Source organism: Brassica napus, chromosome C8, assembly GCF_020379485.1.
Source record: "Brassica napus cultivar Da-Ae chromosome C8, Da-Ae, whole genome shotgun sequence".
Taxonomy (NCBI): domain Eukaryota; kingdom Viridiplantae; phylum Streptophyta; class Magnoliopsida; order Brassicales; family Brassicaceae; genus Brassica; species Brassica napus.
In genome coordinates, this window is record NC_063451.1 from 44,984,804 (window position 1) to 45,086,956 (window position 102,153).

General features: G+C 35.5%; 12 protein-coding genes, 1 long non-coding RNA gene, 1 other non-coding gene and 1 pseudogene across 19 annotated transcripts in view; 4 read left to right on the forward strand and 11 right to left on the reverse strand.

Moving 5' to 3' along the window:
• LOC106436835 (phosphoinositide phosphatase SAC5-like) overlaps positions 1 to 702 on the reverse strand; it is a 7,218-nt gene extending 6,516 nt beyond the window's left edge. Inside the window, exon 1 of the mRNA XM_048765187.1 lies at positions 305 to 702. Within this exon, the coding sequence (XP_048621144.1) occupies positions 305 to 364 (60 nt within the window). The 5' untranslated portion in view covers positions 365 to 702. The remainder of the gene's footprint in view (positions 1 to 304) is intronic.
• A 20,019-nt stretch (positions 703 to 20,721) lies between these two features.
• LOC125592141 lies at positions 20,722 to 20,828 on the forward strand. The gene has a single exon (XR_007327990.1). It is a non-coding gene; the product is annotated as a small nucleolar RNA R71 (small nucleolar RNA).
• Positions 20,829 to 26,127: 5,299 nt separating this feature from the next.
• LOC106413561 lies at positions 26,128 to 31,147 on the reverse strand (annotated as a pseudogene).
• Positions 31,148 to 32,617: 1,470 nt separating this feature from the next.
• On the forward strand, positions 32,618 to 34,693 carry LOC106434918 (agamous-like MADS-box protein AGL61). The gene has a single exon (XM_013875772.2). It carries the CDS (start codon positions 33,403 to 33,405, stop codon positions 34,021 to 34,023), a length of 621 nt encoding a protein of 206 aa, XP_013731226.2. The 5' UTR covers positions 32,618 to 33,402; the 3' UTR covers positions 34,024 to 34,693.
• A 1,062-nt stretch (positions 34,694 to 35,755) lies between these two features.
• LOC106415926 (alanine aminotransferase 1, mitochondrial-like) lies at positions 35,756 to 38,966 on the reverse strand. Its single transcript, XM_013856737.3, has 14 exons — positions 38,592 to 38,966; positions 38,336 to 38,386; positions 38,188 to 38,238; positions 38,054 to 38,119; positions 37,908 to 37,969; positions 37,712 to 37,790; positions 37,531 to 37,635; positions 37,342 to 37,452; positions 37,105 to 37,242; positions 36,825 to 37,020; positions 36,595 to 36,749; positions 36,443 to 36,517; positions 36,154 to 36,357; positions 35,756 to 36,053 (listed from the first exon to the last, which is right to left on the reverse strand). Exons 1-14 carry the CDS (start codon positions 38,826 to 38,828, stop codon positions 35,937 to 35,939), a joined length of 1,647 nt encoding a protein of 548 aa, XP_013712191.2. The 5' UTR covers positions 38,829 to 38,966; the 3' UTR covers positions 35,756 to 35,936.
• A 789-nt stretch (positions 38,967 to 39,755) lies between these two features.
• LOC106415927 lies at positions 39,756 to 40,815 on the reverse strand. Its single transcript, XM_013856738.3, has 2 exons — positions 40,291 to 40,815; positions 39,756 to 40,185 (listed from the first exon to the last, which is right to left on the reverse strand). The coding sequence occupies exons 1-2, from the start codon at positions 40,512 to 40,514 to the stop codon at positions 40,119 to 40,121; spliced, it is 291 nt and encodes a 96-aa protein (XP_013712192.2). The 5' UTR covers positions 40,515 to 40,815; the 3' UTR covers positions 39,756 to 40,118.
• A 1,269-nt stretch (positions 40,816 to 42,084) lies between these two features.
• Positions 42,085 to 44,690, forward strand: LOC106411715 (ubiquitin-conjugating enzyme E2 34). Of its 5 annotated transcripts, none has more exons than XM_013852523.3 (10): positions 42,088 to 42,225; positions 42,454 to 42,566; positions 42,766 to 42,820; positions 43,193 to 43,231; positions 43,314 to 43,377; positions 43,475 to 43,536; positions 43,624 to 43,663; positions 43,790 to 43,817; positions 44,011 to 44,102; positions 44,205 to 44,690. In XM_013852523.3, the coding sequence occupies exons 2-10, from the start codon at positions 42,510 to 42,512 to the stop codon at positions 44,482 to 44,484; spliced, it is 717 nt and encodes a 238-aa protein (XP_013707977.2). In that variant the 5' UTR covers positions 42,088 to 42,225; positions 42,454 to 42,509; the 3' UTR covers positions 44,485 to 44,690. The 5 variants fall into 5 exon arrangements, with proteins under 5 accessions (XP_048621145.1, XP_048621147.1, XP_013707977.2 ...); XM_013852524.3 differs by having other exon boundaries at positions 42,128 to 42,225; positions 42,480 to 42,566; XM_048765188.1 differs by having other exon boundaries at positions 42,085 to 42,225; positions 43,624 to 43,817.
• Positions 44,691 to 45,443: 753 nt separating this feature from the next.
• On the forward strand, positions 45,444 to 47,963 carry LOC106414203 (receptor-like protein 2). Its single transcript, XM_048765191.1, has one exon. It carries the CDS (start codon positions 45,501 to 45,503, stop codon positions 47,832 to 47,834), a length of 2,334 nt encoding a protein of 777 aa, XP_048621148.1. The 5' UTR covers positions 45,444 to 45,500; the 3' UTR covers positions 47,835 to 47,963.
• Positions 47,964 to 48,270: 307 nt separating this feature from the next.
• LOC106413952 (CASP-like protein 2A1) lies at positions 48,271 to 49,941 on the reverse strand. Its single transcript, XM_013854674.3, has 3 exons — positions 49,575 to 49,941; positions 48,749 to 48,869; positions 48,271 to 48,655 (listed from the first exon to the last, which is right to left on the reverse strand). The coding sequence occupies exons 1-3, from the start codon at positions 49,790 to 49,792 to the stop codon at positions 48,380 to 48,382; spliced, it is 615 nt and encodes a 204-aa protein (XP_013710128.2). The 5' UTR covers positions 49,793 to 49,941; the 3' UTR covers positions 48,271 to 48,379.
• Positions 49,942 to 66,319: 16,378 nt separating this feature from the next.
• Positions 66,320 to 67,108, reverse strand: LOC125592033. The gene is made up of 2 exons (XM_048767024.1): positions 66,716 to 67,108; positions 66,320 to 66,604 (listed from the first exon to the last, which is right to left on the reverse strand). The coding sequence occupies exons 1-2, from the start codon at positions 67,106 to 67,108 to the stop codon at positions 66,320 to 66,322; spliced, it is 678 nt and encodes a 225-aa protein (XP_048622981.1).
• Positions 67,109 to 77,196: 10,088 nt separating this feature from the next.
• On the reverse strand, positions 77,197 to 78,149 carry LOC106412325 (glutathione S-transferase U25-like). The gene is made up of 2 exons (XM_022707967.2): positions 77,731 to 78,149; positions 77,197 to 77,648 (listed from the first exon to the last, which is right to left on the reverse strand). The coding sequence occupies exons 1-2, from the start codon at positions 78,043 to 78,045 to the stop codon at positions 77,304 to 77,306; spliced, it is 660 nt and encodes a 219-aa protein (XP_022563688.2). The 5' UTR covers positions 78,046 to 78,149; the 3' UTR covers positions 77,197 to 77,303.
• A 4,665-nt stretch (positions 78,150 to 82,814) lies between these two features.
• Positions 82,815 to 83,850, reverse strand: LOC106411628 (glutathione S-transferase U25-like). The gene is made up of 2 exons (XM_013852421.3): positions 83,391 to 83,850; positions 82,815 to 83,277 (listed from the first exon to the last, which is right to left on the reverse strand). The coding sequence occupies exons 1-2, from the start codon at positions 83,703 to 83,705 to the stop codon at positions 82,933 to 82,935; spliced, it is 660 nt and encodes a 219-aa protein (XP_013707875.2). The 5' UTR covers positions 83,706 to 83,850; the 3' UTR covers positions 82,815 to 82,932.
• A 2,913-nt stretch (positions 83,851 to 86,763) lies between these two features.
• On the reverse strand, positions 86,764 to 87,687 carry LOC106411627 (glutathione S-transferase U25). The gene is made up of 2 exons (XM_013852420.3): positions 87,305 to 87,687; positions 86,764 to 87,228 (listed from the first exon to the last, which is right to left on the reverse strand). The coding sequence occupies exons 1-2, from the start codon at positions 87,617 to 87,619 to the stop codon at positions 86,884 to 86,886; spliced, it is 660 nt and encodes a 219-aa protein (XP_013707874.2). The 5' UTR covers positions 87,620 to 87,687; the 3' UTR covers positions 86,764 to 86,883.
• A 1,029-nt stretch (positions 87,688 to 88,716) lies between these two features.
• On the reverse strand, positions 88,717 to 90,642 carry LOC106413859. 2 transcript variants are annotated; one of them, XR_001282689.3, is made up of 4 exons: positions 90,316 to 90,642; positions 89,447 to 89,540; positions 89,175 to 89,299; positions 88,717 to 89,071 (listed from the first exon to the last, which is right to left on the reverse strand). It is a non-coding gene; the product is annotated as an uncharacterized LOC106413859 (long non-coding RNA). The 2 variants fall into 2 exon arrangements; XR_001282688.3 differs by having other exon boundaries at positions 89,175 to 89,540.
• A 6,396-nt stretch (positions 90,643 to 97,038) lies between these two features.
• Positions 97,039 to 98,028, reverse strand: LOC106411980 (glutathione S-transferase U24). Its single transcript, XM_013852852.3, has 2 exons — positions 97,632 to 98,028; positions 97,039 to 97,516 (listed from the first exon to the last, which is right to left on the reverse strand). Exons 1-2 carry the CDS (start codon positions 97,944 to 97,946, stop codon positions 97,175 to 97,177), a joined length of 657 nt encoding a protein of 218 aa, XP_013708306.1. The 5' UTR covers positions 97,947 to 98,028; the 3' UTR covers positions 97,039 to 97,174.
• Positions 98,029 to 102,153: the final 4,125 nt, after the last annotated feature.

Here is a 102,153-nt window from a genome sequence, read left to right on the forward strand (position 1 = left end):
TTCTATTGTAAATATATTATATTCTATAATTATCAATTTTAATAAAATTAAGTTAGTAGTAATTCAAATAAATTCAATTATTTTTAAAAGTTTATAATTTACTATCAAATAATATATAATTATAAAAACACAAAAAGTATGTTTGTGAAACAATTTAAACATTGTATCTTTATGAAACGTAGGCAAGTATTGCATTAATCGCAGTTATCGGTAAATCAGTTGAGGGTAAAATGATCACAGCAATTTCGAACAAGAAGAGTAACATTCACGTAACTAAGATTAGAAAGTAGAAGAGATTTTGTACCGTGCGAGTGCGGTAGAGCGTGAATTTGTGAAGAACGGGCAAGTCAACCAATTTGAGCATCGGCTCCGATCCCGTCAGACCAAAAGAAAAACCCGACCAGACCAGACGAGAGATAACAAGAAGTCAAGAACGAGAAGTCAAATAGATTTTCTCACAAGAATCTATAGAATTTGCGAAGCAAATAACAAGAAGAAGACTATAGGATGAAGAAGATAGAAGAGTCGAGCCGTCGAGGATGTGACCAGGTCGGAGCCTCGGAGGAAGATTTTTAAAAGGTCAAAAACAAATTTAGTGTTTGCTTTTTTTTCTTTGTAAATCTTTTCCGCGCTAAATCGACTATATTTATTGAGTACAATACGCGGCCATTTCCGAAGTACCTTCTTATAAAAGGTTACTACCTTTTTGCCTATTCAGTTATTATATGTAATACTCCATCCAATTATTATATGTAATACTCCGTCTGTGATTGTCCAAAAAAAAAAAAACCGTCTCTTTCATTTTAAGTGTCGTCTTAGATTTGTACATACAGATAAAGAAAATAATTAATTTTTTATATTTTCTACATAAAAACACAATTACCTATACACTTAACCATATTTCAACTAATAGAAAAATAAATTGTTGAATAAAATTAATAATTTTGTATTGAAAGTCGAAAGCGACACTTATTTTGAAACAAAAAAATTTCTTTACAATGACACTTAATATGAAACGGACGGAGTATACATTAGATCAAAACTTTTACTTTTCATATTTTTTTTTCATCAAATACAGACTCATACCGACTCTGTGAAAATATAAAAACTAACCTACTTTATCCGAGAACGTTCAATAGACCTTTAATTAATTTTATCAACATAAAATTATATTAATATTTAATTATTAAATATAAATATAACGTATATTAACATTTTGTCGGCGATTATTTTAAAAATTGATTCACACTAAAATTCTAAAACCACATGCATTGAGGATTTCAACAATTTTTCGAGAATTTAAAAATACAAAATGATAGAAATAAAATGAGAAAGTATATCATATGAGAGACTTGAAATATTGTTAAAATTTTATTTTACATATGTCATTCATAAAAAAACACTGATACCAATTTCATTAAAAGTTAAGTCATTTATAATTTGAGATAGAATAACAATTTAAATTTAAAATATTTTATAAACTTAATGTGTTTATATAAAATAGTGAGTCTATAAAGTTTATTATTTCAAATTTTGGTTTATTATTAATTTCTAAAAAATACATTAATAAAATATTAACATATTTTTGTTATGTTAAAATAAACATAATCTAATTTTGTTTTTATAAATTTTTAAAAATATTATCCGTAATGATGATGTAACATCCTTCAAAAGAGTTAGAGCATCAACGTTGGAAGAAACTCTACAAATCTCAAAATAATGAAAATGATAATATTTAGTAATGTAGTTATTTTCTATTTTTATTTTAAATAATTAATGAAGCGTCGATTTCTCAAACATGTATTAGAGTCTCTCATATAATAAGATTTTTGTATATGATAAGATTTTTGTCTTCTCTTTCATATCCTTAAATTATTTTTCTTTATTCTAAATACGAAAGACCATAAGAAATACTCCCACTAATGATATTGTAAATAATAACTTACAATCATCGATCTAAAATTCGGTTTAGGCAGATGGCAAATTGGTTATGGTATAATCAAAACAAAATTTTTAAAATACGACTTAAGTTATTTAAATAGGTTTAAACTGGTAGTTTTAAATCGGTGTAAATCGCTATAAATCGGTTTAAATCGAATAAATCAAGTAACATCTAAGTAAATTTCAAATTACAAATAATTCAATTATATAATCTTTACCATTACTTTTTTTATAAATAAGTGATGATATTTTTCTCTAATTTTTTTATAGTAAATCCAATTTTAAATATTTCATCAAAGTAATTTTATAATTAAGCCCAAAATTTTCAAAAAATATAAATATAAGATATATAATAAATAAACAAATAATTCATTTATGCTTAGATCTCGTTTGTGTCCAAAATAATCCGCATAGATGCTAGACTTCTTTTGAGCATCTAACACTCATGTAATGACTTGTTAAGCACACTTTGATCCTAAGTTTTTACAGTTTTACCTTTCTTTTATTATTAGTTATATTTTCATATGATATATATTCTAAAATAAATCTTTCATTATTAATTACTCTGATAAAAATTCATTCTTTTTATCATTTTTCGTTGTCTCTTTCCATGTTTTTTTTTTGGTTTATTCTAATCAACCAATGTTCATGTGCTGAGATAATGCGACTAATATAATTATTGTATAATTGTGAGATGTTTAAAACTTGACAGTTCAAATGAAAATATGAATAGTATTTTTACTGGTGACTTTTTAAAGTTTGCAAGAGTTTGAATATTTCTAATAAATTTTAAAGGTCAATGAATAACAAAATTGTTTAAGTGGGTTTATTACTTTCATTTAAGTTTTAAATTTCTTTAGTTTAAATAAATGTTATTCTTTATACTATTCAATTTGAATTTTTTTTTTGTATTTTCTGTTTCTCATATGTTTTTTTTGTATAATATTAAAATTTTCCAGTTTAGAGTTTGAAACTATGATTTAAAATTAGATTTTACGGTTTAGAATTTAGATTTATGAATCATTGATTAGAGTTAATTACATTATTATGTATAATTTGGTAAATTTATGTTAGTCTTTTACAAACATGCTAATACTATTCTCTAAAAAGATTTAGTTATTTATAAGAACTCAAATATTTTTTTTATTATGTGTAATTACTGTATATGTTTATTGTTTGGATGATAGCATTTTATCATATCTATATTTAAAAAGTGAAGTTAAGCAAAATTCCAACATATTTGATTTTTAAACTAAATTTTATGCATTAAAATTAAAAGTAACAGTAACAAGAGTTTACAATTGTTAGATAGAAACTTTACAATTGAGAAAACATATATGTATTTTGAGAGAACATATGAGAAAAAGATAGGGAAAAGTTTCACTTATGAAACTTGAGAGTTGAAGCCGATGATTATATTGCAACCACACAACCACTATCATGAGACAGGACTCAGGAGACGGTGAGAAGAATGATGACCTCCTAAAGGAGGTGATCAGCCTCTACGACCCTTAGAATTCCGTCCTCTTACCATAGTCCACTGCCTCTCTTGAATTTTCGGAGTTGGTTTGATTGGTCTACCTTCTCTGGTTCAGAGGGATCACCCATCTCAAACCTTGTACACTCATGATGTCAACAAATTAACTCTCTAATCTATGTCAGAAAATTAACTCTCTGATCGTCGTCATCCACCGTAGAGGTATTTATAAGATCATATATTTGAACAAAATATTTATATCCATTTTGAATAGTATCGATTTTCTTAGTCACATGGATTGTAAATGTATCTGCTATCCTTTGATAAATTAAATTACTGCATATACAAAACAATGTTTTGTATGCAGTCACGTAAAAACAGTAGAGTTGCCACTAAACGAATAATCTTCTGATTTATAAGAGTAAACCATCTTAAAACTTTAGTTTCCTAACACTTTTTACATAACGTTCGATATGCATATTATTTCGGTCAACTATATATGTTACATAACTAAAAATATCCAAAACAAATATCCCTATTTTAAAATCTAGAAAGGCTGTCTCTATCTAAATTCCCAAGTTATTCAGTTTGTTTGTTTTTAACAAATTGCAAGACCATAAGCCTATATCTTAACAGATAAAAAGGTTGTAAACTATAATTGAGATCTCAATTATTGTATCCACGCCTTGTTCGATGGAAGTCGTAGAGGTGCATGCTAAACACATGGAGGAGGATTGGGTCCACTTACATCCATCAAAATATGATTCACCATGACGAAGTTTTCTTACGAGCCACTTATATAAAAGGAGTATTATTTGCCTGTAAATTTTAATTTATCTGGTCCAGCCTGCGATAAAGTTCGACTAGTTCTAATTAAAATGTTTATAGTATACGAGTTTATAAATGATAGATTGGTGTTGCTTACTCAATCCGTCTATTAGCTCTTTTGTCTCAAATGTAAATGTGCGGAAGTCGTTTGTCGAAAAAATAATAATTTGAGAGAGTTTTAAAGTCGAAAACAATGAGAAAGAATCGTTCTTTAAAAAAAACCACAGACAATGCTACAATTTTCAACCGAGAAAACTATAAATCCAAGGTTTTTAACGTGTTTCATCATCGAGCCGAAAAACTTAAACAAAAAACTCGTAACTGTGGATGATTAGTTGGAGTGATATAAAAATTTGCTGTAAAATTTAGTTTTTTTTAATTAGCAACTAAATTTTGTTGTTGGATGTATTTGAAATGATTGTAAGAACTAAATGTAAAATGAGAAATGTAAAAATATTTCTACAGTTATATATTTTCTATAGCATATAAAATAATTTTTTTAGTAATAGTTTTTTACAATCATTTTTAGCTATATACCTTTAAAAATTAACATTAAGTATAATTGTAATTTTGAAGAAATTGGATAAAAATTAATCTAAAAAGAACTTTTTACAATCCAACCAATCATCCTACATGTACTAAGGGCATCTTTATTGGTGGGATGAAGAGAGAGGGAGAAAGAGTCCCTTGTCTTGTTTTTTTTTTTTTGGTCATTGAAGAGTAAAGGACAGCCTTTAATTAAAGATTTTTCCCTTTTCTTTCTTTCTCGGTTCCCACCTTTTTTCTCCTAAAGAATGCCTTAAGGGACTGTCAATACAGATGCCCTAAATATAAAATTTGTTAATTCTACGTCAATGGCGAAACAAACAAAATCTTACAAGAATAGTTTACAAGAAACATTATTTTGAGAAGAGTAGTTTAGCTATCCGTGGTGAAAAGGATTTTTTGGGAAAAATACTTTTTACTTTTTTTTTGTTGAAAGCGCAACTTTTTTGAGAAAATAGATTTTAATTTTTATCTTGATGAAAAGAAATCATTTTATTATTAATTTTTAAATTGAATAAATAAATAAATAAATGAAAATTATATATTTTTGACAAGATGTAGAATTAAACCATAGACGATCGGATCCTTAGATTGTGTAAAGCATCCTTAGACTGTGAAACACCAACATAACTTCAGTTTAGTTAACTTTTTGGTTACATAAAGAATTAAAATACATATTACAAACGGTATCATGTAGGAAATTACCTTTAAATAGAACTAAATCAATTTTATTCAAAAATAGCTCACAGAAAAATACTATATTCAATCTTTAAATGTCAATTTTTTTTATATAAACTATAAAAACTATATAAGAGATTTGCCACATTGTGATTTGGTTAACTACAATTCTTTTTACTAATCTTTTTCTTTAACTTAATAACTTCTTTATTTATTTATACACTAATTGAACACGCAATGCCCGATCTTGTTTGTTGGTTAATAACCAAGTCCTTCTTAGCGATGGACATATGTTATGTATAGCGATAGATAAAATACGATTCTATACGCCGCTAGTCTTTCTTTCTTTAATATTTCAAATCAGACGACTTGAATAAATGTAAGCAATTCATTCATTCTATGCTTTATAATTTAATTCTACATAATTAAGAGTATTTATCAACTTACTTGTGTGAGAAGTTAATATAATTTGTTAATAAGACAAAACCTTTGTTTTCAATTTCATCACCGAATTTAAGTGATTGATATATATGCATCTTTTTATCCCAGATTAATTATATACTCCCCTCTATTTCTTAAATAATGTTATTTTGACATTTTCACACATATTAAAAAATCATTATGTTTTTATTATTTATGCATGTTTGACCAATAGTATTTGAGATAAATAAAATTATTTTTATAGAAAATTAATGCATTTTACAATTAGTATTAAACTGATAATAATTATAACTTTCATTAGAATTCTATAATGACATTTTTTTGTAACAAAAAATGTTAAAATGACACTTTTCAAAAAACAGAGGAAATATTAATCATTTAGTATTTTCTAGTATGTAATTGTTTCAAACTTTATAAATATAAGCGCTAGTTCTGTTTCTTAATGATTGATTTTATAAGTAAAATATATAAAAACAAATCTATAAGGGGTAAATGTAGGTAGAAGAAGCCAATTCAAGTGGTATTAAAAATTAGCATCCTGGTTTAATAGTTGAAGGATTCTTTTCCGACATGATCTAAAAGACCTACATTTTTTTAACAGTTTTCTGTAGCGCTTTCTACTGTGTCGAACTTATATCCACTACTTTAGATTAAAAAAAAAAAAACTTACTTGAAACGATAGAAAAAGGGAGTTACATATGATAATTATTTTAACAAATTTTAATGATTTATTAATCAAAGTTAACGATATGTTAATCAAGTTTTAACGTGCATTGTATGAATTTAAACCCATATGGTGATGGATACAAGACATTATCACAAATTACACAAAATACTAAATACATGTATTGTTAAATAATTATGTTATTTTGAAATTACACTCACTGATACTTATAGTAAATAATGCATATATGCAAATAAACTTTGACTAGTATATGACATATATTTTGCTCATGCAGATTACAACTACAATGATTTTTTGAAATTATTACTATTTGTAAACCAATAACAATTGAACATAAGAATTCTAACAATCTATAAATGCCACTGACTCATTTTACTTACTAGAGTTGCAGGATGATATCGATATAAAATTCCGTTCAATTAAAAAAAAAATTACGTCATGTTTTATGATCTCGAACTGATGATGATAGCTTCCCAATACTAAACAACCAGAAACGTTTACTCACGTATTCTCAAACAATGTCAGATGGTAGTATCGTAAGACTAAAATTAAAGACTTCAAAATGAAACAAGTGTCAATATTTAAACAACTTACTTAATATTTTTTTGTTTAAAAAAGACTTTGGCGTCAGAAAAATAAGAAACAAAGAAACAAAGTCTAGCATCAAATTAATCATGTAAACCTTGATTCCTTCCACAATCATTAGCATTGGGTCATTGACAAAACTGAAAACTTCAATTATTAGGAAATTTATAATCAAAGAAACAATTTTTAACTTCTATTTAAACCAAAAAAAAATTAACTTCTATAGTTTCATCACGAGGTAGGTAATGTATATAGAGTTTACACTGTTTTAAAACCGAACCACATATTGGTCGGTTTGGTCTTGTACAGCTTACTCATTTAACTATTTAAGTCCGTTAAGTACTAACCGTCTGAAATAGTGAAGACATCGTCTGCTTTACTTCCCCATGCATCATCATCCATTAACCGATTAATCGTATGGCGCCATTGCATTAATGCGATCAGCATATTGACCGCAGAGTGTTCATTATATCCCTATACAAATTGTATATAATGGTAGCTTTATATTAAAAATATCTTAAGCAATTTAAAATTTTATTTACCTGACTAGGTACACTAAATTCTGTATCTACTAAACCCATGGCCATATATTTCGCCAGAATTCATTATTAGAACTAAGACCAATTGATCATTAAAAGCAGTCAATTCATTGGAGCATCCGCGACATCAATCCTTAATGGGGAGTCCTTAGGAAAATAATAATTAAATAATCAGTACACTACAAGAAAACACGCCGAATTCCAACGGAGGTTCCGACGGACTTCAATGTCGTCGGACGTTTGTGACGGATTTCCGACCAATTTTCGACGAAAACAAAAAATTTGAAGTCGTCGGAATTCCGTCGGTCATTTCCGACGAATATCCGAGGAAACATGGCTCGTCGGAATTTTCAGACGATTTTTCGACGACATTCCGATAAAACATATAACCGTTGTAGTCGTCGGTATTCCGTCGGAATTTTCCGACGAATTTCCGACGAACCATGTGACTGTTGCCGACAAATATATATGACCGTTTTATTAATTAATTTTTAATATAAAAAAATATATAAAAATACAAAATTAATTCGTATTTAAAATTGATATATTCCGACGAATTGAGGGAGTCAGACTATACCGACGGACTATGGTTCGTTGGAAAATACCGACAGAGAAGGTTCCTCATTGTTCGTCGGTATTTTCCGAGGACTACGTTCGTCGGTATAGTCCGAGGAACGTTCTCCGTCGGTATATAGTTTTTCCGATGAATTCTGGTCTCGTGTGTCCGCATCGGAATATCGTCGGAAGTTCGTCAGAATGACGTTTCTCGGTATTCGTCAGAAAGTCGTCGGAAGGTCTGACGAAATTCCGACGAATACTTTTTTTCCGACAAAATGATACCGACGAATTGGTTCGTCAGAAATTCGTCGGAATCGGTCTATTCCGACGAATGTTTGACGATTTCGGCCATCAGAATCCCCATGTTTTCTTGTAGTGATAGGCCCCACTAAAAGCTAAGGATTCAATCTTTAAAATCCTTAAATAATGATTCTTTCTTAGTGAATCATTGCACTATTTGTGGGCTCCCACGACATGTGGCAGCCCGCGATTGGTTGATATTTCTTTTTTTTAATCTGAGAAAAATAATAATAATAATTAAAAAATCAAAAAACACTTTTTCTAAGGACTCCAATGGGGTATCACCATTGGAGATGCTCTTAGAGCATGTTTATCTGGGGTCCTTAGTGAGGTTCTTAGTGCGTGGGCCCCCACAAAACTCTTAAGGATCGGTTACAAAAACTACTAATTAAGAACCGATTTTAGTGAATTTCTTACATTGTTCGCAGGCCTCACTACTGACTCGTGGCGGCCCGCGATTGATTTGATTTTTAATTTTTTTTTTCTGTTAAAAAACCTAAGAAACCCATAAAGATGCTCTTAGAAGGTTATCATCAATCATTCCGTAAAAAAATGAAATTATTTGATCATGTCATTCACCATGATATTTTTTTTTTTGGTGTAATTCACCATGATATTTGGGATAATTAAATTTTGCAACTGTATATAAGGTGTGTCATATGTTTCTTTTTTTGTTATGACGGAATGGTATCATGTTCCTAGTTAATACAACACTATTATTATAGGTGTTATGTGATCGTAAAACGCGATTCGCTTATATTTTGCTAGGCCACATATCTTATCTTATCATATAAATATTAATTCTCTGCATCACAATTAATTATGTGGTTCAAAGACGAGTAAAATGGAAACAGTATTTTAAATAGTACATATATTTCTATAAATTTGCAATACGTGTTCACTTAGAGTAGTTAAAGGCTACGTTTGATATGGAAACATTCCAAAAAATGTGAAAATTTGAAAAGCCCATTTGATATCAAAATTAATTACCATAAATGGATAAAACTCTCTTTATTATTAACACATGAACAACTATAAATCCCACTTCAAGAAAAAACCCTAACTATATTTTTTACCCCCTCCCTCGTGTATGGTCATGCATGGAAGAGATTTTGTACCGTGCGAGTGCTGTAGAGCTTGAATTTGTGAAGAACGGGAAAGTCAACCGGTTGGTACAGAGAAGTAGAGCGTCAAGACGAGAGATCAAAACGAATTTCTCAGAAGAATCTCAAATTTGATAACGACGAAAAACCAAGAATCTCAAATTTGATAACGCGATTGTCAATGGCATTTGGAGTCGACAGAAACGTGACATATCTGTATCTAAAATGGATGGCAATGCTTTTCTTTTCAGAGTTCCATGTCCTCTCGCTAGACGTCGCATCCTAAGCCAGAGTCTTTGGCAAATTGATGGGCAAACCATGTTTGTTGCCAAATGGTCTCCGGGTTTTCAGCAGGAGAAACCAGCGCTGACCATGGTCCCGGTCTGGCTTGAATTTACGGGAGTCCCGTTGCAGTTCTTTAACCGTGACGCCCTCAAAGAAACTGCAGGACTTGTTGGTCACCCTATTTGTTTGCATCCGACTACGGAAAATCTCACCAATATCGAAGTCGCAAAGGTCTATACGGTTATCGACCCTACCAAGCATTTGCCAAACTATGTTAATGCTAGTTTTGAAAGCGGTGATATCCGTAGGATCTCTGTCTCTTGTCCCTGGCTTCCCTCCATTTGTTCTCATTGCAAGAAAGTGGGACACACTATCTCCCACTGCAAATCGGCTCCTCCAACTTGCTCTGTCTGTAACTCAGTTAAGCATTCAGAGTCTCACTGTCCTAGATCAATGAATGCTAACGGTAACCTCGGTAAAGGCATCAATAACAAAGGAAAAGGCAAAAGTTTTACCAGCAAAGGCAAAGCTCCAATCAAAAGCTTGCTTCCCATTGTGTCAAAGCCATCGCAGGTCTATAGAGTGGTTCGAGTTAACAATGAGAACTCAAGAGACAGGTCTCCTAGTTCTAAAGATGTTGTTAATTCCCCTGCAGCTGGTCCAGCTGCGACTGCTCCTGCTCCTGCTCAAGCTCCGCCTCTTTTAAAGGGGGCTCCCTCTTATGCTAACTCTGTCACAGCTCCCTCATTTGGCTCTGTGCAGGATCGGACACTGGTCTCAGCTTCTTCATCCCATGCTCTCGCTCTGCTTCCCATATTGGGTACTTCCTCTCCATCTAAACATGTCTCAGATTCTCCAGTCGTAACTGATCATGATCTTGAGGAAGGAGAAATTTGTGTTGACCTCACGGGATTTGGTGAGTCTTCCTGCTCACCTCTCTCTTCTGATGCGGGGTCTTCTGAATCTGAGTCATTATCCGGAGATGAAGACAACCCGGCTGATGATTCAGATAAGTTCATTGAAGTTTTTTCAAGACGGTTCTACAAGAAATCGAAAGCTAAGGCTAATGCCAGGGTTAGAGGCCCTTTAATCCTCTAAATTTTGCCTTCTTATATGGATCTTTTTTGTTGGAATATAAGAGGTTTTAATGATTCTGTAAAGCGGTGTGGTTTTAGGAAATGGATTCGGAAAAATAATCCCATTTTTGGTGGTCTCGTTGAGACGCATGTACAGCCGGATAACGCTTCGTCTATAATAAATCGTACCCTTCCGGGTTGGTCTTCGGATTTCAATTATGAATTCTCAGAGCTTGGAAAGATTTGGCTCTTATGGCACCCTTCGGTGCAGGTCACTATTCTTTTCAGATCGCTTCAAATGGTCTGTTGTCGGGTCAAGCTGCCTCGAGTCAGTTCAGAGATGATTATCTCCATTGTGTATGGCTCAAACTGTAGAATTGAGCGTCGGGAGCTGTGGTCGGATTTGGAATTGTTTTCATCTTCCCCATTGGTCTCTACCTTGCCTTGGATCATTATGGGTGATTTCAACGAAATACTTACTCCTACAGAGCACTCTAGTATGAATGTCCACTCTTCTCACCGAGGAATGCGAGATTTTTCAGAATGTTTGAAGCGGTCTGATATTTTTGATCTCCCTTGGTCTGGGAATGCTTTCACTTGGTCTAACAGACACATTCTAAAGAAACTGGACAGAATCTTGTCTAACGATATATGGCCTCAGGTTTTCCCTAACTCCATTGGGGTCTTTGGTGATTTAGGTATCTCGGATCACAGTCCGTGCTGTGTGTTTCTTGATCAACAAAGGCCTAAGCAGAAAAGACCTTTCAAGTTTTTCTCTCATTTAAATCTCAATCCAGAATTTTTGGAGATTATCAAAGATTGCTGGAACAACCTTTCTTTTGAAGGCTCTCGCCAACTCTGTATCTCCAAGAAGCTGAAGGAATTAAAGAGTATAATCAGGTCTTTCAGTAAGACCAACTATTCAAACTTGGAAAAAAGAGTGCAAGAAGCTTTTGATTCGCTGATTCTTTGCCAGCAAGCTACTCTATTGGCTCCCTCTCCATCTACAGCTGAGTTGGAACGTGCAGCTCACAGGTAATGGTCGCTACTAGCAAAGGCGGATGACTCATTTCTAAAACAAAGATCTCGTGTCCAGTGGTCATCAGATGGTGACGCTAACACATGTTTCTATCACCGTTCTATAAAGACTAGGAGGGATCAAAATCAGATCGATTTCTTCATGGATAATGACGACAACGTCATCGACTCTTTACCGGATATCAAAAACCATGCTGTTGAGTTCTACACCGATCTCCTTGGCGGAATGATTGCGCCCTCAACTTCTTCTGCTTCTGAGCTCTCGGACTTGTTCCCAATGAGATGTTCTTCAGAGTCCAAACAGCTTCTCGCAGCTCCGTTCAGTAGGCTTGATATTCAAAAGGCATTCTTCTCTCTCCCAAAAAATAAAGCTCCTGGCCCGGACGGTTACCCGGGAGAGTTTTTTACTGCTAATTGGGGAGCTGTAGGGAATGATATGATTGATGGTGTTCTTGAGTTCCTTACCACAGGAAAGCTTCTTCGCCAATGGAATTCAACGATCCTTACGCTAATCCCAAAGAAATCTGGTGCTTCAAGGATCACGGACTTCCGGCCTATAGCTTGCTGTAACACTGTTTATAAAGTTGCCTCAAAGCTTCTTGCAAACAGGCTAAAGAGTGTACTTCCGATGATGATTTCTTCCGCTTGATGTCTCGAGTTTTAACCCGATTATCTAACTGCAAGTGCACAGTAAAGTACGCAGTAGTAATACGGGATCGAATCCACAGGGACCGATGATCACACGTAGAGTTGCAGACAAGTTAATAGCTACAGCGAAACAAGATATATTTTTGTTGGTTTTTATTTAATTTTCTCTAGTGTCACAAAGCATAAACAAGTTGTAAAAAGATGATTTAAATGATTTGAAAACTATTTTAAAACAAACGTTGGGCATTGTGAATTCTCAGGGATTTCTTTTTAATCAAGATACAATTAATGGCAGACATAGGGATATATTAAGAACCGTCTAGAACTCAAACACGATATTAGAATTAACCTACTTCCGTAGCGCTAATTCTCTATGTTATAGAAATCTCCACACTAACTTCCGCTGAGTTTCAATTTCTAAACAAGCATTAAGAACATGTTCAATATGTTCACAAAGCGCAATAACATCAACTTCCGAGGGTTAAGGACACTTTGCTCATCTAAAGTATTTTCGGAAGTTCAAACAATCACTTTCGGTGCATCAAACAATCTGAAATCATGAACTAAGTGATCAATTCAGTTCAAGCAGTAAGAAATCCATTAGATGAAGAACCAAAACGTAATCCCTTAGTCTACACACGTTTTATGGATCAAAACATCAAGAAATCCCCTATGAGAACCCCTAAACCCAACTAGATGACTACTCACACATAACTAAGCAAGAACAAAACGATTTTGATGAAGAAAACATGATAAGATTGTATTAAAACAGAGTAAAGGTTCAGAAGATCTTCTCCAAATGGTTTTGAGATGAACTCCTTTACAAATCTTCACAAATCACACCAAAACAAGTACAAAACACTCAAATCTCTCTCTAGAACTTGTAAATCTCCTCCTTGGTCGCCCCTGGTCTTTTCTGAGTCTCAAAGGTCGAGTTCTTTTTTTGAATTATTGAGGGGAGTGGGTAAAAAGGAGTGAAAAGCTCGTTTGTGCGTGTGGAGCCCGTAGCGCCTGAGATCGGTCGATCCACATGGACCGGATCGGTCGATCTAGTGCATGAAAGCGTGGGATCGGTCGATCCACGTTGTCCGGATCGGTCGATCTGTTGCTCTGTGCGACCAATACTTCTCATGCGGTCCATTGTTCGGTCCATCTTGCTTCTGAATAAATCCCGAATGCGTTCTTTTCTTTCAAGCTATCTAGTAACCTGCATATTACACTTAAGAACACCAAAACGCATCAAATAGACCAAAACATTAATTAAAAACGACCATTTAATTGCTCCAAAACGAGTTTAAAACCGTTAAAAACACGAAATATCAACTCCCCCAGACTTGAATCTTTGCTTGTCCTCAAGTAAAGAGGATTAAAATTTGGGAGCTCACTAACCCTCAGTAGACCTTACCTTGTGATTTCGCTAACCACTTAAATCAGAGACTGTCAAGGCATTCATTCCAAATCCCCACCAAGACCGCGCAAACATTTCCATATTTTAGACCTGCAAGTCTCAGTTTCAAGTAATCAACTCTTTACATTCATTAAAAAGGGCGTGACCTTTCCACCAAAGATATTTCCATCAGGTTTAACGGGCTCGGTGTTTGGGAGGCTGTTTTAGTGTTTAATTAGGTGAGGCTCAAGTGTTTGTGGGTATCAGCGATATCAAAAAAAAAAAATGCAAAACATTATGCAAAATCGCTGGAGAGACCGAGTATATTGATAACCATGTTTTCGAACTGCTCAAGTCTCAAATGATCAAAACCCAACAAATCTCAAACTCTAACCCCAAATTTAAACAATGCATCATCTCTAGTACACAAAATAAAAATAAAATGTCTAAATCAAATCTACTGAATAAGATATAAACATGAACTTTTTATTTTTTTTTTATTTTTTTTATTTTTTTTTTTTTTTGACCGATTACTTGCAAATGTTTTGTGGTAGTCAATTCATTTTTTTTTTTTTTTTTTTTTTTTTTTTTTTTTTTTTTTTTGAACGAAAACTTATACAAACCGAAATCGAATATATACACTGCGATGCAATCACACACTTACAACACCCAATTTTTCTATTTACACCTCTAGACACACAGGTCCGTGTCTAACCACCTAAATGTTCCGATCCTACCTAAGCAGTCGGATGAACCATGTCTACCCTAATCTCTCCATTGTTTTTGCACATGTATGCACATATGATCAGTGTGTAAGAATGCATGGAGAAGAAATAAAAGGGTAAGGTGTAGGTGTGGTACCAAACTATTGATGAGTCTGGCCATTCAGGATTATTAAAAAGTGGTAGAATGTGGTAAAGAAAATCCTGAATGTGTATATGGTATACCGTTTCCTGATGTTGATTCCTGGTCAAAAGAAATTAAATTCATTAATGGTCAAAAATAGTTGAGTCGATTACAATTCACCGAGACTTGATAAAAGATTTAAGGAGAGGTTGCTTGGTCAAGTGGTTCCTCGGTTTGTCTGCGCTAACAGTCCTGAAAAATGGTCAATATGAAATGTAATGCACAACACACAAGGAAATAGTCTAATAATCATCACAGGGTCTGAGAAAAATACGTAGAGAGAGTTTTTTTTTTTTTTTAAACACAATCAAATCCGATAAACTAAGAAAATAAAAGAGATAAAAGCAATATGGTACATAAGTAGCATCCTCCCCCAGACTTACTTCACACCGTCTCGCTGTGAAAATAATTCCAAGAGAGATTACCGATCAGGCGTTGCGGTCAGTGCGCCTCTTCGAGCGCCTCTCCAATGCTCCATCATCATCAGAGTCCTCCGCTGCCTCAGGTCCAGCAGCGGTGTCGTTAGCGCATGTGTCACACATGTGTCGTGAGCGCCTTAGATCGACCGATCCATAGGCGTCAGATCGATCGATCTCTGCCTGATCGTGATACATGACTGAAAATCATCTAAAAACACAACCAAAAATCAATTCACACAAGAAAACATAATCACAAAAAGAGAAAGAAAACCAAACCATGTGGGTTGCCTCCCAGTCAGCGCTTGTTTAAAGTCGCGAGCCTGACTATTTTGTTGTCCTTAGGCGAGATCGGGTTCCGATAAAGGAATGTTGGTTCCTTCTTCGGGTTTTGCATCTGTGAAGTAAGGTTTTAGCCTCTGCCCATTGACGGTGAATTTCCTCCCATTGTCTTCCAAGACAACAGCTCCATAAGGTCTAACCTCTGTGATGGTGAAAGGTCCGGACCAACGAGACTTAAGCTTTCCAGGAAATAGCTTGAGTCTAGAGTTGAACAGAAGGACTTTGTCTCCAGCAGCGAAGTCTCTCGGGATTATCTTTCTGTCATGCCACGCCTTAGTTCTTTCCTTGTAGATTTTGGTGTTCTCATAGGCGTTCAACCGAATCTCGTCCAGCTCGTTCAACTGAACCATCCTCCTTTCTGCAGCGGTTTTAATGTCGAAGTTCATCAACTTCGTTGCCCAAAACCACTGTACTCCAATTCCACAGGTAGGTGACAAGACTTTCCATAGACCAGATTAAAAGGAGTGGTGCCCAAGGGAGTCTTGTAGGCGGTTCTATACGCCCATAAGGCGTCATCAAGCTTCACAGCCCAGTCTTTCCTTGTTTTGCCTACAGCCTTCTCCAAAATTCCCTTGATTTCTCGGTTCGATATTTCAACCTGCCCACTTGTCTGAGGATGATAAGGTGTAGCTACCTTATGCTTTACTCCATGTTTCTTCAGCAGTTTATCGAACGTCTTGTTGATGAAGTGAGAGCCTCCATCACTAATAACCACTCTCGGGATTCCGAATCTTGGAAAAATGACTGTCTTGAACATTTTCTTGACAACACTAGAGTCATTTGTCTTGCTGGCTACTGCTTCCACCCACTTGGAGACATAATCAACCGCAACCAAGATGTACTCATTTCCATAAGAAGATGGGAAAGGGCCCATAAAATCAATTCCCCATACATCAAAAACTTCAACTTCAAGGATGAAATTTTGGGGCATCTCATTTCTCTTACTGATGTTACCCTTCCGCTGACATGCATCACACTTTGAGACAAACTCATGGGCGTCTCTGAAAAGTGTAGGCCACCAGTAACCAGCCTGCAGGACCTTAGAAACCGTCTTGAATGTTGCAAAATGGCCTGCGTATTCTGAGCTGTGGCAGTGGAAAAGAATCCCTTGCATCTCATTCTCCAGAACGCATCTCCTGAATAAACCATCTGAGCATCTCTTGTAGAGGAAGGGATCATCCCAGTAATAGTGGTTCACATCTCTCATGAACTTCTTCCTCTCATATCCCTTCAGGTTCGGTGGTTCAATTCCAGCACATAGGTAGTTTGCAAAGTCTGCAAACCATGGGAGATCATCCTGAATTTGTCTCATGGCACAGCAATCAGCCTGATCCAAATACTCATCCTCCAGCAAGGTGATCACATAGACATTCTCCTCGGGTAATGTATCATCCAGTGGTGTTTCAGCTTCCACTCTCATTCGGGAAAGATGATCTGCCACTCCATTTTCTGCTCCTCTCTTATCTCTGATCTCAATATCAAACTCCTGTAGGAGTAAGATCCACCTTAAGAGTCTCGGTTTAGCATCTTTTTCGTCATCAGGTACTTCAAGGCTGCATGATCTGTGTGCACAATTACTTTCGAGCCCACCAAATAGGACCTGAACTTCTCGAAAGCATAAACTACTGCCAGCAACTCCTTCTCAGTGGTAGCATACTTGATTTGAGCATCATCAAGCGTTCGGCTGGCATAATAGATCACATGGAGTTTCTTGTCTTTTCTCTGCCCCAAAACAGCTCCAATCGCGTAATCACTTGCGTCACACATTATTTCAAATGGCAAGTCCCAATCTGGTGGCTGCACAATGGGAGCACTGACTAGAGACTTCTTGAGAATCTGAAACGCAGCGAGGCAGTCAGCATCAAAAACAAACTTCGCTTCTTTGCACAGCAGACGGGTGAGTGGCCTCGCTATCATAGAGAAGTCTTTGATAAACCTCCTGTAGAAACCGGCATGTCCCAGAAAACTCCGAATATCCCTCACTGTCCTGGGAGGCTGTAGGCTGGTCATAACTTCAATCTTTGCTTTGTCAACCTCGATACCCTGCTCTGATATCCTGTGACCCAAAACAATGCCATCTTTCACCATGAAATGACACTTCTCCCAATTTAACACCAAGTTCTTCTCCTCACATCTTTCCAGCACCTTGCACAGATTAGCAAGGCAGTCGCTAAATGAAGAACCGTAGACTGAGAAATCGTCCATAAAAACCTCCATAATGTCCTCAATAAGATCAGTAAAGATCGACATCATGCATCTCTGGAAAGTGGCAGGAGCATTGCACAATCCGAAAGGCATTCTCCTGTAGGCAAAAGTACCGTATGGGCAGGTGAATGTTGTCTTCTCTTGGTCGTCTGGATGAATGGGTATCTGAAAGAACCCAGAGTAGCCATCGAGAAAACAGTAGTAGGGGTGGTTGGCTAGTCTTTCCAGCATCTGGTCAATGAAAGGAAGTGGGAAGTGGTCCTTCCTTGTGGCTGAGTTTAGCTTCCTGTAGTCAATGCACATCCTATGCCCTGTGACTGTTCTGGTAGGAATCAGCTCAGCTTTCTCATTTGTGATGACAGTGATGCCACCCTTCTTAGGAACCACATGAACCGGGCTCACCCAAGTGCTGTCTGAAATTGGGTAGATCACCCCTGCACTCAACAGCTTTAGAATCTCCTTTTTCACAACTTCCATCAGTTTGGGATTCAGTCTTCGCTGGTGCTCTATGGACGTCTTTGACTCATCCTCCAAGTGAATCTTGTGCATGCAAAGATCTGGAGAAATACCTGTAATATCATCCAAAGAGTACCCCAATGCTTTTCTATACTTTCGCAATTTTGAAAGAAGCAAAGCGGTCTCCACATTATTCAGGTTAGCACAAATAATAACAGGATATGTGGAATTCGGTCCCAAGAATGCATACCTCAGCCCAGCTGGGAGGGCTTTAAGTTCCACCTTTGGAGCATTCTCCTCACTCCAATCTGGTTGGGAGGATGACGGTTTGACGGTTTTATCGGTGCCTGAGTCTTCAAGGCTGACATAGGCGACATGCTTCTCAATCGGTGAGGCTGAATCCAAAATCTCAGAAAATCCAACCACTTCTTGGTTCATGAACCCGAACTCACTCTCCCTTTGGGTCAATGCGACTTGTAGAGGATCATCAGTGTGCAACTCTTCATCCATTTCCTCCACCAGTTCAGTCAATGTATCAACCCAGAAAGTCTGTCCATCAATAGTCGGATTTTTCAGCACCTTCTCCACATTGTATCTCATCGCCATGTCTCCTAGACGTAAGTCTATATGCCCATTCTGTACATCAATCATGGCTCCAGCAGTAGCTAAAAACGGTCTGCCCAAAATGAGAGGATCTTTAGGTTCCTCTTCCAGCTCCAGAACTACAAAATCGGTAAGCACATATCCCTTTCCAACACCAACAGGGATGTTTTCTAGTACACCGACTGGTCTTCGCACTGATCGGTCAGCAAGGACCAAGGAGATCCTTGTAGGTTTGTAGTTCGTCATGCCTAGCCTCTCAGAGACAGAGAAAGGCATTAGGCTCACTCCTGAACCCAGATCGCAGAGACTCTTCTCAAAAGTAAGTGATCCAATGCGGCATGGTAGAACAAATGCTCCGGGATCTTCACGCTTTTTAGGCATGACATTTTGTAGAACTGCGCTACACTCCTCATTGAGCATCAACACACCCCGCTCTAGGCTCATCTTATCGGTAAGAATCTCCTTCATGTACCTTTTAAGAGAAGGTACCATCTTCACCGCTTCAACGAATGGCAATCTCACATGTAACTCCCCAACAAGGTTCTTTAGCTTCTCGTACTCACGTTCTTTGATCTTCTGCCTTGGTCTGGATGGGTATGGAGCCTTAGGAACATAAGCAGGAGGCGCCACATACACCTCTTCAGGTTCAGAGGAATTTGGCTTTGTCGACACGGGATCGGTCGATCCAGATGGACCGGATCGGTCGATCTCCTTCCCCTTGGATCGGTCGATCTGTTCTTGAGATCGGTCGATCTCTTTCTCTTTCGATTCCTCAATCGTTTTTCCACTCCTAAGTGTTATAGCATTCACAAACTCCTTTGGATTCGTCTCTGACTTCCCTGGTAGAAATCCAGGTGCTGTTCTGCTGCTGGAGGCGGTTTGAGCAACTTGCTTTTCCAAAACTTTCAAATGGGTGTTCAAAGCTTCGAACTTCCCATTAAGCTCTCCATACATGTTATCCACCTTGGTGTTTATCTCTGCAGTGCTATTCTTCTGACCTTCTAGCACCATTTGCAGCATCTTCTTAATTTCGTTATCCTGAGAAGGCTGTGACGAAGAGGCATTTCCTTGATTCTGATAGTTGTTGTACTGCTGCCTTTGCTGAAATCCTGAGTTGCCCGAGTTGTTCCCCTGATATTGATTTCTGTTCTGAAATCCTTGGTTGAACACACTCTGGTTCTGATTCTGGTTCTGCCTGTTTCCTGCCTGAGGGTAGGACTGATGTTGTGGATTCTCCACATTGTTGCTCCGGTAAGACAGATTATTTTGCTGATTTTGATTCCACCCAAGGTTCTGATTGTAGCCTCTGTTGTAGTTTCCTTGACCACCAATGTAGTTCACATCAGCTTGCATATCACTTGAATCATCACCAACAGCTTCTTGTGAGGAACGATAGCCTTGCTCCTCCACAAATTTCACAGATTTCTGATCTCTCTTGAGAAGCATCTCAATCTTGGCATTCAACTCATCTATCTTCTTGGATTCATAACCAACACCCTTCTGGCTGGTATCAAACCTTGACTTGCGGTTTGCTTTGCTGGATGACAGGTTGTTCAACAAGGTGTAAGCTTCTTCAACAGTCTTGGTCATGAAATCACCATTACTTGCTGTGTCCATGGCATCTTGACTCTCTTCATGAACTCCATTATAGAAAATGTTCAGCAAACTCACATCAGTGTAGCCATGGTGAGGGCAGTCCTGTGTGTACTCCTTGAAACGCTCCCAAGCCTCATGAAAGCTTTCTGAATCAAGTTGCTGAAAGCTTCCAATTCTGCTTCTCAGATATGTGGACCTTGACTTGGTGAAGAAATGCTGTAGAAAAGCAGCTCTTGTCTCTTCCCATGTAGTAAGAGATCCTGGAGGGATGGACTTTAACCATCTGATAGCTTTATCAGCTAAGGAAAACGGGAACAACCTGCATTTCAAAGCGCCTTGAGGAACTCCATTATGTCTGCTGGTGTCACAGACTCGCTCAAAATGCTCCAAGTGATACATCGGGTCCTCAGACGGGTTTCCATGAAACGGATTTTTCTCCACCAAATTAATGAGACCAGTCTTGATCTCAAAGTCTCTTCTCTCAATGGGAGGTGGGCGAATCCCAGAACGATCGGCATAGAATGCATCTGGTGTATCATAATGTGCAAGCGTCATCCTAGGCATGCCATAGTCTCCAGCCTGTTGTCTTGCAGCTACACCAGCCTGCTGATTATCACCAGCATTGTTGCCTTCTCGTTCATTTACAGGAATTGGATTTTGCGGGTTGTCCTGAAATTGGTCTTCTTGGTGTTCAGCCATTTCAACCTCTTCAGCGGACTCAAGTCTTTTCTTTTTCACTTGTCTCTCTAGGCGGCCGAGCTCTAACTCCAAAGGTATTAAATTCGATGATCCTTTGCTTCTAGTATGAAATCCGCTCATTCACCTGAAAACACAAACAGAAAGAGAAAGACAGAAACATTAGACAAAATAAAGAAAATGCTATAGTCTTAAACTGATCATTAACTCTAGGGTGACCAAATGGTCCCCGGCAACGGCGCCAAAAACTTGATGTCTCGAGTTTTAACCCGATTATCTAACTGCAAGTGCACAGTAAAGTACGCAGTAGTAATACGGGATCGAATCCACAGGGACCGATGATCACACGTAGAGTTGCAGACAAGTTAATAGCTACAGCGAAACAAGATATATTTTTGTTGGTTTTTATTTAATTTTCTCTAGTGTCACAAAGCATAAACAAGTTGTAAAAAGATGATTTAAACGATTTGAAAACTATTTTAAAACAAACGTTGGGCATTGGGAATTCTCAGGGATTTCTTTTTAATCAAGATACAATTAATGGCAGACACAGGGATATATTAAGAACCGTCTAGAACTCAAACACGATATTAGAATTAACCTACTTCCGTAGCGCTAATTCTCTATGTTATAGAAATCTCCACACTAACTTCCGCTGAGTTTCAATTTCTAAACAAGCATTAAGAACAGGTTCAATATGTTCACAAAGCGCAATAACATCAACTTCCGAGGGTTAAGGACACTTTGCTCATCTAAAGTATTTTCGGAAGTTCAAACAATCACTTTCGGTGCATCAAACAATCTGAAATCATGAACTAAGTGATCAATTCAGTTCAAGCAGTAAGAAATCCATTAGATGAAGAACCAAAACGTAATCCCTTAGTCTACACACGTTTTATGGATCAAAACATCAAGAAATCCCCTATGAGAACCCCTAAACCCAACTAGATGACTACTCACACATAACTAAGCAAGAACAAAACGATTTTGATGAAGAAAACATGATAAGATTGTATTAAAACAGAGTAAAGGTTCAGAAGATCTTCTCCAAATGGTTTTGAGATGAACTCCTTTACAAATCTTCACAAATCACACCAAAACAAGTACAAAACACTCAAATCTCTCTCTAGAACTTGTAAATCTCCTCCTTGGTCGCCCCTGGTCTTTTCTGAGTCTCAAAGGTCGAGTTCTTTTTTTGAATTATTGAGGGGAGTGGGTAAAAAGGAGTGAAAAGCTCGTTTGTGCGTGTGGAGCCCGTAGCGCCTGAGATCGGTCGATCCACATGGACCGGATCGGTCGATCTAGTGCATGAAAGCGTGGGATCGGTCGATCCACGTTGTCCGGATCGGTCGATCTGTTGCTCTGTGCGACCAATACTTCTCATGCAGTCCATTGTTCGGTCCATCTTGCTTCTGAATAAATCCCGAATGCGTTCTTTTCTTTCAAGCTATCTAGTAACCTGCATATTACACTTAAGAACACCAAAACGCATCAAATAGACCAAAACATTAATTAAAAACGACCATTTAATTGCTCCAAAACGAGTTTAAAACCGTTAAAAACACGGAATATCACCGCTCAATCAGTTTTCATTCCAGGAAGACTTCTTGTGGAAAATGTCCTCTTAGCAACAGAGATGGTGCAAGGCTACAATTGGAAATCAATCTCAAAACGGTGTATGCTAAAGGTCGATATCAAGAAAGCTTTTGATACCCTTAATTGGGATTTTATTATGAATACGATGGAAGCAATGGAGTTCCCAGAGGGTTTTAGAAATCTGATTAAGCAGTGTATCACTTCTGCGAGTTATTCGGTGGCAATTAATGGGGAGCTTTGCGGTTATTTCAAAGGTACTCGTGGCCTTAGACAAGGTGATCCGCTCTCCCCTACCTCTTTGTTTTGTCCATTGAAGTCTTCTCCCAGATGCTTAGCGCCAAGTACGAGGATGGCTCTATTGGTTTCCACCCCAACGCTATGGAGCCGGCTGTCATGCATCTGGCATTTGCTGATGATATCATGGTCTTCTCAGACGGTGAGAAGAAATCCCTAGAGTGTATCTCATCCACGTTTGATACTTTTGCTGCATGGTCCGGTCTGAACATGAACAAAGACAAAACTAAGCTTTTCTTGGCGGGAATGACTCAGAATGAAACCTTAGACATCTCGAGCCTTGGTTTCAAGATTGGTTCGCTCCCTGTTCGGTACCTCGGCCTTCCTTTGATGCATCGGCAGCTTAGGATCTCAGAATACAGGCCCTTATTGGAAAAGGTTGCAGGTTGTCTCAACTATTGGTCTGCTAAGGCGCTCTCGTATGCTGGCCGGTGTCAACTACTGTCATCGGTTATCTGTGGAACTATTAATTTCTGGGCCTCTGCATTTATCCTCCCTAAAGGATGTATTAACAAGATCCAGTCTATGTGCACGAATTTTCTGTGGGGAGGCCGTATTGATCAACGCTCAACAGCAAAAATCTCGTGGAAAACAATCTGCCTTCCTAAATCTGAAGGTGGCCTCGGCCTAAGGGACTTTGGGGTTTGGAATAAAACATTATGTCTAAAATTGATCTGGATTCTCCTTACAAAGACTGCTTCCCTCTGGGCTGATTGGGTAAAATCTTATAGATTGAATAATAGGAATTTCTGGAGCATTGACGAGGACAAGCAAACATCTCCCACGTTGCGGTCTCTGCTTCGTTTAAGACCCCTTGCTGCTCAGTTCATTCGAACTAGAGTTGGATCAGGCTCTGCAACAAGCTTTTGGTAGGATCACTGGACTCCCTTGGGACCTCTCATCAGGGCTCTCGGTCAGACAGGGCCGCGCGACTTGATGATCCCACTCTCTGCTCGTGTTTGTGATGCTTGTAATGACACAGGCTGGCTTCTGCGAGGGGCTCGTTCCGATGCTGCTCTTGAGCTTCAAACTCACCTAACCATGATTCATCTACCTATGCGCAACTCCCCTCCTGATCTTGTGTACTGGTACATCAACAATGAGTCTCTCGAAGCATTCTCAGCCTCTCGTGTTTGGGATGCCATTCGGCACCGTGAGCCACCTCTTCAATGGACAGCCTCAGTCTGGTTCAAGGGCAGAGTTCCCCGGCATGTGTTCAATTTCTGGATTGCTTATCATGACAGACTCCCAACTAAGTCCAGACTTGCGGCCTGGGGAATCAATATCTCAACAGCCTGCATTCTCTGCAACTCTGCAATGGAGGACAGAGACCACCTGTTTCTTCGCTGTCCAACAAGCGAAGTAATCTGGGCATGTGTACTGCGTAGACTTGGAGCTCATCATCATTCGTTTCATACGTGGACTGCTATGATGGATTGGCTTTCCTTAAATGACTCTAGGACCATCACTCTCCTGAAGCGTCTTGCGTCTCAAGCAACAATATACAACATCTGGACAGAACGCAATCGTAGGATCCATGACAATGTCATAACTCCACCTGCTATGATTTTCAAAACAATCGACCATAGCATCCGTGACGTTATTCTTGGTAAGAGAAACAACTCAAATTTCCGGAAGGCAATGGAGTTGTGGCTCTCGTATGAGTAGGATTATTCTTTAGCACTCCTCTGTTTCTAGGCCTAGCTCTTTTTTTATCTTTTTTTGTAAGAGCTGATCCTAGTATGATTTTGTAAGATTACAAACCAGCATCATTTTAAATGAAATTCAACCTTTTGGCAAAAAAAAGTGGAGCCGTCGAGGATGTGGCCAGGTCGCGGAGGAAGAGAGAAGACACGACCTTTTTTCAAAAAAGGTGAAAAACTAATTTCGTTTTTCTTTTGGTTACTTTCCGGCGCTAAATCAACTCTATGCTTATAATAGACGCTCTAATACACCGCCGTTTTCTTAGTAGCTTGTTGTTCAAGGTTACTACCTTTTTAGGTACCAAATCCTTTATGCATCTTGTTGTGGGAGATTGATAGTTAAATGGTTTGTCCTTCATCTCCTTGGATAGCTGTTCTGCGTTCGTCCCCGTGGCTCGTTGGTGTGATCTCCCAAGCATTATTTTGAGGTGCGTCTGATCCCTTAATAAAGTCTGGCTATTGATGTTCGTCTATCGTCTCCTTCCTCCTTCGGTAGTTCTTCTCGCTTGGGTAATTATTTGTTTGCTCTAGTTGTGCTTTCTGATTGTGCTGTATACCAAACTTGTTTGTAATGTTTTACGTCTTAATTTGTCTCTGGAGAATCCTGTTATTTTACTAGCTAACTACTCTGGAGGATGGTTGTCTCCTGTTGGCTTAGTATCCTTCAATGTATAATCCATGTTCACTAATCAATGAATCGTTTAGATTGCTTCCTTCAGAATAAACGATTGTGTGCTGCTCTTGTAGGTGCAAAAACATTCCTACATTCCTAACAATATAGTTAAAATAACTCTATTGGAGGATGAATAGTCTGACTATAAACATTAGTTTTCCCATATTTTTTATATATCTAATCACACATATACAGGAAAATAATATTATATAATTATATTGATTATGAGTATACCGTATAAATGGTTTGTTATATCTTTCAGTTAAGCAAAATCTACAAAATTTAGCATAGTGCGGCAATAAATGACTACAAAATTAAACAAACCATAGCGAAGAAACATAAATCAAAGATAGAAATCAAATTTGGTAGGAAAAGGAGAAACAGCAAACGATCGAGGACGTTTACAAAGCTGAGTCTTGTATTTACAAAGATACGGCAGGTATTGTATGCTTCCTGTTATTATGTCTGTCCAACCCTGCCGTACGTGTCAAGTAACCAGCACTACCTTCCGGTGCATAGCACAGTTTCATCTCCGCACCCTTTCCAATGGTCTTCCGTGTTCCACCCACTGAATGAAATCAATTGAGAAGCCAGGGACTAAAACAATTCCATCTGCTGGTTGATCCGGATCTGAAGGATGATCCGTGCCAGTTGTAGAAGTGAAGGATTTGTACATGTTATCTGACGACATGGAGCTGTACGAAAAAATTTTAGATTATTATTTCGCCAAGCTTGTATACATATGTATCTCAACTTACTTAGAACAAGGTTAATGTTTGAATATTCTAAAGAGGCTTCCAAGGTGACATGGTAATATATCAGAATGCTATCTAGTAACGATGTATAAGGGATCAATAATAGTTTTTACCTGCTACGTTCAAACATCTCCTCTGCCGTAGTGAATTTAGCACTGTATGAGTGTGAAAAACCAGGTACATCATCAAGCCAGCGAGAATCAGACGTAGAGCTACTGCCTGGAAACATTTGTCTTGACTCTGTTCCTCTAAAATGATCTTCATCGCGAATAGCTGAGTGGACGCTGAAGATGTTATCAAGAATCAGAAAAGAGTAACATGCAATGAATGCTTGCAACAATTTAAAGAGACTCTGATGAACCACCTTGAAGAAGATGAATCTTTTTCATAGAATCCAAATTCTGAAGTGGTTTCCCAGCCACCGTCTAACCCTTCACGTGAAGGCTGGGGATTTTCGAGTACTAGCTTCTTTGAATCCAAACCCTCCAAGAGGAGGTTATCGGAAAAGGATCTCGTAAGTTTTGACCTGCAGTTCATATTGTGTATTTGGAAGATATCTTAGTCTTTTGCAGCTATATGCCAACTTCTAAATTCTAAGGAGTTTCCGTGGTCTGCTGGTTTAGTCAACAAAACTATGTACCTCAGGTTTTCGATATCCAAGTTAGGATTACTACTTTTAGTGTTGCGCTGGTCAGAATGCAACTCCCACAGGGCTGGCCTCCCTAGCTGAGGCTTGAATTTCCCCAAGAACCTGTTAAAAGAAATAATCTCTAGACTAAACAAACATGTAGCAGTAGCCAGAGCTGGACCTGATAAATATGGGACCTAAAAATAATGTTACCAGTAAAGCTACATGATATTTTTGGTTATTATTAGCCCAAGAAAAATATATATATCTTTTCCGGCTCTAAAGCACATGATTCATTGGCTTTTATTCAGGTTTGGTCCTGCATGTAGCTATCAAAAACAATAGATGGAAAGTTAGTAATATGAAGCTTACACATTGATGGCGTCCTGCTTTTCGCTGTCTTGATAAGCGTTGTTGTGGTAGCGATGCACAGCTGTTAGCATATCACGGTGCTTCATCATCATGTTCCAATCACCTCTCAAAGCACTGAACATCTGTTAAACCATAATATGTTTTTGAAAAAAAATTGTTACTCGTAGTTCAAAGTTCCAACTCAAGCCTAGAAGAAAAATGTGTTGGAAAACCTATCACCTTGGTATGCGCGTCCGAGCCAGCATACTGCATTGCAATTAAATGACCCATTTTTTCATAAGCTTCCATCAATTTCTCTGCCAATGGATTGTTCGTATCGACAACAGGAGGTCCTCTAATACCCAATAGATGCAGCTGATGATCAAGAACTACCAATCCGTTGGCATACTGAGCAAAATTAGTACGATCCAAGCAGTCTAAGCAGTTTGACCTTAAGACCCCTTTTTGAAGCTTAAAGATATCTGCCTTCAAACCTTCTTTTTCTGCACTAATTGCTTCTTCATCTTGATTCGGAATAGGGTTACTGGATCATGGTAGCATTAGTATTAGTACTTACCAACCGACGTGCAATAAAATCATAATCTCTATTATTAAAAGAGGAGTACCCATTAAAAAATACCCCTGAGTTTTCTAACTTATTTACACAAAATTAAATTAAACTACATATTTTAATGCTTGTCTTTTCCATTTAAATTAATAAGTTTTTCTTAATCAAATTTAAACTTAATGTCATTAAATAAACCTACCTATTTTAATGCTTGTCTTTTCTAGTTAAATTAATGAGTTTTTCTTAATCAAATTTAAACTTAATTTCATTAAATGAACCTATAAATACATCATATTTAACGTAGCTTATTACGTACGAGTACGGCCCAATAATGAAGTTGAATTTTATTTTTACGAAAACGTGAATCACTTAACTTATGTAATATTTAAAATATATTAACTACAATATAACAAATGCATATAATCTACCTATACTTTAGTTTGAAATGATCATGTTCAAGTTTTATATAGTCAACTTACATCATGCATCGATCGATGTACAATATTCAAACCACCTATAGTTTTCGTTTACTTTATAGGATGTATCAACCAACTAATCATCCCAATGATTTTCTAAGCTTTATAAAAAAATAAATCAACAAATACAAACTCAAAATCCAATATCTTCTATTAATCAAAACATAATATCTTCAATGTCGTATCTTTAATGTACCTATTAAATATAGAAAATATAACCATAATTACACTAATTATAATAATAGATTTGATTCCAACCAATTGATCTATTACTTCGGTAATTGATTTGCTTGCAGAAGAGAAAACAATAAATTTAAAATTTATAAGAATATAAAGATATAGAGATTCCAACCAATTACCTATATTTGCGTATGATTTCCGCATAATAAGTTTCAAATTGAACATTAAAAAAGATAGAGAGATTTTTTTTAAATCTTTTACCGACACAAACTTAAACAAAACGAAGAGTTAAATGTAATTTTTTTTTGTTACACTTCCCGGAAAAAAACGGTTACAACATGAACTTTCATAATATGGTCTTTTAACATATTAATGTTATGGACATTTAATAATTATCTTGACGAAAAACAAAGACTATAAATAATTTATTATTAATAAAATTATGAAATTATTTACAATTTGATGACTAATTCATCACCCTTTTTTATATGTTAAATTTTTCATAGAAGTTTAAAAATCATTTTATTTTCTTTAAACATGTATAACTAATTTATAATCTTTTATGCCATACTAAGTCATAATATAATATTTCTTCATATTTTACATTAATACCATTGTTTTTATATATCGTCTACAATTATCTAATTACGTCTATTTGTTCAACTTTTTATATGATATCGAATATTCATCGTAAATAGATGGTTTAAGATGCCAAAAAAATTATTTACTTGGTGAATATAATACATCAAATATTACAAATACATTATTTAGTTAAATAAATAATCAAAACCCGAAAATTCAAACCCGCGTTGGCGCGCGGATCAGGATCTATTGAAAGACTTCATTCGAAGGATATATATACAGGTATATATATATATATATAAACTTACTTAAAAAATGATTTGTCCTATACCTGAAGGAGCTTCACAGAAAAATAAGTTAATTAAACCCAATGCTCTCTTCGCATAGGCACACAAGTACTCGAATGCAGCATCAGCTCCAGTGGAATATTCAAGGAAAAAGGGAAAATTTTTAGGAGGTACTTATAAAAACAACACACCAACTTATGCTTGATATAAATGCAACACCTTTTGTAGTGTTCGTGTAGATCAAAATGAATTGCCTCTAAATAGTTCTCCTTCATGCATCCGTTGATAATCCAGATTGCCTTTCTAAAATCTTCCAGTAAGATGTTTTCTCGATGCTTCCCTTTCTGATATCACAAATAGCAAGGATACACACTCAATCTTCCATAAATTAAACTCAAATGTATTAAAACTTGACTTGACCTAGAAAATGAGAAAGCCCACTTTTAGAAGATTCAGGCAGAACCAGCCACTCTCGCCTCACCGGAATGATATGGAATCATGATCATTTGACTATCCACTACACCATAAACAGTATGGCCACATATCTCGCCCACTTTTTTCTTTTTTTAATCACTAGCATGTAATAAGGCCCCAAGAATTTCACAAACCCTGCACCAAGAGAATCCCCATAAGTTCAAAACGACACACAAACATTAAGAAAAAAAGGAAAAGCAATGCTTGGAGACAAAGTTCCTCAGTACCAATGATTCCATAGCAAGTAGTCTCTGCTCTAAGGCCACCATACTCCTGGTTCCCACGACTTATCCATTTTTTAAGCTGGACGATTTGTTCATGTGTATACCTTGTAGGATCTTCAAATAAATTCAACTCGTTTGGATCGGTTCGATCAATCTTAAGTATCCTCCAAAAGGTTTTCTTCTTGTCTCTCCCAATCAAGTAAAAATTTTGCACAAACAACGAATATATTCACAAACAACATGATATGTTTTATATTATTACAAAAATTACTTGCAACATTGTATGTCAAGCTAAGGGTTCATGCAACCATATGAAACCAAACAGTTTCATCAAACATAAACCGAACCATCTTACATAATTTAAAGGGCAAATCTCCAAAATGGCATCTTTCTAACTTTATATCACAAAAATAGCATTCAAAAACTAAAATGACCAAAATAGCATTTTATCAATTGAAAATTTTAATTTTTTTATTTTTCAAAATTTGAAATCTTATCCCCAAAACCTAATTTCTCAACTCTAAACCCTAAACCCTAAACTCTAAACTCTAAACCTTAAACCCTAAACTCTAAACTCTAAACCCTAAACCCTAAACTCTAAACCCTAAACCCTAAACACTAAACCCTAAAATCTAAACCCTAAACCCTAAACTCTAAACCCTAAACTCTAAACCGTAAATCCTAAACCCCACCCTTTAACTCTAAACCCTAAATTTGTGACCTTTGATAAAACATTAAGTGCTATTTTTGTGACTTTTGACCTTGAGTACTAGTTTGGGAAAAAAAAACTTGATTTAGTGCTACTTTGTCTTTTTCTCTAATTTAAATGCAAACTGGAAGATAATTATAAACGTATTTATTGGTATTTGAGGGTAAATGATCACATAGCAATTTAGAAGAAGAAGAAGAAGAATATTAATATAAGAGAAAGTTCAAGATTTTGTACAGTTAGAGTGCGGTAGAGCATGAACTTGTGAAGAACGGGCACGTCAACCAATTTGCGCATCGTCTCTGATCCCATCGGACCAAATGAAATTGAAACTTCGAACCTGGAGAAACTATAAACCCGAGATAGATAGAGCGTCTCAGGGGCGATAAGTCAAATAGATAAGGAAGAAGACTATTGGATAGAAGAGTGGAGGCGTCGAGGATGTGATCAGGTCGCGGAGGAAGAGAGAAGAGAAGACTTGTTTAAAAAAAGGTAAAATACATTTTGGATCAGCTTTTTTTAGTCTTTTCGGCGCTAAATCGACTATATATATATAGACTATGTACGTGGCCGCTTCCGAAGTAGCTTGTTATAAAAGGTTACTACCTTTTCTGCGTATCAAACCTTTTTTCTCTCTCCTAAAAGTAACATCTATGCTCCATCTGCATATTTTAAAATTTTCAAATATATTAATAAAATATTTTAAATTTTATCTAAAAAACATATTTTGTGATTATCTATTTTTAATAAAATGAATAGAAACAGAACTTTTAAATACTATATAAATGTCGAGAAAAAATATATTTAAATAAATTTTAAAATCGATACTAATATAAAAGTGTTAATCTTTTTTTGAAACACTTTTTGTTTTAGAAACACATAAAAATGTTAATAAATAACAGTAATTTTGTAAAATTATTGAAATCTATAAACACCAATATATACTACCTTCTCTTACTTACTAGAATTGAAGATGATATCAATATATGTTTCAGTTCAATTTTTTTTTACAAAACTACGTCATGTTATCTGATGTCTGACCGATGATGGTAGCTTCGCAATGCTTTCTAAAAAATACAGAAAATGTCTTCTCACGTCTTCCCGAACCATGTCAAGTGGTAGTTCGCAATACTAAATTTTAACGAAAAAAAAAAGGCAATGTCTAAACGACTTGCTTTATTTTTTTTGTTATTAAAGACTTTGGTATCAGATAAATAAAACAATGACTGGCATCGCATCATGTAAACTTTGATTCCTTTCACAATCACTAGCATTGACAAAACCGAAAACCCCCAATTATTAGGAATACTATAATCAAAGACAAAACAATTTTGACCTTTTATAAATTCATCACGAGGTATATGTATATAGAGTTTACGCTCTGTTTTAAAACCATATATTGATCGTTTTGGTCTGGACCAGCCAAGCCCGGCCCTGAATAGAAGCAAGAGAATCATAGGCTTGGAGTCTTGGAAAAACTTATTTAGTTTATGGATCAAATTAAGACAATGCACTTTAGTAGGTAGCTCTCCTGGTAATTCTGGTCTGGAAATTGGTTAGGCTCCCATTACATTCTTCATAGACCTCCTTAAGGAACTCTTCCATGAACTCGTGCATTTTCTCTAACCTCCTTCTACCCGCCGGATATATTTATTTGAACTACCCCAATTTCTGGAAGAGATTCGATAAGTGCTAGACCTGATCATTCGTCTTGAGACCTGGAAGCAAATCCAAGGAAGTTGATCATCATCCTGTTCCTATACAATTTGAATGGTTAACACTGATAGTAAAATTTTCTTAAGAAACTAAATTTGTATCTACCTGAGTAAGAAAGCAAAGATTAATACCTATCTACAAAACCCCATATATTTTGCCAGAAATCAGAATTGTACTCAAATATAGAGATCAATTGATCATTAAGATAGATTGAAAGTTTAGATGATCACTTCGGATTTGTTTCCAGGTTTGTTGAAAGCAATTAATACATTAGAATGATTAAAGGAAATCAATTCATTAGAAGGATAGAATCAATCATTTCGTGAATAAATGATCAAGCTGTCATTTTATCGTGATACTTGCGACAATTAACTGTTAATTTTAGTCCAAAAAAATAATTAAAATGTTAATGTAATGCAACTATAAGGTGTCCTATGTTTTCTTTTTGTTATGGCGGCATGGCATCATGTTCTTACACAATACGATGATTATACGTGTTATGTGATCGTAAAACGCGATTCGCTTATATTTTGCTCGGCCATATCTTACGATAAAAATATTCTATGCATCATAATTAATTATCCAACGACGAGTAAAATGGAAACAATATCTTAAACAGTACATATGTTTCTATAAATTTGCAACACATGTTCACGTATGGTAGCTAAAGGTACGTTTGATATGGAATCGTTCCAAAAATAGTTAATTATTTGAAAGTGCATTTAATATAAAATTAATTACCATAAATGGATAAAATTCTCTTTCTTCCCATATTAAACCCATGAACAACTATAAATACCTTTTTAAGACAAACCCTAACGATATTTTCCATCCCTCTCTCTTGTCTGGTCATGGAAGAAGTAAAAGAAACTTTACCGACTACTTTCTTGAAACCTAATGAACAACTTCAAAACCCTAACGTGTTGGTTACTCAAACCAAAAAAGAGTTGACAAAACCACGAAACCCTAAAACGAGCCGAGGTCGACAGAAGATTGAGATCAAAGAGATCAAAGAGGACAGCAAGAGACATGTAACGTTTTCGAAACGACGCCGCGGGCTGTTCAAGAAAGCCGCTGAGTTGAGCGTTTTGACCGGTGCAAAAATCGCTGTGGTAACGTTCTCTAAATGCGGTAGGATCTACAGTTTTGGGCACGTGGATTCGTTGATGGACAAGTATCTTCGCAAGATTCCGGTGAACTTGGATGTATATTCAGGTGGTGACTCTGCGGAGGAGGGAGGGAGGCCGTGGTGGGAGAGGCCGGTGGAGAGTGTGCCGGAGGAGGAGTTGGAAGAGTACATTATGGCGATGAGTGTGTTAAGAGACAAGTTAGGTACGAAGATTAATGACATGGGGAGTATTGTTCCTGCATGGCCAATCAACATGATGGGTTGGAAGCCACAGATGGATATGCAAAGCATGGGGGATGTGACTGATGGGGTTACTCGATGCCGTCTAGGTCAAAACGGATGATTGATATTTAGTGGTCTCGTGGAGTATTAATTCATTTAAGTATTTGATTTTTAGATTTGTTGAGTTTAGTTATATGAATTCATTTCATTCAGATTAATCCTTCTTTTTTCTTGTATTTTTGTTACAGTACTTTGAAAGTTAAATCCATATTTATGCTTTTGTTTAAATTATGTTAAGTTTTGCATCATAAACTGACTCGAAGTAAATAAAGAGCTAAGGGCTTGATGTAAATAAACTCCTTAGCTCAAGCGACAACATTCTTCTCTTTTAGTTGTGACAGCTTGCAAGTGAGCTTCATGGCTGGATCTATAACATCCAAGCTTTTCAAAAGATGGAATCCTAGTCCTCCAAGATCAAGACCAATATTGGAGTAGAATTCATTCGATGAGCATCCAGAATAAAAATGTTTAGTCAATAGTTCGACAAATGAGTCAGTAACCGATCTCTACAACTTATCATCTATTGGTATACCATAGGATAAAAAGGTTAATAAATTCCGCACTGAATTTCTCACACGATGTGTTTAAGTAAAGAGATCATGAGGAACTTTTTTTTTGGGTAGGAAATTGGGAGAAAAAACTCCCAATATTTATTTAAAAACAAACTTCATACTACAAACGAGTTTATCGTGGCCTTAGAGATCCATCAACATCCTCACGCAATAAGGTAACAACATCTGACGGCACAGCGTCTAACACATGAACTAAACCATCAGCTAAGTTAGCTAAACCATCAGCTAAGTGGTTTGCTTCCCTATACACATGAACTATTCGGACCAACCAGTCCCTTGTTAAGAAGCCATAGCACAAATGTACAAGGAAAGATAGCGGATGAGTGTCCCCAAGCGATCACAAGCCCATAGTATACTCCCCAAAGCTCTGCCAAGGGGGCAGAGCACCTTCCTATGTTAAGAGCAAAACCGTCACACCACTCACCCTCACCATTACGCAACACTCTCCCTGCAGACGCCGGTCCCGGGTTCTCATGAGAGGCCCCGTCAGTGTTAAGCTTCATCCAACCCACCCGAAGCGGCGTCCATCCTATCATCCTTGTGACACTGCTACCACAGTCCATACCCCCATTCTCCAATTCATTGGTTGACATCACTTCTTTAGCCAAGTTACGTAGAAATTGTACTCTATCTCTCCAAAAACATTCTCACATCTCCACTTCCATCCCCACCACGTAACCAAAGCAAAAATTGTGGTCCAAGGAACTCCACTCCTTGCGTCCTTATCACATAGATTACAGTAAAGCCATAGCCACTCAAAAGGCATCGAGAAGAAAGCATGTCTCCTCGTAGATGGAACAAATCTATTTCATATTCCTGTCATTGTTGGACAATCTCTAAGAACATGCGAGAAGAAAGCATGTCTCCTCGTAGATGGAACAAATATATTCCATATTCCTGTCATCGCTAGACAATCTCTAAGAACATGCAAGGTTGTTTCGATCCCTCCCTTATAAACCTGACACACATCAGTTTCACTAAGGTGCCGTCTATATCTCTCTGCGTTAGTCATAATCGCCTGCATTAGTCATGAGGAACTTATGCAAAGGAAGATGCCACCATGTGTTGTACAAGAGAGTCCAACGAGGAAGATAGTGGAGACTATCCACAAGATGACGTGAAGCTTAAAAGACGACGTGATGCAAATAAAAGAGGGGGTTTGATGCACACGTGAGTATGTTCTAACAAAAATAAACAATTTTTTGAAACAAGAATATAATATATGAAAACGAAACTTTTAACTATGGAAAAGCATGCAAAAGTTCAACAATGTTATAATATTATATTTTTCTTTCTTTCTTTCAAGAACATTATGTTTGGAACTCATCCATGAAAAGAAACGGCATGGTTCTCCTTTTCTTATTATTGCTCAAAGTAAAGAGATCTTTAAAACAGAATCCCCTTAGTCGCGGAACTCATCCATGAAGCTCTTGTGAAACTCAGTGAGACGGTTCACGATGGCCGGAATCTTATCTTCTTGAGGGAGTATAGTGCACCTGAAATGCCATGTTCCGGGTACCTATACATCAATCCCACCAAAAACACACACAAGATTAGTAACAACAGTTATTAAGTGAGGTTTTGTTTGGAGAAAAAAATCTTTGTAAGATTCATCAAACCTGTCTAAATCCAGAACCAGGGACAACGACTATTCCTGTAGCGTTTAAAAGGCGTTTGCAGTAGAACGCGTCCGGTGCAGTCTTAGCAGCTTCTGCAGCTGCAATCGCCTTTTGTGGGAGGTTGATGCAAGGGAATAGATACATAGCTCCTTCAGCTCTGTTGCATGTTACACCGTCTAACTTGTTCAAAGCTTCTTCAAGGGTCTGTGTGGCTCAACTCAAAACTCATTAAAACCATAACAAAAATCTAGTTCCATGATTGCTAGTAAGTGCTATGTGAATGGCTAACCTTTGCACGTGTTGCTAAAGACGAGAGGATCCCCTCTTTCTCTGCTATGTATGAATCATAGGAGTCATCACCAGGCTGATCAAATTACATTAAAGAGCTGTTAAAGACAATTGAGCTTTTAAACCAAACCAGCTGTTAAAGTAATACAATACCTTGGGAGGGCTCATGACGAGGCTGGCGAGAATTTGACCAGAGATGTTGGAGCAAAGATTAACAGAAGCCACTTTGTATATCTGTTCTCTAACATCAGAAGTGAATCCAGTAACCTCCATGTAACCGCCTCTCTTCCCACACTCTCCGTAGTACCCTATTGAAAGAAAGGAGTACACTTTTGAGACTAATTGTACATAGAAAAGGACTAAGAAAGAAATTGTTTTCAAACCTTTGGAGATAGATTGGAACGAGACCAAGGAGATGTCCTTCTCACCGTAGCCCATAGACCGAGCTACTTTCTTGAAGGAGTGGAATTTTTTGTCAGGGACGTAAACGTTTTCCTGATAAACCTCGTCTGCTAGAAGCACCAAGCCTTCTTTCTTACAGAAATCAACAATGTCACGCTGGTTTTCTTCTGACAGAACCTTTAACCAGGAAAAATAACAGGCTGAAAAGTTCAGACAAACTGTAAAATCTGGATGGAAATAGATTTGTGGTTTAGTCTTTACCTGTCCTGTAGGGTTACCAGGGTTAATGACGGCCAAGGCTCTTACGGTGATGCCCTTTGACTTAGCATCCTCCAGTTGCTTCTTCAGCTCAGATATTTCAAGACCCCATCCTGATGCTTCGTCAAGGTAGTATGGAACCTACCACAAGAAGATGACAGCAATCAGAAAGAAAGAAAAAAAAAAGAAACTTGGAAGAGTCACTATAGACATGCATCAGAGAGACATAAAGGAATATACCAGACTTCCACCGTGAAGGGCAATAGAAGCTGAGTACAAGGGGTACTGAGGAATAGGGCAAAGGATTCCATCTTTCTCTGAACTTATGAGGAGTTGCATCATCATGTGAACCTAAAAGAACGAGAGTAACATTACTAACCTTTTTTCTGTAATTTATATAAGTTTAGGGAAAGTTTGATGACTGGTTACCCCAGGGCTTGCACCATCTGTCATGAAAATATCATTAGGATCAGCAGGGAAACCGTCACGGGCTTCGATTCCAGCAGCTATCGCATCACGTAGTCCCTTGATACCCTGAGAGACAAAGCAGAAGATTAAGAGAGTGTATCATCCATCATTCACTGTTTAAGATTGACAAAGGCCACAAAACCTGGCTGTGGCTGTAAGCACCGGTAGCTTTCCCGGGGATTTGGTCGAGGATCTTCCAAGCACGATCAATAGAATCCGAACTGATAGAAAAATTGCAACATCCATTGGTTAAACAAAATCTTATACCACTAGAAGAAGGAAAAAACAAACAACTAAGATGCTGAAATTGTAGTGAGGTTAGAACATATAAATGGTACCTGAACAAACCATGTGTAGCACTCTCGTCCAACAAAGCTGTGTGGGAACACAAAGCAAGAACCTGAGACAAATGGATGGCACAAGTTAACTCATGACCAATACATGGAACAAACCAGAAGCAGAAGTACCAAGCTAACTTGTTTACCTCTCTGAAGAATGTTATAGGCTGTTGGCCAAGAGATTGAGGATTTCCAATATTACAGTAGATAATCTGCCAGAAGAGTAAGTTAGAATCAAGTCTCACGACACCAAAAGGACTACACAATGATGAAAACATACCTCATCAAAGGGATAAGCGTCCTTGTTAGTCTTCAAATCATCTTGCAACCTCTGTGGGGTGGGTGGAAGAGGAGAAAAAGCAAAAATGAGTAAAAAAGTTTCAACTTTAGAAGAATGAAAATTTAAGGAGAAAGATGATTGCTTTTACCTGAGCAATGCTGACAATCTCTCCACGGACAGCATACTCACATTTCAGAACCTAACAAAACCCAAACAAAAAAAAACACATCTCACTAGCGTCAGCTGCAAGATGCAGAACAACTTTGTCTAATAAACAAAAGCATAGCCTAAAATATAATATGTATCGTTCATGTGTCAATGATCTGAATCCCTAAACAGCTTCTCAACAGACTAATCTCCAAAAAAAAAAAATTAACAACAGAAAAACAAAAGACTCTCTCTACCTTGGGGTTGATGGAGTCGAGAGTAACGGGAATAGAGGAGGATGATGAAGAATCAGAGCCAGGCATGTCGGATGAAGAAGAAGAAAAGAGACGCGGAGAAGAAACAGTGGTAGAATCGGAAGCGGAAGGACGGAGAAGAGAGAGGAGGCGGAGGTTATTGTGATGATGAGGTTGAGGACGACGACGACGAGTCTGATCAATGAGATTTTTGGCTTGGCCAATCACGAATCTCCGCATCTGTGTCGATAGATTATACTTTGCTGCTCTCAATCTATTCGACTGCTCAATTACCAAACTTTCCGATTACTCCTATGCGCTCCCTTTCACCCTGTTTTTGACAATTCCTTTTCCGACCACCGACTTGGAATTTACGGAATTTTGCATTTAATTTTATAAGATTTTTTTTTTTTTTTTCAAAAACACACTTTTAAACGAATATTTTTCTTATTTTTATTACCTTATATCTTTATGTCAAAAAAAAAATCATTCATATAGTCCAAATAATGCATATCTTAATATACAATGGTCTCTACTCTCTATTCTATAATATACAATGTAGGATTAACAATTCAACATAAACAACTTCTGGAATCTGGATCGTAAATTCGGACAAAACATGTCTTCTTTCCTTTGGTCGAACAAAACTACATGTTTATTGTTCGAAGTCAGCAGCGACTAAACCGTTTGTTTAAAAATACGTTTTGGGCCATTATAGGCCCGGATTGCCGCTAAATCTCTCTTCTGGCCCAACCCAAAAAGTTTGATTCAAAGAACCAACCCTTCTACTAGAGGTGGACACTTTACTCGATACCCGAACCCGATACCCAAACCCATACCTGATACCCAAACCCGATCTAAAAAACCTGAACCGAAACTAGTGTGCATAATGTTTTGCAAAATTAGTTTTGCAACATTATGGTCGTCACAGAGGATGGTTTTCAAGCGTGAGACACAAAGAAGTGAAGAACACAGAGAAAGAAGTTGATCATTGTATACTTTAGGGTTTAAGCACCAAACCGAAAAGACAGCTAAGGCTGATGATATATCTCTTGAAAAAGAAGAAATAACTAGACCTTTCCTTTCCAATGAGACTAACCGGAAGGTACAAGAGATCATTAGTTCAACTGGAAAGAACCCTGACAATTGTGTCGGAAGTACAACCAGTTCGAGTGACCGCTGGAACGAAACTAATATTATATGATGTGGTGTTTCGGGTCTGGGGGATTAGGGGCTTCGGCCCAAACCTCCTTGTAATTCAAAAAAAAAAAAAAATTAGCGGGAAGAAGCATAACACACGGAGGTTGAGAGTTTGAAGGTGAGACTACACGACGAGTGTGAGGATTCTCTAAAGTCTCTTTTCTTGATCCATAAGACTGAATACCTCAAAACTAAATGATGAGTTCATATATTTCAAGTAGATTACATAATTAAGAAAAAAAAGTCTAGTTACCTATTCTACCAAAAAAAAGAAAGAAACATATATAGAAGATCTAAGAAGGAAAATGAAAGACAAAAAGAAATGTAAATTTAAGGTTTTGTTGCTTCTGTGATCTGATGTTTCCTACTTCCTTGAACACCAACAGGGAGGTTATACCTGATTCCAAAAAAGAAAGCACACTCTTCATGTCAGTTACAACTAAAACTCATATTTGGGGATGCATAAAAATCAAAACTGGAATGTTTCTTGTTTCTTCTTTACTTGTTCTGACTAGGGTTTGAGCCAGTCCTTGGGATTCTTCGGAAGCTATCATTTTCTCCTCTAAGCGGCTTTTCTTCCTTCATTTCCTTGCTTGTCTGCAAATCTCTCACAGCTTGACTAGAATGTGTCATCCTTAACAGAGGACGTCCCTGTACGCTATGCTTGCTGCTACAGAAAGCTACTAGTAGCAGAAGAACCAGAGCCACTGACCAGTATCTCTTCATTGTTGACTTTTCTTCTTGTAATTACTTTAGGAATCTTGAACGCTCTTAGGTTTGTTTTTGTATTTTTATTTAGAACTGAAACTTTAAGAAAATTTTGGATAGAGATGTTAGAGACACTGGGAAAGAGAAAGAGAGAGAGAGACTTGTGTATAGTTTGTTGCTTTATAGAATAAGATTCCATGGGGTTGGAACACATAGTTATGGGGATCTGATCACGTGATCTTACTTTGACTGATGTAATTAAATCGGATGGTGAGTTAGTTATCTTTAATCTTAATCATTTACTAGAGACAAAGTCACAAAGGATCCACATTACCTAACTCATATAAATGCTCAGATGGTGGTCATGTGATTAGACCACGTGATTTCTGCCTACTGTTATTGGGGAACTCAAAAGAGGCTGAAACTTAACTTTGTTATATGTTTTTTAATCGTTAAGCTGTGAAGACATAACTTTGGAACTTGTAGGTATTTTGCTCAACTCCAATTTTCAGAAGTAGATAGTTGCAGGTAAACCAGCTGGTTTGTCTCTCTATTAATCACTACTTTTGTTTTTTCTCCTCTGCAAAATTGTATTATTTCTTTTGCAGTCATATATATATTTTTTAGTAAGGGAAAATTCCATTATTTTAAATGAAGAGAAAAGAAAAAACAAAATTTGATTGGAAGAACCGGCACAGATTCTTGAGATGAGTAGAGATCCTCAAGTCTTGAGTAATAGAGAAAAGTGCATTACGCAATTTTAGTTTTTTAATAAATTAAAACCATATTGGGAAGGATTTTCTTTAAGATATATGACTAATCATCAACTAGAAGTAGGGTTTTAAGTTAATAAAAAAAGGTTTTAGTGAGAGAACATGTGGCTAATAAGTTACTACTAGGGCTGGGCAAAAATTTCGAATATGAAGAACCAAACCGAAACCGACCCGAAAAAGTAGTACCGAACCCGAACTGAAATTGATTAAATATTTGAACGGGTTCAAAATTTTGGTATCTAAAGAACCAAAACCAAATCTGACCCGAACCGAAGTATTTCGGGTACCCGAATGTATCCGAAATAGATTTTTATACCCCCATATATAAATATATTTTAGATTTAATGTTTATTAAAAATATCCAAAATATATAAGATATTTTTAAATTATCAAAAATACTTGAAAATATATACAAATAGTCAAAAGTAAATGTCTAAAATAACTAAAATATACTCAAAACACCAAAAATACTTGAAATATATATTGATTATATATCCAAATATTCTAACCAAATCAAATTATATGTTAAGTTTAGGTATTTTGATATATGTTATTCAAATTTGTATGTAATATATTATTTTGTTTATAGATTTTGAGAAATTTAAATCATATAATGAATTTTAAAATTTTAAAAATAATTTTAATGGGTTATCCGAATCCGAACCGAATCCGTAAAGATCCGAAACTTAAAAATATCCGAATGAGACTGAAATCTTTGACTCCGAAACTCGAATAAACCCGAACCTAAGACGAATTGGTACCCGAACGTCCACCCTCAGGTACAACTAATCGGACCGGTAAAACTTGTGGGGATTAATTGTTGAATTTGGTTTGGTCTGGTTTAGCTAAACTAGCTGGAAAGTTTTATCATATTTCCCCAACTTTTTTTTCCTTCTTGTTCTTGGATCTGGTCTTCTCCGCCTGATGTGATCTCCTTCGTCTTTTCGCGTCTCTGGGTAAGTACGAAGCTTGGCTTGCAACTGGATTATCTATCGAATTGCAGTTGATTCGAGTTGATTTTGTCTAATATCAAAAAACCATTTCTAGGGATTGCCATTTCTTGATTTAGCTAGAAAATCGTATATTTTGGGGGATTCTTGTTGAATGACTTTGGATGATTCAAGTTTCATCTGCTATTGTGTCTGTGTGACTTCTTCTGTGTTTTTGTTGATGATCTAAAACAGGATTTAATTAACAGTAGCTGCAGCAGTTTATTCAATTAGTCCAATATAGTACATAGATGGCAGAAAAGGCTTGTATAAAACGTCTCCAAAAGGAATATAGAGCACTCTGCAAGGTACAACTCTTTTGAGCAGGACTCAAGATTCCTTTATTTTTCATTCTCAACCAGTTTTTTTATGTCAACTTTTTAAATATGTTCCTCTACATGTATGTACGTATGTGAATGTTTTTCTTTGTTCTTGGTCAAGAGAAAGTTTCATATTTTCTTTTGTGATTATTTTTTATGATATGTTCTGTTTTTCTGGGCCTGTTAGGAACCAGTCTCCCATGTTGTGGCTCGTCCTTCCCCAAATGACATTCTCGAGTGGCGTAAGCCTTTTCTATCTCTTTATCTCTATTTTTGTCTATGTTTCTCTTACTTGATGAGGTATATTTGATGGACATATTTTTTTTTCACTTGGGAATATACAAGAAACTATGAAACAATGGGACATGACACGTCACACTGTAATTATTTACTTTTGAGTCTTTGATAGAATGGTGAAGATTAGTTTATCAAAGGTTTATAATAAGTTCAACACAAAGATTTGATTTTTTTTTTTGTTTTCTTCTCCATTGTGTTCGGTTGTCAGTGTTAGCCTGGTTATGGTTAGGGAGTTTCAGCCTTTATAGTATTACTGCATTTAGAATTTAAATAGAGGTTACTAACAAAGAGTTGAATTATTAGCGTTAATCTTACAGATTATGTGCTGGAAGGTAGTGAGGGAACACCTTTTGCAGGTGATACTCTTCTTCCTGAAGTTTCTTGTTGGTTTTTTTTCTTCTGCGTCCCTATGAGTATCTTAATTTTATACTTGAACAGGTGGATATTACTATGGAAAGATCAAGTTCCCTCCAGAGTATCCTTACAAGCCACCCGGAATCACGTATGTTCTTTGGTTCTTCAGAATTTTTCTCTCAGTATTACTCTTTATCTCGGTTTATAGTCCACCTTCCAATGAGCCCCTTTGTTGTTTGCCACAGAATGACTACACCAAATGGTCGATTCATGACACAAAAGAAAATCTGTCTGTCTATGAGTGATTGTAAGCTCGATAATGCACTTTCTATATGTTGTTTATTTGCAATTAAGTGCTTTCATTATCTGAATAACTTGTACATGACATTTTCAGTTCATCCAGAAAGCTGGAACCCAATGTGGTCTGTGTCAAGGTATAAATCTTTTTTAACATTTAGTATAATTGTTTTCATAACCCAGTGTTCATGTTTATTTATGAAATCTAAAGTTCGATATACCTGTAGACTGTATAGTAAACCATTTATTTTCCTTGAATGCAGCATACTTACAGGACTTCTCTCATTTATGGTAAGCTCATTGTATCCTCTACAGTTTTTTTTTACCTTTATCTGAAGGAGTCATACATGGACAGTTTGTTTGAGAAGCTCCCATTCTTATATTGTAATGGTGCTTGCTAGTTTTACCATCTGATAATTGAGCATGATATTATCTTCTTAATTCTGTTATGTAGCTTTCTCTAAACGTTGTCCTTTAAATGCAGATGGATACTAGTCCGACAACCGGAAGTGTGAACACTACCGTAGCTGAGAAGCAACGGTTGGCTAAGTCATCTCTCGCTTTCAACTGTAAAACGTAAGATCTTCCCACCATCAAACTTTTACCAAACGATGTATTCATTTACAAGCTCATGTTTTCAGCTTTTTCACCTGAGTCGGAAGTTCTTACTTGTTACAGGCCAGCGTTCCGGAAGCTATTTCCAGAGTATGTAGAGAAGTACAACCAGGAGCAACTAGCTGAGCAAGCTGAAGCGCAGCAGACGGCAGCAGAGTCTCCTCTTCAAGAGAGCAATACCAGAGCTGAGTCAGAGAAAGCAGTGGAGCTAAGAAAGGAGGACTCAGAGGGTGGCTTGAAGGAGAGGAGGAAGAACAAGAAACAAGGATTACCGGCTTGGATTATACTATTGCTTGTGTCGGTATTTGGGGTTGTAATGGCGTTGCCTTTGCTTCAACTGTGATTTCTGTGCAACACAAAACATATAATTGGACGACCCTTGAGATAAAAATATCTCCCTTCAGTATCAAGAGTAATCGTGTCTTCTGTCTAGTGCCATTCCTTACTGAATTTAACTCGATTAGCAGCTCATGGTTTGTGCTTTTATAAGCTGATGACATAAGCTTGGTTTCACATGTTATATATATATATATAGCTTTGTTTGAACTACTTTGTGTAGCATAAGAAGAGGCCAATGGCTGGTTATTTGTCAAGCTCAAGCTTCAAACCCTCTTTGCCACTATGAATCCAAGTATTAGAGAAAATTGAAAAAAACAAACATCATAATACCAAGTCAATTCAATGCATAAATATTTTCTAAAAAACCAACGAAAAAACTTCAAAGTAATAGCAATCTATCAAAACTATGCGTGCGAGCTCTAGACACAAACTCCCAACCACAACGTCAGTCACTCTGAACACACTAGGTATAGAAGGATATAGAATATTATAGATATTAATAACAAATATTGTATATTTATTATAGAAATATATGTACATATCTTATATATAAAATATTTGTTATTAATATCTATAATATTCTATATCCTTTCTATACTAGGTTCTTCGTCTTAGAGAAGAACTCCAGGAACCTTTAAAAAAGGATGCACAAATATTGAAACCACCGTTCCCTGGATAGCCAGTTGATGAACTTGAGGGAAGAGAAGATTCTTCCTGACCAACCAGTGTGTTGTTGAAACTTCACTTCTCTACTTAACGGTCATTGACTTACAACCACATTTGTTTGGTCCTGGACTTGTTGAGTTACAGCTCAAGTTATGTTAATTCACACTACTTGGCTCTCTGTCCCGCACCTTCCTCAATGGCTAATAATGAATTATGCCAGTCTTGATCAAAGGAATTATACATTAGTAGCCTCAGTACAAATAAATATATCAATTAAAAACATTTGAAGGTGTTGACTATTTGCCTTAACTGAGAAGTCTTCTTTTGTTTGGTCTGGCTATTTCCCCCTAGTCAATGCTATTATTGACCAATCTTCCCTATAGATTACTTCCTGTTCTTGTTCTTGTTCTTGTTCTTGTTCTCACCATGGTTTATGAGAACATGAGATCCAAATCCAAAAGCTATGTGAGGTCTTCATCAACCACAAGACCAATACAACCTCTTAGTCTTCACATGCTTCAATTATTCATTCACTGTTTTCTTTCCTTCTATTTCCTCTTTCTAACAGTTTCAGAGGCTGTCTGCAACCCACAAGATCAAGAAACTCTCCTGTGGTTCTCAGGTAACGTATCTTCTCCGGTCTCTCCTCTGAAATGGAATCCATCCGTTGACTGTTGCTCGTGGGAAGGCATAACCTGCGATGATTCACTGAATAGTCACATCACCAACATCTCTTTGCCATCTAGAGGACTCTTTGGCAATCTCACTTCAACTATTCTGAGTCTCCATAGTCTCACTCACCTAGATCTTTCTCACAACCGTCTTTTAGGTCCTCTACCACCAGGTTTCTTCTCATCCCTTGATCAGCTCAGGGTTCTTAACCTTAGTTACAACAGTTTCAGTGGTGAGTTGCCACTTGAACAATCATTTGGTAATAATGGAAGCATCATGTTCTTCCCTACTGAAACCATTGATCTGTCAAGCAATCTTCTCCAGGGAAAAATCCTCAGTAGCTCTAAGTTTCTCCAGGGTTTTTTGAACTTGACCAGTTTCAATGTTAGCAACAACAGTTTCATAGGACCACTCCCTTCTTTCTTGTGCAAGAGTTCACCACAGCTTAGTGATCTGGATTTCTCCTATAATGATTTTAGCGGCTTCATCTCTCAAGGACTAGGCAGATGTTTGAGACTAAGTATCCTTAGAGCAGGTTTCAACAGACTCTCTGGAGACATCCCAAGTGATATCTACATTCTCTCCAAGCTAGAGCAACTGTTTCTGCCATCCAATCACCTTTCTGGAAAGATCAGTGATGATATCACCCGGCTCAAGAAACTTACCTCACTAGAGCTTTACTTTAATCTCCTTGAAGGAGACATACCAAGGGGCATAGGCAACCTCTCCAGCCTGAGGAGCCTTCAGCTCCATACCAATTACCTCACTGGTCCTGTCCCACTTTCTCTAGCAAACTGCACGAATCTTGTCAGCTTGAACTTGAGGGTCAATCAGCTAGGAGGAAGCTTAACAGAGCTTGACTTTTCTCAGTTTAAGAGTCTTAGCGTTATAGATATTGGAAACAATAGCTTCACCGGTGATCTCCCTGAGAAGGTTTACTCCTGCAAATCACTCACAGCAATCAGATTCTCAGGCAACAAGCTAACGGGACAAATATCTCCTCAGATACTGAAACTTGAGTCCTCATCATTTCTGTCTCTTTCTGACAATAAACTGACAAACATTACAGATGCTCTCACAATTCTCCAGGGATGCAAGAAGTTGTCCACTCTCCTGGTGGCACTTAACTTTTACAATGAAACTTTTCCAAGCAACAAAGACTTAATATCTCCAAATGGATTCCCTAAACTCAAAATCTTTGGCATTGGTGGATGCGGATTGAAAGGTGAGATACCAGCTTGGCTGATCAACATCAAGAGCTTAGAAGTGTTGGACTTGTCAGTGAACCAACTAGTAGGTCCAATTCCTGGTTGGTTGGGAACTCTTCCCAACCTTTTCTACCTCGAACTTTCAGACAACCAGCTTTCAGGACAGCTTTCAAATGATATTTTCCAACTGAAGGCTCTGATGTCCCAAAAGTCCCATGATGAAACAGACCGGAACTCTCTAGAGCTTCCTGTCTATGTATCACCAAGCAGCGTTACAACCTATAAACAGCAATACAATCATATGTCCAGCCTCCCACCTGCCATTTACATCAGCAGGAATAACCTAACCGGTAGTATACCAGTAGAGGTTGGGAAGTTAAAGGCTATTCAAATTCTGGATCTTTCTTTTAATTCTTTGTCTGGGGTTATTCCAGATGAGTTGTCTAACCTCACAAGGTTAGAGAGGCTGGACTTATCTAACAATAATCTAACTGGTAGAATCCCTTGGTCGCTGAGGCTCCTCCATTTCATGTCTTACTTCAGTGTGGCTTACAACAATCTTGAGGGGCCAGTACCTACGGGAGGTCAGTTTGACACTTTTCTGAAAGCATATTTTGAAGGAAACGCTTTGTTGTGTGGTGGTATACTGCTTAACCCCTGCATGAGTCCAACACAGCCAACTGCTACAGTTACAACCCAAGATGAAGATGAGTTAAGCAGAACAATCTTTTTGGGGCTTGGCTTTGGATATTTTTTTGGATTAGCCTCTTTCATAGTGGTACGTGCTTGCTACGCAGGTGTAATATAAATAATGTGTGCAGAGAAAGAGATAGGATCTATGCTATTTATGTATATATTGTGTGAAGAGAATCATCTAGCTAGAGTTATGATGAAAGCTTCCTTCATCATATCAGAATGCCAGCAAAATTATAGAAAATGCAATGTTTCTGAACAAGGTCTTGGTTATGTAATAACTGCAGGGATCATTAGAGGCTCAAGTGAACCAAAATCAACAAATCTATACTGAACTAGACTAAACCTGATTACATCCTTACTTAGTGTTTGCTTTATTGTGTGTTTTAATTTCTTAGGTGAGAGAGAGGAGTTGGGATCATGAGCTTTTTTTTCTTGCATTACATGCAGCGACACCAATGACAACGGAAAAAAAAGCCCTTAATTCAGACAACGCCCACTAATGGTAATGGGTCTACTAGGAAAAAAGCAAGCACGTGAAAAGGACCCAATCATAAAAGCATTCTTTTTCTTGGTTAAAGTTAATAATAAAAACAGTAGAAACATGTAAACATGAGTCACATGACACATTAGAGATGTCTTAAAGAAACTAGCTACGGATCAGTTTCCAAAGACGGAAACTTCGACGTTTTTGTTGGAGTCAACGATGGCTGGTGGATCAAAGCGAGTAAAGAGCTTATAAGAGGATATGAGAGAGAGAATGACATATAAGCAAACCACGACGAATGTGATTATAACAGAAGCCGTGGCTCTATGGCAGAAACTGCCAAAGGAACTGCACGCATCGCTCCACGTAATGGCATTGTCTCCTTTGTAGGCTAAGTACAGAACTTCAGTAGACACAGCTCCAGCAGCAAGAACCACGTATGTCAGAATCTGAGATGACCATGTTGTGAAATTAGTTAGTATTACCAGATGATATGATCATTTGATCAATAAAACCGAATGTATCAAGATCTGATATGAGACCTGGTCGAGACAGAAGAAGGTCCAAACACGAGGCATTGTAGAAGAAGAACCAGGCATGGCTGCAATAGCTGCTGACAGGAGAGAGTAGCCTGCACATATTCCATTTGCGTGCACCAAGTACCTAATTGTATTTTTTTTCAAAAAAAAAAGTACCTAATTATAAGTTCATTAATGTTAACATTATTATTCATTACACTTTCATCCACATCGTAACCATTTAATCCTTATCAATCAAATCCTATCTATGCTAACTTAAATAGTCAACAAATGTACCTTGATTAATAATACATGCATCTCTTCATGGTTTAGTATATTGTATAATAATAATAATAATAATAATAATAATTAAAGCATGGTTTATTTGGTCTAAGAGCATGATTAACCCGGGATTCTTAGGATGAGGTTCTTAGCGGAAGTTAAGAAACTGTTTCTTAACTTTTAACTAAAAAGCTAAGAACCGGTTATTAAATAAGGACTTTAAGAACCGGTTCTTAGCCTTTTTAGTTAAAAGTTAAGAAACAGTTTCTTAACTTCCGATAAGAACCCCACTCTAAGAACCCCTGATTAATCATGGTCTAACGGTCTAGGAAGTTAATAACCTGTAAGTACTGGGGTCTACTTACAAATTATGGCAAATATATTATATATATGTGTGTGTGTCAGTCTCTTGGAACTACAATGAATTTTGTGTGTTTCGGTGAGTTTAGGAACACCATCTCACAAATCCTAATTGTATATAGTGTATAATTAAGGATATGTGACTCTAAATATTGAAGATAGTAAATTAGAATAATTATATATCTATGCATGGAGAAAATATACATACCAGAAAGCTGAGAGATTGGAATAAGAAACTGAACCGAACTCATTATTCTGAGAGTCTTTAAGCGTGATAACAAGCGCCGCAAGACAAAGCCCAACCGGAGCTAACCGGAGCATTGTCTCTGCGGTTCGGAATGCAGTACTAACCTCCTCCCACTTCTCCGTCGCAGCACCACCAGAACAGGCGTGGCTAGTCTTGTGATGATCAGCGCTCTTCTCCATTTTCGTCTTCAAATTTTTATTTTATCTCTTCTTTCTCTATCTCGCTCTCTTGTTATGGTTGCTGAGGAAAAAAAATGTGGTTATAAACAAGTGGTGGTGAAGCAAGTGTTGGATCGATAGGGTTGGTGAATGCATTTAATTTCGGTATTCATGATACTCCTCGCACTCCCTAGAAGAAACATGTGAGCTAGGCTATAACTCATTGTAATATTAATACGAAGCTCTAGAACCAATTATTTGTATCCCGGCCCCGTACGTCATGTGGCCATCTCATATTTTGTTTTTGTTTTGACGTCTTTTGTTTCTCGGTTCAATCTTAAGAACACCGTATCTACAATAAACAAATAATAGAAGCATTAATGTATTTGATAACATAATCTTCTTACTATGTACTCAAGTTAGAAAGCTGGTTACATTTACCCTAGGTTTGATTCTTGAACTTTGAAGCAAAGAATTCTTCGTTTATATATTTTCAAAACGTGAACCATGTTTATAGGATATTAAATTTTGGAGCTGGTCAACGAAGTTAAAGTAGCCTAATGGTATTTAGTCAAAAAAAAAAAAAAATTGGAGCTGGTCCAATCTCGTGACCCACACAATACTGGTTTTTCTTCTTTTTTTTTTTTTTTTTTTTTTTTTTACTTGTTTTTCTTTGTATAGAATCAAATGTAGATAGGGTAAGTAAGTGTGGACGATTTTCCTTAGTAGTAGTACTAGTAGTATTGGTTAGGTAATTTAATAAAAGCAATTAAGTATGAGTTTATCGTCTACGATGATTTTTTGGTGGATCAAATCAATGCTCTTGGCTGTAAAATTTCACCAGCAGAAGCCATATATATATTCAAACTAATTAAAAACTAATATATTCTGAAAGTATTGTGAAATATTGAATATTACGAGCAAGTAGTTATTAAAAAAATCAAGCAGTATGCTGTATTATTGTATTGGAATATCTCGTGACTTATTATTTTTAAACGTTATTTGTGGCCGTTTCTTGTTCCATTACATGCATGCTTATTCTTGTGTTTTAGCAGACATGACTCTCCTATGTTTAAACCTTTTTGGATGTACATTTAAACAAATGTTTATATGTTTTATGTTCGAATGGTAAATTAATTCGGTGTTATTCAAACATCAATTTTAATCGAGAAATCGTCTCACTACAAAAAAACATAATCTTAACGAGGGCAATTTTCTTCGTGAGTTCGTCGTAAATGAGGCTTTACGACGAATTAGCGAGGAACCACGTTTGCTCGTTACTCATCTGTCGTAACACATATTTCTTCGCTAATTCGTCGTAAGCGATGAATATATTTCGTCGTAAAGACGAAGTAGATCATTTCGTCGTAAAGACCACGTCAATATTCCACGTAAGGAGATCGCTATATTTCCTCGTAAATACCTCGAAACGAGTTCCACGTAAACTACACGTAAATACCTTGAAAGTGTTTCCTCGCAAAATACACGTAATGACCACGAAAAAATTTCCTCGTAAAATACTCGTTTATCATTCCTCGTTATTTCCTCGTAAATCTTTTCTCGTAAAATACTCATTTATTTTTTCTCGTCATTTCCTCGTAAGGTTTCCACGTAAATAGGTCGTACATTAGCTACGAATTTACTTCGTTTTTATTATTTTACAGAATTTAAAAATATAATTAAAAAATAATTAAAATTATTTAATTTATTAATAAAATTAAAATGTAAAATAAAAATAAATCAATATGAAAATATTTTATATATAAATAAGTTTTGAATTTATAATACAACAACCGGAAAAGAAAAAAAACTAAGGGTCGTTCATCGCCTGGTAGAATTCATCACTCTTCCTCGTAACATCCGCCTCGTTATGTACGTCGGATGACTCGCCTCGAATGGGATGTTGTTGTCGCATTTTCCTCAACATGGACTCCCATTCCTGATTTTTGGCCGCTATAACGTCCAAGAAGCCCTCGACTCCACCCATACGAGATTTTGTCACAGCCAACTCGTTACGCAGCTGAGCGGACTCTCTACGCAGCTCAGTGACTTCATCATCCCGTCGCTGACCATAAGACGATGTCGCTCTCGGAACATCGTTGACGGAACCAATCCCCAACGTCCGTCCCTTTTTTTAGGGACAACCTTAAAAACAAAAAATAAATATTGTTAGTAAAAATTTAAAGTTATATTAAATGAATAATAAAAAATTAAAATTTTTGAAAATTTACCTCTTCGTAAATCTTATCCACTTCAAGTGTGGATAAGGTGACGGGTAATCCGTCGGTAGACTGCTGGGTCAGCTGAGTCTGGCGGTCTTCAACCCGAGCAATCACGTCATTGTAGATTTGCTCGGACTTGCCATCTACAAATACACCCGCCTTGTTCTTGTGGGTCCTCTCGTAAAGTTCCATAAGAGACGGGAGATGTCCCGTCTCTTTGGCCTAAAAAACATTTAAGAAAGTTAGAATAAAATATATATATTAAAAAAATTATTTAATAAAATATTTAATTACCATTTCCAAACGGACACCGGCGTGGGGCTTTTGGCCCGTAGTGTGAAGCATCGGCCCGTTTCCGTGCTCATCGACCGTGTTACGGGAGTTAGAGCAAGACTGGGCGATTCTAATGGAATCAGGAAGACGCCAATAACGGATGAGGCCATCCCACACATCCGTGGTGAGCTCAGCGGGTTTGCCACGCTCATACCCCTTCACGATCCAGTCACCCTTCCAGTTTGAGACCGTGTCCAACAAGCAAACTTTCGCCTTCGCGTTAAACTTCTTCCTCACCCTCTCAGTGATCCCCAAGGCCCAATTATATTTTTGCCGTTGGAAAAAATAAATTAACAATTAGTTTTTTTAGAAAGTATATATATAAATCATGAAAAAATTAAAGTATATATAATTAATTAATAGAGACTTACAGCGTAAATTTTGAACCACGTCTTTCTGACGTAGTGAGGCGTCTTACTCCAGTTTGGATGTGCCATGGAGAAGTAACCTTTGATCGTGTCGGTTACGTCCGATACAAGACAGTTGCCAACCCCCCACCTGGAAAATACAAATTTAAAATATAAATTATTTTTTAAGGTTATAAAAAAATTTTAAACGAATTAAAAAAAAAATAATGCAACATACCACAAAGTTCCGTCCGGTCGGTCGGGGTCGATGACTGGTAAACCTTCTCTGCCTGGCAGACGGAGAATGTCTTCTACAGTGTACTGCGAGTAAGGAGCACTCGAAGGCACCATCAAATCGGGATGAATATCGGCGGCCATCGGAGGTTCCATCGGAGGAGGCACAGGAGGAGGCATCGTCGGATGAGCCATCGGAGAAGGCACATGAGGAGCCGATGGTGCACTAGAAGAAGTAGACCCAGAGACTCTCTGAGTGTACTGAGTCTCGGGGACAGTCTCCTGACCCGAAGAACCGGGAGCTGAAGAAGAGGCCGGGTCTAAACGACTACCCGGCTCACCGAAGATCTCTCTATAATGGGCAGTAAGTCTTCCTTTTCGAACCTCGGAAAAAATTAAATTTTTAAAATTAACATCAACAATATATTTCCCAACATTATCCACCTAATCAACACTAAATAACATAAATCCGCAAACCTATATAAATTCCATATACTAACCACATAATCTATCCTAAACTAACCAAATTAGAGAGGAATTAGAGAGGCTTACCATTGCTACGAAATGGAGAGGAAGTAGAGAGGAAGTAGAGAGGAAAGAAAGAGTGAGCGCTCGGGGGTATATATAAGATTACATATCGTCGCAAATTCCTCGTACGTTTACGACGAAATAGCGAGCAGTTACAAAGGCCCGTGTTTTTTTGTACGACGAAATTGCGAGGAATCACAAAGGCCCGTGTTTTTGTTTACGAGGTATTAACGACGATTTTTCTTACGTGGAATTAACGAGGCTTGCTTTCCTATAAATATACCCACAACTCTCATTCTCAAACCACACACAAACTCCCAAATCACACCCTATCTGAAATCACATTCCTCAGCAAAATCCTATTCAAATTATAAATATTTGAAAAAAATAGGAAAAGGATAAGTCATAGAATTCATGTGGGCGAGACTTACGTATTATAATTGATGGAAGTCTTGCCACATGTTATTCTGGTATTTTGATCATTTTCCCTTTTTTTCTAGTTTTTACACTACGAGGTATTTACGACGATTTCTGCTTACGTGGAATTAACGAGTGTTATGTTTAAATCCTTTTACGTGGTATTTACGACGATTTCATCCAACGTGGTCTTTACGACGATTTCTGCTTACGTGGAATTAACGAGTGTTTTGTTTAAATCCTTTTACGTGGTGTTTACGACGATTTCTGCTAACGTGAAATTAACGAGTATTTTGTCTAAACCCTAAAATCCGAAACCTCCAAACCCCAAACCCCAAACCCCAAACCCCAAACCCCAAACCTCAAACCCCAAACCTCAAACCCCGAAACCTCTAAACCCCAAACCCGAAATCCCAAACCCCAAACCCCATATTCCAAACCCCAAACTCCATATTCCTTATTTTCATATATTCCAAACTCCATCTTTATTTTTAAATTTCGTCGTTATTTCCTCGTTGGCTTACGAGGTATTTACGATGATTTTTGCCTACGTGGAATTTACGACGATTTTTGCCTACATGGTCTTTACGACGATTTTTACCTACGTGGAATTTAGGACGATTTCTTATACGTGGTCTTTACGATGATTTGTGCTTACGTGGAATTAACGAGCCTGCGTTCTTTATTTTAATATTTCGTCGTTATTTCCTCGTTGGGTTACGTGGAATTAACGAGTGTTATGTTTAAATCCCTAGAATCCGAAATCCCAAACCCCATATTCCTTATTTTCAACTTTATATATTCCAAACCCCATCTTTATTTCTATTCCAAACCACAATTCCCACATTTGCTTATTCATAAAACAAACTCTCACATTACCTTATTCATAAAACAAACCCCACATTATCTTATTCATAAAACAAACTCCCTCATCTTATTCATAAAACAAATACATCAATCGGATACATCGACATTCTCGTCATCACTAGAAACATCATCATTTTCATTAAACTCGTCTTCAACAGCTTCGTCTGTGGCATCATCGGTAAGATCTTCGTACTCGTGATTATGCAGATCAATGAGAAGGATGTCATCAATTTCTTGTTCAGGTTCCTCGACTTCATTTATCTGTTCTTCTTGCAATGGTGGTTCTTCTCCACTGATGATTCGTCCTCGAGGTGTAACTTTGATCACTGCTAACCAATTTATACCTGAATCTCTCATCCGAGGGTATGGAAGGAAGCTAACTTGGTCTGCTTGTGAAGCTAAGATGAAAGGCTCGAATTTGTTGTACCTTCGTCCACCGTTGACATCAACTACACCAATTTGTTAGACCGAACACCTCTGTTGACGACGGGGTCGAACCATTCACATTTGAAGAGGACGCATTTCAACTTCAGTATCCCTGGAAATTCGACTTCAATAATCTCCGTCAAGATCCCGTAGAAATCTGTTTCCCCTTTCACACATATTCCATAGTTACTGGTCGCCCGCTGTCTACCATACTCATATGTATGAAAAGTATAGCCTCGTGTGAAATACATCTGTGATGTGGTGACCTTTACAAGTGGAGATTGAATTACTTCGTGTAACCACTTAGGATAATCTGCATCGTCGTCGTCATAATCAACCTGCAAAAATAAAGAGAATGTTAATGAAATACAGATCATGTATGAAAAAAGAGTTTGAGTTAATACCTGATTCCGCAACCACTTAATGAAGTGTTGATATTTCCTTTTGTCTACGTCACTTGTGGATATACCAGGAAATGTTTCTTCGACTTGAGAAACAAATAGGCTGTAAAATCACATTTTATAGGAATGAATCTCTCGCAATTATACAATTAATTAGACTTATGTGTTTCGAAGTGTCAATATATGTTACCTTTCAAAATAACGCATCAATGGATCTTCGCAATTGAGTAGAATATAGGTGTGTACACTATGAGCGTCTTGTTCACTCGACCACCAAACCTCTTTAGACTTCCCACCGAGTCGCCCAATCTGGCTAAAGATGTCTGGAACACCAGCAACTGCATATATTAGCGCAACACCACCATCATCATATCTTCTTGGAGCTCTTCTCCGGGTACGTACTTTTGACGCAAAGTAGTACGATGTGAAGTGAGAAACTTCTTCCGTCAAACTTCCAGCAATTATAGAACCTTCAACTTTGGCGAGGTTCTTTGCTTTTCCCTTCAAATATTTCATGGCTCGCTCATACTGATACATCCATCCGTAATGTACAGGTCCACGAAGCAATGCCTCATATGGGAGGTGGACAGCTAGATGCTCCATGACGTCAAAAAATCCGGGAGGAAATATCTTCTCCAAGTTGCACAATAAGATGGAAATGTTCTCCTGAAGCTGTTCCACAACTTCTTCTTTAAGAGTGCGTGTGCTCAGATCCCTGAAAAATGCTCCAATGCCTTTTATATTCCAAAAAAAATTAAACACATTGTTAGTCATATATTATTTTGTAAATTATTGTGATATAATACACTACGTACCTGCAAGTGCTTCATGTACGTTTGTTGGAAGTAGCTCCGCAAATGCAAAGGGCAGTAGTCGTTGCATAAAGACATGACAATCATGACTCTTCATCCCGGAGAACTTTTGACCCTTTTCAACACATCTAGAGAGATTCGAAACATACCCATCAGGGAACTTCACTTCTGATGCCACCCAGTTGAACAACACCGACTTTTTTTCTGAAGATAATCTGAATATCGGAACGGGAACTTGTCCATTGCTTTTAATATGTAACTCGCTTCTTGAGCAAATATCCGGCAAGTCCAACCTCGATTTTATGTTGTCTTTTGTCTTCCCTGGGACATTCAATATTGTATTCATGATGTTCTCAAAGAAATTCTTCTCTATATGCATCACATCGAGGTTGTGGCGCAGAAGAAGATCCTTCCAATATGGCAACTCCCAAAATATACTCTTCTTGTGCCAGTTGTGATGAACACCGTAAGAATCAGGCATATTACGAGGGACATGCCAATTACCACCCCAACGAACTGTTTCGTTAGCTCCGTAGTAGTCGATTTGCGCTTCAATTTGTTCTCCAGTTAGATATGGAGGAGGAGTGTCTCTCACAACCCTTTTGTGCCTAAACAAATTCTTGTTTCTTCGGTAAGGATGGCCAATGGGAAGAAATCGACGGTGACAATCAAACCAACTTGTCTTCCTACCATTCTTCAGTTGAAACGCATCTGTCGTTCCATTACAATATGGACAAGCTAATCTCCCATGTGTAGTCCATCCAGACAACATCCCATAGGCAGGAAAATCACTTATGGTCCACAAAAGCATCGCTCGCATCGTAAAATTCGTCTTCGTTGAACAGTCATACGTCCTCACCCCTGTTGACCACAAATCCTTCAACTCTTTTATCAGTGGTTGTAGGAAAACATCCAGGGACCTTTTTGGATGGTTCGGACCAGGTATTAATATGGTCAAGAATAGCAACTCCCGTTGCATGCACATCTCCGGTGGCAGGTTGTATGGAGTAAGAAAGACTGGCCACAATGAATATTGTCTCCCTGACATTCCGAACGGACTAAATCCATCTGTGCATAGTCCGAGATACACATTCCGGATATTGCTAGCGAAATCCGGATGTACTTTGTTGAAATGTTTCCAGGCTCTTGCATCTGATGGATGAGTCATCTCACCATCCGTCTGAGTATGCTCGGCATGCCATCTCATCTTTCCAGCAGTTGCTCTGATTGATACAATCTTTTCAATCTGTCTGTAATTGGTAGGTACCACATCCTTTGGTACGGTACCCTATTACGTCCCCGTCCTTGCGGCTTGAATCGTGGCTTCTTGCAGAATCGACATTCTTCTAGCTTCTCATCATCTCCCCAATAGATCATGCAGTTGTCGATGCAAACATCTATCATCTCCGAAGGCAACCCAAGACTATAAACCAGTTTCTGAATCTCATAATAAGAATCAGCAGACACATTGTCTTCCGGCAAATACTCTTTAAACAAGTCCGCCCATTCGTTCATGCAACTTTCAGGTAGATTGTGATCAGTTTTAATATTCATCATTCTAGCAGCTAACGACAATTTAGAGAGACCTTCTCTACAACCACTGTAAAGTGGTTGATTCGCCGCGTTTAACATTTCGTAAAACTTTTTTGCATCTATATTAGGTTCTTCATCTTCATCATGAGCTACGAATGCATCAGCTACCATATCATGAACCCTATCATAATCTACCATCTCCTCCTGATGGTAACTATGTTCATTATGCAAATGATGATCAACCGGTTCTTTTTCCTGAAAATTGCTATTACTACTACTAGCTTCATTCTGATCATAATTAAAACCTTCTCCATGTTGAAACCAGATATAGTAATTTGGCGTGAAACCTCTATTTATTAAATGCTTCCAAACATTTTCACGGTTTGCCAGTTTCGAATTGTTGCATTTCCGACAAGGACAGAACATCTTACCACTTTCTTGGGCGAGCGGTGTTGAATCTGCTTGATGCATAAATGTCTCCAGACCCGCAAGGTATTCTTTCGTCACTCTCCCGTTAGCATCTCTATGCATATACATCCACTTCCGCAACTCATAAATAGTCCCGGAGCCAGCCATTTTTTTTCTTTCACATTTTTTGTTGTTGGTGTGTTTAAAATGATGTTCAAACATCCATATTTATAGGAAATTTCGAATCTGGTAGTTGTAATTTTCCTATGAATTTACGACGAAAATTAATTAGGTGGTAAAAAAAAACGTGTAACACCTACAAAGTTGGTGGATTCAAAATTTCCTCGCTAAATACACGTAAACTATTTCCTCGTAAATAACACGCAAAGTTTACGTCATATTTACGAGGAAATAGTTTTTCCTCGTAAAATACTCGTTAAATTACATCCACTTTACGACGAAACACTTTTGTCGTTACGTTACGAGGAAATAACGATGACTTTAGTTTTCCACGTAAGTTCCTCGTAAAATCGACGTAAATTTACGAGGATTGTTTTTCCTCGTTAAATTTCCTCGCTAAGCATGTGTTTTCTTGTAGTGTCTCCAATGCCCGTAGATGAAAAATTTAAAGCTAGGATATCCCATGTTGTGTTATTAAATTTGTTTTGATTTATTTTTAATTCATAAAATAATTAAATTAGGGAAATATCATTTACCCTAATTAATAAACAAGTGTCGATGGTTTTTCACTTTTCAGATTTCTTATCTTCTCCTCTTCCTTCTTTCTGCCGAGTTGTATCTTCTCCTTCTCTGTAAATCTTGTAAATCTTCTCCTCTTTTTTTTTTGCATAACTTTTATTCTTCTTTCTCTAATCTCTATGACAAACCACCGCAGTTCAATCTAAAACAATGGCGAGAAGATGACGAAAACGAAGATGGCGGCTCTGCTTGAGATTGTTCTACCTAAAATTAGATCTATGATTTTGGGTCTACAATTTTCGCTTGTTCTGGATTTTTCGAGTCAGGGCTTTGCTATTTCTGGGTTTTTTCAGTTAGGGTTCTTAAAGCAAACTGCCAAGGTGACGAAAGAGAAATAGTGTTGATGAAGAAATCTTGGTTTTTTAATTTGGGGTTCTTCTCGCTTTTCTTCAGTTTATGAGTTTTCTGGATTTTTTATTTATTGAAGTCGGTTTCTTATTCTATGTAAGTTATGGATCTATAATTTTTGTATTTGGTTGTATGTTTCATGTTTCGTTAGTAATACTAGTATAGTTCAGTAGTAATACTAGTATAACTCAGTACAACAACATAAATATTACTAGTATAACCCAGTATAACTACGTAAGTATTACTAATAGAACTCAGTAGAACAACATAATTATTACTAGTATAACAACTAGGTGAGTAGTACCAGAAGAACTCAGTACAACTGCATAAGTATTACTAGTATAACTCAGTACAACTAGTAAGATTCAGTATAACTACTTATACTAATATAACATAGTTGGACTAGTTATACCTCGAAAATTTGAAAATTTGAAATTTGAAAATTTCAAAAATTCGAAAATTTAAAATAAGTAATTTCGAAAATAGATAAGGGTAAAATTGAGTTTTCATATTTTCATTAAATGATGGAGGGTATTAAGATTAGTGAAGGATATAGTGGATTTTCTTTTCTCATATAAGGATATATGAGATGGATATATGAGATGATGGCTCTAATCAAAGGAATGAATGGGAAAGACGACTTCCTCTCAATTCCTTAAATTTAACACTGTTCATAAGAAATATTTTTTCTCTAATATTCTTTTTCATTCCTTTCAATTTAAGATTATTGCAAAAGATTATTTGCAAAAGATTATTGCAAAAGATTTTTTGATACTAATTTGTCTTCTAATATTGTGACATGTGTTTAACTATATAATGATTAAAAATATATATAATAAGATAATAAAAATAATTTTGAAAATGGTAAATTTTAAAAACATTTAATATACACTGAAAATAATTATTTGATAGAAATTTTATTTTTCTAAATCGTAGACAAAATATAATTTTAAAATATTATGTAATATTAATTTCATTTTCTAAAATCCTAAAAAAAACTGTAAAAGAAAATTTGATAGCTGTTTTCCTTTTTATAAATAAAATCCTAAACAAAATAAATTTATAACATATTTTTAAGTGTTAACCAAACGAGAATTGTACAAATTTATTTGATAATATTTTTAAAAGAGTATTTAATAATGAACATGATACTAAAAATTATTTAATTAACAAAAAAAGTGTAAAATTAGTATTGATACGAATTTTCAAAATTGTAATTTTAAAATTATTTATTAATAACTAAAAGAAATATTTGATAGGAATTTTACTTTTTTTCCTGAAATTTTAAAGAGAAGATAATTGTAATAGGTTATATGACAATAATTTTTCTTTTCTAAAATCTTAAACAAAATTGTAAAAGAGTATTTAATATTATTTTTAATATTTTTATTGTAAATAAAAAGGAAATTTATAAAATAGAATGTTTTCCTTTTTAAAAAATCCTAGAAAAATAAAAAAATTAAGACTTATTTAATAAAACATTAAATTAGTACATAAGAACATGTATAATGTTGTCATTGACTCCATTGGTGTATTTGACTTTCATTTCTTTTTAATTTTAATTCAATTTCTTATTTCGGGCGGTGTTCAATTTAAATGTTTAGGTATAGTATTTTCTCTAATCCGAAGCACAAAAATTATAACAATTAATCTATGCACCATAATAATAAAATACAAATATTAACTTGAACTTATGTGTAAAAACATATTTTAGTTATAAAATAAATCTCAAACAACATATGCAAAAAACAATCTTAAAACTTAAAAAATAACTTAGAGCATAAACATCTGAGGTTTCTTAAAGAGGTTATTGACAAAATGTGGGCCCCACTGACGCGTGGATCTCACAAAAATTTTAAAAAACAATCACTACATGAAAACAGCGGCATACTGAGGGAAAAAATCGTCGGTATGTCGTCGGAATAACGCTATTCCGACGACATACCGACGAAAAAAGTCCTCGGAAATAACTCCTCGGAAATTCATCTTTCCTCGGAAATCCCTCGGAAATTTCCGACGGAATTCCGAGGAAATGAATTTCCTCGGAATATTCCGAGGACTTTTTTCGTCGGAAATTCCTCGGAATATTCCGAGGAAGATGTCATCGGAATATTCCGAGGGATACACTTCCTCGGAATATTTCCAAAATTAAAAAAAAAATTATAAATTTATTTTTTAAAATTAAAATTCGAAAATATAAAATTAAAATTGAAATAGAAAACATATTTAAAATACAAAAAATAATAAAATAGTTTTTATAAATAAAAAAATGCTTTATAAATACAAAATTAGTTTTAATAAATATAAATATTTTTATAAATATGAAATCATCTTTTTATAAATACAAAATAGTTTCTATAAATACAAAAAATAATAAAATAGTGTTTATAAATAACAAAAAAAATGTTTTATAAATACAAAAATAGTTTTAATAAATATAAATATTTTTATAGATATGAAATCATCTTTTTATAAATACAAAATAGTTTTTATAAATACAAAAAATAATAAAATAGTGTTTATATAGAAAAAACGTTTTGTAAATACAAAAATAATAAACAATTTATAAAAAAGTTTTAAATCAATCCAACACAACCAAATCACAATTCTAAACCTATTACACAACAAATCACAATCCTACTCAATCACCCTAACAAAAATATATCAAAAAACTTCTAAAATCATCAAATCTACTTAAAAACCTAACAAATAGGACCTAATAGAGTGGGATATGGTCCTTACATGATTTGTAAGGGAATGGAAAAGATTCGCCGGAGAGATCGTCGCGAGAGAAGGTGGAGAACGCCGGAAGGAGAGAGAGATCGCCGGAGAGGAAGAAGAGAGAAATGGGGAAGAAGATGCGGTTCGAGTTTATAAAACCTTGGGTCTGACGGATATTTTCCGTCGGAATTCCCTCAGTATTTTCAATTTCAATTTTCGCGAAATATTTGGCGGCTTGTTTGCCCGGTTAAATGAAAATATTCCGAGGAAATTCCGACGGCCACTTAAATATCCGTCGGAATTTCCTCGGAATATTTTCATTAATTCGAGGAAAAAGAATATCCTGTGCATGTATTTCTATTAATTTATATTGTTCCTCGGAGTTTCCTCGGAATATTCCGAGGAAATACCGAGGAACTAGTGTTAGGGGTTTCAAAACATCAATTTTTTTTGCTGTATTTCATTTCTTATACAATTGTAATGCATACCATTGAGGATTCTTTGTATAGATGAGCATAAACCATGAAATAACAAATTTCAAAACGAATTGAAAGTATTCCCTTTACCGTTCATTAAAGTGTATAAGTGTTTCTCTTATGTTGTGGGGATTTCGTTCATACAATCGGAAAAGTGTTTATTATAGGGTAAGGAACAAATTTTTGACTTCATAATCAGTCTAAGACACTTAATAAGAGTTATATAAGTGTTATTCAAACCGCAAAACGTTGTTTTCGGTTTAAAAACCCTATTTCCTCGGAATTTCCTCGGAATATTCCGAGGGAATTCCGAGGAAACCCTTATCTTCCTCGGAATATTCCGAGGAAATTCTGAGGAACACTTGATAAACTCGAACGTTTTTTTATAAACGCATCGATCGATCCGTTGATGTTCAAAAACGCATCGATCGATCGAGTATATTAAGTGTTCTTCGGAATTTCCTCGGAATATTCTGAGGCTTTTCCGAGGAAACAGGGTTTGGGGTAACAATGTGATCGATCGATTAGATTATCCCATCGTTCGATGTGGATATCCAATAGATCGAATGAACAAAATCTCGAACGTTTTTTTATAAACGCATCGATCGATGCGTTTATGTTCAAAAACACATCGATCGATCGAGTATATCAAGTGTTTCTCGGAATTTCCTCGGAATATTCCGAGGCTTTTCCGAGGAAACAGGGTTTGGGGTAACAATGTGATCGATCGATCCCAAAAATGGATCGATCGATCACCAAGATGGACCAAAGCGTCACAATGTGATCGATCGATTAGATTATCCCATCGATCGATGTGGATATCCAATAGATCGAATGAACAAAATCTCGAACGTTTTTTTATAAACGCATCGATCGATCCGTTTATGTTCAAAAACTCATCGATCGATCGAGTATATCAAGTGTTCCTCGGAATTTTCTCGGAATATACCGACGGAATTCCGAAAAAATTCCGAGGAAACCAAATTTAGGATTTCCTCGGAATATCCTCGAAAATTCCTCGGGAAATTCCGAGGATTTCATTTTTCGTCGGAATGTCCGTCAGAATACCGATGTTTTCTTGTAGTGAATCTCCAAAATCACCAAATAAGGATCAGTATTTGGGGAGTTTTTGCACTATTTACGGGCCCCACCGACACATGGCGGCCCGCGATTGGTTTATTTTTTAATTTTTTTTTTTTAGAAAAAAAAAAAAAATTCTTAAGGACCCCTTACTGATAATCATGGTCTTAGAGCATCTCCAATGGTGGTATTTTAGTAATTTTTTTTTTGAATAGTTAAGGACTCTAATCAAAAATGTTTGTCCAATGGTGTTACCCAATTAGGAGTCCTTAGGAATAAAAAAATAATAAATTTTAAAACATGTGAAATTTAAATTTTTATTTATTGCATGATTAAAAATAAAGATACAATAATTAATCTTCATCACCAAATTTGTTCCAAATATTTTCAAATAAATCATTTTTCAATTGTTCATGTATACGCCTATCGCGAAGATGATTCCGAATGCCAAGCATATTACCGAGATTTTTAGGCATGTCGGTACTATAGGACATATCCACCCGTGAACTTCTGGATGCCTCTCCTTCAAAATCAGATGTATCGTACTGAGTGTATCCATCTCGTTCATTTTCGACTATCATATTGTGTAGTATGATACATGCTCTCATAATATGCCCTATCTTTTCTTTGTCCCATGAAAGAGCCGGGTTTTTCACAATCGCAAATCGAGCTTGCAATACTCCAAAAGCGCGCTCAACATCTTTTCGGGTTGCTTCTTGAACTTTAGCAAATAACTCTGCTTTAGGACCTTGAGGGAGTGAGATAGATTGGATAAATGTTGACCATTTCAGATATATACCGTCTGTGAGGTAGTACGCCAAATTATACATGTGTCCGTTGACCACGTACTCTAACCTGGGACCTCGACCTTGAAAAATGTCATCAAAAACAGGAGACCGATCGAGGACATTAATATTGTTTAAGTTACCTGGAGGACCAAAAAAAACGTGTCATATCCAAAGATCGTGTGAAGCTACAACCTCTAAGACAATTGTCGGTTTTCCTAATCCACGTGTGTACTGTCCTTTCCAAGCGGTTGGGCAATTTTTCCACTCCCAATGCATACAGTCAATGCTTCCTACCATCCCAGGAAACCCGCGTTTCTCTCCAATATCGAGTAGTCGTTGAAGATCCTCTGGTGTGGGTCTTCGTAGATACTTATCTCCAAATAACTGTATTATTCCTTCAGTGAAATTTTGTATACACGAAATTGCCGTGCTTTCACCAAGTCGGAGATACTCGTCAACCGTGTCAGCCGCAGAACCATAAGCAAGCAGACGAATTGCAGCCGTACATTTTTGCAGTGGAGATAGACCATACCTCCCGGTTGCATCTCTTCTATGTTGAAAGAATGGAACGTTCTCTGAGAGGCGATGGACTATACGCATGAATAATTCCTTGTCAGAAATGTCGGATCTTCGCTGAAGTAGTCATTCCATAAACGGGTATGTCCTTCTTCACGGTTTCGTTCTATATAAGCATGTTTCCTTTGCTTTTTGGTTTGGGCCTCCACTATGTTGTTGTATATTTGTTCGAAGACATCGTCGAAAGCTTCGTTCAATCTTTCTTCGAGTTCATCGGATGAAGATGATGACATTTTTGCTAATCCCTCCTTGAAAAAAAAAATCAAGCGAAACGGTTTAGACTCGTTTTAAATGATCAAGCCAAATGATTTCCAAATCTAAAATGGCTAAAATTATTTATTGCAAAGTTAAAAAAATGTATCTATTTGTTATTCACCATATCATTTTATTTAACGTTAAATGGAGTAGAATTAAAATAAAACTTAATTTGATGGAGTTAATCTGTTTTGAAAAAAAAATGGAATAACCCATTTACTATGTGCATTCAGAATCTATATAGACATATTTTTAGGAATCTGCTAAGCATGCTAATACATAGCAAATGAAAATATTATATGTTATGTTTGTTTGTGGTGAGAAGCTATTATAGGTTTATTGTATAACAAGATACCCATGAATCGATTAGAACTATTACTATCACTATGAACAGACCTAGAGTACTAGAGAGACAAGCATAATCTAAACACAAAACATACATATCCACGTACCAATATCCAGAGAAGTAGTTGCAGGCGTTTAAGGTTATAGAAGCAACACTGAAGTACCGTTACATGATTTTTTGGAGACAGATACAAGTAGTACACCGAAGTAGCTTACAGATTACAACCTTACAAGTCCAGAAAACAGATGAAGAGGAAAGAAAGATAAGGGGATAGCTAGCTAAAGACCTGCTGGAGACAAACTTATACAAGTGAAAGTGAAACAAGCAGACCCGTGAGTTGGTTCACATGTGCTACAGAACAAAACACTTTCACAGCTCCAAATGCACCCGTGAATGAACAAGAGAGATTCCTTGTACTGCACCTGACAGAACAAATAAGACAAGAGTTAGTAAAGTTTTTAAGCAACACTGATACGCAAAGCAACATTCATAATCACTACTCAAAATCACTACTCCAAGCAACATTGATACGCAAAGCAACATTCATAATCACTACTCAAAGCAACATTGATAATCACTACTCAAAGGAACGTTCATACTCAAAGCAACATTGATAATCACTACTGAAAGCAACATATAACATTGATACCTTAAACCGAAGATATAACACATCATAACATCTCAGACATCAGTTTGAGTTTAAGAGATGTTTTCATCTCAGAGAGTGGCTCCTTTTTGCCAAGTAAACGTTCAAGCAGTTTCTGCTTAGAAAGTTTTTCTTTGATTTCCAGCATGGCATGTATCTGTGACAACTCCTCTTCTTTACCACTCTTCTTCCTCTTACTAGCTGCTTTAGCAGCCTTCACTCCAACAGGTCGACCCTCTGGTTCTCCCACTTCCTCTTGTCCATCAACCTCCAACACTTGTTTGCGCTTTTCCTTGACAGTGTCCTTAGCCTGAAAGGTGGAGCACCATTTCTTGTCATGCCTCAGCTCTCTCCACGCATGTTCCAGGCTAAACTTGATTTCGTTGTCGGTTTAGAAGATATTCAGGGCAGCTTTCATCACATTATCATCATTTTGACCACTTCTCTGCTCTCTCAGAGCCGCTTCAAAGCAACCAACAAACTTGCAGACTTGATCGTTAATCCTAGACCACCTCTGCTTGCACTGAACAAGTTTTCTAGGTGTTGTTCCAACCAGGTGAGGGCTTGAGTTGTAGTAGTCTTGAATCCTCTTCCAGAAAGCACCAGCTTTCTGCTCGTTGCTGACCACAGGGTCCTTACTGGTGTTAAGCCAAGCACCAATAAGGATTTTATCCTCTTTTGGAGACCATTTCCTCCTCTCCTTCACGGTAGACTCATATGGACATTGGCTACTGAACCAAGCAGGTTCGGGTGAATCAAGATCAAAAGAACATTGGCTATTGAGCAGGTTAACAAAACCAGGGGTGCTATCCATGGTGGGAGAATGCTCTGTGTCACTCTACTAGCAACACAGAGCCTTAAGTAAGCGAATGTTAACTAAGTGACATTAAAAACCTATCAACTCAGAGGCGTTAGGAAGGTATAAAGCAATGCACTAGCATTTAACTCCAAACAAATGCTCTCTGTCACTCTACTAGCAACAAAGAGGCTTCGGGAACCGATTTAAAACTAATAAAACTACGTAACATTAAACACCTATCAACTTAGAGGAGTTAGGAAGGTAGAAACCAATTCAGTTGCATTTAACACCAATCAAATCTCACCAGTTTTAAAGTTTTACACTAAATGAGTGAACTTATGTTTTTTTAAACTACTATAGGTTCATTATAGTTATACATTTCGAATTTCAGATTGACATTATGTTTTTTAAAACTACTCTAGGTTTTTATAGTTATTTGTACAAGATAACAGAGTCGGAAGTTGTTTGTACATTACCTTCTAAAGGTCAGACCTTCTCTTCAACCCGCTTGAACATGACCACCATACATATTAAGACGAATACACTGACCATCACACAAACAACCATTGGAAAGCCATCTCTAACCCCTGATTTCTTCTTAGCTAACTCCCACACTGTCTCCTCTAGCTTAACCAGCTTCTGCTCACACTCATTACGTTGATCCTTAACCTCCCTAAGTTGTCTCTGAAAGTCACGCATATCCTCCATTACCGCCACATCCCACCATTTCCAAACATGGCAGTCTCCATCATCAGCATTGTCACACGTGAAGTACCTTCTGCCTGGATCTTTGCTTGTGTAAGATGTTGCCACAACAGGCTGACCACCACAGTAGCATGTCTTGAGGATTCCATCATCAGCCTCAGGTTGAGGAAGGTACTGATACGGCTCTGCAATATTCTGGCTACTCTCAGCTTCATCCGCGTAGATATCAGCTTCTGCTTGAATCAAGGAAGTTATATCTATATCATACTCCTCTGATGAAGAAGGCTGGCTGTAGCTATAATCTTGTCCCATGTTTCCTAAACCTGAAAGAAATTGACAAGGTAAATATTATACTTCACAGAGTCACACAGTCACACAGTCACACAGTCACACAGTCTATAATACTAAGCTCAACAGACTCAGATCACATATAAAGGTCAACATTTTCTCGAAAAGAATCACAGAGTCAAACTGTCTATAATACTAATGTAAGAGGAGAAGCTAACTCCAGAGTAAACAATCTTGATTAAACTAAGACTCCCATTTTGAATAACAAATCCCATAGACTCCCATATTGAATAGCTAATCCCTAGACTCCCATAAACTAAGACCACAGTCGTTTAATAATGCTAACAACCGTTAAGAACACAACAGTCCCATTTTGATTTCTACACCAACTGCACTAATCCTTAAGAACACAAACCATGAAGAACAATCATGCCGTTAAACAACACTAACACTACAAGAAAACAGGGGGATTCTGATGGCCGAAATCGTCGGAAATTCGTCGGAATTGACCAATTCCGACGAATTTCCGACGAACCCGTCCGTCGGTATCGTTTCGTCGGAAAAAAAAAAATCGTCGGAATTTCGTCAGAACTTCCGACGACTTTCTGACGAATACCGAGAAACGTCATTCTGACGAACTTCCGACGATATTACGATGCAGATACACGAGACCAGAGTTCATCGGAAAAACTACGTACCGACGGAGAACGTTCCTCGGACACTTCCGACGTAGAGTGTTCCTCGTTAATTCCGACGGATATATGTCCGTCGGTATATTCCGACGACCACTGTCCGTCGGTATATACCCATTTATTTTTTTAATTAATTTTGCATTTTTATATATTTTTTGATATTAATAAATTTAAAAAATCAGAAATTTAAAACTAATAATATTATAAAATTTAAATTCATAAAAACCGAAATAGGAAAAAAACATTCATAAAGTTTAAAATTCATACAAACCGAAATAAAAAAAAAACATTCCGAAAGTTTTAAAAAGCCGAAATAAACTAAGATGAACTCGAAGACATCAAACGATCTAGCTTCTGCATAATCTCGGTGTTGAACTTCTTCTGGGATGCCAACTCAGCAAGGATAGTGGCATTCTCCGAACGGATAGTGGCATTCTCCGAAAGGATAGTGGTGTTCTGCTCTTCCAATGCCCCAATCCGTTCATCTTTGTCATGTAGCTCCTCGAGAATCATGGGATCGGCATACGGAGCTTGTGAAGAAGATGCCGGATACGAAGAAGCACGACGGGCCAACCCAACTAAACGGCCTCCTTTCCTTTTAGGAACCGCCTACAAAAATATTTAAAGTAAGTAAATAGGGACAAGTAAGTAATCGACATTATAAAAAAAATATATTAATAAAAAAAATTACCTTTTCAACCATCTCATTTATTTGCAATAGAGACAGGTTGGTTGAAGCTCCCGTGGACTCGCCGTCATCAGAGAGAGGCTGAGATTGGGAAACTATTTCAGCTTCCACCAAATCAACTACACCTTTGATCACGGGGTCCTGAATTTGACCCGTCGTCTTGTTAGTGTGAGCCACCTTAATGAGTTGTAGACGATCAACGGGATTACCGTCATTTGCTTCGATCTAAAAAAACCGCCATTATTAGCCAAGAAATATATAAAATATTTATTTAAAAAATATAAAGATAAATAATAATAAAAAACTTACAAGTTCATCCTCCTTAGTAGACATAGAGCAAGCGCCGAGGTTGTGCACATACATACCTTTCCCGCCACGATCGCTCTTCCGGTTCCTGGAGTTCCTAGAAGACGTCTCTGCAGTTTCTTCCTTCTCCCAATGAGCTATCAACTGCTCCCACACCGACCCGTTGATGAACCGTGGCTTCTTGTTCTTCTGCCAAACTGTCTTCCACGAGTTTATCTGCTTTGTGTAAGAGTCCATGGCCTTTTCGTTGAATTTCTTACGGACTGTTTCCGTATGATCGGAGTGCCAGTTGAACTCTTGCTACAAAACAAACACAATTTAATAAGTAAATATATTTAAAAAAATGTTCAAACTTTAAAAAAATGAAGAGTTACTATACCGCGAATTGACGAAACCACAACTCTCGTTCGTCGGTAGGGATCACACTCCACTTTGGATATCCAAAACGGAGCATGGAGTACATCATCTGGTTGATGCTCCGGCTAATGCCATTTTTCGACTTGGTGAACCTTTAAAAAAATACAAGTTAGCAAGTTAATTAAAGGGAAAAATATAACGGTACAAATAAACAAAATACTAACCAAGTGCTATGGCCTCGTCGTGGGTTGGGTTGGAGAAACGGGAGATGCTCTCGACCTGGTTGTTGAACCAATAGATGAACCGGCATGACCCCCGGATCCTGTGGAGCAGCAGCGTGAGGGGCAGCGTGAGGGGCTGAGGGAGCTGGAGCGGGAATATATGCGGGAACCGAGTCATGAGACGATCCCGATGCACGGGAACTGCTCACCGAACTACGTCGAAGACGGGCTGCGGGGCGGGCTTCATCCTCGGCCCTAAAAAAAAAAATTAACCCATCAAACATATTTTCAAATCATTTCTATTTTTAATGTTTTCATTTATATATTTACAAAAGGTTTTATAAACGTTTTAAAAAAACTATTAAACCTTTATATATATATGTATATATGTATACAAAATTATAAAAAATTTATAAATATAGAAAAATGTTGTTAAAAATTTATAAATGAAGAAAAATGTTGTTAAATATTTATATTTTAAAAAAAAAATGTTTTATTATACATAGTTTATTAGTGGAAACTTATAAAAAATTATAAAAAATTTTAAAATTTTTATTATAGATGATTTACATATATATATATATATATATATATATGTATACAAAATTATAAAAAATTATAAATATAGAAAAATGTTGTTAAATATTTTTAAAAAATTTTAAAAACGTTTTATTATATATATATTTCATTACTGGAAACTTGAAAAACGTTTTTAAAAATAAAAAAAAAACGTTTTAAAAAATCAAAAAACGTTTTTAAAAATAAAAAAAAACGTTTTAAAAATCAAAAAACGTTTTTAAAAATAAAAATAAAAAGTTTTAAAAAATCAAAAAACGTTTTTAAAAATCAAAAAACGTTTTTAAAAATCAAAAAATGTTCCAAAAAAAACTAAAACAACAATCCTAACTTATATATCCTAAACTATCCATTTAGTCCTAAAATTTTCAATCAAACAACCTAAAATCCGAGATCAACTACCAAAACCCTAAACAATTGATAAAAAAAGAAGGTTTGGGATGATTCTTACATGATTTGGGGTTTGGGGAAGAGATATGAGGGTGAGGAGAGGATTCGCCGGTGAAGAGAGGTGGAGAAAGGCCGGAATCGCCGGAGAGGGGGAGAAATCGCCGGATTGTTTGCGTTTTGTGAGAGGGGGGCCGCGGAGATAACGAAGAAGGAAGAAGGAAGGTTTTTATATCCGAGGATTCCGACGGACACGGGTTCGTCGGTATTCCGTCGGTATAATTAAAATATACCAAATGCCGATTCGCGAAAATTTTCAAGCGGTTTGGTTCTCCCGGGCAAATTGAAATTCCGACGGAATGTGTCCGTCAGTATTTTCCGACGGACACATTTCGTCGGTATATTCCGACGGAATGTGTCCGTCAGTATTTTCCGACGGACACATTCCGTCGGTATATTCCGACGGAATTCCGACGACTTAGTGTTTAGGGTGTTGATTTCAAGTTTGTAAATGCAAAATCCAAATCTTTGATAATATATATAGTATTTGCATAAAGATTTAACAATAAAAATGTTTTATAACACGATTTTACACAACAACATTTTTTGTAGTGTAAGCTTATATAAATATGATTGTATAAGTATATAATGTTAAGATGAGATGTTATGAAAACAATGATATGCATACATAAATATTTTAATGAGTTGTTATATTTGAACGGTTGCGATCTAATACTATACTAAACACTTATTATGTGTTATTTTCATAGTTTTGGCATCTAAATTTATAGATTTTTATGATTGAAACTTTATAGAAACACATGTCGTCGGTATTTTCCGACGAAATACCGACGACCTTTCCAATTTTCAATGAAACCCATTGTCGTCGCTATGTCGTCGGTATATTGCGACGGATTTCCGACGGACCATTAAAAAAAAAAAAAAAAAAACTAATCAGAATCTTCTGAATCTTCATCAAACTCCCCAACCTCGGCTTCCGGCTCTGAATGTACGACAGCATCATGTCCAAACACAGTCAAATTCTCAACGAGTTGAACATTTTCCAAATCTTCAACTGCCTGGGCGTTGCTGGTAGACTCTGGTTGCAATGGTTCATCATCATCAGAAGTTCCATCCACTCGTCCTCTTGGGTTGATTTGCGTTACAGTAACCCATGGATCGTCTCTGTACGTCACCCGAGGGTAACTGATGTAGCACACCTATACATATCAATTATACAAGTATTAGTAAAATATATAACATTAATTAATTATATTGCTAAAAAATTATGAATAAATTGACATACCTGATCAGCTTGCGAACCAAGAATGAAGGGATCATAATATTGAAGTTTCCGCCGCGAATGAACTGATGTAACACCAAACGCATCAATCTTCACTCCTCTATCTGGGGTGGTGTCATACCAATCACAATAGAATACTACACAACGCAATCCAACCATTCCAGGAAATTGGATTTCCAATATTTCTTTTATGTTGCCGTAGTAGACATCGTCACCAGAAGAAGATGAAACACCAGCATCATATGTTGTCTTAGAATGACCTTTCCTTGTGAATGCATATCCTCGCGTACAAAATTTAGGATATGATTTGACCACATAGTTTGGTCCCTGCACAAATTCGCGTATCCAATCATCGAACACAAGACCTCTGGCCAAACCATCATTCACCTATAAATTAAAAACATATATGATTGCAAAATTAATTAGTTTATATATATTAAATTTAAACTAATCATTTGCATAGGGTAATATGATATATGACTCACATAACTACGAAGCCACGCAGCAAATCCGTTATCTCTAAGTTGTCGAAGCTCATCTTCTGTTGCATGCCTGTGAGTCATACGCAACTCCGCCATATATACACTATATACAAAAATATTATCAATATGAAATAAAATTATTGAATATTAATCTAACAATAAATGAATAAATATTTTTACCTCTCATATTGTAGAACATCTTCACAGTTGGTGAGCAAATATGTTTGCAAATGAGCGTGCTCAGTGTCCGTAAGTCTCCGCTTCGTGAATTTTCCACTAAGTCGTCCTATTTCCTTGAACATGCTTGGGACAGTAACATGATATGTTGCTCTCTCCCCTCTATCATCATGCCGAGCAGGTCTTCGGTGTTTTGTATGCACTTCTGGTGGAAAATAATTTTCAGCAAAGATTGCAGTTTCTTCATTGATCACCTGTGCCACTATAGATCCTTCCACCCTGCTTTGATTTTTGACCATCTTCTTCAGATGATGCATATAACGCTCAAAAATATACATCCATCTGTACTGCACAGGACCACCAAGTTCCAATTCTCTTGCGAGATGAATAGCAAGATGTTCCATTACATCAAAGAATGATGGAGGAAATATCTTCTCAAGGTTGCACATGCTGACTGGTGCGTTTGTCTTCAAATTATTAATACCCTCTTCAGTCACTACTCTGCTGCATAAGTCGCGGAAGAAAACACTAATCCCTACATAGATAAAAGACATAATTTTCGTAAGTATTAAGTTTTTATAAGCATAATTGTTAAATATAAAAATAAATTAAATTGTAAAAATATAATATACCTGCAATTGCTTCATGAACATTACGTGGCAATAATGCTGAAAAAGCAAACGGAAGGAGGCGCTGCATAATTACATGACAATCATGACTCTTCAAGCCAGTAAACTTTCCTTCGCTTCTATCAACGCAGTTCCCCAAATTTGATGCATATCCGTCAGGAAATTTCACTTTATCTGTAATCCAATCAAAGAACTCTTCTTTTCTAGCACCATCTAGCCGATAAATGGGAAAAGGGGCCGTACCGTTCTCATCAACGTGAAGTTCAGAACGATCACAAATATCGACTAAATCCAACCTTGACTTCAAATTATCCTTCGTTTTACCTTGGATGTTAAGGACTGTGTTCATCAGATTATCGAAGAAGTTCTTCTCAATATGCATGACATCTAAATTATGTCGCAATAGATGACTCTCCCAATATGGCAGATCCCAGAAAATACTCTTTTTGTGCCAGTTATGTAGCTCTCCAACCGCATTGACTCGAATGTTTTCATGTCCACCTACATCTGGCGTCCTTTCTGCATCAAAATACCTAAACTGCTTCAACAAATCTTTCCCACTAACTTCCTCAGGTGGACCATCAAACACCTGCTTGTTCTTCGTAAACGAAGTCTTACTCCTGCGGTATGGATGATCAGGTGGTAGAAATCGTCTGTGACAGTCAAACCAACACGTTTTCCTTCCGTTCTTTAGTTGGAAAGCATCTGTGTCATCTTGACAATATGGACATGATAGCTTCCCATGTGTTGTCCATCCAGATAACATACCATATGCTGGAAAGTCACTTATTGTCCACATAAGTACTGCCCGCATCTGAAAGTTTTCTTTGCGCGAAACATCGTATGTCTCAAAACCATGCGCCCATAGTTGTTGCAACTCATATATTAGTGGTTGAAGAAACACATCTAGTGATCTTTTAGGATGATCTGGCCCGGGGACGAGAATTGAGAGAAACAAAAACTCTCGTCGCATGCACAAGCTCGGCCGTAAGTTGTACGGTGTCACAATAACTGGCCATAGAGAATACTGCCTTCCATGCTTTCCAAATGGGCTGAAACCATCAGTAGATAATCCAAGATAAACATTTCTTCTCTCTTCCGCAAATTCTGGATATGTTGACTGGAAATGTTTCCAAGCCTTTGCATCTGAAGGATGTCTAATCTCACCATTTGTGGAATGCTCTGCATGCCATCTCATTGCTTTTGCTGTGCGCTCACACTGATACAACCTCTTCAATCTTTCCGTCAAAGGCAAATACCACATTCTTTTGAATGGGATCGGAACTCTTCCCCTCGTCTCCTGATAACGAGGTTTCCCACAAAATTTGCATACATTCCGTGTCTCATCCGCTCTCCAGTAGATCATGCAGTTGTCAATACATACATCTATCACTTCATACGGTAGTTGAAGACCTGCAACAAGTTTCTGAACCTCGTAGTATGAACCCGGTGCAAGGTTATCCTCAGGTAGAATACCTTTGACAAAATCAGTAATCGCATCCATACATTCTTCAGCCAAATTATAGTCTGTCTTAATACCCATTAATCTAGTTGCAGATGATAAGACTGAATGACCATCTCTACAATTTTGATACAAAGGTTGTTTTCCTGCATCCAACATGTCAAAAAATCTCCTAGACTCGGGGTTTGGTTCTTCCCCTCTATAATGATCATGTACCATCTGCTCAGTACCTACACCATAATCTATATCCGTTCTAGATTCTTCTAACCTAATATCAGGCTGAGGTTCACTAACAGGCTGAGGTTCGCTAGTACTACCATATTCATAACCAGTTTCCCCATGAAGGTACCAAACTTTATAATTACGTGAAAACCCTTTCATATACAAATGAGTCCAAACATCAAATTCTTTTATAACCTTATTATTATTGCAAGAAGAGCAGGGACATCTTAACATACCACTTTTTGCATCCGGTTGCTGTTGAACAAGCCTCATGAATTCTCCAATCCCTTGAACGTATTCTTCCGTAAGCAAATTGGTGTTCGGATCCAAATGAGGTTTATCCATCCACGAACGATAATAAACTTCTGAAGACATGATTTTCACGGAATTGTTATGACTAAAGAGAATGAAGAGAGAATGAAGTGTGAATGATTTGAATGAGGAGGGGTTGTATTTATAGGAAATTGCTTACGGACCTCCGACGACTTTCCGACGGAATTCCGACGGATGTAAAGCAGTCCGTCGGAATTCCGTCGGTATTGTCCAATCTCAAACGGCTATACAACGGTCATATATATTTGTCGGCAACGGTCACATGGTTCGTCGGAATTCCGTCGGATAATACCGACGGAATTCCGACGACATTCCTGTAAATCGGAATGTCGTCGGAAATTCGTCGGTATTTTCCGACGGAATTCCGACGACTACAACGGTTACATTTTTTATCGGAATGTCGTCGAAAAGTCATCGGAAAATTCCGACGAACCCTATTTCGTCGCAATTCCGTCGGAAATGGCCGACGGAATTCCGACGACTTAGTTTTTTTGGATTTGGTCGGAAATTTGTCAGTATTCCGTCACAAATATCCGACGACCTTGGTGTCCGTCGGAACCTCCGTCGGAATTCGGTGTGTTTTCTTGTAGTGTAATCACACAGTCAGGACACAAAAAAAAATCTGAAACCATAACCTCAACTGAGTCAGAGCACATATAAAGCTCAATATTTCTCGTAAAGAATCACAGAGTCATAGAGTGAAAGCACTTAATCTAAGACAAGAAGATACAACCAGAGTAACAATCGTAAGAGGCTAATAATCCCCAAATAGATTGAAACCCAAATCCTTTTAAACCCTAACTACAAACCGAAAGATCACCTAATCGATTGAAACCCAAACCTTTTTCAAACCGTAACTACAAACTCAAATATCCCCAAATCGATTGAAACCAATATCGTTTCAAACCCTAACTACAAACCAAACATCCCCAAATCGATTGAAAACCCAAACCTTTTTCAAACCGTAACTACAAACTCAAATATCCCCAAATCGATTGAATCCCAAATCGTTTGAAACCCTAACTACAAACCGATAGATCCCCAAATCGATTGAAAAGACAAAACCGAACCCTAAACACGAGGAAAACAGCATGCAAGCTAATCTAATGCCATAAATCAACAAGAAACGGCTTCGATTTACCTCGATTATCCCAGGAGATCAAATCGCCTCTTCCGTCTAAATGTGCCGTTGCGGATGCTCTTACGGTCTTCCTCACTTCTTTCCCCACCGATCAAGATCAAGAATATTAAAAATCATCGAAGCATTTCTCGTAATGAAACAAAGATGAAACATGCTCTTATTACCCAAACCACCTCGCAGAATGTTTGTATTATTATAATGGCTTGAAGCATAGCAAAAACAAAACATAAAAATGACGGATCTACTCGACCCGTTTTTTCTTCTTTAGCTCAGGAACGAGCTCAGTGACCTTCTCTGAATCAGGAAGAGACTTAGCCACACTGTCTCTCTTCACACACCTTTTAGCCCAAGCAATAATTTTAGGACACTCTGCTTCGATGCTAAAGTTCCCATACTTCTCAAAAGCGTCGAACCAGCCGTAGAATCCAATCAGGGCTATGTCCACATAACCAAATGTTTCGCCTCCAAAGTAAGTCCTGTCTCCAAGCTCAGACTCTAGCATCTTGAGCATCTCTACGAACTCCTTCTTCCCCGCCTCTTGCTCCTCTCCTTTCACTCCCCACATCAACTTCCCTAGACCCGGCAGCTAACCACACATTGTTAATTAAATTAAACCAAATATTAACGTTTCTTGCCTTTCGATCTTTATAAGTTTTTTTTTATTTTACCATTTTGTCGATGAAATCTCCCCAAAACCTGGCCTGAGCTCTTTGGTAAGGATCAGAAGGAAGGATTGGGTTCTCCCTTGGCCAAGTCTCGTCAATGTACTCGACCTGGATGAGAGATTCACAGACCGGTTTGCCATTGTGGATTAGAACCGGGATTTTCTTATGAACCGGGTTCATCTCGAGGAGCAAGGCACTTTTATTACACAGATCTTGTTCTATGTAATCGAATTTTATGTTTTTCTCCTCTAGAGCAATCCTCGTCCTCACTCCGAACATACTCGGCCAGTAATCCAGAAGAATCACCTCGTCCACCATTGTTGCTCTTTGATTAAGCTTACTGAGATATTCTATTATTTGTTTGTTTTGTGTCTTAATGAAGGTGTATGGTGAAGAGAAGCAAGGTTACTATTATTTATAGTGGATATGCCCAACAAAAAGAGAATGGACCCACGATACTGCATTGACAACTTTTAAATAAAGTTTTAACACGTGTTTTATTCAGGGTAAGTGAGCTATCGCCTATCGCTTTTGCAGCTTTGTGTAAAGTTAATGGGGTGATTGGTTAGGTTTAGCCGTATAAAATTTACTTTAGAATTTAGTCCGTAGAATTTTTTTATTTAGATTTTTGGATTTAAATTTTTGGATTTAGATTTAGATTTAGAAAGATGAGACTTTAAAAAATAAGATTTTTAAAACTATTTTTTGTGTGTTTTTGCTGTAACTTTAATTTTTTTGTTGTAGCTTTAAAAACTAGGATAAAGCATGATTGGTAATATTTAAGTATGTAGATAAAAATTAAAGCTAAAGTCACTTCCTACAACCCAACCAATCACCCCTAATATAATAATGTACTAGGTGTTTTTCTACGCTATGTGCCGTGAGATTTTTTTTCAAATAAAAATTTTATATTATATTTTTTTAATTTATTTTTTTTATCAATATTTCAATATAAATTTTGATTTAATTGAACATAAGATTAAGATAAAATAAATAATATTGTCTATTTTAAATTATAATCTTAGATAGATTTTTATCTATTTTTTGGATAAAATATATTAAATTAACTTGGATATAATTAATTAAAAATTTTGATATTAAAGTTGTATAATTATTAAAGAGTATAACTAAAAAATATTTCTAAAATTTGTAGATATATAAAAGAAGCTAATATATTACATTTAAAAATTTTTTTTCTTTAACTGTAAAAAAATTGAAAATCCTTTTTAGTAGTAAATTTATATAATTATAAAAATAGATATAAATAATATTTAAAATTTGTAAAATATTATTATATTTTATTATTATGTTATTTATGTCATATTTGAATTGATTTACTTTAATGATGATGTATAATTTACTATCATATTCTATAAAAATTTCCAAAAATATAAATAAACATGAAATATAATTGTCCATGTCACATTTAGTCATAAGCCATGTCATCAGTTCTAAAATGTCGTTTCATACTTATTTAGTGAAAATTATTGTAGAAATAACATGTGTCAAAATCAATTTTCAAATAATATCTAAGGGACTAGCGCAATGTTACATAGCTAATTTTTCAGTTTTCATCATTTTAAGATAAATGTTATACTGTGTAGTAATTATTTATATTTATACTTATTAATTTGAAGTACACTATTATTTAAGTCAAAATGTATTTCAGTATTCTTTTAACACACACTCTAGTAATATCGACGGTAGTTTGTTTATCTTATCAAATCTATACTATTAAAAGAAAATGAATCCTACAAAATCTACATAAAAAAAGTTGTTACACCTTTTTATTTTTAGTCCAATCTATTATATACAATCAAATATTATAACTAACCCCTACTACATAGCAACCAAATAATATTCTCTAACATTTATAAACATATGTAACTTCTCTTTTAATTTCAATTTTTTTGTGACCCACTTATCTTATCTACATATAAAAATGCTTAATGGTTACCAAACGTGCCTACCTATAGTATCTACAACTTATAACATCTATCATTAATGATATACCAATATCAACAATATTAAAAACAAATTATAGCAGACATTGTCGACAATATATAAGGTTTTGTATTATGTTCTTAGATCATTGTTGGGATTGCAATACTAAATTAGAAAAAATGTGCCAAGTAAATCTTAAATCTCATCAACTCGGACCAAGTATGGAACGATTCCTTTCGGGTTCCAGACATTTAGATCAACTAGGTATTTGAATATTTTCAGTTCGGATTCAGATTGGTTATTTTCAGGTCTGGATCAGTTCGCATCAATAATGTAAATAACTATAATTTTTGGGTATATGACAAGTCGGGTTAGTTTGGATATTTAGGATACGAAAATATTGTAAATACCCGAAAACACAAAAATATCTGAAACACGAAATTTTTGAAAACTCAAAAAAATACCCGAAAATAGTCAAATACCTTAAACGACCCAAATTTTTTACCCAAAATATAAACTAAAGAATTGAAAAATACCCAAAATTCTATTCGAATACCCAAAATATATAAGTAAAATTTTGATAGCTTTACTCTTTTAACTTAAAAATATCCATAATACCGAAAACATATCTTAAATACTCAGATACAAAAAATAAATTGGGTGCTTTAGGTAGCCGATCGATTCTCAGATAGGACACAGAACAAACCAAAACCCACAGGTCCAAAAATATACCCAATGGGTACTTTGTCTTAGACCTGGACACAAATTGAATATGTATTTTCGTGGTAGTTTTGGTTTGATTTTATAGGTTCGGATAAAGTGCTTATGTCTGATAGAAAGTTACATAAAAGTATACATATAAAATCTCAAATAAACTAATTAAGTTTAAATAAATTTTCTTCATCGATATATACAACTTTGTAACATAATAATGTACAACACCCAAAATATTAATTCACATCAAAGTGTGTTTTTATCTATAATCCAACAAACCCGCGTTTTTGAAGCGCGGATCAAAATCTAGTAGATAATTAAGAGTTGGGAACAAATCCGAAAATATCTAATATAATTATAACCAAACATATATTTTTAGGATCTTTTAAAATATGTATGTAGACGCTTATTAATTGGATTTAAGGACAAGATTTTTTAAGAACAAAATTTAGGTTCACCTTAACTTCTAGGACTAATCAAAGTACCACGTAGATTATTAAATAAATAATATAAAACTAGAGTTTGACCCACACGTCCGTGCGGGTATTTATTTTTAGTTTTATGTATAAAGTATTATTTAAATGTTTATTAGTTAATATTTTTAATATTTATCATATTTTAAAAATTTTATAAACATCATAATGAAATAGTTTACATGTTGGAAAGAAATATTGATCCCTGTGTCATATTAAACTTTCAACAAACATTTAACATTGATATGTTTGAGTAATGTTTCTTTTAACACGAAATTACTTCCCAATTCTATAATATTTTAAATATTTTGTTTATATATGGGTCATATAGTGAGATTTAGATACATCAGAAAAAATATTTTATTATAAACATTAATTATTATTCTACAAGTAATTTTATGATATTTAAAACTTTACATAGATAAATGTATTGTTGAAAATAATTAATAGTGACTGAGATGAATAAAAATGTATTTTAGAAATATTTAAATTATATATATTTTATGCAACATTTAGATAGATTATAAACAATCCATATTGTTCTACAAGTAATTCAAAAATAGTTGAACTTTAGCATAGATAGATTTTATTGTTTAAAATAATTAATAGTAATGGTTAAACATATATTTAAAAAAAAAAATACATATATTGTAAGCCTTACAAACTAAATATGTGGAATTTATATGATACTTAGGAAATATTATATTATACTATTAAAAACGTTTTTAAAATTTGAATTTTCCTAAAATTTAGCTAAATCATTTTAGGAAATATGTTGATCACAAATTTTTTACTAAATTGGATTCAGGAAATGATTTAATAAAATAGGAAAAACAATGATTACTTAAATGTAAGTTTATTTAATTTTTAGTGGCATTGGATTGTAAATATTATGCAAGATTAAGGGTTAGTTTATATTTGTACATCTATTTTAATAGATTAGATTAAAAAAATAGTTAAAAAAATGACTCCAATTTTAACGATGCTAACGCCACCAGCTAAATCCTAAACCCTAAATTTTAAATCATAAATTCTAGACCCTAAATTCTATACCAAAATTCTAGATCCTAAACCCAAACTCTATACTCTAAACTCAAATCCTAGACCTTAAACCCAAACTATATACGCTAAACCCAAATTCTAGATCATAAATCCTAAATCCAAATCTTATACCCTAATTTAGAATTTAAGATTTAGAGTTTAGGGTTTAGCCGGCGGCGTTAGTGTCATTAAAATTTAAGTCATTCTTTTTCTGTTATTTTTTTTAAAAAAGTTTATATTTTTTATTTAATAATCTACGTGACATTTTGATTGGTCCTAAAAGGTGAGATGAATTTAAAGGTTTGAAATATCCATTTATCAAATACTATTATCCCCTATATATTAATCTTGGAACATTACAACATGTTTTCTTAGCCACGTGTTATCACGAAGATAATTTTTAGAATTCTTAAAAAATAAATTGGTTCATATAAAGATATACTATTTTTTTATTAAACTAACTACCAAAGGAGTGAACCTGAATTTTGTTTAAAATATTAGATAGCACATGTTTCATCGTCCTATAATTTTTAATTCTATTACGTATAATTTAAGAGAAAATTTAATGGCACGTTTTTAATTGGACCTAAAAGTACTTGGCATGAATCTTTGACACTTACCAGAACTCATATGTTTGGATACTCTGAAAGTCTGAAACCTAGTTAATAAGTAACTACACCTTTTTTTATATATCAGAAGATTGGGAGTAGAAATCCGTAATCCCTCCGAACTAACAACACATTATGTAATATTAGTTTTGTTTAAGTGGTCACTCGAAACTTCTGACACAATAGCCCGTGGATAATGAATGATTATCCTATTTAGTTTTTTTTTTTTTTTTTGTAAAAGATTATCCTATTTAGTTCTTTCCACCACAATCAAGATCTAGAAAACGAAGAACCATTAAAGCATTTCTCATAGTGAAACAACTGGAGGATGTTTGTATTATTATAATGATTTCAAACAAAGCTGGAACAAAACAAAAGCTGAAAAGAAAAGAAAAAGACAGAACATAAATGATATTATTATAGATCTACTCGATACCCATTTTTTTCTTTAGCTCAGGAACGAGCTCAGTGACCTTCTCTGAATCAGGAAGAGACTTAGCCACACTGTCTCTCTTCATACAACTTTTAGCCCAAGCAATAATTTTAGGACACTCTGCTTCGATGCTAAAATTCCCATACTTCTCAAAAGCGTCGAACCAGCAGTAGTATCCAATCAGAGCTATGTCCACATAACCGAATGCTTCGCCTCCGAAGTAAGTCTTGTCTCCAAGCTCCGACTCTACCGTCTTGAGCATCTCTATGAACTCCTTCTTCCCCGCCTCTTGCTCCTCCCCTTTCGCTCCCCACATCAACCTCACTAGCCCGGGCACCTAACCACATATTGTTAACCAAATGAAACTTCATCGACAAAATGGTATAAGAAAAAACATCACAAATATTTAAATTTTTTGCTAAAAAATATTTATGATGTTTTTTCTTATACCATTTTGTCGATGAAGTCTCCCCAAAACTTGGCCTGAGCTCTTTGGTAAGGATCAGAAGGAAGGAGTGGAATTTTACCTGGCCAAGTTTCGTCAATGTACTCGACCTGGATAAGAGATTCACAGACTGGTTTGCCATTGTGGATGAGAACCGGTATTTTCTTATGAACCGGGTTCATCTCTAGGAGCAAGGAGCTTTTATTAAACAGATCTTGTTCTCTATAGTCAAATTTAATGTCTTTCTCTTCTAGAGCAATTCTCGTCCTCACTCCGAATGTACTCGGCCAATAACCGAGAAGAATCACCTCGTCCACCATTAGTTTTGCTATTTGGTTAAGCTAGCTTACTGAGAAGCAAGTTACTGTAATTTATGGAGGATATGCCCAACAAAAGAGAATGAATCCACAATCTTTGTTAAAAAAGTATATTGTCTGTATTTAAAACTTTTAAATAATACTATTACATAGGGCTTTTTATTTTGCAGCTTTGCTTAAAGTTAATATAAAGTGTGATCGGTTATATTCCCTCGGTCCATTAATGATAGACTTTTTAAAAAAAAAAATTGTTTCAAAAAGATGTATTTTTTGTGTTTTCTATGAAAAAATTGTAAATTTTAAGAAAATTAATTGATTTTACGGTTAAAAATTATTAAAAACTGAAAATTACAGAAAATGATACATTTATTATGGTAGTTTAATGTGTTTTCTTAATATGCGTGAAAATAGTAAAAAGTCTATCTTTTAGGAACGCAGAGAGTATAATATTTGGTATTAGATTATTGCGTGGCATTAATCTGCTTCTTTTCTTTATGCTATTTTTTTGTCAACCTTTTCTTTATGCTACTACAGCTGCATGGTTGGCTTGTTTAGCCATGCACTTGGTAAAATTTATTACTCGGTTGAACTCGAAAAAAGGAGTAAGATAAAATTTTGGAGGAGTATATTTTTTTATCGACAAATATCTAAATATTGGGGTTTTAAAGTTTTGTTTTTGTCTAAGAACATGAAAGCATTATAGTACAAATTTTAACGGGATAATAGTATATTATAGGATGTAAAGCAGTAATAATAATACAAAAACTAATAAATTTGATGTCATTGTCAATGATATACATAGCTAATATTTTTTGACAATAAAGTTTTACAAAATTTACGTAATAGTTATTCTGCTGGATAGCTATTATTATATCTGGTGTATTAATTCTCACTATGTTATTATTTAACTCAAAGTGTATTTCAACATTCTTTTTCTTTTTTTTTTAACATACAATCCAATATTGTACACACTAGTACAACTCAGTGGTTTGTTTATCTGTTCATGAAAAAATTAACAGCTGGGAACAAATGTGAAAGAATGTCTAATATATTATTTTATTATCCAAACTAACATCTCTTTTCAGTTAAGTTTCAAGAAAAAAACATCTCTTTTCAGGGTCTTATAAATATGTCTGTAGACGTAATGAAATAGGAAAATTCTTTAAAAATACACAAACTAATTTTCATTTGCTAATATAATAAACACTAACTATTTTGGATTTCCGTTTAATACACAAACTAATTTTCGTTGCCTATTAAATACACAAACTTTTGAAATTCGCAGATTTTACACATCATTTCAGACGGCGTTAACTATATTTAACGAAAGTGACAACGGCATTAGTGTTTAATTAATGTGTTAAATTGTAAAAAGAAAATTTCTTAAAAATACACAAACTATTTTTTATTTGCTAATAAAATACACTAACTATTTTGGATCCCCGTTTAATACACAAACTAATTTTTGTTTTCTATTAAATACACAAACTTTTGAAATTTTCAGATTTTATACATTGATTTAGACAATGTCAACTATGTTTAACAGAAGTGAAGATAATGTTAGTGTTTAATTGAGCATGTGGTTAAACCGTGAAGAAAAAAGTCCTTAAAAATCATCCCGATAGATTATATTATTAGCTTTCTTCTCCATTACACTTCTATAGTGTAAATTTTTTTTTTTGATGAAATTTCAAATTTTTTGATCATAGTAGAAAGAATATATGTAGAACTTAATTGATAACGCTAAACTTATTTATCATAGTGTAAATTAAAGCGAATAACAAGAATCAGAAATGCATAACACTAAACTAATTCCAAAATCAGAAACTCGTTTAAAACTACGTTGTTTTCTTCTTCTTTTTTCACGACATGGAAATCGACTCCACTTCGAATCGATATAAAGAGAAATCAAAGTAAAGAAGAAGAAAATGAATATAGTTTGAAGAATAAAATAGGTTGAAACAGATTAGGGTGTCAAACTCGAATTGAAACTAACTCAAATTAATTTTAATTGGCTGAGGGTGAGCGTGCTTTTCATAGTTAAATCATTTGTTTAATTAAAACTAACATCATCTGTTAAACATAGTTGACATCGTCTAAATCGATGTGTAAAATCTGCAAATTTCAAAAGTTTGTGTATTTAATGGAAAACAAAAATTAGTTTGTGTATTAAACGGAGATCCAAAATAGTTTGTGTATTTCATTGGGAAATGAAAAATATTTTATGTATTTTTAAGAAATTTTATTTTCAAAATCTAAACACGTGTTAATTAAACACTAACGCCATCGTCACTTCCGTTAAATATAGTTAACGCCGTCTAAAACGTTGTGTAAAATCTGCGAATTTCAAAAGTTTCTGTATTTAATAGGCAACGAAAATTAATTCATGTATTAAACGGAGATCTTAAATAGTTCGTGTATTTTATTAGCAAATGAAAATTAGTCTATGTATTTTTAAGGAATCTTCTCTATAAACGTAAAACAGCAACCCACGTAATAGTACTCTAAATTAGTTTCACGTGCTTTAACTATTAATTACGTATATAATCTAAGTTACATTTTAATATTAGTATGGTATTTAAAATACAAAAGTTATAAGTGGCTGAATGTCACCTAACACTTATTTTTGTTTGTTAACATTCTCACCTACTTTCTGGAACCACGTTTAAAATATGTTGGGCGGCACATGTTAAATATACTGATCTCCGCTGCACTTCTGTTTCGGTTCAAACTTGTTCAATTATTTTTTTTAAATGAACAAGAGAAAATCTAACAAGACTTGCACGTAATTCTAAAAGAAAAAATGAGTAGAACATGAACAGAGACCAAAAGGTCCAAAACTGATTTGAATTAAGGACCAGTTTGAATAGCCCGTTTTATATTGGACCTAAAGTATCCGAATCGTTGCCAGGGCTGATATGGTTTTGCTTTTATTTGAAACAAACATGTTTAGATACCCTAAAACCTTGTAACTAGACATTTCGATGACTCAAGAGTCTTCTTCAGATTTTTCCATCACGATCAAGATCTAAAAGATTACAAACCATTGAAGCATTTGTTTGGTGAAACCATTAGAGGATGTTTGTATTATTATGATAACTTCAAAATTCAAACCGAGCAGAAACAAAACATCAACTGAAAAGGTACGAAAAAAGACAACATAGATTAAATTATAACAGAACTACTCGATACCAATTTTTTTCTTTAGCTCAGGAACGAACTTAGTGATCTTGTCTGAATCAGGAAGAGACTTAGCCACACTCTCTCTCTTCATACACCTTTTAGCCCAAGCAATCAGCTTTGGACACTCTGCTTCGATGCTAAAATTCCCACACTTCTCCAAAACGTCGAACCAGCAGTAGAATCCGATCATAGCTATATCCACATAGCCGAATGTTTCACCTCCAAAGTAAGTCTTGTCTCCAAGCTCAGACTCTAGCATCTTGAGCATCTCAATGAACTCCTTCGTCCCCGCCTCTTGCTCCTCTCCTTTCGCTCCCCATATCAACCTCGTTGGACCATACACCTAAACCACAATTGTTAATCACATTAAACCAAAGTCTAAAAAAAGCTTAAATATTAAAAAGGTTTTTTTTTATTACCTTTTTGTCGATGAAATCTCCCCAAAACTTGGCCTGAGCTCTTTGGTAAGGATCAGAAGGAAGGAATGAGTTGCCCCCTGGCCAAGTCTCGTCGATGTACTCGACCTGGATGAGAGATTCACAAACCGGTTTACCATTGTGGATAAGAACCGGGATTTTCTTATGAACCGGGTTCATCTCGAGGAGAATCGGGCTCTTATTGAATAGGTCTTGTTCTCTGTAGTCGAACTTGATGTTCTTCTCCTCTAGAGCAACCCTCGTCCTCATTCCGAACATACTTGGCCAGTAGTCTAGAAGAATCACCTCGTCCGCCATTGTTGCTCTTTAAATTAACCTCACTGAGATATACTAATGTGTTTGTGTGTCTCTAAGTGTAATATGGATAAAGCAAGGTTCGGTCATTTATATAGCGGAGATAGTCAACAAAAAGAGATTGAATTGATTTTTGCTTCCTGGTTAATACTGAAATGCATTAACTTTCGCATTAAAAAGATTTCCAAACTAGTAAATAAAATTTGTACTTAGCATTTTAATACTATGAGTCTGTGAAGTTGACTTGACTGAACATATCCTTTTCTTTAGCTTTAACATTAAAGTCAGAGATTGTGAAATATTAATGTTTGAATCTCTGACTTTTAACGTTAAAGCTAGTGAAAAGGAAACGTAATAAATTCAAAAGGTCATTCCCTTCTTGCATGCTAATGAAAATATTGTCGAATTAATTTTCTTTGGTCAACAATTGATAAAATTAATGCAATATCTGACTTTGTTGTGTGTTCTGAATATGAGTGTAGCTAGTGATCGGCTTTGTACTTACTTGTGTTTTCTTCGACTATTGTATTAACTATAGTAAGTTTAATCGAAGAAGGTCACTGCATGCGTCATCGTTCTTATGATGGTGGGAAAATTCAAAATCTTGTTTATGCTTGGTACGGTTTAAGTATCGGTTAACATTTAGAGCGTTAACCTCACGTAACAACGACGCGCGTCTAAAAGCACCATTAACCTAGAAACCCTAAATGAGTCTCTTATTTTTTTTTAATATTTTTTAATTGTAAAAGTGAATTAAAAGACTAAATTAAGAGACTCGAAAATTTACATGTTCTAATGCAAGTCTCTTAATTAAGAGTTTTTAATTTTTTTTTTTTTAATTGAACACAATTTTTTTTTGATTTTTCTTATTAAACTTAAACTTTTCCTTAAAACATATTAAGAGATAACATTTTAAACATTGATTTTGAAATAAAAATATAAAAATATAAAAATAAAAATTAGTAAAATAAACAATAATAATTTGAACATTAGAAGGAAAAACATGAGAAGGAGAAAGAAAGTAAGAACATGAGAAGGAAGAACAAAGAGTTGTAAGTTGTAACGTTAGAACGTTTTCGAGCCTTGTAACGTTGATTATGTGTGATGTATATAGTACAAACCTCATATTTACTCCATTCAAAATCATAGCAAGTGTAAAGAAAAACAATTTTCTTAAAGAAGTACGAGAAAGTCAAAACACACTTGTACATGGTGATGTTATAATCAAATGACCAAATAATTTGGTAATGAAACTATTAAGAACGTTGAGACAAATCCTAATGTGGAAATCATTACACAAGTATCATCAATACAACCTTTAAGGAATCGACCTTTTCTCAGGATCCAAGGGACTCTGTCTGATGTCGACTACACTGAGAGACAATAGATATTCTGCTATTTGAAAACAATACTAGCTTTACACAATGAAGCTTCCATGGACCACTGCGACTATCACTGAAAGAAACAACCATCTACCAGAGTTTACAATATGAATCTTCTTAAACTGTTAGAAATTCATCCTGACACAAAACAGAAGTATATACAATTATGTTGATACCTCTGGTCTTTGTAGGTCGATGGAATGCCTAGCCTTGGATCTTCTCCTTGACTAAGAGCAATCAGCTATAAACAAACATTAAGCGTGCTACTGTCGTTGGAAACAGAGCCTTGGTCACTTCCATCCTAAATCAGAAAGATAATTTACATATAGGCTAAATTCATGGCTGCAAATGGAGCTCAACATATAACAAGTGCTGAGTTTACAAAGTGGAAAACAAAACTCAAAATCTATTACAAAGGAAGTGAGCATATTATCTGTTGAGAATTTACATCTCAGTGTGTGAGCAGCTTAGAGTCACATGCCACTATCCTGTAATATGAATGTCCAGACGTTGTCACAGAATCTGTAAGTGTGCAGGTGCCCCTGCACAAGAAGTAAAGAAGAAACGAGATTATAAACTTGGTTGTTTCATCTGCGAAAGCTCTCTCTTAAATCTTGCAGGGATTAACATTTGGCTATGAAAGTAGAGTTAGCAGGGTTTAGATGACGAAAGAGAATTAATGTCAACCACTAGAGACACTGGCACAAGAACTTGCGATTAAGCTGTATGAATTGACACAAATCTAAATAGTCTTGAAGTAACAGAAGTAAGCTCCTGCTTATAAGCCAGATAACTGAATCCATTCAGCTTAATCTCAAGTTGAACTTCTTTCCTCTAAGAAATCATACATGTGCTAGCTTTAACCTTATTATATATATGACATCTAAAAACTCTAATCTTGGTAGAATTCATGACAGTTTCAGTATTTCCTGAGATAACCAATGTATGCAAGGCCGTAAGCACCTAATAATAAGGCAGATAACTGAACCAATACAGCTTAAAACAAGTTGCCAGCGAAAGAAACTGAACACTTTGACATAAAGTATTACACTTTTAGAGGTATCAGAAACTATTAGATGAGGTACCTACTCAACAGAAACGAACAATTTAACCCGAATGTTAAAGAAACACCCTAAACTTTCTACTCTAAAACACTGTTCCATATTGTCCAAAAAAAAAAAAACACTGTTCCATGAAATATTAAAACTGCATCAGGTCCAAACAGCAAAACGTACGACCTAAAGCAAGATTAGTTAAGAACTAAAGATTCAATATTTCACGACAAAGGATTAAAACTGCGACAATACTAAAACTCACCTTAATAGACACCTTAGTCTTCACTTGTGGACAAACCCCTAGCCTTCGATTTCGTTTTCGTCTTCATAATAACATATGGCCTTCGATTTCGATTCAGAACAAAACCCTCGCCTTTGATTTCGATTCAGAACAAACCTCTCTCCTCCCAAAACAAACCTCTCTCCTTCTTCCGCGACGGCCAGGAGGCATTATCCGTGGGGGTAGAGGCGGCGATCACCAGGAAGAACGCGATCATCACCTCGTACAGAGATCAAGGCTTTTCGTCTGGAGAGAGAAAGAGAGCCCAATGGCTACACCTGTCTCAGAAGATACGACTCTTAGATCACCTTTAACTAGGGCTGTTCAATATGGCAAAACTGAACCGTACCGAACCGAACCAAACCGAAATAGATAATATGGTTTGGATTTGGTATATACCATACAAACCGAATGGATATGATTTTAAAAAAACCGTAGGATTTGAATATGGTTCGGTATATAACCGATAAAACCGAATAAACCGAATAAAACCGATAAAAAAATATAAACATGTAAATATGTATATATTTTATAACAACGTATGAAAATCATAAGTTAATTTTTTTGCTAATAACTATTACCATATTTTTTTACAGTAATAAAATAGTTCTGATTTGTAAAACACTTGAACTATAATTAAATAACAATTCATCGCAAACATGCTTCTTATTTTCTTAGTCTTCTTTTGATTTTTTTTGCTTTAATTTAGCATTGACTAAATTGAAATAAAGATTATAAATTTGATTATAATAATTAGTGAAAATTCTTCACAATTTTTTTTATCTATAAAAGAATAGAGTTTCGTGTTTAATAGAAGAAACATGACTTTGATGAACGCTAAATATGAAAGAATATAATAACTTATTTTTTGTGCTTCGTGCTTCTGTTTTATTTTTTGTTTTTTATTTTTATTATCAAAATTTTGAGCTTTGATTTTAATTATAGATTTGATTATTTTATTAGATGATAGAAACATTTTTTTTATTTTTGTTCTTTTATTTAAACTTATAATATTTTTTAATAAATGAATGTGTTGACAACAAGACTCTAAAATTCATATAATATGATCCCAAAATAAAGAATTATGTTTTTTGGTATAAAACCGAATAAACCGAAAACCGACGGTATATAAACCGAACCGAACCGAAGTAAATATGGATTTAGAATGGTAGTTATATTTTACTAACCGAAATACCGAAAAACCGAAAAAACCGAACCGAAACCGAACCGATATCCGGATTGAACACCCCTACCTTTAACAGTAGCTCTTATAACTGCTTTTTTTTAAAAAAAATTTAAAAATAAGCTGACCCCACCTTATGATCAAGAGCTGCCTCATCCGCCTCTTCTAGAAGGCGAGTTTAGTTTGGTTTTTGGACTGTGTGCGGACCCCACCGATATATGGCAGTCCGCGATTGGTTTGTTTTTTTTTTCCTTAAAAAACCAAAAGAAAAAAAAACACCTAAAAAATTGTGCCTAAGAACTTTACCGTTAATTATGCTCTTAGAGCATGAGCATCGACGGTTTATAACCAGATCACGGGCTCGGGATCCTAGGCCCATTCGATTAAAAGAAAATGTTTATTGGGTTTAATATCGTGATCCGTCTCTTGCGGGTGAACCCATATGATACGGGGTCAAGCCACGCGTCGATAGCAGAGTGAACACGCGAGTCCGCGTGTAGACGGAGAAAAAAAGGGATTCGCGATAGATCATTCATTTTCACTTTTCTCTTCTAAAGCTAGGGTTTCGTTCTCTCCCTGGCGATTTTTCGTGCGACGCGATAGCCGGATCATTTTCTCTTCTTTCTTCGATCTAATCGACGTCGTACTCTCTCGTAGACGATCTGAGGTGAGTATCCACTAGTTTCACCGATTGATTCAATCGTTTGGGGTCGAAAGCGTTTTAGGTTAAAAATCGATTTGGGGGTTTTGATTTATGGTTTTGGGGGTTTTGTCGTAGGGTTCGAAATTGAAAAGGGGGTATAGATTGCTGGTTTAAAATCGTCATGCGGGTACGTTTATTTGGGATTTGTAATCGATTTAGTTTATAGTTAGGGTTCTAAAAGGAATCGTTTTTTCTGATGCAGATGGATCCCGCAGCAGAGATAAGAGATTCAAAGAGGACAAAGGAGTACATCAACATGCTCTCTTCTGTGGCTGATTCAGAGTACGGGATTCCGACGAGGTGTCCCTGTGGTGGCAGTATCATTCACGAGGTTCGTGGGAAGGACGACTATGACACTCTTCCTGGGAAGCGGTTCTTCACCTGCAAAAACTACGAGGTACGGTTGTTCTTAATTCTATTTTGAATTTTTTTTTTAAACGAGATTGATTATTGATTCAAATTTTTTTTTCTTCTTACCAAGGCTGATGGGTTTCATTATCGTCAGCCTTGGGTCATTGGTGTCGAGGAGCAGATCGAACGCCTCACTAAGCGTCTGGAAGAGGTGGAGGTGGTGATAAATTGGGTGCCGGAGGTCAATAACCACATTCAAAGACTGGAGGTAACTAGATTCTAATTTGATTTCAATTTTGTAAAATATTTCTTAATTTTTTATGCATTGACTAACACTGTATGATTGTTCTTTCATGTACAGGCAGAGGTTAAAGACCTCGCTCGGGAGGTTGATAACCTCACTGGGCAGGTTTATAACCTCTCTATGCAGGTTGAGGTCTTGGAGAAGCTCTGCTTCGACTGAAAACAAAAGGTAACCCTTACTCTACACTGGTTAACTACAGTGGTAGCTAGCTAGAGTTTAACCACACTTAGTTGAGTTTTAAAAATTATAGGTAGTTGCGTATTCAATGGTAGTGAATGGTTGTGTATCAAATCGGTGTAGTTGAGTTTTTAAAATTTATTTGATGTTCATTCAATGATATCTGTGTAGTTATACCTATGTTGTACTTGTTATAGAGTCATTAAAACATACAAACGAAACACTAAAACTAGTATAGAGTAATTAAAACACACACAACAAACAGACACACGAAAAACCAAACACAGACACCATACTTAAACTAGTTTAATCAATGCTTGGTAGTTAGACAAACACACACACGTAATCAATTTGTTGTACTTTCTAACACTAAAACTAGTATTAAAACATAGGCATGATCCACATCTCAAAACACACCAAACTTTTAAAACTTCTATCTAAAACTAAATGGAACCAATTTCCCTTAACTCTCACGGGTTCGTTAACCTCCTTGCCTCCCAGAGCAGTCAACCAATAGATATTGGTTGTTCTGAGGTTCCAAAACCTGCGGAAAGGCGGAAGTGGACAACCAAAGAAGATGTGGTGCTGATCAGTGCTTGGTTGAACACCAGCAAGGATCCAATCGTGAGTAATGAGCAGAAGGTTGGCTCATTTTGGAAGCGCATAGAGGAGTGTGTGAATGCAAGCCCTCTGCTCGTTGGCTCCGTTCCTAGGGAGTGGAGTCAATGTAAGCAGAGGTGGGGTAGGGTTAATGAACAGGTTTGCAAGTTCGTGGGATGTCACGAAGCTGCTTTGAAGAAGCAAGCCAGTGGACAAACTGAGAATGATGTCATGAAGGCGGCTCATGACATCTTCTTTAATGACTACAATGCCAAGTTCACTCTTGAACATTGTTGGAGGGAGCTTTGGTTTGAACAAAAATGGAGATCCCACACTTCGACACGAGATGGTGCAAAGGAGAAGAGGAAGGAACCTGCAGAGGAGGTGGGTGGCGAGGAAGATGTTAGGCCTCCCGGTGTGAAGGCTTCCAAAGCAGCAAAACGCAAGAAACACTTCAATGAACCAGCGTTTGATCAGATAGAGAGCATTTTAGAGGCAAAGAATAACTTATCCAAACACAAACTCCTAGATAGGTTGCTAGGAAAAAATGCAGAAACTCTTTCTGATCAAGAAAGAGCTCTAAAAAACAAACTCATTTCAGAAATGCTTTAACGTGGTGAGTGGAAGCTTTTTTGTGCATTTATCAGTTGGTTAATCGTTTGATTTCTCTTGTTTCACTCTCTTGTGCTTTATGTTTTAGCTGTTGTATTTTCACATTGTTTGAATATGTTTTGGTTTATGTATATTGATAATGTTTGTATATGTTTTGGTATCTAGATTATTGATATGTATCCGTTTTTCTTTGTAGGTCACGGGTTCAAGGAGGAGGATGCGTGTGGACGTGGTTGTAGGTCTCGGTTTCTTTATGTATCATATCAAGTCACGGGTAAGGTTGATGGTTGTAGTAGTATTATGTCAGATTGAATCACGGGAGAGTGTAGTATTTTGTATGTTTCTACACTCGTTTTAGGACCTTCGGTTAATATGGGTGTATGTACCCACAGGATGTGTTTTCAAGTCACGGGTTTATGTCCCCACGACTTGCCTTTTCAACTCACGGGTGTATGTACCCGAGCAACTTGACTCATGTATCTCTATATATATAAACTATGTCTTTCTATTATTTTTTGTGCATCAAAGTGTTTCACAATAGTTGTAAACTTGAAAACCAAAACTTCTAAACTTGTAAACTTCGTTAATACACTTGCTTTGATACACTCATCACTTGCTTTGATACACTCATCAACCATCACCACTTGCTCTAATACACTTCTCATCCATCACCAGGGGGTTCACCACACGGATACGCTCAAATTAATACATCTGAGTTTGAGTCAGGAGAGTCCAGCAGAAGTTCAAGGGTGAGAAGCAGAGATAGTATTCATGTCGGTGATATGTTAGGCATCCGCAGAGAAGTTCGAGATTTAAAGAAGCATGCTCGATTGAAAGCTGATTTAGTGGAAAATATTTGGCAAAAGTTTGGTGATGAAGATGAATAAGTTTTGTATGTTTTTGAATTTCTCTATTTATGTAATCTACTCTTAATGTATTGAATAAAAAAAATTCAAAATTTTATAATATATTTTAATATTTTATTCATGTATTCTGAATTATTGCTAAATTTTTTTAATTTATATTATTATTTTATTCCTATGAACTTCTTCTTCGGGTTCACTAATGCAGAAAACAACAAATACAGGTTCATCACTATTTATGGCTCCACCAAAAAATATTAAAAAAATTGGGTGAACCCAATGCTCATGCTCTTAAGCACCTTAATTAAGGGACGGTTCTTCACTTAATACATAATTTTCTTTTTTTTTCAATACTAAAAACACTAAATACCCACTGTAAGAAACAGCGATAATCAGTTCCGAGTTCGAGAGAGTTGATCACTTTAAGTAACTTGTCTGCGTTGATTCAGGTTAAAAAGCGTACGGCGAGTACGACGATGATGAAAGGGATATCATTTTCTGAATCTAATAGTTTCCAACCAAACATTGAATTCAATCGAGCGAAGCCTCCGATCATCTTTGTGAACCCAATCTCATCTCGATCTTACCTCCGGTCTCCGAGAAGATCCCTCCGTGTTCACTCACTCTCCGTCGACTCATCCACAAACCGGAACGCTAAATCAACAATTGACCCCCACGCGCCGCCGCTGGTGGTTGTGGGATCAGCCGACATATCGATAGATTACCGAAATAAGGCGAAACGATATCAACCAAGACAGGGCAAACGCTCGCCGGAGGAAAAGGCGCGAATCAGGTGGCCTGTGGAGCTAAGCTGCTTTATCCAACTTACTTTGTGGGAGGAGCCGACGGGACACACAGTTGTGATGCTGCAAGAGGACGGTCAGAACTCCGATTATTATAGTAGGTGGTGCTTTTGAAATTGAATATTTAAAAACTTTTAAACAATATAAATTCAATAAACATAACCAACTCTTTTGAAGTTTACACTTTACCATTATTACTTAATAAAGATACATTAAAAATGTAAAAAAAATGTCGTTTTGAGTTTATGCACACAAATTAAAAAAATAATTAATTTTGTATATTTTCTATATAAAAACACAATTACTTATACAACCAATAAAAAAATAAATTAATAAATAAAATTAATAAATTTTGTATTAAAAGTAAAAACCAACACTTATTTTGTAACGAAATTTTTTTTCTATAACGATATTTAATATGAAACTAAGGAAATTATCTTTTAAAAACAAATATTCTTTCTTTCCTTTTTGATCAATAACAAAGTAGATAGTTACTTACTAGAGTTCAGCTCCAACAGTACAGATTAATCACATGATTCACAAATAGCGCCAGTTGATTACGCCACTGCCTACGACATCGTATCATATTTTTCTCTCCACTAAAATATTTTATAGATCATTGTCGGTCATCACAAGATTATGTAAAAAAGGACAACAATGAAACTGTCTCCATGCATCTCATTCAATGATTGCTTCTCAAGCAAGTAAATTTAGACATTGATTAATTGGTTTTTTAATTGTTTTTTGCTTCTTTTTTTTAATTTCAATTTACTGTTATGGTTCTTCCTGATCCGATTATTTTCAGAATATCGATTTTGTGCTCTTCGGTTTAGGGTTTCTAGTTAACTATTTAAGTATTCTTTAATTTGGCATCGTAACAGCCCTAAATCTGTGATCAATAATGCAATATCCGATGATGGATATTCCTAGAGTTTTCCTCGATATGGCCGTCAGCTTCAAAACGGTTGGTCGGATCGTGATTGAGCTCTTCGCCGACACAAACCAGTGCCAGCGAGAAAGACATGTATAAGGAAGTTCAGTCAGAAAAATGGATTAATGATCCTTATGATTTCATGATTTGAGTTGACATGTATCCTTTTATTATAGGCTTTTCAACTAATTGAAAATTTATTTCCAAATATAATGAAGACGCGAACAGAATCTTCGTATTATTCTGCAGAAGAAAACCTTTGAAAGAGAGAAAGAACATAACAAAGAGCAAGATATAGAACAACAGAAGATGATCTACTCGAGGCCAAGACTCTTCCTACGCTCAGAAATGAGCGCAATGAGTTTCTCCAACTCAGGCAGGGTTTTAGTGACGCTATCTCTCTGCAAACACCTTTTAGCCCATGCAATCAATTTTGAACACTCTGATTCAATACTAACATTCCCATATTTCTCGTACACCCCAAACCAGCTGTAGAACCCGATGAGAGCTATATCAACAAACCCAAACGTCTTGCCTCCAAAATAATGTTTTTCACCAAGCTCGGACTCTAGCGTCTTGAGTATCTCGATTAACTCCTTGGATGCTTCTTGCTCCTCACTTTTCGTTGCCCAAACTCTCTTCGCCGTAACACTCATCTGATCCATATTTGTTAAGTTTCAAACATCAAACAAAAACCAATTCAAGATACATGGCCTTTTTTATCATGTATATATAAGCCGAAGAATATATATTTTTTAGGAATTAAAATACCTTTTTGTCGATGAAGTCGGCCCAGAACTTGGCCTGCGCTCTCTCGTAAGGATCGGAGGGAAGGAGTGGGTTTTCACCGGGCCAAGTCTCGTCGATGTACTCGATCTGAATGAGAGATTCACAGACCGGTTTACCATTGTGAACGAGAACCGGGATTTTCTTATGAACCGGGTTCATCTCGAGGAGCAAGGCACTTTTATTCAAAAGATCTTGTTCTCTATAATCGTACTTGACTTTCTTCTCCTCCAGAGCAATCCTCGTCCTCATCCCATATACACTCGCCCAAAAATCCAGAAGAACCACCTCGTCAGCCATTGTTGCTCCTTGATTAAACTCAGTTTGTTTCTTTTCTTATTGTGTAGAGAAGACTGAATAAAAGTGAACTACAATAGGTCATTTATAGGGGTATTAATTAGCTGAATTTCAAACGCATTTTGCTTGCCATTTAAAAAAATCAGAAATTATATAATGGAGAACAATTTTGATTCAGCTTCTCTACTTCTTTATTCGTTTGTATTATTGTCGTTGCTTAGGCCACTGCATGCGTCATCCATCGTACTTATGATGGTGGGAAAAATCAAAATCTGGTTTATGCTTGGTACGGTTTAAGTATCGGTTAACATTTAGAGCGTGACTTTCACCGCAAGAGTGACGCGCGTCTAAGACAAAGACAGTTTAGTTCTGACTCCTAAGAGCATCTCCAAAAAGAATTCTATTTTGAAGTTTTCAAAATTCTTTTGAAGTTTAAAGGTGTTTTTCTCCAAAATCAAAACTTCAAACTCAACTTCAAAACTATTTATATTTTATAATATGGTCTTTATATTTGTCACAACTAATTTGAATTATAAAACTTTTGTAAATAACTAGCACATATATAAACATATTACAACAATATTAATTAATAAAATATTCTATTAAATAAAAAAATTTAAATAAAAATAACTTAATTAATATTAAACTTTAAACAAAATATCATATTATTTCATAAAATGATTTTCGTAATGCATAGATGATCTATTAGTGCATTTCGAAGTAAAAATAGCTCTCCTCATTTTTACTTTGTAGGTTAAGAGCTAAAAGTTGTTGAAATCTGGTAATATTGATACTTGTAAATACATTAGATCGGAACAAAAAAGTAAAAGAAAAACATAAAATATTGCTAAAAGATTAATTTCTTTTTGATAATATTAATACTCGTGAATATATTCAATATGAAAAATAAAAAATTGTACGAAAAAGACATCAAAAACAACAACAACAACGATCATCAGTTACACAAAAAAAATTGGACAATATTTGAAAATTTGAAGGTTCCGGATCAAACTTACCTGACTATTAGTGTTGTTATTAGTGTTGTTGTAATATTTAAATTTGTGTAATAGTTATGTCTTCATGTAATTTTTAAAAATCTTTTTGTTAAGTTTTTTTGTATATTATTGTTGTCTAAATCTAGGTTAAAAGGTTTTAAATCTTATTTTAAAGTTTTATTTAATTTTATGTGTAAAATTTAAAATCTGTAAACAAAATTTAAAATATTTATGAGATATAATTTTTTAAGGATTAAAACAATAAACGAGAAAATATTTATGAATCATAAAGGTGATGTGTGATTATATGGACCAAAATGCAAATAAAAATATGAAACTTCAAATTTAAAATTTTGAGTAGTGAAACTTCAAATATAGAGTTTCAATCCTCAAAACTTCAAATAAAAAAACTTAATATTTGAAGTTATAGAGTGTCTTTTGGAGATGCTGTAAGGTAGACCACCGAGTGCTACTCTCACTTAGAGTGTGATTGGTAAACTCATAGTAAATGGGAGTAAATTAATCAGAGTAACTGAGAGGGAAATGATGGAGTAAATGAGAGAAAAATGATAGAATAACAAATAATAAAAAGATCAAGAAAAAGTTAAACAAGCATACATCTTCAAAAGCCGTTAGGGAATAAAGTAAACCACATACCCTTAGTTAAACAGTATTGATCTACTTGTTACATGGGTATGCTTATAGAATTTTGATCAATGGGTTATAATTTTTAAATAAATTTTCCAAACCCTGCTATATTGGATAGTGATCATTTTCTAAAGAAATATTGTAGATTTTGGATTTTGATTTAAAAATTAGGATAACAAGAGTTTATGTAGATAGATTAGTACGATTTTAGAATTTTGATAAATAGGCTATAATTTTTAAATAAATTTTCCAACACCTGCTATTTGGGAAAGTTATCATTTTGTAGAGAAATATTGTAGATTTGAGATTCTGATTTAAAAATTAGGATAACAAGAGTTTTTGTTGATAGATGGGTATGCTTATAGAATTTTTGATCAATAGGCTATAATTTTAAAATAAATTTTCCAAAACCTGCTATTTTTGGAAAGTTATCATTTTGTTGATAAATATTGTAGATTTGAGATAGTGATTTAAAAATTAGGATAACAAAAGTTTTTGTTGATAGATAAGTATGCATTTAGAATTTTTGATCAATATGTTATATTTTTTAAATAAATTTTTAAAACCTAAAAAAAAAAATTAAAAAACTGCTATTTTTGGAAAGTTATCATTTTGTAGATAAATATTGTAGATTTGAGATTTGTGATTTATAAATTAGGATGACAAGAGTTTTTGTTGATAGATGGGTTTGCTTTTAGAATTTTGATCTATATGTTATATCTTGTATATAAATTTTCCAAAACCTGCTATTTTTAGAAAGTTATCATTTTGTAGAGAAATATTGTAGATCTGAGATTGTGATTTAAAAATTACGATAACAAGAGTTTTTCTTTATAGATGGTTATGCTTTTGAAATTTTTGATCAATAGGTTATAATTTTTAAATAAATTTTCCAAAACCTGCTATTTTTGGAAAATTATCATTTTGTTAATAAATATTATAGATTTGGGATAGTGATTTAAAAATTTGGATAACAAGAGTTTTTTTTTTATAAATGGGTATGCTTTTTAGAATAAATTTTTTAAAACTGTTATGCTTTTTGAATTTTTGATCAATGGGCTATATTTTTAAAATAAATTTTTTTAAAACTGCTATATTTTGAAAGTTATCATTTTGTAGAGAAATATTTTAAATTTGGGAATGTGATTTAGAAATTAGGATAACAATAGTTTTTGTTGATAGATGGGTATGCTTTCAAAAAATTTGATTATTAGGTTATAATTTTTAAATAGATTTTCCAAAACTTGTTATTTTTGTAAATTTATCTTTTTATAGAGAAACATTGTAGACTTGGGATTGTGATTTACAAATTAAGATAACAAGAGTTTTTGTTGATAGGATGGGTATGCTTTTAGAATTTTGATAAATTGGTTTTTAAATATATTTTCCAAAACCTGCTATTTTTAGGAAGTTATTATTTTGTTGAGAAATATTGTAGATTTGGGATTTTGATTTTGAAATTAGAATAACTTTAGTTTTTGTTGATTGATAGGTATGCTTTTAGAATTTTGATCAATGGGTTATAACTTTTAAATAAATTTTCCAAAACCTGCTATATTGGATAGTGTTCATTTTGTAAAAAAATATTGTAGATTTTGGATTTTTATTTAAAAATTAGGATAACAAGAGTTTATGTAGATTTATTAGTACGCTTTTAAATTTTTTTGATAAATAGGCTATAATTTTTAAATAAAATTTCCAACACCTGCTATTTTTGGAAAGTTATCATTTTGTAAAGAAATATTGAAGATTTGAGATTGTGATTTAGAAACAAGGATAACAATAGTTTATGTTGATAGATGAGTATGCTTTTCAAATTTTGACCAATAGACTATATTTTAAAAATGGTTATATTTCGAAAGTTATCATTTTGTAGATAAATATTCTACCTTTGAGATTGTGATTTAGAAATTAGGATAAGAAGAGTTTTTGTTGATAGATGGGTATGCTTTTAGAATTTTTGATCAATTGGTTATAATTTTTAAACAAATTTTTCAAAACCTGCTAATTTTAGAAAGTTTTCATTATGTAGGAAAATATCGTAGATTTGGGATTGTGATTTAGAAATTAGGATAACAAGAGTTTTTGTTGATAGATAGAGATGCTTGTTGAATTTTTGATCAATAAGTTATATTTTGAAAATAATTTTTTAAAAACTGCTATATTTGGAAAGTTATTATTTTGTAGATAAATATTGTAGATATAGGATTGTGATTTAGAAATTAGGATAACAAGAGTTTTTGTTGATAGATGGGTATGCTTTTAGAATTTGATCAATAGGTTATAATTTTTATATAAATTTTCCAAAACCTGCTATTTTTAGAAAGTTATCATTTTGTTGAGAAATATTGTAGATCTGAGATTTTGATTTAAAAATTAGGATAACAAGAGTTTTTGTTGATAGACGGGTATGCTTTTAGAATTTTGATCAATAGGCTATAATTTTAAAATAAATTTTCCAAAATCTGCTATTTTTGTAAAGTTATCATTTTGTTGATAAATATTGTAGATTTGGGATAGTGATTTAGAAATTAGGATAACAAGAGTTTTTGTTGATATATGAATAT

Coding starts and splice junctions, on each gene's coding strand:
- LOC106411715 (XM_048765188.1), top strand. CDS start 42,510: ATGGCAGAAAAGGCTTGTATAAAACGTCTCCAAAAGGAATATAGAGCA. Junction 43,537..43,623: donor CTGTCTGTCTATGAGTGATT/GTAAGCTCGATA, acceptor TGACATTTTCAG/TTCATCCAGAAAGCTGGAAC. Junction 43,818..44,010: donor CAGGACTTCTCTCATTTATG/GTAAGCTCATTG, acceptor CTTTAAATGCAG/ATGGATACTAGTCCGACAAC.
- LOC106413952 (XM_013854674.3), bottom strand. CDS start 49,792: ATGGAGAAGAGCGCTGATCATCACAAGACTAGCCACGCCTGTTCTGGT. Junction 48,870..49,574: donor TCCAATCTCTCAGCTTTCTG/GTATGTATATTT, acceptor AAATACAATTAG/GTACTTGGTGCACGCAAATG. Junction 48,656..48,748: donor CCTTCTTCTGTCTCGACCAG/GTCTCATATCAG, acceptor TGGTCATCTCAG/ATTCTGACATACGTGGTTCT.
- LOC106411627 (XM_013852420.3), bottom strand. CDS start 87,619: ATGGCGGACGAGGTGATTCTTCTAGACTACTGGCCAAGTATGTTCGGA. Junction 87,229..87,304: donor GAGATTTCATCGACAAAAAG/GTAATAAAAAAA, acceptor ATTGTGGTTTAG/GTGTATGGTCCAACGAGGTT.
- LOC106412325 (XM_022707967.2), bottom strand. CDS start 78,045: ATGGTGGACGAGGTGATTCTTCTGGATTACTGGCCGAGTATGTTCGGA. Junction 77,649..77,730: donor GAGATTTCATCGACAAAATG/GTAAAATAAAAA, acceptor ATGTGTGGTTAG/CTGCCGGGTCTAGGGAAGTT.
- LOC106415926 (XM_013856737.3), bottom strand. CDS start 38,828: ATGCGGAGATTCGTGATTGGCCAAGCCAAAAATCTCATTGATCAGACT. Junction 36,750..36,824: donor GTTCCAATCTATCTCCAAAG/GTTTGAAAACAA, acceptor TTCTTTCAATAG/GGTACTACGGAGAGTGTGGG. Junction 36,518..36,594: donor TCGTCATGAGCCCTCCCAAG/GTATTGTATTAC, acceptor TAATTTGATCAG/CCTGGTGATGACTCCTATGA.
- LOC106411628 (XM_013852421.3), bottom strand. CDS start 83,705: ATGGTGGACGAGGTGATTCTTCTCGGTTATTGGCCGAGTACATTCGGA. Junction 83,278..83,390: donor GAGACTTCATCGACAAAATG/GTATAAGAAAAA, acceptor ATATGTGGTTAG/GTGCCCGGGCTAGTGAGGTT.
- LOC106411980 (XM_013852852.3), bottom strand. CDS start 97,946: ATGGCTGACGAGGTGGTTCTTCTGGATTTTTGGGCGAGTGTATATGGG. Junction 97,517..97,631: donor CCGACTTCATCGACAAAAAG/GTATTTTAATTC, acceptor AATATGGATCAG/ATGAGTGTTACGGCGAAGAG.
- LOC106414203 (XM_048765191.1), top strand. CDS start 45,501: ATGCTATTATTGACCAATCTTCCCTATAGATTACTTCCTGTTCTTGTT.
- LOC106434918 (XM_013875772.2), top strand. CDS start 33,403: ATGGAAGAAGTAAAAGAAACTTTACCGACTACTTTCTTGAAACCTAAT.
- LOC106415927 (XM_013856738.3), bottom strand. CDS start 40,514: ATGAAGAGATACTGGTCAGTGGCTCTGGTTCTTCTGCTACTAGTAGCT. Junction 40,186..40,290: donor TCAAACCCTAGTCAGAACAA/GTAAAGAAGAAA, acceptor TTTTGGAATCAG/GTATAACCTCCCTGTTGGTG.
- LOC125592033 (XM_048767024.1), bottom strand. CDS start 67,108: ATGGATAGCACCCCTGGTTTTGTTAACCTGCTCAATAGCCAATGTTCT. Junction 66,605..66,715: donor GTGGTCAAAATGATGATAAT/GTGATGAAAGCT, acceptor TCCACCTTTCAG/GCTAAGGACACTGTCAAGGA.